Raw genomic sequence first — 105,676 nt, 5'->3', positions numbered from 1 at the left:
TGCTCACTTTGACCAGGAGGCGAACAGAAAGGATGGACTCTTCTTAGTGAGTAATACCGCTGTGCTGCCCGCCTCCATGCCCTCACTGTGATGGTGTGCTTGGGGAACCAAGTTATTGCTTGCATCTTCCAGCATCATGGTATTACACAGAAGGTGCAAAGGGCTGAACAGCTTGTGGGGTGTCCCAGCAACAGCAGCTTTTCTGCTGCAGTGGTTAAAGAACTCAGTTCAGTCAGGGACACTGGCACTCTCCACAATAGACTGCTATTTCTTTTGACACTAAACCAGTGTCTAGCTAGGAACAAGACCACCAATGGTGTTATGTGATTGCCTTTAATTTATGCATCCATCCATATTGTAGATAGGAACGCCATTTTACCTCATCTGCCTAATAACTGGGGCATGTCTGGTGCATTCGTAATGCTGCTAATGCAAACAGAAATGTTCACTAAAATGTGAAAGAGCCAAAACCCCCACAGGGTTCTCAGGTAATCCCCACCCAGTGGAGAGTAACTTGTCTAAAGTACTGTTAAACCCTGTTGTAGAGTGAAGGAGGTAGCTGTGGGTAGGGAAGGGAGTGTGAAGGTGGTGTGATCTCCCCTTGCCAGGAAAACTGTCACCCAAGGTTGTGCCAATACTTAAAGTAGGGCCAGGGACTGCTGTTCAATCTTGCAGCCCAGAGGCACAGACAAGCACGTGCCCCTTGATCTCCTTGGAGCCCCATGTGGTACCCCGTAGCCTTAACCAACAATAGTTTTTAAAAACATACTTTTGCATTTCAGGCCCTGAAATGATGTGAGGGCAGTATCATTGCCCTTCACAGTGGGTTTTGATTGACTGTTTGGTTGTTTTGGTTGCTTTTGTAGCGTGACATTGAAGGAGCATGTTGCTGGCCTGATGGTGTGAGGGCAAAGGCTGCTGGGGGACTCTGCAGGGTGGAGGGACCCACATCTGGCACAGTCTTCTCCATGCAGGTTGGTGGGAAGACGTGGCTGGCACATGCTGCCTCCCAAAGCACACTTGGGCTCTGCGTTAGAACATGCTGATTTGCACAGCATGGAACCCACAGAACTATTGAGCAGAGCTGCAGTGATGTACAGCTGATCAGTGACCTGCGGTCAGGTCAGCTCCTTGGTCTTCTTTCCTTTAAGGTGTGCATGGAGTTTAAGGGAATGGACCACTGAAATGTCTTTGTTCCCCAAAGGTTTTGTGTTTGTTCCTTGACCCTGTCTTGCCTGGCCTTGTGCCACATGCTGTTGAATGGCTGTTTGAGTGGAGTGCATGAAAACCAAAGTAGTCGCTGCAAGGAGAAAGCTGTCTCTCTGCCTCTTACTGTACAAAAGTGTATGTGAAAAGGCACATGGCATGCTTAGAAACTCGGCCTTGCTGTTCTGGTGTTATGTTTGCTTAACCACTAGAGATGAATGCATGTGTGTGAAATCCTCATCCAAAATGCATCCCAGATCACTGCTTTGAGATGAACATTTTGTTGGAACACCCCCCCCCCCCCCCAGATGCAGAGCTTGCTATCTGCTGCCAAACACAAAGGAAAGAGAAGTTTGTTCTTGTAACTCTTAGCTACTCATTATAGTAATAGCTTGTTTGTGTCTTTGAACTATTCAGTAATATAATAATCAAAAATAAAATATTGCAAAGGAGCACCAGACCCATGAAAGTCTTTATGTACCTGAACACGAGACTACATCTTTGCTGGTTATGTTAGCACTATTTACGCTAGATGCCTGCTGAGCTCTTTGTAGGGCATTGACTGGTTTCAAGAATGGGTGGAAAAATCAAAGAGAAGATATTCTGGTTTACAAATGCATTGAGAGCTTGGAAATAAGTGTGGAACAAACTCTACCTCCTGCAGTAAAACCCCCTTCAATGGAATGGCACTAAGGATGGCAGGATAGCAGCTGTACTGAGCCACAGCCAGGGCACAGCTTTATTTTCCTCTTTGTGAGTTCATTTAAATGTATACAGAAGTCTGCCTTTCACTGAACTTTACTGTAATGAATTGAATGGTGAGTTTAAAATACCTAAGTTTGAAAAACAGAAAGTTTTTATTTTTGTGTAAAAGCAGTTAGAAGCAATAAAGGAAAATGCACCAGTTTCCCATCACTTTGCTGTATTCTTTGTGACAGGCAACGGCTCCAGCTGAGATGCAGCAGATAAGACTAGATCCAATGATTAGATCACCTTGTTGGATGTGAGTGACTGATCTGAGTCAGCCTGAACACAAACCTAAACTCTGGATGTTGCATGTACCCTTAAAGTATTTACATACACTTGGTGTTACGCACTTCCCTCCCACTGGAAAATGCAGAGAAGACTGCAAACAAAGAGTTACGCTTGGCTGAAAATGGGCCAAGGCTGAAGTCCTTGTCCAAGCAGTTAAGGACTTGAAGCGTTAGGCTCCACTTGTTGGGATGAGCCCCCAGACACTACACTGGCCTGGTGAAATGCCATTCCTCCCCAGCTTCATGCTAGCAAACTTTTCTTTGGCTCAGAGACAAGTAGGGGAAAAAAAGGATATTATTCCTCATGTTTGCAGCACACCTTAACAAATTGTGCCTAAGATCCAAATGCTTGCATCAGTAGATAGGTATGTAAGCACAAATAGGTCTAACCAGCTTTCACCCCATGGCTTCATCTGATCACTCCTTCGTTAACCTCAGGAGCCTGGGCTATGTCTGGCATGGCAGGACTTGAGTCTGTGTCTTAGGTGAACAATCTCACTGTCATGTCACTTTCAGGTGCTCCAGGAGGCTCTCTATGTCCCTTTTGGCTCAGCTCTGCTTCATCCCAGCTGGTGAAAAAAGCCATTTCAGAATCACAGCTGAAACTTGCTCTATAAGCCCATGGCAGGGGGATGGACCACCAGATGTGAGAGTGTTTAGTCTTGGCACAAAAACACATGCTCAGCTTTAATTGCATGCCTGCTGGTTGCCTACATTATTATACCTCTCAGGTAGAAGGATTTAAAGTACATGAAGACAATCCCATCTGAATGCTCTTGCCTACCTAGGCTAAGGCACAGTAAAATACAAAGCCAGCAGCAGCTGTGTGCTGAATGCTTTTCTTCCAGGGTTGGACTTCTTCCTGGCAGTCACTCTGCTCGAGGGAAAAAGCTACATTTCTAACCCCACTCTAATTACCAGGTTCTCCCCTCTTGAAGAAAAAGGAGGCTTTCCACAGCTGCTAAAGGTTGCCAGGTACAGCATGCTGCTAATGCACCATTCAGACAGGAGCACTGAAGAGAAAAATGACCTAGGGCAGCCCTGGTGTGCAGTCAGCTTGGTTTTGTGGTGGCAAAAGGGAAGGAAAGAAAGACTAACATACCTTTCAGGTCAAACCCCTCCATTTCCCAAAACAACCAAACCTGTCTGACCTGCAGGGTACAAACAAGCCTGCTAAATCGGCCCTATCAGCATTTTCAGCTGGTTTGGGTGCTGAGTGTGCTGTGACTGATGCTAGTGATGTGCCCCAGGGCTGACCCATGTCTGGTGGAGTCCTCCAGGGACATGGACAGGCTGGGCCTGGGCAGCACGTAGGGCATTGGGTGGTGAGCAGAGCTCGCTGCTGTACTTGTAGAGCTTGCTTTGGGAAGTAGGAAAGCTTAAGGCTCATAAAAGTGCTCTGGAGCAAAAATAATACTCATAAACATGGAATTGTATTAGACACCTAGGGTTTTCTTTTGGGTTATGGGAAGGAGGGACTTGCTTGCTTGGCATCTCTCTGAGTTTCTTCATTTCACTTGCTCAGAGTACTTGGAAGAACAAAACCTGTATCTCCTGGCTTTCACCTTCCAGAACAACAGTTACCATGAGTTGCCTTTCTGTAGGAACCCAGGACTGGAGCGATGATGTATATCTAACCTGCATTTCCCTGCTGGAAACTTCTAAAAGACATTTAACCCATTTCACCTCTATGACTCCCTGTATTTAAGCACGCAACGGTTTTCCTAAAGCCTTAGAACAATTTACTGTTTTATATCAGAGGAGAGAGGAAGAGTCTTCCCTCCCAGAAACAGCATAGAGCTTCATGCTATAGTCCTGCTGTGGAAGAGTTTAGGTACGTGGCCAGGACTCTTAATGCTAATGCCAATATAGTCTATTCAGGCAGTAAGATACTTTGGGCAAGGATTTTAGTATCTATTTGCTTCAAGCATTCACAACTGATTAATTGATATGAGTACTACGAGTAACATAGAACTGTAACTGTATGTAATGACAAATTGCCAGTGTGACAAATCCAGGGAGAACCTCAAAAGACCCACGGGCATATGGAAGCAGCAGTTGCAATAATGGTAATGACATTGTTAACAGAAAATATAAACCACATTCCTGGGATACAAACCAGTTCCTGAAGTTAAAAAGAGTTATTTGCAGGAGGGAGGAGGAAAGAATTAAGTATCCGAACACAGAGCACAACCAGGTTAAGACTGGAAAGCCAAACTGAGCTCTGCCTGAGATACAACTACATGACATTGGTTCAGTTTGCTCCTAGCTGATTCCTGACAGCCAGCAGTGGCAGGAGATAAACAGATAGTCAAACTAAGTCTGGTACTTTTATCTTTGAGTGCACTAGCCTCTTCTTGCTGCTGGGTGTTGAGGGAGGCTCTACTGTTGCTATAGAGCACAGTGTGTACCTTCTCCCAGCGCTGTTAGTGCTTTTGCTGGGAAAGGTCCTCTGGGCTAAACAGTGTTGAAATGCCTCCCATGCACCCCAGCTGCCGAGCCATGCTTTCAGCAGTTGGTGGTTATTAGAGTCTTATTGAGCAATGGTAGCTTATGCCTTGAGGGAAGCAAGAGCTTGAGCCACCTAAGCTGCCTTCTCAGAGCACTGCACACTACCAGGACTAAGCGTGCTGGCGGGGACACAGGACTTGAAATGTAGGTGTATGGAGATGAGAAGCAAAAGCTGTATGGAGGTGAATGGAGTCCTCATTTGGGATCACATGGCACAAAAAGCTTCTGCTTTGGGAAGCCTGATGTGGTAAAGGCACGAGGACTGGAAATCCAGCTGGTAAGATCAGCAGGCAACTGCATCTCTCCTATTAGGAGAAACCTACACTACAATCTAAAATGCTCTAAGGCCTTGCCCCTCTAATGACTGGTGAGCCCCAGCTTACCTGTGGGTGTGAATACATGGAAAGCCAAACCCTATTCATTCTTCAATCAACATTTGCAATAATGCAGTAAATTCCTACATATAATAATGACAGGTTTCTACCTCATCAGCTACTTTTTTCAAGCCCTACCCTCCCATTCCTCTGGCAAGTGGAAAAAGGGATGTTGACTTCTTTATTTGCTCATTATCGTGGTAGATGCAACCCTGTGAAACAATTGCAGAAACTACCTTGAAAATTGCATATTTAGAGCTTAGCAAAAAAGATTTTGCAAATGTGCCTTTTTCTTAGTAAAGTCGTCCTTTCTAACCACCAAAATCACAGCCCACCCAGATCTGATGATGATTTCCATTAGTGCTTTTCTTGCCAATTATGATTTACAGTGGAAAAGCAGGAAGTACATTGATATATTGGCAGGTGCAGAAAGACAGATTTACACTCAGTAATTTAATCCCCTGGCATTTTGCATTTCCAGTGTGTGAATCACTTTTGGAAGGTTGAATGTCTTCCCTGCAAGAATCTGACAAACCCTGAGAAATTCATTGTGTTAGGAAATAGTTGCTCTCTTATTCACCTTCTTCCTAGCAGTGATGCTCAGGTGGCTGCCAAGGCATTTTTATTGGACCATGAAGTGAGGTTACTGCTTACATTCAGATGCTGTGGCTTTGCAGAGTGCCATTCAGAGCACTACAAACAAATCTGTTACACTGAAGCCACTCTAACAGTGTGCAGCTGATTTAATGGGTCCTTTACATCAGCACCTCAAGTCAAAAACAGAGCATGAAAATACCACGAGACAAAGCGTTAAGTGCAACTGTCTTTCATCTGTGGAGACTGGGAATCAGGTTGCAGTTATTCTTAGTCTGATCTCATCTAAGACCACAGTAATGCAGTTTGGCACAACTGATGATCCCTGGGAGTGAGGTACAGACTCATGACAACATCTATTTCCTCTCATTTGTCAACATCAAGCTCAAAGAATTTTAAGGCTGAAGTCTTTCTTTCACAGGCCTGCTGCCCTGACCACCTGCATTGTTACAGTTCAGTATCTGAAAACGTTGACAGCTCTTTTCTGCATTGCTTCCACTGTGATGAGATGATCATTTCTCTGTTTATACTTTGGACATGCCCTCTAATTCCCAATGCAACAAAGTGTGAAAGGAATGAGACCATTTTATCCCTGCAGGCCGTTGTTTCTATTTCACAGTAAAGACCTTTTAAGAGACATATATCTATATGTAATATAGATATATAAAAGTTATATCTCTAACTTTAACTGGGCTCAGTGCCTAGAGTGGGGCCTCATATTTACACTCTTGGTCCTCAGTCTTAGCTGCTGAAAAGGAACAACTAATACAGCATCACTGGTGGGATGACAAATTTGAAACATGGGTGTCTCCTCACACAAGTACATGCATGTGCAGGCGTGTGTATGGGTGTGCACATGTCTGCCCATCAAAAAGGTCCTGTCTACCTTCTGTAGGAAAAGATTCAGTTCAACATACCTATCCACTTAATTTAGCAATGCCATAGTGTTATTGCCCAAGTTTTCATTCTGATTTGTTCCAATTCCTTATCTCTGCTTTGACTGCTAGAGGCTGGGCTGAGGTAGCGTGGAGGCTAACAGCCTAGCCAACAGGAAAATGAAAGGGGACCCTCACAGTACAAAGTTGTGGAGTGGTCTTCATTACTTATATGGAAAGGAATCAAAGCCTATTAGTGAGAGGAGACTGTCAGTGTGACAAAAGCACCAGGCAGCTGGAAAGACCTTTTGTCCTGGACCCTTTGTTTCTCATCCATAGCCCAGACTTGTGATGTTGCAGGAACTGCTAAAATTCATTTAGCTATTCTTTGCTCTTCAACCATGTAAATACCAATGATGTAGAAGTTCACTAGGGGGTGAAATGACTGGGTATGTGGTCGTGGAGAAAAATAAATGTAATAGACTGGTCTGGAGACCAGACTTCCTTCTTGTTATCCTGCTTTTCCTCTCCTTTTACACTGAAAGGCTGATTGTTCATACATCATTTTAGTTTCAGATTCCATGAAAAATAAGTAACGCCACAGGGCTTTTTTTTTCCTGGTAACCTCATCCAGAAAGAATTAGCAAACAGGGAATTGTTGGTTAATGTAAAACTGAAAAACCGTGGAGAGCATGAAACACTTCAGGAATTATGTAATGAATGTTCCCTTTGAGACTTCTGCTTCTGCCCAAACCATCCAACCCTCTTAAATCTTATCTGTTGATATCTGCAAAGCTACTTGCAGGTGGCTGCTGTTCACTCACACCTTGCATCTCGTGCTCTGCTCAGTACTCCCCGTTTCAGTCTTGCAGAGTCAATTCACTAGAGCTGTCTGGCTTAAAGGCCCCTCTACTCTTCCATTGAGTAACTTAGAGTAGATATCACTTGGGTGATAAGAAAAATGACAGAGTCATTGTACACACAAAAGGATACTGGATGCAGTCCTGTTTAATTACATTTAGTGGCTTCACTAGATTTAATAGATAATTAAAATAAGTTCCAAGTGTAGTGATTAACTTAAAACATATCAGCACATTTCCAGAGGGCTGGGTTAAGATATAATGGTGAAGGGTCTGGCATTCACTGAGGCAAATGTCATTTTTCTCTTCCTGCTTCTAGTACAGATGGAAGCAGTCTTGTTTTATCACCACTTTGTTCTAGGCTTAGGGTGGTGATAGAGGCTCGTGTCACTCCAGTCCCATCTTCCTTAAAATCTCTGGGAAAGGCTGCAGACTCTCTCTCTGGTTTGATTTTGAAGGAAGGTGTTCTCCTATCAACGACATGCATCATCAGAAAATCAGGTACAACCCAGAGGAGTTGAAGTTACTCTGTACGTGTGAGAACTTGTTAGGCATCTAGCTCAGCAGCAAACATCGACCAAGCAGAGGGACTAGGATTTCACATCATAGTGTGTAAGATTTTTACAGACCCCAAATGCAACAGAGATTGATTTACGCTACAGGCCAGCTTTCTGAACTTGGCTGTGGCTTCATGTGGCTGTTTTCTGTCCTGTGGTTGGATCCTCAAAAAGCAGCCTTTGAGGGAAGCATTCTAACAGTACAGCTTTAGACAATTGGCTGGCTCTTTTACTAGAGACTGTTTTTTTTTTCAGACCCTGCTGGAGGGACTGGTCAAAGTAAAATCCAAAGCACCTATTGTAGGCTCCTGCTCTGATTCCGTCATCTGTTGGAATGTCTCTGTTGAGCATTGAGGTAACCCAGTCTTCAGAGCAGGTGCTTTCTTTAAACTCACTGCAGCACTTCACTGTCTTTCTTGGTCACACTATTTCTGTGACATTGATGACAGAGGAGCAGAACTTTTTGACCTCAGGACAATTTCCCTTTATAGGTGGCCGCCACATGAGCACAAACAGCACTGACATCTGTTCAGTCTAGAGGTACATAACACCTACCTCAGGAGTGAGCTTTTGCTGTTTAGTCTTTCAGCAGAGTCTCTGTCCTGAAAGTCCCACAGTCTTGTCTGGGAGGTCTCTGTGTTTGGAGCAAAAGGCTGCACCATTGCTGTGGAATGTGGTTTGTTACTGTGTCCTGCAGAGTCAAAGAACACAAATAAAAAACTTCTGAAGTAGTGTTAGAGGCAGATTTTGCCATTTCTGGATCCGTAACAGTTTTCTCTGAACATCATTGCAATCACTGTGCTCTGGTTTCCTTTCCAGTAAGCTACTGTCTAGTGGTGTCCAGAAAGAGATCTAGATTCAGAAGAAAAACTGTTGATCAAGATCCAAAGCAACTCCTTAATGAAAAGATGAATACTTAAGCAAGTATTGGTCAAGCCCTTGGACAAGGCTATTTCCTGCCAGCAGTACAACTGAAAGGCTGCCCTGCAAGGCACCCCAGCAGGTCATTAACATCGCAAGGTAGCCAGTTACTTGTGTGCTGCTGTCCAGCAGAGGCAAAAAGGACATGCCCCAGACTATGGACACCTCATTCTCTTCTCTTTGTCTTACCATCACTTGCTAAAACCACAGTTAATTCTGGAAGGAAGTGAGAATGTACCTATATTATTCTGTAGTGATTGCAGCCAATCCTCCATCAGTGTCCGAGAAGATGCTGCGAAGAAATACTCTGCCCCATCTCTCAGCCTGTACATAATGATAGGAGAAGGTGAATTCTAGTTAGTCTTGCCATGTACTTTCTGTCCTTGTGTAAGACATTTCAGCTATGCCTCCTAACAACATAGAGTCTTCGGTGGCTGTAGGCCGATACAACCATACAGGCAGCTGTGTAGGTTTTTATGACTGCACTTACCGCAACATGAAGGTGTTCTCTTTTCTGATGTAATTTACCAGCCTCTCACATTTGGCACCAGGAATGCTGAGGGACAGGACTGTGGGTACGTTCTGAAGGAGGATAAAATTAAACCAAAATGTCTTCTGCAACTTTTCTGCCAGGATTCAAATTCATACTGACCTGCAGGCTGACTACACACACATACCGTCTTCTGCTTCTAACTTTATAACTAAGATCACAGAACAGGAAGAACCACAGAGGAACACTGCACTACTGCACTGTATCGTGAAGACAATTTCTGAATAAGATACTTCTTTCAAGGAATATGCTTGAAAACTTCAGAGAGTTTATTATTCTGTCTTATAGTTGGTAGCAGTTGAACAATTGCAGAATTTTCACTCAGTTGACATTTGAAGAAAGAACTGATTACCCCAGACCCAAACCAAAGCAAATGTACCTCTATTTTCTTTTAAATACATTTTTACATAGATAAATGCAGAGATTACTAGAAAGAGTCAAACCCCAAATTACCTTAGATGCTTCTTTTTCATCATTATAGAAATCAAGCTTTAATCCATCAAGTTTTACGTAGAAGGATTTCCAAGACCTTGAACTTGGCTACAAGAATAGAAATGGTAATAAAATCCAATTATTAGCTATATATTTTATTGGAGTAGTGAAATCTTTCATGTGCAACTTCCACAGGAAGCCAGGAGCTGCCCATATTATGATCTTAGTAACTCTCTTCATCATGATTGTGTCCTAGAAAAATAGGACCTGCTGTAGTTTCTGGCATGGATGATTCAAGAAGGGTTTCTCTGTGAGACAGGACTGAACAAATGACATAACCCAGTGCAAGCAAGCTCTATGCCATGTTGTGGTTTGCAACATCATTGAGAGGAGGTGGGTGAGATGAATTAACCCAGAGTGATGGCTTTTGTTTCTACCTGTTGTCTTCCTGGAAGGAGCTGGTCTCTCTTTTCTAGGTATCCCTCCATGTGCTGGAGATTTGCAGAAACCTGGGACATGCAAGAACATTGCTGTTTAACTTTAAAATGGCCCTTAAATGTATGTTGCAATCTCTGAAGTCTTTCTAGATAAATTCCACACATAGAAACTGATCACTACTGCCTCTAGCCTTTACACTCACAGCTCAGCTAGAAATCCTCTCTAGGCTGCAGTCACATCTCTGATACACTACCTAAATGAAGAGAATTCACATCCTCTTAGAACAATTTGCTCATTGAATTTGCTCTATCATAGTGTATTTTTTAGTGTTATTAAATACATTTTACAACTTAAATTGCTAAGGTTATTCATACCACCCCTGTAATAATACTGAGTTACACCAGTGTACAGTGTTGTACTCGCACACTTGGGTGTGTGATGAACACATTACTCTCAAAGTGCAAGCAGGGAAGGGAAAAATGTTACCTGTCCATGAGTAAACAATCAGTGCATTTCCTGCCAGGGTGAGCAAACTGGAGTTGCTGGTTCTAGTCTTGCACCAGGTCAGCTCTTTGGCAAGGGTGCCACTAAGTCCTACCTCTCTTTGACTTCTAAGCTGAGTGGACACAAAGCACCACACATAAAGGGTATGGGTAAATCGGCAGTATTGTTTCTTTGTGAGACAGCATCTCCTGGGTCTTGTTACGTGTCCTGCTGAGCATTCAGCAGCATGAATAACCAATAGTTTGGGAAAGAAAAACAGAAACCAGCACAGTTTTCAAGACCTAGACTATAAAGCTGAGCAAATAAAAGGTGCTTTTAAGGTATACCTAGCCGCTGAAGTCAACTCTCTTTTTGGAAAGTGTATGAACAGCAAAGGCACATAAAACATCTCCTACTGTCTTGGTCCATGAGTGTATCCACTGAAATACTCACTGTATAGTGCTTTTTGTGGCCTTCTTGTATTTCCTTACTTAAACTAGCACAGGGTAGCCGTTTTGCTAGGGGAGAGCCAGGAATTCCAGGGACTTACCGAATTTGCAGTCTCCAACCTCCCCTTGGAAGGGTTAGACAGCAGTAAGTCTGGCGATTGATCTAGTGACCTTTGGCTAGGCTTGGGTGGAGTTGCCATTAGTTTTGTCTCCAGGTTGGAGAGAGAGGAGCCTCCGGTACTCTTTTGCTGAGGTGATAAAAGGCCTGTGGCAAAGGACTCTGACAAACTGCTGCTGCGTCCTTGGCTTGTGGGAGTAGGAGATAAAGGAGAGCTTAAAGAACTGTGACTGTCCAAAGATGTAGCGCGTTGGCCCACCGGCTTCGGTGTAGGTGGAGTGATAATCTCACTGAGCCTCCTCTCAGCTTTCATTTCGGTTTTGTTGCTGCTCAGCATTTCTGGGACTCCCCCAGCACTGAGCTGCTGGAAAGTTGATGAGGACTTTTCAACAGGGGAGAAAATAGTTTCAAGTGGGGCCCTCCAGGACAGGCTGGGTAAGGGCACGGATGGCACTGGCGCTGTGCTCTTTATCACTTTTGGCGGTGCATTCCTTTTGTCAGATGTTTTCCTTTTCAGAGAGGGAACCCGTAAAACTTTGCTTTTATCCTTCTGCTCGCTCTCTTCTGTGTCCACTTGTTTCAGAAGATTCCTCTCCCTCTGTAGAACACAGGTATTGCATTTTTTGAAATCACCTTCATTACATTCATGGGCATTGGCATTCTTTGAGTTAGAACTGACCTTAATTGCTATGTGCTGAGCGTTATTTTGTTGCCCAAACCTTGAATACTGATGGCAGTTAACCTCAAAAGCAGTGAGCCCTGCCTTTGCTAAGTTCTCTAGAAGCTGAGTCTTTTACAAGCTCTTGAGAAGCTGTGCTTCTCTTCTGTGGCACTCCTTTAAGTTTGCTGTAGGAATAGTGAGTATCGGGGTTTTTTGAATGGAATTTTAGAGTGGAGGACCTTTGTCCCTTCATTCAGCCAATCTGCAAGTCACTGAACAAAAAGCAGACTCAGCTAAGCTAATTTTCAGCCTAATGCCCAGCACAAAAGCTATGTTTTGCTGGCTATTTCAGGAAAATAATTTAAAGGACCCCCATTGAAACAGGATCTGGGATGCTGACTGAATATTTTTGGTACTTAATAGAATCCACTGTATAACTCTGATACCAGAACGAAAAAGGCCTATCTTTGCCTTGGTCTCCCTTTATTTTCAGCCCTTTGCCATCCTCCAGCACTGTCAGGGAGCTACATCTCACTACTGAAAGCCTCAATGAATCAAAATCACTCCATCAGTACAGCAAGGAATCACCCTGTTTTCACAGCAATGCACACTACACACCCTTTTTGCTGCTCCTGGCAGGGGAAAGATTCCACTTCTCCCCTAGAGCTTTTGCAAGCTGGCTGGGCTCTTTTGATCCAAGTACAAGTCTTGTCCTCAGCTGCTTCATCTGCAATAACTCGACTTTGGTCATGCATTCACTCCCTCTCAGCACAGGATTTCAGTCTTACATGGATTGACTGAGCTCCAAACATTCAAGAACCCACTCATATGCAGCTCATTAACCTTCTATTTCTTACCTTAGTTTTCCTGCTGAGCTGAGCAAATTTCTCCTCTTGAGCTGCAAGCATCTTCTCAAAATCGTGGTGTTTCTTCAGTAATTCCTCTACTTCAGACACTGAATCCTGAATGGAAAAATTATCAGATACATAGGTCCAAAATCAAGTCTACCAAAGAGATTATGCTTACTATTGTCAGATTTACACGTTCTATTGAGCTAATGATGAGTCTGAAATTTTTGTATTTGAATGTCTAAGCCCTTGGTAGTGTGTGAAAAATCTTAATTTACACTTAAAGCTTTCAGTCTGTGAGCTGTACATAAAAAAAGAAGAGCTCAAAGAACAACCTTCTTTTTTGCTGCAAAGCTATGTGGAACCATGGCTTCCCACTATAACTGTTTACATACAGATTAAGTACTTGAATTCCAGCTTGTGCCCTAAAACACATGCACCTTAAACCTCTGTCTGGCTCTCTCCTTAGCTTTCAATACCTGAGTTTATGACATTGTTTTCCCATCTTACAAACCATCAGAAGAGAGTCAATATGAGGGAAAAACAAAACTATGGAAGGTGGTGTTTAAACAGGGATTTACAAGCTAGCTGTCAAACCATCTGTGCAGAACATTCCACCGCCCCACAGGAGGTGGTGGAAAACCCTTTTTCCTTTCAAAACAAGCTCTCAGCATGTCAGCGAAGGTTGAACCTTCTGCAAATTATCTTATTATGTGAAAAAATGGTCTGGAATTCTTCCCAGTCTTCTACCACCCCCTGGAGCCCAGCACTATGTCAAATGCAGCAGCTATCCTGGGCTCACTTCTGTAAGAGGACAGAGCTCCTGCCCTTTGTAATCTCAAGTGTGCGTTACTATTTAGATTGTGATTAACTTCAGGCCCGAGCTGATACATGATGCAAGCACTCTGTATATACACTAGCAGGCATTTCAGTAGTGCTGCACTGCCTTTACTCACCCCATAGGTAGGATCTGAAAGAAAGCTTTCCTTGGCAGCCAGCCATGCTTCAGCTTGTTCTAGCTCTCTGCGGAGCAATTGAATCTCCCAGTTCTCCTCATATAACTCTTTCCTCATGTCCCAGCTCTCCTTCACCTTCTTCATGAGCTCTGACAGCTCTAACAGTTTTTCTTCAATCTAGAAAAATAACATTTGCAACGCCAGGAGGTGAAAAATCCAATCAGGGCTTCATGTCACAGCCAGCTAGCATGTAATTTGCTGTCATGATCCAAAAGATGACCTCTAGATAACTTTGTGCTGTTAACATAGTTTAGAAAGGATGTCTGAGTCCTCATATTTCTTACTTGAATTCATTCAGCCTGCATGTTGTACAGCTGTATATTATAATGGTATGTATATTCCACATACTCTATAAACAATATTCTGCTATATGTTTTCCCATGATGAAAATTTATACCCAGGCAATTTGTATATGACAAAATCAGTGAGAACAAGAAGATTCAGCAAATACATCCATTTATGGGAAGGCAACAACCGAACGCTTTACACTGGAAACTTCTCTAATGCTTTCTACAACAGAAGTGATGTAATCTTGCATAAATTCTGAAGATGTTTTTGGTGGTGTGATATCTGGATCTGCAAGTATAAAGACAAGCTTCGGATCACTGCAGAGGTGAAAGTCTAAAGGTACATGGATAACAGGATCACACAAACTTTAACATTTTAGCCCCTTTGGCCTTATAACATTACTGAAGAATTACGTATCTGCTGGTGTACTCAGGGACATCAGTCCATCCTATAGTTGATTGCTTTGTGATGTATTTTTATCCCAGGTCTTGTGCAGTTAAAAGCTAGAATCTCACTTATGTAGAACATCTTTTCTGTGGAGCAGTGATACCTCCCTACCCCCCACATATCCATAATCACTCCAGTGATTGTTCTTTTAAGGTCCGCTTCAAAATCAGTTTTTAGAAGAGAAGTAACTTTAAATAGGTATTTTCTTTTCTACATGCCACATGAAGACTGCACCTTTTATAGCAGATAACTTGATGTTCCTGTTTATTTCTTCTGTTTTGACATATAAAGCTGCAACTCCTTCCTGCTTAGTGTCTTTTTTGTTCACTCTTGTTTGTAAGACATTTAACTCATCAACACACCTCTGCTGACATGAAATGTCCATTCTTCATCAGGTCACCTCCTGCCCGCTGCATTTCTTCATATTTTAGCCATTGCTTCTCTATCTCACGCTTGTATTCCTCATGACGCTTGATAAGCAGTTCAGCTCCCAGGACATCGTTCGCCAGCTCCTCAGATATCACTAGTGCATGCATCTCATTGGCCCAGGCCCTACAGGGTAAAGTCAAAAGGGAGAAAAGGGAAGGAATCCGAGTCTGTCGATTGTCCAGGAATCCCATGGCTGTGGTACATGTGTACAGACTTCTATTGCTCATGAAATACATGAACATACAAATACAATGATAAGGGTTTACTCAATCACCTATGCATTTTTATACCTGATATAGTATTCCCAGGGCTGTTTCAATAAACAGCTTGTGAGAAGGGTAGCTGCAGCACCTATACATACTGAAGCACTGCGCATTCAAATTCTCAGTGAGGACTGTAACTGCAAATGCCAAGGCTGTACACATTCACAGCGCTTTTACTCCTGGTACAGGGACACAGAGACTAACCTAATCACTAAGTGTGAAAGTACTTCATGGGCATACAGAACACACATGCAAAGAAACATACTGAGAGATACTTTTCAAGGAAAATTTTCTACTCCATGAGCCTCAACTGGCATAAACCAATGCATCTTGGTTTACCTGAGCTCAGGATCTATCCCTTAGCATAGTAAGTGTCTAACAGTCAGTGGTAGCTAGTGTCTTTCTATTTCTAATCCATGGATTAACTCTTTCATTAACTACACTGAATTAAAGATTTCCTTTTTTCCTTCTGTAAAAAAAAATCCCTTTTAAATAACACAATTTTCCCTGAATAGGAATGGGCAGAAAAGTGTGTGCATATGAGCAATGGCATTAAATACATGTGTGCAAACCACTTTCAGCACTTGAGCAAGTAAGTGCAAACCTGTTCTAGAAAGTTATCTTTAATGTAGTTGCTTTGACTCTGAGAAAAAGGGGCACTAGTGTCTCTACAGGTGTACAAATTAATTGACCATCTAGCAGAGACTCTCCCATCTTCCTACAGAATCAACAGTACTTTCAGTTGGAATTGTGAGACTACAAATCTATCCAGAATGACCAAATACTCCAAGACTGTTTGGGAAATAGTCTAAAAATGTTCTGTCAAATGGTTTGCCATGCACGCTGTGCTGGAGTGGCATGGTCACCTCTTGATGTGTGGCAGATTCTGTGAGCCACTGTTGAGAAGATGGCATGTAATTTACTCACACAGATTTGCAAGCAAGCTGTAGAGCACCTGGGACAGGAGTCAAATAACTAACGTGTCATTTAGAAGATCCTATATGGGAAAGACAAGAAAAAAGGCCCACTGCCAAACTCAAGGGGCCAACACATACATCAGCTCCCTGCAATCATTGAAGTAGAGCTGGACTTGTTCTGCCTGGCTCAGTCTTGCTTTCCTCTCCAGAAACTTCTTGTCCAGGTTTTCCCAGCACTCATCCACATCTGTGAGTCTCTCCATGATGTTTTCCTTGACTTGAGGGTATGTGCGGCTGAGGTGCCAAGCCTCTCCCCGAATCCGTTCCAGCTCTTTCATGATGGCTCCTAGATCTCTCTGGAACAGAGTTGGAAGGGACTGTAAGACCAAGTCACTATTTACATCTATCAAAAGCAGATTTTTGAGGTGGTGTATGTTTTTAATAACCACTGGCTGCACAAAGGCTAGAGACTCTCTCAAGACCTTTCCTCTGAGTTTTGTCCTAATGCCTTGTAACATTCATCATCAAACATCAAAGAATCTTCTTTAAATGTGACACAGTGATTATTTGGTATGTGTGGAGCTGAAGTCTCTTGTAGTTCAGGTGACACCTTTGTAATTATAATTAGGAATAGATTTTAGAAGAGAATCTCATCCTTAGAAGCAAAAACATTAATAATATGATATCACAATGTGAAAAACAGGAGGAAAAGGCCTTCTATGAAGCACTAAGAATATTTCAGGATGCAATTAATTTATCTTTTGTTGTTGGCAAAACAGGCATTTGGGAGGATTTCAAATCAAGCATCAATCCCTTTTTTATTCCTGTCATTTATGCATTTCTGCCACTGCTTCATGACTGATCCCCTTACCTTTACTCCCTCAAGCTGGCTGAGAAGTGTTTGTACACCTGGAAGATCATATCCATAATCTTCTATATCCACCACTGCCTCTTTTTCCTGCATCCAGCCCTTTACTTCATCTACATCATGATCATACTGGTGAACTTGCTGGGCTGCTCTTAGATTCTGGAATAAATAAATAATTTAATGATAATACTATATATCATGTCTGCAGCACAAAAAAGGACAACCCTAATATGTCCTAATGCAGTACCAACTGAACAGGAGCAGTAGTGAAATACCTTCCCAATTAAGTCACCTAAAAGTGGGGTTTTCAAGCTAGCCTAATTTTCCCAAGTTCTCTTCATCAAGAAATAGATAGCTCCAAGGAAAAATTTATCCCTGCGTAAGATGAAGGATCAAGATGGAGAGCATGAATTGACCCCTAAAGGTAGGTTTCTCAACCACAGAAAGCACCCTAATAAACTCGCTTGGAATAGAGACCTGCACTGCAAACAGTGAAAGTAAGCACAGCCTAGTGAAAATTAGGTTTTTCTGAAATGAAAGAATTAAAAAATATTCTAATACTATTTTACATTCAAACTGTATATTAACAATTCCCATGCAGGTACTGCTACTAGCAGCTTGAGCTACTTCATTAGCAGAATGTGCATGTAACAGTAGTGCAAAAGAGAGTTGAGGACAGCTGACATTTTTTGTTCCCCTCAAAGCAAACAAAAATGTTGAATTCTGTGTGTCCTCTCGGCTTTTCCAAATCCATCTATGACTGCAGTTTCAAGAGACAGGATGAAATGATTTAACAGCTGACTGCTGCCAAAAAGAAGGGCTTCTGGCTGTGTCCTCTATCACCCTCTCTCCCTTACCCCTTCTTGGACTTAAGGTAACTAAATCAGCAAAAATCTGGAGAGTTTTTGTCTTGTTTAATAAGCTGAAGTAGTTCAATGAAGAGTCTGATAATTGCCAGAGCCAGCCTCCTGTTAGGGGTGGTAAACCATTAGTCTGGTTTAGTTTTTCAAGAAACCAGAGCTAGCAGTGAATTAAGGAAAACAGAATTACGCTAGGCTGATAAATATCTTTCAAGTATAAGCCTTGCCAGGAGCAGTGGGGTAAGCAGTGGCTGTAAAGGGAAATGGATCAAGAAAGAACAGAACAGAATACACCCATTGCTTTTATAAACTTTGTGTTTCAACATGAGCAATGGACTGGTTTCGGAAAGGAAGAAGGACGTAAGAAACTGCTGGGAATTCAGTGCCCAGTTTTTCTTGCAATCCTACCTCTGTCCTTGTCTGGATGGCATGGCAAAGCTTCTCCCACATCTCATTGATTTGCTTTGTTCTCTTCTGGATAATGTCCATCTTGCTGTGGCCCTCCTTCTCTAGTTTAGATGCTAACTCATGTAAGGAGACAACTCTGGACTGTCCCAGAGGTTTCACCTCGTTTACAAAATCTTTAAACTTTTTCTCCAGCACCTGCAGGATAAATGGGGACAAAGATTTAGATATAAGAATTTCTGCCTACCTTTATGAGAGAGGCAGAAGGAATTACTTTCTCTGTACTGCATAATACAAAAGCTACATATTGCAGTCTACAAGTGCAAATCGTGATAAACCAAGACAATCTGGAGGCAGAAGAAGGCATCTATTATCTTGATCATTTAACATTTTCATTCACAGAGAAAATTCACCCACATCCTGACATGCTGCCCAGATCAAAAGCTGAAACACATAACCTGCAACAGTTGAGGAGTGGACATTATGAATTATAATTCTTTGCATTGTGTGCCCTGAGCAGAAACTTCTCCTTGAAATCAGCAGCTAGAGGTGTGGGTGCTGCATCCCAGAGTTTTCCACTGAAATTATTACAAGACCATGGCCCTGGTCATGGCAAATCTTTAAAGCTGTGTTAAGTTTATAATCAGAAGCAGCAGTGACGTGTGCGGACCTCACCTTATCCCAAGAAAAATCTAACTTTCTTATGTACCTACTTTTTCTGTTGGAGGATGTTACCTCAGAGAGCCGTGTATAAGCAGACAGAAACCAGTCTAACTTCTTCCTGTAGACATAACTGGTTTGCTTTACTTTTGTCACTGTATCACACTTCACCATCAGCAGCTACACAAAACCTGCAGCACATATGTTCCTGCTTTGCCACACAATACATACAATACCTTTTCTTTTCTTTTACCTCAACACCATCTAAGTCCTGTCCATAGTCATCGGACTCTGCTACAGACTGTTTGCTGGAAAGCCATGCTTCCACCAGCTGGAATTCTCTTTCAAACTGGTAGATCTGGAATTGTTCTTGTAGGCGTTTTCTCTGGATCTCAGCTTTCTGTAGGAGAGACTTATAGTCTGCTAGGATCCCCTGGAGCTTTGAAAGTATGGTTGGACTGCAAAGAACAAGAATCACAAGGTGTGTCTTTGTTCTACTGCTCTTTTTGAACATCGTCTTTTCTGACAGATCGAATTTGCAACACCTTCAAAATACAGAAGCAACCAGATAACATCATGAAGTGAGTTATGCGGAGCTGTTAAAACCAGCTAGTTCAGGAAATTAAAATATCATCTCATACAAACTGTTGCTGTGTTGACTTCCTGGCAGTGAAAAACGAAACTGTCAAGAACGTCTGTTTCCTTTCCCAAGCACAGCAGTTTTTGAATCTTTATGGTAAATGAGAGCTAGACAGTTCCTGGGAATAGACAATGGACAACGCAGCTGATCTGCATTAATTGTCCTGCTGTTAAGAACCAACAGTCATGAAAACATTACAACAATCGTCAAGTTTTTTGGGGACAGAGTGTGTGAGATGGTGGTGAATGAAGGACTGATGTCCCCGAAGTTGTATTTCTGAGCAAACCCTCAAACAGAGACTGAAGGCTGAACTTTTCTGTATTTGCCTTCTCTAGGCGTTTCTGTTAGACCTGGAGCAAAAGCCTGCTTTCACTTGCCTACCTCTCTGGGCTGTCTTTGTTAATTAGGCTGGCACCTGTCTCCTGTACTTTCTCAATCCGGGGCCTGAAACCATCCATGTCCAGCTTGATAGCTTCAAGTTTACGAAGTAAGGCTTGTGTGGATTCTTCATTCTTCCCATAATCAGAGGTCTCCAGAAGGAAACTCCTCTCTGCCAGCCACGCCTCCACCTCCAGTAGCTGTACAAAATACAGGAATAAGCATGGACACAGCTGAGATTTAGGTCAAGGCAAAGAAAACTGGAAAGCAGTGGTGCCCAAAAAGACACATCAGTGAAAACAGAGAAGGGCTTATGTGCCACTCTGTAAGGAAGAAACTTAACAAAATGTGAACCCAGAACCCATGAATTACAGTTACATGTTTATCCCTCACTGTAGTTGGAAAAGTAAATGTTATTTCTCTGCTGTACATTTACCAGATATGACAAATCAAGACAGTATGACTTTTGCTCCTAACTCAGCACTTGCATCCATTCAACAACATAGGTAGTGGTTCTTTTAAATGAAAACAGGCCAAACTAAGTCTCTCATAAACCATCTTTATACCTCATTCAGGAACAGATGGGCCTCATAAGACTGCATGAGCCGCTGTCTCCTCTCTTGAGCTTCTGCCTTCAAGGTTTCTACAGATGTCTCAAGCTCTTTTAGATGCTCCATGATCTTGCGAGAGGCTGAGTGGCCTCCTCTTACCAGTTTCTGCCCTGTACTAAGCACTGCCTTGGTCAAAGCATCCCGACTGCTTATCTCATTCTCCAAATTCTGGAAAGAACAGAGAATAAAACGACGGACTGAAAATAAAAGCTATGGATATTTTTATAGCAGATAATGTAGTCATGTAATTCCATTCTAAATTCGTTTTTTATACAGAAAGATGGATCAGAGGTGCAAAGTCTGAGTGAATGCTCGAAGCAGGGTGGAGGAGTTTTTTGGGGTGAAGTAGTGAGTATAGAAATGAAATATAGATGTGAAGTTTGGACCTTGGTGTGCATTCCCAAGGGAGGGAAGAGATTCTAATCACAAACCTCTCATCTGTCGAGTCACTTAAATACATGCACTTCTATCCCATCACATGGTGTTTCTTGATTTACAATGTGTCTAGGGAAGAGCAATCAATTCACCTACTCATCAGTATTTATCACTTGCCTAGGCCTTTGTAGAAGATGCAGCTTTGCATAACAGCCATTGCAAACACTGTGGGTACACATTCTACCAGGTAATCAAGAGGAAAAGGAGAGAAGAAAACTTCCTGAACCAATTCTCAAAGACTTTACTTGAAATTGATTTTTGAAGACTGGTAGGTTTTAAAACCATATGCATACCTCCATACACACCCTCATATGATATTTGCATGGGTGGGCAAGGAGGATGCCAATTTGTATGTGGGCAGAGGTGGATTCCACAGCTAACTGCCTGAGCACGTTGAGTACAACCAAACCAAACCCCACCATTTTACAGTTGCTCTGTTTCTTTTCATAGCTATAAAACAGGCAGTTTCAGCATTAGACTGCAGAGTTCTGTAATGCAGAAGAGATGCCCTTTGTGAGGAGAGGAGCTGCTTTTTCAACTGAAGTATCAGACTTGGCTGGAAAAGAGCTCTGATTCTAATCATGCTTTTAAGTCCCCCCTATTAATTTCAAGACAGCCACTATGTTGTTGAAAAGTGACACTGTATTTGACCCCAGCAGAACGGAATCCAGTGGCAAAGATCATAAAACGCCTTGTGCTGTGTATTAATAATAAGCTAGCAGCATGAAGACCAACTTTGCAGTTGAACATTTAGGAACGTGTATGCACAGTACTTAATTTCTAACAAAAGAAATAATAAAAGAAATCCAAAAAGTGGGAGGGAAGGGAGGGAGAGGAAACTCTGTCCCAAGCCAAGCAGCTGTGTGTACACATATTGTATTTGTGTGCAAATGCAGCTTAGCGAGACAGTATTTATTCATCTTAGGTTATAGAATCATAGAATCATAGAATAGTTAGGGTTGGAAAGGACCTTAAGATCATCTAGTTCCAACCCCCCTGCTGTGGGCAGGGACACCTTACACTAAATCATATCACCCAAGGCCTTGTCCAACCTGGCCTTGAACACTGCCAGGGATGGAGCATTCACAGTCTCCCTGGGCAACCCATTCCAGTGCCTCACCCCCCTAACAGGATAGAATTTCCTCCTTATATCCAATCTAAACTTCCCCTGTTTCAGTTTTAACCCGTTACCCCTTGTCCTATCACTACAGTCCCTAATGAAGAGTCCCTCCCCAGCATCCCTATAGGCCCCCTTCAGATACTGGAAGGCTGCTATGAGGTCTCCATGCAGCCTTCTCTTCTCCAGGCTCAACAGCCTCAACTTCCTCAGCCTGTCTTCATACGGGAGGTGCTCCAGTCCCTGATCATCCTCGTGGCCTCCTCTGGACTTGTTCCAACAGTTCCATGTCCTTTTTATGTTGAGGACACCAGAACTGCACACAATACTCCAGGTGGGGTCTCACAAGAGCAGAGTAGAGGGGCAGGATCACCTCCTTCGACCTGCTGGTCACGCTCCTTTTGATGCAGCCCAGGATACAGTTGGCTTTCTGGGCTGCGAGCGCACACTGAAGCCGACTTATGTTCATTTTCTCATTGACCAACACCCCCAAGTCCTTCTCCACAGGGCTGCTCTGAATCTTTTCTCTGCCCAACCTGTAGCTGTGCCTGGGATTGCTCCGACCCAGGTGTAGGACCTTGCACTTGGCTTGGTTAAACTTCATGAGGTTGACACATTTCATGTTCAATCTCTTTGGTGGTAACAAATCAAGAACTGCAAACCTGGCTCACTAACACAAACAACAGAGGGTGGAACTGATAGTATATTCAGTTCTGGACCGTTAGGTTACCTCTGACATCTCATTACCTGTAAGCCAACATTAAAAAAGAAGTGTAGAGACTCTGGCTACTAAAATATTGAGAAGTCAAAGCTGATATCTTAATCCTGCTTCCAGAAGAATATGAAATAAAATGGCAGGAAAAATTGGCATTTTATTATACACTGGTATTATGGTCTGTATCTCCCATTCTTGCAGTTCATTGAAATATCCTGAGGCCTGGCCAATTAACAGAAAGAAAAATGCTGCCTAAAGCAGTATCTCCACTGTTCCTTCAGTTAGCCCAAATATTTCCTCAGTTCAAACATTCCTTTCTACTGCGACCTTACCACATCAATCAGTTCATCTTTTGTTTTTTGAGGTAGGAGGAGTAATTTTGCACAAAACATTTATACTTTTAACTGTGATGAAACAAGCTTTTTGCTCTTACTGCCTTAGCTCAAAATCACCAACTGCATCTTACATACAGATTTGTAACAAATATGAGAATCACACTGAACACTAAGAAGGTGCAAACTATTCAGAATATACCCATGGGTCTTAATCAGGAATATTCTGGAAGATGTATTTAGAAACATTTTATAGTTCTTCATTAGATTGTGAGTATACCTCAGATAAATCAGCTTTTTAAGAGGCTTCATCCCTGTGCTCGTCTGTTCCCTGTAGCAGTCTTGACATTTTACCCTGGGGGCATTGCACATTTTTTGTAAGTTCAGATTTTTATCTGTAGACATGCAGATGGCATCAAACCCTTGGGCTTACTCTCTCTCTCTGTATATATATATATATATATATATATACGCATATATCACACACTCCCACTTTGTAAGTTCTTCTGTCTTTCCTAGCCCTGTTGCAGATTGCACGTATTTTCTCCAGAGACACTCGACTTGGGCTGTCATATTTGCTAACATTAAATACCAATAGCTGCTGGAAACTTTTAGTTGGATTTTTTTTTCCTTCCACCTCATATTTGCAAAGAGACAGTGCTCTTTGCTAAAAACGATCAGGAAGGCAGATGCTGGTTTGTTGGTATTTGAGATGGCAGTGTTCCAGGCACTGCTTTCTTTGATGGCCCACCTGAACCTTGTGAAATAATTCAGCAGCTATCTTGAAAGCTACTGCTGGAATGAAAGTCAGGTAAAGATCATCATAATATCCTGTTAACTCCCTCCAGAGGAGAAAGAGTTCTGGGGAAAGATGTTTTCCCAGGAGCTCATCCCGAGACATCTGAGCAATGAACTTGCTTGGATGTACTTACTGAGTTTCAAAACATATTTGTTAGATCCTCTCTTGCCCAAAGAAGCTATGACTGCATGTACAACAGTTTGTAAAATCTATTTTGCATTGCAAAGGCCAGGTTTTGAACTTAATTCATAGGAAGAGCCAATGTGTTTGCAGAAAAACATATGGTGTGGTACCTATACCAGTGCAATGGTAAGCAGCATGGAAACCTATGTCGTCAAGTCATGGACACATCCTTCAAAAAATGTCATTATTATTAGACAAGGATAAGATTAATCCCTGGCATCATGAGTCCTGTTAGCCAAAGCACACCAGATGGAAGCTTGCCAGAGGCAAACTGAGTTCCATGTTCTCTCTGATTCTAAAGACTGAGAACGGTTCTCATGTGATGTTACCTGGTGCTTTTCTTGTAGACTCTGAACTGTTGACAGGGACTGGCCATAATCCTTGGAGGAAGCCATGGGGAGCTTCTCATGAACCCAGGCTAATTCCTCATCAACATCTCGGAAGAACTGGTACTGCAGTCTGCTTGCCTCCAGACTCCTACGTCTCTCCTGCAGAGGATCATGTAGACTTTTGTATCTGCAGGATTTGAAGGGAACACAGGAGGAGCACAGATCAGTAAGGAATGAATACAAAATGCTCTTATCAGAATGATGTAGAGAAGGAAAGGAAAAAAGTATGCAGATAAGAAAAAGGCTGATAAAAGTAGGAAAAAGATAGTAGGAGACAGGCTGGGCACTCACACACCTCTGCACCAGTTGATCCACTCTCTCTTCTAGTTCATCAGCAAGGAAATGTTTCTCTTTCTGGAATTGCTGAGCTGTGACCATGAGCTCTTGCAGCCGGTCCCTATGGCCAGCAACATCTTCCTCCAGTTCCTCTTGTTTTTTCAGGTGACTGTTCAAAACCACTAGATCATTGTTACTATACGGTACTTTCAATTCATTTTCCACATCTTCCAACCATTTCTCCATATCCTCTACACTTCTCTGAAAATGAAGGCCCTGAAGACAAGCAAGAAAAAAGGTCATTTAAATCTTTAGGACAGGCAACATAATATAAAAATCTAGGCCACTTTCAGTAAGAACTACACACACACATGGAAAAGCTTCCCTCTGCTCAGCAAACATTTCCCAGATAGGATGGCAGTCCAAATGAAGAAGAGAATTCAGTCAAAGTGAGCACAAGAACAATGCAGAGAACATCAAGAGCTAATATTACTTGTGATGCACAAGAACAAATGATGGACACAGTACCTTAAAAGGAAGCCATTTTAAGGAGGAGCTCTATTTTAAACCCACAGAGTGTCTGACAGCCCATGTGAAAACTCAGTTATGAGAAGTCATGTGCCCGAAGCAAGAAGAACAAAAAGCAGCTGTGGGCTTCTTACTCAATGTGTTGGAGAAGATAATGCCATTGGGATGAATGCAGAGAATTAACTTATGCGAGCAAACACATTTTCCCCTCAGTATCCCTCTCTGCAATCCTGATCCAAATCAGCAGCAGAAAGCAGAAGGAAACACAACCAACAGATCCTTTTCCCTCTATAGGAATCACCAATACTCCCGCTGCCCATTCAGTCAGTCCAAAATTAGTAGTTTCTTTGCTCTAGCGGTCTGGAAGAATCACATCTGATTGTATCAAGTGCCACACTTGTAGATGAGGTGTGTAGTAAGGCAGCCACGCTATCCATGGGAATGACACCAAGACCAACCACTGGCACCCCTGTATTACCTTGCAAGCATCCTGCAGCTTGGTCTGTTTATCCTGGCAACTTGCTAGCAGTTCCTCCCATAGCTCTTCCATTTCTTGTAGTCTGGACTGAATGGCTTCAGGGGCATAGTGCCCCTCACGGAGCATCTTCTCCCCTTCCTGTAGCAGAGAGAATAGTCAATGTTTTCTTCTGTTGCTGAATGCACCAGAAGATGTCACTTTTGCCTCCATAAAACAAAGTCAAGCCCAGCCATCACTTCCTGACATAAAAAATAGAGGCTGCACAGACAAAGAAAAAAACAGTTAAAGGCAAAATGCTCATTGAAACTAGGGCACAGACTGACTTTCCTGTTTTTCTGGCCTTTAACATTATTTGAAATGCTAGAAGGCAATATTAGAAGACAAAAAGTAAAGAGAATCTTCATTAAGCAACAGCTACATTGCCTAAAACCTGGCAGGGAGCCTAGTTTGCCAACACTCGGTCTCCACTGGGATGTCCCACATTCTGCGATTACTGTTTGAGATTGCCCAACCACCTGCCCTTTTCTATTCCCTTCCTTGCATTTTAAGAGAGAACTATCTCAATCAAGTGAATCACTGTGTGAGATAGTAAAACCTCTTTTAACCATGTAGCATCATACCACTGTATGTTATAAAAGTCTATCTGCATTTCTAATCCCTGAGCTGCAGATGCTCAACAGGTTGGCACAAGAATAGGTAACGGGGACACAGCAAGACCTCCATCAAGTAGAAGAGTCTGTTTGCTTTAGAAAGCTAAACTAAGCTGTTTCTACATTTTGCAATGGGGAAGAGGAGGCACAGCAAGAGAAAGATACTATACTAGGACATCAGATGTTAATTTTCTTCTAAAGAGCAGCTACTAAGGCTATTTCCACTGAAGAAGACAGGGCATCAAGAAATAATGAGAAGGAGATTGTGAAATAACTCTCTAAAAACAAATCAGTTCACAGAGAATTTTAACTCCAACCTTTAACCCCCTGTAGAGGCTACACACAGTTAAAAGTTGTTTGGGAGGTTTTTTGTTTGTTATTTGAAGAAGGGTTGTGCAATACTGGATGTAGGTGAGTCTGAGGAGGGAATCTGTCTTTAATGCTTAGTTATCTGTTGCAAAATACAGCTAGTAAGCACTGTGTTGAAAATAAGGTTAATAAACACGTAACAGTCTGTCCTTCCAAACTCATCATCTGATCACAGCTTCTGCCAAGTATCTGACAAAGCTCATCAGACTTCCCTTGTATCTCTCCTACAAGTATGTCTCTGCATAGGCAACACTTGAAAACTCTTCTTGATCCTTTTTGTTGGATAAATCTTATCTGACTCGCTAAAGTTTTGCATCCAATCAGCTAGTTCCCTGCTGGGAAGAAATGTGTGTACCTCTAAAATGGCATTCACTCCAGCAAGAAGTCTCTAAAGCCAGTGGATTTAATATATCACTGAAAGCACCCATCTCTTTCCATTGTGTGCACAGTGAATATAGATAGCAAGCTCACACCAGACAATAAAAGCTGAAAGGAACCAATGGGACTAGAAAATTCTTGGTGGACTAAAAGGGTAAGTTTCACAGTCAACGTGTACAATGTCAGTGAGGGGACAGCGGTTCCCTCTCACTTGTTTAAGGTCACCTTAACTCTGGCTGCCTGCAGTCTCTCATGCCAGTTGCCCACCCTTGCCATCAGCCCCACTTCTCTCACAGATTTGATGGAGTCCAGGCGATTTCTGTTGGCCATGATCTCTGCTTGGAAAGTCTGGTGCTTCAGCAGTTTGGTCTGCAGATTGCTTGGATCCTTCCAGCTATCATCCTGGGCAATGCTATTCTTCTCATTGATCCAGGCAGCCACCTTTGTGAGGGGAAAGAACAAAAGCAAACAAAAGGCTCAGCTTTTCTTCAGCTCCAAGCTGCCAGGCTCTCCTCTAATATGTATAAACCATGGGACTAGTGAGGGAGGACACAAATGAGTAGCCCTTCTGAAGTCCTGCTTCCCTGAGGTCCTCCTTAATGAAGTCACCTTTATATCTGTTTGCCAGCATTGTTAACTGGAAAGGGGGCTGTCTCCATGAGATAGTGCATGGGCACACGTGTGCATGTGTACATGTGTTCACGGGTGAGAAAAGGCAATTATCTCCCTGTTTCTAACCTACTGTCAGTATCTCACAAGAGAAGAACTAATTTGTCTCTTCCCATGAATTTTAAAATGACAGTACACTCCCTTTTAATGCAATTTCTTCTGCATTCTGCTGGTGTCCAATGCACAGTACATTTTTCATCTGGTGACTGGACGGAAGCTGAAAAATATCCCTTCACACTTATCTTTTCCAGTATCATCATCATTCCAGACCTAGTTCCTTGATTTTTCTCACAGTGAATCCGTTCAGGGTTTCAGATCTACGCAGTGCAGTATATTTTAAGAAACTAGAATACCATGAATGCTGTGTGATTGTACCTCAAAGGAATTCTTCAGCAACTTCTGCAGAAGCCTTGATTCCTCTAGCAGACATCTGCGAGCAGCAGCATTCTCCAGCAGTTTTTCTTTCCTAAGTTGAAGACAGATGTGTGAGGTAAAAGCCACAGACTGAATTAGATAGGATGTGGGGTTTCGATTTTCATCTCTAAAACACACATGATCTAACTCTCCATTCTCTAAGAGAGAGATGTCCATAATATAGAGCCTCACATGATTTGGACAGTCAGAGAAGATGCTCAGGACACTATAGGAAGGATTATAGCAGATAGGTATGTTTAAAGTACACACAAATTATGTATATATGTTTTCTACCTGTAGGAATCACCATTACTGCCTTTCAGGGTACGGGAGAACACAAAAGTAGTGTGTTTCTTATATGGGAAGCCTGTGAGTATGATGGTTTTAGTCACGGATAAATCAAAGCTGCACCATTCTTCCATTTCCAAATTGGTTCTGCAGCACTTCATTCATGTTCTTGCAGATATGAGCTAGTTTGATCATATTAATAAATTCATATGTTCACCTTAATCATAAGGGATATCCAGTTTCTTTGTATACATTTTATGTGTATCTTTCTATCTACCATAGCACTGTATACAACTGCTTCTACTGTCAGCATTTAAGATGAATATGCAATGTGGTAGGAGAAGTAAAGTAATTCATGTGAAAGGGCAAGACCTAACCAGAAAAACTGCAAATGCCCTGGTGGCTAATTTGAGCAGGGCTTTAAGATCTACCCCATTAGAGCAGTGAAAAAGCAGTTGTGTAGCAAATGACCTTTATGGACGGTATTTAATGATAATGAAGTATTTAATGGCACAGCTGGTCTGGCTTTTGTTTGCAGCTCTGTCCCTAAGGCGAGACCAGGATACAGAATTACAGGAAAACTGCCTCTTTTTCTGAACCCCGCTCCCTCTACACTTCACTGTAGTTTGGAAATCTCCTAATGAAATATTGACTAGACCTCAGGCCAATTTGGCAAGACTATAGTGCAAAGTGCAATGTTGAGTAAATACAAACTAGCTTATGGTTCTCTTAAATAATTTAAAGATCTTAATTACAGGCAGAGAGTCTCATTGCAAAAAGGATGGATGGTTGACATGGGAAGGGTTTGATTTCACCTCCTCAGAACAGCCTGGCATCTGTTGGCGATGTTTTCTGTGTCGTAATGCTTGTTCTGCATTAGCTGCTGAGCAAATGAAGCCATCTCATCAATTTTCTCCATCTGAGCTTCCAGGGCTTTTTCAAACTGCGTGTGTTTCCGCTGCAGGCTCTCCACACTAGACACTGAGTCCTGGATAGGATTCAACAAAGGGAAGCTGCTTTCAGTCAGAGTTTTTCCATCCACTGCACTGATAATCCAGAAGCTAAATGACATTTAGCCCACATTTGCAAGCTGTCAAGAAAATTTCTTGGTCTTTGAATTTTACTGGAATTTAATCTCAGACTCGGTGCCTAAATAATGTTCTATGCACAGTCTGAGGCCATTATTTCAGGGTCAAAACTGGAGTAACTGCTGGATGCTTAGCTTCTCCTGCATGTTATTCTGCTGCATAGAACATACAACTTCTCAAAAGTTAAAGCATCATCTCCTAATGCTAAATCCCTTTTAAGACAGATGCTATTTTGGAAGCAAATGTGGGATGCCAAACTGAGATCTGAGTTAAGTGAACAAATATGTCATAGAAAGAGATTAAAATTAGAGCCTTGGTTTCAACCTATGGAATTTGGAAGAGCTCAGATCCAGATTTGAATTTGAGGACTGGAGTCTGACATTATGGTTAATCTGGAGAGAAACAGAACTTGACTTCTTGTAACATTTGTGAATCCCAAGCTTAATGACTTAGAGTTCTCTTTTCAGCACCCCTCTGCACTTTTAATTTTAGAATCCGTGGTGTCAAAATGTTGCTAGCACAATAAACTTTGCTTTCCCACTATTCTAAAGGAAGCAATAAAGCTCACATCAAACAAGTTAGAAAAAGTTATAAACTTCTGGGTACTTGCATGTGTCACTGGAAGGGAAAGTACAAGAATAGAGCATTTTCTGTACATTGCTGAGCTAAAGAGGACTGTAAAATGGATGGTTCCTTTTAAGTATCACATACTTCAGTGAAGGGACTGTAAACACATACCTGCAGGCTGAAAATATCAGAGACAGACACCAGCCACTAGTATTATATGTTTTTAATACCATTTATACCAATTATGTCTACGTTGAACTCAAATGTAATTGTAGCTCCTTCAGAGATAACTAATTTGGTAGCACTACCTATACAAGTTGCAGGGTAAGCTAAGCATCAGAATGTATATCCAGCATCCTGCATAGCTTTTGCATCCCATGAAATAGTCTGTGGTTTCAGCTTATTGCAATGTCATTGGTACCTGAGGTAGGTAATTTAAAGCTACACTGGGTATGTCAGCAGTGACAACAGTGATGACTTGTGCACTGATGGCAAACGTATTTGGGTTATACATGACCAGTCAGAGAGAGATGCACTTATTTTCCTGCTATAATTGGAGTAGTTGAACTGTTCCATTACTCTTGGGGCTGAGAATCCTATCCTGTGTAAAGTACCAAGGAAAGAAATCTAATCCTAAACCATCAACAAGATGGAGCAGTAACTTCAGGAGGAGAAGGATCACAGGCAGGTTCAGAGCACATCGTTGTACTTCATAGTTCTCTTTCTTCCAGATTGATTGCAGAGAAAATTGTAGTTTGCTGGAGCACCTACCCCTAAGTCCTCATTAGCTAGGAAAGCCTCTTTGCTGCTGAGCCAGCTCTCAGTCTGTTCCACGTAGCCATAGAATTTCTGTATAGGAAAAAAGCCATCCATAAACATGGTATAAAACAGGGGCAAACCTGACTTTGGCAGAGTACACTGTGAAAAACAAACTTCCAGGGCTATTCCAAAAATTAACTGCATACTGCTAGATGGCAACTGGCATTAGATGCTATAAAAACCACATGTGTAACCATTATTACTGTTACTGTCTTACTTTCTCCATTATAATATATTTCTTTTTATCTAAGACCTAAGACACAATACAATTATTTGTAGCTTGCTTGCTAATAGTGTAGAGAGCTGTGGTTATTGTGTAACTGGCCAATAAAAAGGACTCTAACATGGCCTGAAATAAGTAGAATGTAGTACGTAAAGAAGCATGAAAGCAGCCTTTACCACATGGTTGAAGTTCTCAAATATATGAAGCTTTTTAGATGGGACTGGCAGCACCAGCTGTTATTTGAGATACTTGACATTCCCTCTTGTAAAATCTCCATTTCAGTTATTTCTAACTTCTGCCAACAACCCTTTTGAGCAGAAATTTTGTAAGTGAGACGGACTGTTACAGGCAAGTATTTCTGGAAACTGCAGCCAAAACAGTTCTTTACTTAGAAAAAAAGCCAGGGAAAAATACACTGTTTTGTCCATGCTCAACTTTTCTTCAGATGTTTTTTTTTTAAATACTTGTCTACCTCCATGCCTGTGGGGGAAGTTATAGAATTTGGTAGAGCAGCAATGTTCCGTTGTAAGTGTGTTCCTTTCACCAGCTGCATGAGGGTTTGACCAAATCTTGCTAAGTTTCATAGCCTTTGAAAAACATGAGTATATATTCCACAGAAACCTCTTTGATTTGCAAAGGTACAATTTCTAGAAGTCCTGCCACCACTAAATGTGGTTGGCCTCTGGTATGCCTTCTGGAAACTGGTAAACTATACATGAAACACTATTATTAGCATATCTTTCATTATGCTACCTTATAAATTTGCTGTTTATAGGAAGGAACACTGTCAGTGGCATCTGCCTTCTTCCTTGAACATCTTTGTACTCACCTGTAACTCTTGAGCCTGAAACAATTTTATATATTGCTCCTGCCATGCTTGGATCAATTCAGACCAGGCTTCTTGTAGTCTGGAGAGAGACTGGTGAATCTCACGGGTTGCATAGTGACCGGAATTGGCAAGTTCTTGACCATAGTTACTGAGAGAGTTGAATCTTTCCACCCGTGCTTCAATCTCCTCCTAAAATATATTACCAAGGTTGATGTCAAGGGTTTATGGGACACCAGTTATTCAGAATACAAGCCTTAAGGGGAAGAATATGGGCTGTTACTTTCCAACCCAAATATTTGTATGGAAAATCATTTATTTTTGAGCTATGTTACTAAAACAGCGTAGAATTGCCTAAGAGAAAATAAACGTGGATAATAAATGACTTTATTGCTCTAGGAACAACTGGTCTCCTACAAATCAAAATTTGGATTAAATTAGAAACAGATTAGAAAATACTTGGATATAAATGAATACAGTTTTGAACACCTATAATATCCGTATTGCCCGGCTTCAGTCTTCCTACATAAAGGTGGTTCTATGAGAAACAGTGCTTAGAATTTTTCTGCTGCTGCCAAATAGGTTTGCATCAGATTATTACTTTAAAGACATGGTTTTACTTTAGTTTGTGGTGTTAAAGTGAAATACATCAAATTTCTGCACGCAATCTGACTAATGAGTTATACATATACATACTGAATCCCGAAGGTGAAAGAATTACAGGTGACTGTGACCCCTGCAAAGTGAATGTGGAATTCCTAATGTAAACAATTTGAAATGAAAAGTAACCATGCACTGAAACAATATCGTGCATTAACTCATTAACCTTGAAAGCTATGGCATTTACTATTAAACATCTGAAGTTAGAACTGGTGTTTTAAGGGCTTTTTTTGGGAGTGGTGTTGCCATAATCGTAGATAACTCAGCTGATATCTATGATTATGGTTTTTAATTCAGATTAGCACCTTGTGTTCAACTCTAGTCTCTCCAAAGGTCTTTGGTTTGAGCCATTAACCTGAATGAAAAAGACCCTTCCATTTTTCTTCCTTGTCTATAATTCTAGTTTAGTAAACCCAACACAAAATAACATATTGCTTGGATTTGTCCTTTTCCATGTGACTATCTCCTTACAGCTATTTGGTGTCCTTTACCAACAGATATTAAAGACTTAGATCTTGCTATCATCTAACTTTGGAGAACACTGTATCAGTGTTTTGGGGTATGTTTATTGTGAGAAAGCATTGTTAGCAAAAACGTGGTGAAGTACACGACATAAGAGAGCATTGTTAAAATAGAAGACTGAAAAAGGAGGGGACTTCATACTAGGGGTACTTCATACTAGGACGTGAATCAGAATCTAGAAACTATCTGTGCTAATAATGGGACCCAGAAAGCACTGGACATTAGTCATGATTCTGGGAACATGATTTGTAGAAAAAGGAACATAACTGCAAAGAAAAGGTAACACAACATCTGGAAGACAGCCATGGTGCTTGGGAAAAAGTGAAAAAATAACTTTTTTCTAAGATTAATTAACAACATCCCTCCTTTCAGAAAATCTACTAAAAATATTAGGCAAATTAGCCACCAAAAGATTGTATGGTAATAGGTAGTGGGATATGAAGTGTTTCAGAACTGAATGTGTAGTACCCTCCAATGGTAATTTACTGCCCTGTGTGAGATGAATTGCAGTTTTTATTTTCCTCTAAGGCTAATGGAGTTTGCATGACAAAATCTAACTCAAAACTAGAATTAACTGGCATTAAATTTCTGGCAACCCAAATAAAGAGATTGGCAGTGAGCATGCCTTGATACTGAACCAGCTTTTTAGCTACAGGGTTGGACAGAATTATATATCTGAGAGCTAATGGGACTTTTTGAGACTTCTTGCAGAGATATGAGCTGCCAAAGAGCCCATGGGATAGAGTTCTGTCAATACGTAGGTGACTTCTGTCCCTAGCCCGTCACTGAAAACAGTCTTCACCATGTTCTTGACACGACACGCAGCAAAATTCTGCTGTGTTTGCAGCAATTAATTCCCAAAGTTTCCCAGTACGTGCAATTGGAAGCAATGGTTACTTGCCTTTCTCTCCTGGTGCTCCTCAATCATGCTTTCCGCTTCATTTGCGCTTTTAGGAAGCCCCCCTGTTTCCATTAGACCTCTGATGTTTTGGGTCCAGTCTAGAATCTCCTTCGTCTCCAAGTTAAATTTCTGCCACTTATATGAGGCTGCCAGCTTCTCCTTCCTGCCACACAATGTGCAGTTCAGCATTATCCAGCACAGAATACCTAGTTGCCTCTCCCTCCCCATCTGCAGAGGAAGGTATCCTTGGAGAAGCCAAATGAAGTCAATTCAAGCCTCATACTTTTTCCTTACAGCTCCTGACGTGCTCATGTTAAACCAAAATCAAAGGAGATGCACAGTGCCTTGGAGACAACATGCTTACCTTATTTTCTACATCAGTTCATTAGGAAAAGAAAGGTTAAAAAGCCTTCATAGCTGTTGCTTCCAGCAACAATTAGAGCTCGGCAAAAGCCTTTCTTGTTTTGGAAAGATTCAGGTAAAAATTAATCTTACAGAACGATCCAAAAGTAAGTCTTTCACAAAGGCTTCATAGTAGATTTAATTCGGTAGTCTGGAGGCATTATAGTACCATTATTTAGTGGGATAAGGCACAAACTCATTATGTAAGTTTTCCCAAAGACACATCACTGGAACTTTTCTTGTACCAAGTCACTCTTGTTCCAATGCAGGTGTCTTAGCTGTCTGTATAAACTTTGTAAAGGATCCTTGATAGCTCTTTAAAGGACCCTGGCAAGAAGATTTGAGACTCTGGGAGCAGATCTGCTCCTGCTGAGAGATATTCAGACCACTAGAACTCTTTACCTTTGTTTGGCCTGTTCCTGGAGTCGTAGCCAATTGTTTTTCATCTCCTGTTGCTTCATAGTCAGTTTGTCATTTATGGATGGATTCCTTGTGGAAAGGCGGAAAGATTCCAATTGCAATGGCTGCAAAGAGATTTATAGTGGGGTGACTTTATGCCAAATGCTTATATTTGTTCCTGAGTTTGCTTTTCAGGAAGAGTAGCTCATTTTAAGATCCCAGTTTTCAAAAGCAGGCACTTAAATTACAAAAACAAAATAGCCAAAAGGATTTGCTATATGCACAAAAAATAAAAATGCATTTGCAGGCAATCATCCATGTGAAGAAGGAGATGTGTGTGTTGCTTCACATGCACAAATGTTAATTTACAATTTAGAAATTGCAGAATAGGGGCAAACATCCAGGAAAATGAAGTAACCTCTATTAACTTAATCTTATAAAAGCCATGAAAATATGGCAGAAGCCACCAGATTTGCCTTTCAGCAGAAGACTGAAAAATCATTTGTATTTATTTCAGTTAACGGCAGCATCAAAACACTGTTTTCAGTATAGACTTCTAGTTGATGCTGTTTTCCTTAAGCCAGCCTGATCAACAGTAATGAAGAGTCACCAGCCCAGACTGAAAGCTGGTATCTTTCTTTTAAAACTTCATCAGATCAGTGAAAATGGAGAATTTTAATTACGCAGAAAAGAGAATATGCCAGGCTGGTTTCAATCCATAAGAAAAGTACAGATATTATACTTTGTACATGGTATTTGTGATAGCATCAAAAAAATCCCAGACTTTGCTCTTCTTTCTGTTCCCATGCAACACTCCCCCATAGAGCCTTGTTAATGCTATCTGTGGAATGCTGACTAGTAATCACCCACGTTTCATATGAGAATTAGCTAACAAAGTCACAATGTGCGAAGGTATCACACATTTTGCCACCATTTGCATACTATTGCGAAGAAAAAGCTCAGAGGAAATTTGCAAAAGTATTTCCTATGCGAAAAGGCTTAACACTCTGGCCAACAGTGAAAACTGTGAGAGATTGTTATAGGATTTCTGCTGCTGGGGCTAGGCTGAAAAAGAATTCTTCTTATTAAAAACATGCAATTATATAGGAACTCAAGATTAGTCCTAAATGGTTCAAACTGGCCATTTTACGAAAGCCAGAGCTGGTCAGTCAGTTATAACCTAAGATTTTGGGGTTTTATGTCTATGTCAGAAAACTACATGGGTTTTGCATTTTAGTTCTAAACATTAAGTTGTGACTTTGGTTCAAGTCAGTACAGAAACGGGGAAAGATGGAAAGTTACCATTTCAATTCCTCACTTTCCAAAAGATATAAAATAATCTGGCTCATAGGTGAGGGCCAGAGAATCAGCAATCATATTAAAAAGGGACTTCTCAGATTTGATGCAGCAGGAAAAATAGCATCTGATATGATAAAGTACAATTAAGCAGCACAGTATTTTAACTGAGAAGAAATCTGAGCTGTGTTTGCATTGCAGTGCAATTTACACTAATGAAAACAGTCAAGCTGTGCATCATGGTTCCAAGAAGCAAAAATGAACTGTTCACAGTATGCTTTCTACTTTCCCACTTCCTACCTCCATTTTGGACTTGATAACACTGATTTCTCTCTCCATCTCTTCATGTCTTCGAATCAGGTTTTCCACAGTTTCCACATCTTTCCCATAATCCAGTGCTTGTATCAGTACACTCTGGAGGGGGCAGTAGGATGTGCAAATGGTGAAGAGGACAAAAAGGAAAAGGGTCATATCCTTATTCTTGCTTAATTAATTTATTTCTAATTTTTTCTTAATAGTCCCCTCCTTCACCCCTTTGCATTGCCATCTGAATGTTCCCATTGTCTTTTAAAATATAAACAGGGCACCTAGTCTGTACTCCTTACAGAGACTGAACAAAAATTCACAACTCTTTGAAGAGTCAAAATCTTACTTAAGGGGTCTCTGGCTATTCACATATAAAACAGACAGGAATGCTTCCCTGCATGTCTCAGTCTTTCTTTTCCCTTTTTTCCGTATACCGAAACAACCAAATATTTCCCATTAAACTGTGGCACAAAAATTTTTAGGTGTGTTTTATGAAAATATGGAAAATAAAATTGACCCTCAGAATCCTACCAAAAATGCAATCCTTTACTATGAAGAAATAAATTCATAAAAGTTGTTATAAAAATTTCAAACCAACTGCCTTGTAACTGAATTATTAACCACTATGTATCTGACTACTAACTCATAATCAAATTAATATTATTAGTTATGTGGAAGAAATAACGCGTTTTTATATAGCCTTTTTCTTCTGTTAATCTCAAACTTATAATTCAGGATAGATATTTTTACTTCAGTTTTCTAAATTGAATGAGTTTTTTGTACAAATTTTCGAAGAAGTTACACGTTTCATATGTCTGCGTTGCACAGCAGGGAGAGATATGCTAGCTACTATTTAAAGAACTAGCTTTGAATTTGAGCACTAGAAGCTGTTGACTGGCTCAACACTCTCTGAAGGAGATGCAAACCTGTGTGAGTAACACAGCAAAAAAATAGACATTAGTCTCTTAGCTTCTTAGATTTGTATCCTACTTTTTGCATCTTGCTGTGTTCCTTTCTTATGGAAGGATTTTTTAGACTAAATGGAGATGTTTACAAATGTAAAGTTGCTGCAGCTCAATTACTTGTCTAATTTTCCTTACAGTTAGGGGAAAGAAGGAGGCACTGCTGGGGGATGATTTATCTCATCCTCAAGAGGACATCTGCAGTGTTTGATGACATTTCAGCCTTCCTACAAACTTGATACACAGACACCTATCAAAATGCCAGGGTTGATCATTGCTGGCAAAACAGAACCTTTTCCCATTTCAGTGAACAAAATCAATGTACTTGCCTTCTCAATAACTCTCTCTGTGATGTCATCAATTTCTCTGATTAAAGCATGAATCTCTAGGGCTCCCTCTAACTTCTTCCTGTATGCGTTCAGGTTACCATGGAAACTGTTCCACCTATTATTGAAAAGAATATTTTAGAGGCATATTTCAGAGGTGAGGATTTCCACAACTGAACTTCATGGTGCTCACTGAGATCTAAGTAAAAATACAGGATTTCTGAACTACCTTACATATTGATCCCTTATGCCCCCCAAAAGGGGACGCATCACAGTGATAAAGCATTAGCCTGGCAAGGCTACCTGGTTATATGTATTCCAAGTTTTCAGGATGATATGGAGGCTAAAACCTAAAAAGTACGGATACAGTTTCCTTAAATTCTCAATAATTTCACAATCCCAATCTTCATGCTTTCGGTTCTTAGCTAGTGGGCTGTGAAGCAGCAAAAGCAATATGTACTTCACAAGGACAAACCATGTGAATAGATGGAAGTGTCTTAGCTTCATGGATCTAATGTATAAGGTCACATGAAGCAGCATATATGTCTGCAAGGCTAGAAATATGACTTTGATCCTGCTGGATTAGAAATTCTTCTGGCTAACTGCCCTGAGAGCCTTGAAAGACAACTCCAGTGTCTGATGTTTGGTAGTCCTGGTGTTAAAGAAGAAAATACAATTCCTCCATTTACCCCAGCCCAAGATATCTAACCTTCCCTTCTTGTTTTTGCTTTACAGAGAAACTTTAAAAGCAGACTCACTTCTCATTGAGCTGCTTCCGGCGCTCATATATTGTTTTTGTTTCTTCCTTGTTCTGCCTCTCCAGTTTCATGGCCAGGGCATTGATAGCCCTGATGTGAGCATCATCCACTGTCATCTCCTGTAAAGTGAGAAAAGTAACAAAGGTATGTGTTCAAAATGCTTGTGACTGAGTTTTCCACTGAGGTGGAAAAAACCCAACAGCAACAAGCAAGAGTTTCACTTCACTACCAAGTATTACATATTACATATTACATATGTATAGACGTATGGGGCTTGCTCTACTACAACTGCTAGTCTTGCCAGTCCCTGATGATAAGACAGTAAGGGCAAGAAAGAATACTAATGAATCGAATACAACAAAGATCTAGGTCTAGACAAGGACCCTCAGATCTTCATTTCTAAGCCAGGCATCCCAGCAGGGGCTCGTTCACTGAAGAATAATAGGTGTAGTTGTTGTTTACATAGGTAGCTGCTGTGGAACACCTGATGTGTGGCAGACAGCTTCTCTGTCAAAAAGGTAGTGATTTGTGCCTCCTAGGCCTACTCACTGTTTTTCCTAGGTATGCTTGTACAGAAATGCCTTTTGTACTGTGGACAACAGGATTAAAATCCACACAGCCTTGAGAAACCCAGGTAACCCATGCCATTGCATTTTCTTCTAAGTCAACATCACTGTATTTTGAAAGGTACGCTAAGTCTTCAAGATGACTTGCTTCACATGTACATACCATAGAAAGGAAAATATTTGCACATTGCACATAGAATCTGGACTATAGAGGAAACATTGTTCTGTTGGAGCACGACAGATGGCCAACACTGAACACTGCTCCAGGATTCAAAAACATTCTCTATTTTTCTAAGGCCAGTAAATCACAAGCTTAGCAGGGAGACATTAATCACTGGTGTAATAGAAGCACAGCTGCAAGATGCCAGCACACGAGTAATGTAAGTATTGACTTCATTTGTATTTTATTTATGCTACATCCATACCAATGTGCATGCTTCCATATGTGCTTTACTAGTGTACACAGTCATAAAGTAAACAAGAGAAACCTGCAGACAGACAGAAACTCTGCAGCCTCCTCTCCTGGGACATAATAGCAGCCCAATGTGATGGAATATGAGTAGAAAAACTGGCATCCATCAATACAGGATGATTGCTCCCTACTCTGATCTCAGATGGAGAAACCTAGACTGGATGCACGCACACGCTGTGCCAGGACCAGCCTGCATCTGTTTGTATTGCCCTATGAAGTACTGTATAAGTAAGAATCAACTATGAGGGTATCACTGTCCCAGCCTTTTGCTGCAGGAGTCATGTTCAGGTTGGTACAGGAGCAGTGGCTGCAAGCTGATAGTACCCAAGGCCAAGAGTTTCCTGTGGTACATGAAATCTACTTTAGGATACGGAAAGACTTTCCTATTCAGAGCCTTGTTCTGACTGGGACACTGGGATGTTTCTGCCTCTTTCAACATCATTCTTTCAGCTGGTACTTCCCTTGCTCTGTCCCTTAGCTCACAGTTCAGCTGGTGAGGACTGAAGGGCCAACGAAGGTCTCTTCAGTAATTCCCTGGTGCTGAAGCTGAGTATTTTAGCTCTCTACTCAAATCCAGTATTAAGGCACTGCCACAGGGAATTCTGCTGGGCTCTGGAAAGGGGAGCTCAAGGGTTTCTCCCAGGTGTCAGGCATATCTGTACTGTCACTTCATAGAAGAACATAGAAGAGGATTGTCTCCTTCTGTTATTAGGCAACATAAAGGGAAGATGGGAGCTGCCATAACAGGAATTGGCAATAAAATAACAGGCAAACAAAGAATAAAGAATATTAGGAAAGAACATTAGAGTAAACCTCACTCACAAAGTCCATTTTTAACCCACTTCTGGGTGGAACTCACTGTGACTTTGTGGACTGCATGAACCAAACTGGAAATCTATTCAAATTCAGGCTCACACAGCCAGCTTTACAGTCATGTAATGCAATCCAAAACTTTAGGTTGTATCATGAGCTCCTGACAGCTCTGTTTAGACACTTTCAAAGTAGAAAGCCCAATGAGTGAAAATTCTGTCATGTTTAATGGCTTATAAAGGGGCTTATACCCCCCTGATCTTTTGCCTCCTCAGGGTACTGGAACTGTGTTTGTTACCTAGATATACTGCTAGACTGGAAAGTTAACTGCTGCTTCCAGCCACACAAGGAATGTGCATGGAAAACACTTCTTACCCCCGATGTTGCTCCGCGGAACTCATTCAGCTTTTTCATGAGCTGCAGGCAGTGTTCATAGTCATTTCCCACATCGCCTACATTAATCATGACTTCCTGGGGAGATAAGCAGCAGACAGGCACACATTCAGGCTAAGAATACAAGAACACAGCATATCCCAGTGCTTATGCTGAAGCAGTAAGTTCTGTGATGTATCTGTAAGTCACTGACCTACAGCTTATGAAGTCTCTTCTGATCTTCATGTAATTATGAGACATGGTCCTAACTCCTCTAGTCTAATACCGATTACGGAAGCAACCTCTGAATGAAAACTTAGTGGATCAAGTGATCCTTCCTTCACGCTTCTAAAAAGAAATTTTCAGACTGAATGCACAATGAGAGTGAGTGCCAGGTGCCAAATGCTTTCAATCCCTTCCATTCTAGTCTGCTTTCATCCCTCTGTGTTGATGGAGACATACAAGGTGACCGCCAATAATTGCAATCACTTTATGTAAACATTTTACATGAGAACACCTGCTCATACTGTCCAACTGACACCGGCATGGAAACACTCCAGAAAACTTCTAGAATTTATTGAATTATTCCTTCCATATTTTTTGTAGAACATGTCATGATTCTTCCAAGCAAAAGCCACTAATAAAATATGCTGGAAGATGACACCTTTATCATAAGTGCAATGCTGAATAACAGGTCTCTAGTGTGCTGCTTGGACTGAATACTAGAATCCATTCACCTTCTCTCTGATCCAAGCTTCCACCTGGTCCACCTTTTGGAGAAATTCCAGGAAGTCCCGGCTGTCCTCCAGCATCTTTCCACGGGCAGCAACAGCTCTCTTCAACTTCTCCCAACGTTCCTGAAGCATGCGGACTTGGCGACGGATCTCTCCTGATCTTGGATGGCTTTTTGATACCAGGGATTCTCCTTTCTTCATATTCAGAGGGAGAAATTAGAAACTAAGGTTGACACTTATTCTTAATGTGATTACCATGCTACATGACCTTTCTAGAAGGACTCTCCCACTTTCCTAACCTGGATTGCACAATAAATTACTAGTATAAAATCTTATTGCCCAAATAATGCTGCTCAGCTGAAAGCTTTTATGTCTGGGGGAATCAAGAACACTAGGATTTGAACATTTCCCTGCCAAGAGTGACATTCATGGTGTGGAAGCACCAAGAGAGGTATGAATGTGTCCTTCAGCTATGTGGTTTACTCAGTTTGAACAAGAATGTTCACAGATCAGTTATGAAATCCACTTTATCTTTTGTAGGAGTAATCACCCCAAGCAAGGAAGAAGTCAGTGATACCTTCCTATTTAGGCAATAGGGAAAGATGGAAATTCCCTAGGTAGAGCAACTAACAAATCTCTTTGCTCCAAATTACCAGGATTAATTTTCCATGGCATAGCAACTGGATTCTGGAATAGCAACTGGTTTCTTGCCACAGAAGTAGGATAATTGACATAGAAGAGACGAACAAGCTACCCTTCCTTTTCATTTTATCCATCTGCCCTTCTCTGGATAACCAGCACTATTCTGTAAAAACACTAGCAGGTTGAGAGTTACCTTATAAACAGCTGTGATGATTTCTTCATTTGCTAGAATCTCGGCCTCAAAGACCTGATGTTTCTGCAGCAGCTTCATTTTGTCCTGCAGACTGCTAGGGTCTTGTATGGAAGGATCCTCTAGCTTCTGCATGCGCTCACTGATCCAGTCTTCTGCCTGCAGCAGTGTGACGCATCAGAGTTAGCATGACAAACACATGCTGTCCTGGGGCCTCCTCCCAAGACAGGTCATAGCCCTATGCGAGTGTCTATCCTTGGGCTAGGTAAATTGAGGTAGGAGCTGCCAGCAGAGGTGGCTATCACTATTCTACTTGATAGGAAATAAAAGCAGGTAGAAATGAAATTAATTTTTGTCTGACCACAAGAATAATGAAAAACTCCTTGAATACCTCAATTTTTATCACTCTAAACAGATCATACAATCTTTTAGATTACATAGAATCTGAGCACATACGCAGCCTCAACATTGTAGACATATTTAAAATAAGATTATAATAGCTAAACCTTGGATTTAGGCCTCTGAATTTCACCTCCTATCTCTGTCATTGACCTGTAAGATGGCTTAAGATTCTTGAGAATTCTGGTGCTTCACCTATAAAAAAAGCACTAACATTTTCTGATCTCAGTGATGCTGTGAGACCTAAATGGAAAATGCAAAGCAAACAGTGCCTTACTGATGGGGCCAAGCACTAGTCAGATTATTTGAAAGCAAATACAACTCTATTTGTTTTTACACTTCATAAAATTCAAAATGGTCTACTTAGAAACATCACAGTCAGATGAGCAGGTGAACAATAAGGACTAACAAAACAGGAGTTATGTGTTTCTCTTAGGAAATTATTTTTTTTAAGGGATTTAGGTGTATTCAGAATAAATGGACAACAGAATAATGGGTTTTCCACTATTTTCTTTAAAGTCTGCTAAACTTTAGCCCTTAGCACTGAAGGAAATATTTCCTATCCATCAAAACACTGAGAACTGAACACTTGACATATGTTGTAACTGATCCTTCTGTCCTCAGACCACTGAAGTAACCTAATGTTTTGACAACGCAGGAACAGCAAATTGAAGCCAACTTTATCAGTTCCAAAGCATCTTGGCTGTCCTTGCAGAACTATGCTACATGCACACAAGACCTGACAACTGGAGGATTTTCTCAGTTAATTAATGATTTGAAATGCTGTTTCAGCTGCTGAAATCCTATAAACAATAACTGAGATAGCTTTCATGAGCCACGTGCTCTCCAGAAACTGCCCCCCTCCAAAGCACAGTTAAGAAACTCAATCAGGAGCCTTAAGTCAAGGTTGCCCGGGGCAGCACACTGTCATCCGCTGGTTTAATTTCTGACACCCTCCTCACAATCTCGGGCCTTCTTCCTTCTCCAGCCACACATTAACACTTTAACATCAGTTAACTGACCTCTCATTTGAATGGGAGAGATTTTTCCACACAGATGAGAAACAAATGAACACCCTGTATATATATATATATATATAGCAACCTAAAGGGCGATTTAACACAGAGGTACAGACTTTGTGACAATGGGATAGCCTGTAAGTCTGTCTCACTTCTCTAGGACAGTGCAGGAGAGTGTGTCCTGATTTGTGAGCTGCATGTGATCTTGAGTTAGTCTTTGGGGGGGTTGTGCATAAAACCCCAAATTCCTGTATCCTGAAAAGGGCACAAACTGCGCCAGCCAGCCTTCTAAGCAGACTGTATGATGTTGAGTTCTCCCTCCTCACATTGGTAATCACAGGATGTGTTGTCTCTGTAAGAACATACATAGCTCTTTGTGTAATTCCTTCTAGAGCATAACCAGGAAACTTCTAATGACGACAGCGATAACTGTTTTCTGCTGATGCAAAAATTTATGTTTGATCACTAGAAATTACTTTAGATGACTCCGGAGGGAGAGTTTCCAGGTGGGTGGGACCTGAGCTATGGGTCTTCTTCTCCTAATAAGTAAGAATAAGCAATGACCTCACTGATTTCACAACTAAACTCAAAACTCATCTCTGCAATTTAACTTCTCTTTGGGGACTATTCTCAGATATGAACTTGTACACACCCAGAACATCACTAAAATCAAATTAAACATTCCATTCTACCCAAACAAAGAAGAAGAAAGATATTACTGTAAGATTTTTTTGTTGTTGTTTTTATTTCTTGGTGGCATTCACATTCCACAGCAGTAGGCAATGAATTTAGATTATTGAGGTAAATGACCAGATAGTTTGAGAGCAAAAACTCCCTATAGAGCTCTTAACTGAATTTATGTGGAAAAAGTGAATGAGAAAAGGGAAATGTTCCTTATTGTACAGGGCCAGGTCCTCTGCTTTAAGAGTGTGATTCAAGAATGAAGAGAGCCAGCAGTCCAAGCACTGATTTGACAATTACAGAGAGATGGGAAGAAATGCAGAAGTATCCTTACTTAATGGGTTGATTGTGTCTCTAGGAGGGCATTGACAATTTGTCTGCAGAGAGGATGTTGGCAGTTCTGTGAACCTCCTATCAGAGGTACATCATTGCTCTTTTGAAATTATTAGCGCTGTCCAATGCACCATCCAATCCACCCACTCCCATCTGCTAGTCCACAAGGTTGACTGACGACCATTGATGGTGGACTGGTTCATGCGATTGATTGATAGGAAACATATAGCTAAATAATGTGAGTAAATATTTGGCTGTGTAAATAATCCCTGATGAAGTTTATTTAAATAAACAGCATGAAGCTCTGGCTCTTTAGTGCAGCCAAAGAAGAGGTAATTTTAATGTCCGGGTATTTTTGGGCCTGGGGGGAATTCCAAATATATTGTGCTGTAAATTGAATTTTAGCAGCCTTTTTTTCCTTTAGATTACTTTTTCTTAAAAAAAAAAAAAAAATTAAAAAGCTGTTTGGTTGTCAGCACCAGCTGTGTTACAGCCATTCATTCTCCTTTGATGATAATCCTAATTTGTCCTGTGATAAGCACCTCCAGTTTTTCTTTAAATGATGGAGAATGTTCCCTGGGATGCAGCAGTGGAAGGGGTACACACCAGGCCAGCAAGCGTGCTTGCAAATATCCCTCTGGGCCTGGGGGCTGTTGTTTATGCCAGCACACTGGATGCTAGCACATTTTTCAGTCACACACATTGTGCTGCCCTTTGAAAGCCTGACCTACTGTGACTTTCCAACAGCAGTGCCAAGAGCAGAAGTACTCAGTTACAGGACAAGGACAGAACAGGAGACACACAGATGAACATACTCTTCAGAGACTGGTCTGGAGAAGCTGATGAGCTATGCTAAGTTACAGCACTGTTCTGAAGGCCTTTAGCGACACCCACTAGTAAAGCTTGGCACCCTTGCCATAATGCTTTCTCCTTTGTATTCACCCTAATTTGAAATATCTTCTCTTTCCCACCACAGGAAACACAAGGTAGGAGTGGGCTGTTTTCCTTTAGTTAGTTTTATTTTAGCAGATATGTGTGTGTAAAGTAGCTGTAATGGGCATAATGTCACAACGATGGTATAGTAACAGCACTGGCATTGGAGCACCCCTTTGTTTGAGTGTGGAAAGAGATGCCAAAAGGGAACAGATGTTCAATTTACCTAATCACTGGCAAAGGTGAGCACTTTATCCAACGGAGATAGGCAGCTCCCCTGCCTTCCATCCCATCCCACCCTAAAACCCTCTTACCTCTTCCAAATTCTGGTAGAAAAGTGCCAGAAGAAGGGCAGTCTGCAGTTTCTCTCTCCTATTCTGGGACAGATCCTTGATCTGCTGCTTCCTCTCACGAATGGCATTCAATTTGTGCTGGATCTTTAGCCCTTCCAGTCCACCAACCTTTTCTATCCTGCTTGCCTGTTCTTGAAGAGACATCATCTGAGAAGAGGCAACAAGTCTAAAATTACTTTAATGCTTCCAAATGGTGTAAAAGAAATAAAAACCTCCTTTCCATATCTAAAATCCTACTTTTTTTTCTGGAATGAACCAAGAATAGCAGGGACAAGTTAACTAGCATTTTCCCCCACCCTCACCCTGCAGTATGTCATATCTATGATGTCTTTGTTATTGGTCTCTGTAGTGTACACTGGCTACTTAAATGATTTAAAGCTGTAGCTCCAGGAGTCTTTTGCCACTGATCGTACGGTGCTAGGAATCAGGGAGCAAGCCTGATATCTGAGTGTTCATGTTTCATTGTTTTGTGGAAATCAGGTGTTGGAAGATAGCTCTCAACATGAGTAATCAGTCTGGCAGGGAGCTGGCACAGGTTCTGGGAGCTCATTCCTTCTGGAGAACACAAGCACAGCAGCAGGTTTGAGTTTAGAGCTAGCCTGGATGAATTACAGCAGTGGCCATCAGCCAGGCAGATTCCTTTACATGTAGGTGAGCAATACAGCATCTGTTCTAAAGGTGCGAAGAGGCTAGCCAGTTTGGTACAGACATTGTATAGTAAATGTCTATTTAAATAATTAGACAAGTCATCCCCTCTGACCCATTGTATTTTATGTGCTTTAAAAACCACTGTGGGTTTTTTTTTTTTTCATGAAAAAAGCAGAAACTTCTGATACCCATAACACACACTATGGCCTGTATATATTTCTTCTGGTAAGTCCCACTATTCAAGTTCCTAAGCAGTTTTCCTGTCTACAGAGAGACAATACAGGCAGGACTTGGGTATGGCATGTTTAACACTTGTTCTTTACTGCTCTGCCATCTATTTCACTAAACTTCCCCATTTTCTTTTTGGTTCAAGCATATCAGGCGTATTACATGTGTCAGCAATTTGATGTGTAGCTTGGCAGAATATTTGTTGTTGATTTTCGTACCTTTTCATCCTGTGATGCCAGAAGTTTCTCAAAAGCCTCATGTTTCCTTATCAGTTGTTCTACTTCATCTACAGAATTTCCAAGGTCACTGCTTTTCAAATAGATCTATAAAAAGAGTTGAGTATTTTTCTCAATGGAGTAATTATCACATAAACCTGATTCATAAATATAAGGTGAGGCATTAACTCTGCAGTTGGGAGTGAACTTGAGAGGGAAAAAAGGAACAGAAGGCAACTGAAACTGGAAATTAAATCATAGAGCTCCACAGTCTTAAGCAAGAAAGAGAAGCTTTAATGGGTTCGGGTAAGAAAAGTGACCTATCACAGCTTATCATAATCACTAAGTCACAAAGCTGGAATTCCAGAGGTCTAAGCCATCCTTGCCATCCAACACAAGATCAACAAACACTGTTGTGTCTGACAGATGTCTGCATGATTCCTTCTTAGAAGACTTCCAATAACAGAGACTTTGCAGCCACCCTGGGCAATTTATTCCAGTCCTTCATTACCTTTACCATTAACAAGATTTTCCACATATCTAGCCTGAAAATGCATTGCTAACACTTCACCTCATTGCATACTGCCCTCTCCATCACACTAAGGAGATAATTCCTTTTATATTTGCTTTAGCTTTGCATATGTGGCTTTGTACCTGCTTGGAGGCTTTTTGCCTACTGGGATTTCTGTCTTATCTAGGCTAAAACTACCCTGATCTGATCAATCATTCCACAAAGGCTGTTTCTTGACTCCAGTTATTCTTATTGCCTTCTTCTGGGTTTTCTCCATTTCCACTGATTTTGAAACAGGGTTCCTAATACTTGATGCAATAAGTGGCAATAAGCAATAAGGCCGCCACAGTGAAAGTAGTGAAGACAGCAGAGAGATTATGTGTGTATCTTTCAAGCTGTACTCTTCTGCATGTGCCTGCGTACAGTGCTTAGCTTTACCACAATACCATGAGCTCAAGTTCACCTTGCAATCTAGTATAAGCTTCCAGAAACTTTTCAGAAGAACTGCTATCAGGCCAGCTTGTCTCCATCCTGTATTTATACATCTGATTGTTCTTGGAACATGCCATAACTTGCACCTATACCAAGTGCATTATATCTCTTACTGTCTCAGGCCATACATCCCACTTGCCTGCATTAATTTTATTTACTGTCTGTCCTGTCAGTCTCTGATGCAGAAAGACTTTAGTCCAAAATAACAAATGCAGTTTTAAGGAAACTGACCCCTGCACTATTCACTTCAAACACTGTGAGGATCTTTTCTAACTAAATCACATACATCTCTAAGGCAAAACTGTGTTCCTTGGCTCTTTCCTGATATTAAGAATGCTGACTGCCCAACTTACTTCTTCACTTCCTTCTCCCATGCATCCTGTTACATTCAGTTTTGCCAAACGAAAAAGAATAAACAATGCAGTTATCTATTATCAACAAAAAGTTACCAGATTTTCTACAGGCCACTAGGATTTTATTCCTTTCCAGTGGATTTAATTGCCTTCAGTTTCTTCCTTTATTTGATGACAAGACCTGATGATATCAGAACAAAAATTCCAGTCAGAGGCTCTGATGGGACAGGAGATAAAATTACCTGCGGACAAGGTTCACAGTGGAGTGAACATGACTGGATAGACTTTGGAGTTCAGGTTGCTATGAGGAACTGTATTTATCAGCTGGGCCATAGCACTTTGTAAACCATTTTGTGAGCACATGGAATCACAAGTATTTGGATAAAGATGAGAAATTTCAACCGTAACTCTACCTGGGTAAAGTACAATTAGCATAGATGGGAGAAGGATTTGAGATCGATGATATAATGTAAAAGAATTAAGAGGCATTCTTTATAGGAGAGAAAAGGTATTCTCTTCAGCTGCTTTAGAAAACTAGTAATGATGTTCATTGTCTGTATGTAAGTATCAGATGACTGTTTAATCCTACTGAGCATTTTCTGAAGGAGAGGTTTCCCAGGCATGTGTCATGTGCAGGGGAACCCAGACCTACTTGTCAGGGTTTGAGTGCACCAGTAGGCTCTGGTAGCTCTGACCATCCCCTGGACAGCTCTCTTTCTCCCATCTGGGGGTCCCTCTGAGGCTCAGCCCTGGCCCTAGCCCTGTCTGAGTTGCATAGAGGAGAGGTCTGAGTCCTGCCCTGGTCCTCTTGGACAGACCCCAGATTTCAGTCATTACCTCACTTTATTCCCTTGATCTCCAGCTGGTTGATAGAGCCCTTGGCAGCTCTGGCTGAGAGGACTGACAGCCAGACTTGGCCTGACTTTCTGGTTTATGTTTTGGGCAGTTAACGAGAGGGATATTTACAGAAAACCACGCAGAAGAGAATCATACACAGACCAGATGTTTAAACTGCTCTATACTAATCCATGCCAAGTATCAGGAGAAAGGTGAATAAATCTCAACACAGTAATCGCTGTCAAGAAGAGGGGAAGGCCCCTGTACAACACTCCTAAATTTTTGATAAGTCTGGCCCATAAATCACCAGGATGCCTAAAGAAATACATTAACATTAATGCCTCTGTATGTTAAATACAACCCACAGCATGACAGATACCCTATCATTCACACTTCAACCCTCTGATCCATCCTCCTCATCAAGTGTATGAAATTTGACAGATTATAATTTTTTTTTGAGTGTTTTTGGATTTGATTTGCTCTTGTGAAGGAAGATGCCCACATATGTGGGCTCCAGGTCTGTCTACTCTAATGCTTTGTTAAACTGCTAATGATTACCATCCATATTTACACTGCTGTTACTAACTGAAATAGAAAGTTATCAGCTGAATCTCACTCACTCCTGTTCAGGGTATACAAACATACATCCACATGCATCTCTATTTTGGTGTTTTAGATGCTGCTTTAAAAGCACTGTAGCTTCTCTGTCATATTTTGTGGAATATCTACCACTTTTCGTCAAAAAAGATTTATCTCCTGGACCTTTGTTGAGTAACTGTTAGTAGTGAACCTGCAAGCTTTGTGATACCTGAAGAAACGATCAGCCATTAATTTGCTTGCTCATATATCTGTGGTGGAAGAAAAAGGCAAGGGACATATACTGGTAAAGATAGTTTCTTTCTTTGGAAGAAGAGAACAGAGACATCTGAGAGCATGTGTGGGATAGTGAGTCATAAGCAGCTGCCACTGGAGTGCTCAGTGCCTTGCTCCCACTGAAGATCACTACACACAAATAACACTGAGCATTCAAAGCTGTGCTCCTTCAACTACTATAGCACTGGGAAAACGTCCTCCTGATTTCTGAAAGCTTTGGACCAGGTCCTCCAAGAAGAAGCTTGTGCAAATGCTCTTGAGAAGTAAGGTTTTAATACTGAGAAAGAAAATTGGTGCAGAAGAAAACTGGCTGTGTACGATACAGGCAAGGCAATGGCAATGCACTAGAAGAAAGGAGCCCCAGTAGCATCAACAGTGCTACTCGGAGGGCTAGTGAGATGAAAACTTTCCATTTGTCTTTTGAACAGAAATCTTATGACAGCAATTGCTAGAATCAGAACCACAACATTCTTTTCATTTAAACATTTGTTATACCAATCTGAAAGCAGAATGGAAACTGGCTGCTATGCCAAGATGCTGGCCTGTGGCCAATTACATCACTTCTTGGCATCTTTTTAGACAGGTCCCCAAACCCCTGCTTTGAATAAGACGTGTTAAATTCAAATACTGAATGCTGCATAGCTCTGCTCAGGTAATCTACCAGGGTCTCCCACTGCACACAGCAGGTAGAAACTTTCTTTCACATTTGTTTCTGTTATGAATCACAGCGCGTCATTAGAAATTTGGCTTAGGCACAAAAAAGCACCATAGATTTGCCCACTTGCTATTTAAGGGACTCGTTTTTAAATGAAGGCTTGCAAGGATGCTTAAACCACAAAATGGACTTGGCCCTTATGAAATTTGAAATGGAGCGTGTAACAAATAGCCAAGTTATTAACAATGCAAAGCAGAGAAATGGAAGTTTTAACCCTACTTTTTCACTATTTCTGAGCTCATTGTGTAGATTTAGCCACACTGCCATAAGATCTTTCAGATACAAGGTAATGCAGAACTTAATGCAAAGTCCAATAAAAAAATGTTAATTTTAAATAAAACAGTACCATATACACACTTATGTGACAGCACAGGTCAGCTCCAGCTTTTGGAAAAATACTGAATGAAACATTTTAGTCATTAGGATAACTAGGCTCTCTGGATACCAGAACTTCACATTTATACACACTGGAAGCTGACACAGCCCCAAAAGAAATTAGTCTCCAAGAAGCATCATTCTTATTTCTCTAGAAGAAAAACTATTTTAAGTATTTGTGCAAATCCACCCCGTTCTGCTTCTGCTCTTCACAGTGTATCAAACTCCATGTATTTTGCCCCTCTCTGCCTGCCCTTGACTTGCTGCTGAGATTGCAGGAACTCCACTGAAAATCTTTCAGTCTTAAACATGTACAAAAAGCCAGAATTACTACCAGTTTCAAATGCCTTCACTTAAAACATGCAATTAAGTCCAGACTCTTGCCCAGATAGATAACAAGGTTTGATTTGACTTAAGTCTAATAAAACTAAATATAAAAAAGGATTAATGAATTAATATTTACACTTAGTAAACAAATGTGATTAACATCGTGATTATATACAGTTTACAAATACACTGCACTATGCTTCATTTCAGTAAAAGTTATAACAAGGTATGATACTATAACCATAAGAGGAATAAAACACACTGAAGTTGTTTATATACAAAAAACCCTAAAACAGATCACCTTTTCTATCATACTGTTATCACATTATTGGCCTCTGATCTCTCAATCTAGGTGTGAAATTCTAATGTTAAATGTATTTAAAATGTGCTTCCCGCCTCCCACTGCATTCTGTCTCACCAGCATAAGAATATAATGATCTGATATTGGAAATGCATATGGGAGAAACACAGAGAAGTCAGTGTTATTGCTAAGATCTCTGCCTCCCACCCTACTTTCTTCTTCAAAATTTGCATGCTTAACCCCTATAAAGTAGTAGGTGTTAGGCCAGAATCCTATGTCATACAACATCATCATTAAAATATTTACTTATGAAACATTTATCTGAAGGCAGACTAAATTCCTCCTAACCTCCCCATAGTTTCATTGCTAGAAACTTTGCTGGAATACCCAAACTTGACATGCTATGGACACTAAATTCCCTTCATTTCCCTCAGGAAAGGGTGGGACCTCTCTTTTTCTAAGGGGGGAAAAAAAGTGATTTGCTCCTACACACTGAAGTATTTTGGGTTTTGAAAACAAGTATTACTTGTAAAAGTTACAAAACTAGGAGTTAACCATTTAGAAATACAGCATAATCTGACAAGTAAGAAAATGTGAAACAGTGAAACAGAAAACAAGAAAAACTACGTTGAGGATTTGTACCAGGTCCCAGATCAACTAGCAGAGAAGAAAATCAGTTCTTGGCTCTGAAGTCTTGAGCCTTCAAAGTGCGGGGCACTATGGCCCCCTTATGCAAAACCTGTAAGCACATGCATAGCATTGAGCATGTCAAGATGACAATAGTACTGTAATGATTAAAATGAAACATTGCTAAGTGCTCAATCAGATCAGAATGCTCAGTTTCATTTTGGTTGGACCAAGCTGTAGCTACAGCCTCAGTGACAGCTGAACACAAGTGGCTTTCCCATTGTCCCATAAAACACCTCTAGCAAATGGGAACATGGCAGGAAGCATGCAAAAAGAAATCCACATGGCTTGATTAACACAGATTAGAACTTCTGTTTGCAAATGTTCCTAGAATGGAATGGAAATCTTCACCACTCTCCTCCCAGATCCAAAGGATGCGATGTTGACAGCTATAGATGGACACCATGCACCTTCTGTGTCTATGTTAGTTGAAGACGTGCTATGAGCTGGTATGTCTGTCAAAAGGTTGTCAGGGCATACACTTCTTAGAGTGCATGGCTCCTGGGAAGGTCTCAAACCAGATCTTGCCCAATGGCTAGAAAGCAATCCCGAGCAGCAAACTGGATTCACTGATAGAGAGAGGCCAGCCCCAATCTCCACAGGGTGAAAGGGTGGACCAGCTATATCTGCATCATGTGTTTTGATAAGGATTGTTGAACTTGGGCTTCTTCTAAATTCTCTTACTACCTGGATAGGCATAGCAGTCCAAGGAGTAGCAAGTATCAGGGTGATTTTGGAAACCTTGTGGTGAGCAGGTGTTAGGCCATCACACGGAGTCCTTCTAAACTCTGGCCTAGATGAAGGGTGGTTCTGAAAGATAATCAGCTCTGGATTTAAATTCTTGCCTGTGACCTTATTCCCACTAGCTGAATGTTCTCTTCCAGTCAGCACAGCTGGGGACAGCCATATATCTCTGGAGACAGTCTGCTGGGGAAGGCCAGGATACTTAGAGGAAGTCACATGGAATCTTGTGATTTGAAGGTCTGGAGATCCACCTGAAGGGAAGCCTTGTTTTAGTTTCTGGGGTCCTGTTGGAAGACCAGCTGGAGTTTCAGGAACCTTCTCTAGTTGCGACATGAACAGACTTGAATGGGCATGACTGCTTCCATGGGAGTCTGCTCGAAAAGGCTTTATTGTCAAGCTGCAAGTTGAAATGTAGAGCTTCATTGAAGTATGGAGGTCTGGCATTTTGACATTGCACTGGCTACAGCCATGTTGGGATGGCAGAGAATCGCAAGGTTCTAGGGATGCATGCAGATCTTTGCTGCAGAGTGTAGAGACAGCTGGAATAGCAGACAGATCAACGTCTAGGCGTGATGTCCAGCTTGACGGAGATTTGCAGGAAAGGACATCAGAAGGCAAAGATACAGCAAGCTTCAAGGGTTCATTTTTGTCAGGATAAACATGATGAACGCCTTTTTCTCTTCCTGAATGCTGTTTGTAGGATGCAGATGTTGACTGAGTGCCAGAGCCCTCATATCCATGGCCCCGTGGATCCCCGGGAGGACCAGAACACCTGGGTGTCTCATCAGAAGGACTGACACAGTGACTAGTGCTCCCAAACCCTTTACTCCGGTCTGTGTGTGCCAGGACGACATCTAGCTTTGAACAGTAAGCTCCAGAAGACAGACTGCTTGGTGTTGAGTTGGCATTTCCTGGAGCAATCTCTGCAACTGCTTGACCAGCGGCAGGATGCCATGCTGATTCCTGCATCTTTTGAAAAGGCCTGTCCCGCACGGCAGATTCAAAAGAAGGAGGTGGGATAATTCTGCTGGAAGACAGCATCACTTCCACAGTGGAGACATAGGTTGCAGATGAAAGTTCGCAGTGATGGTCCCTGCATGACATTCTGAAGCTTAGTCCTAAACGAGGCAAAAATCAAAGCCACAGAAGCTCGCCTTTCCCCCTGTTTTTAAAACCAACTCCTAATCCTTTTTCCTTTGACACTGGAAATTTCCATTCTTCCTCTGAAGCAAAGGAATGAGAGATGAATCAACATTCTCCAGGAAAAAAAAAAACTGAAAAAAAAAACCCTAAAAAAAATATCCACATTCAAAATAAAAAAGCACAGCTCTTCTACTATTGCCACCACCGCCTGTCACGTCTGCAAAGTGATACGAATGTGGGATGGGCAGCAAGATAAATTACTGAGCATGAGGCTCTGCTCCCAGAGTGTTCTGACAGTGAGCTGCAGACAGAGTAGGAGGGAGCCAGAAACGCCTGCCAGAGGCAGCCTGCGAACTCGCTGTTATTTCATGTGTGAAAAAAGGAAAGCAGCAAACCTGAGCAATGCATCTGCTGCCGTGAGAAGGTTAGAACAGAGCAGAGCTTGCTGAGCACTGCTGCTGCTCACAGCAAAAAGAAGTTTATTCTTTCTTTCTTGTTTTCATCTGCTGCTTGTCTGCACTCCGAATGGCGAGATCTCAGTTCACGGGTCTTGGGAGAGTTTCCTACAACAGTTCCATGCACTGGTACAACCGAATTCATAATAAGAAAAAAATTAAAAAGATAGATGTTTGCCTAATTTTCTCCACATGTGCTCTATTTTCTTTAGCATACAACAATCCGAAACTAAATTCTGCAGAAATCCTTTGAAGGCTTAAGTAACTTGGAATGTAATATAAGATGCTGGCATAAAGTCAAACCTGCCACACTGGCACAGACAGCAAATGAGAGAGCACTTCTCAGCAGTAGTTCTTAGTTTAAAATGCTCCTCTGTTGCCTTCTTTCTTCCCGTGTTCCTTGCTGCTGCGGGAGACTTGCTCTAAGGCATAAGGATTTCAGGGAAAACAGGATAAAAATTACAGGATGGCAGAAGCTGCTTTCTCACACATATTTTGCAGATGTGCAAAGTGAGATGAACGTAACTGCACTTTGCCTCAAACACAGAAGTCAGAAGAAACACAGGGGTGGAAAGATTGCTTATATTTGTTTACCTGATAGGAATCATTTTTGAATGTGTGTTCGCTTTTGTCCTTTCTGAAAGCAACAAATGGCAAAATTCCCACTGAGAAAGTGGTTTGAGATTCTTCAGTCGATGCCTTGGCCGAATACTTTTTGAACGCGTTTGAATGGACTGTTTTCTTACCAGCCTGTCTATCTCCCTAGGGAGCAGAGTCTGCGTCACTAGCAGCCACATTTTAACTCTGTATAGTAGTAACACAGCTCCATCCAAAAGAAATATATTCTTCAAAAGCAGAGAAATAAAATACAGATATTGACTAAAGAACCTCAGTTCATTGTCAAATAGCATATACTGACCCATAAGGCAGACGGTGGCAGCTGCAAAAGACAGCTTTGCAGTTCTTGCTATTTCTCCTTCATTTAGATGGGAGCCCTGCAGCACAGCAATAACCCCTTTGAAGAATGAACACACTTGAGAGAACAAAATTAAAAAGGGATATCCTGGAAATATAGGAATTCCAGCTATAGAGAATCAGAACAATGTTGCTGCTTCTATTCAGGGCCAGGCTGATGCATTTAATTCACATATTAAGAAAAGACTAGAATCCAGTAGAAAGTGAAATCCTTCCTGTTCTTTCATGAGCAGCAGCAAATGAGCCTCCTCTTGCAATGATTTGTTCTCTTTATTGATTTCCTCACATAAATTCTTCAAACATATGGCTTTTTTTGCATGTAAACACATTTAGTCTCTGTCTTCTCAGCAGCATAAGAGCCTAAACTTGCAACTCTGTATACTCACTGTGAACTGATACTGCTCTTGAGACGACCGTGATTGCCAATATTTCTAGTTCTCAAACCAGTAAAACTGTCTTAAAGATAGCAAAGTATGATTCAAAATGAGCAGGTAGAATTGGAATTTGTGAGTACAGCTGAGATGCACTTTCACCAACATTTTAGCTCCAAGGTAAACTGATGCTCCTGGGTAGCTGCCTTTTCTTCATGGCACTTCTGCTCAGTGTCAGCTGTGTGATAAAACCAAGATGACAAGAATGGACAACACAAGCATGTATTATTATGATGGAGGAAAGCTAGTAATTCCTGAAAGGAAAGCTGTTCACGTTAGTGGCCAAAATTGGCGCATCCATAGTGAGAGTTGAAACTCATCCTAAATGCTGACAGTCCACCGAGGATCTATTTGTTTGCATCTTTGCATATGAACAAATCCAGCATCTCTTCTTCCCACCTACCAGCACTTATACATTTCCCAGATTAAATCTGAGCACTAATCCATAACAGTCTTTTCCAGGCATTGTGGCATATTGGAGATGGTAGGGACTGTGTCAGTGAAGGAGGATACAGATGGCAGACTGTGATACCCAGATTACTAATTTCAAAACCTGTGGTATTCTGTAATTCCCCTGGTATACTGCAGGTAGGTACCTGGTCACTGCACCATTGTGATCTACTTTTCTCCTTTATAACAGTAACTCTGTGAGCTTGTAACTGTAATTCCTTACATGCACAGATGTTTCACAGAAAAAACAGTTCTTCAAGCAATAGTGACATTCTAGGGATTAAACATAAGCAAAAATGAGAAACAGAAGGAAAATCAGAGGCAGAGCATGGTGGAAGGACCATAAGGGCATATGGTAACTGTGGCTGCTCCATTCTCTGTACCTGCACAGATGAGAACAACTTGCCGTTGTTCCCCTCTCCTTATTATTGTCATTCTCCCTGACCATAAAATGTCAAGGAGTGATGGGAGGAACAGCCAAGTATCCATGCTTTACTATTCATCTTCTGTGAGAACAACTGAGAAGTTCATAGAGAAGATACTACAAGACAAAGATTCTGATAACAGAACTGGCCTTCGTGGTCCTTAAGGTTACAGTCTTCATTCTCAGGCTTTGCTTTGGCTGAACAAACTTGTGGCAGGAGGTGGGCACCGTGACTGATCTTACCAAGAGAATTTACCCAGTCTGTGATGAACACCCACCCCTTTTGTGGCAGTCTACCTCTCAGCATATGGCAATGGAAAATTCATTTGTATAAATAAGTAATATGAAGCACAGTTTACTCATACAGAATGTGCTTGAGCATAACCAAAAATACCAGCTGCAATCCCTTTCATGTAAGAGTAATATAGTCTTTTGCAACCAGGACACATGACTGAGGGGCAAGAAGGAACACTAAACCATAGTAACTTCCTATGCATCTACCTCTGAGGTATATACAAAGCAGATACTGTGGTCACAGTGCCTCTGCATGTTGGCTGATCTCCATTTCATGCAAAGAGAAAGAACACAGTGGCCAAAATTTTGTAGTTTACATTTCCCCTGATGTTGCTGCCCATGCAGGAGCTTAGCAATAATGTATTACTGCTTCATAGGGAGCTGAGATAGGTATAATGCAAATTGTGCCATTTGCTAACTAAGCAACAAATAAAGTTTTTTTTAATGGGCAGACTTACGTAATATCTTACTCCAGAAACCTGAGCTTAGGTGAAACTCTCTTAGTTTCATCCTTTGGCACAAACTCAAAATGCAGGGAAAATCGTAGGGAATTATGAAGATCTGCATTTCCTTCAAGGAACGAGTAGCAGAAGGCTCCAAGCCCATGTGTTCCAAAGGGTTAAGTATCACTAGAAGGCACAGCTCAGGGTCAGTTTTCCAAAAGATTTAGTGCCAGTGGCAAAGCACTGGTGGAAAACAGAGCTCAACACAAACCAAGAGACATTATATTATGTTGCCAGTGGTCTTGGAGAATTAAGATTTTTCCTTAATAAGAAACAATCCAGAGGTACAACCTCCTTTAGCTTTGCTTCAATCCTTCAGCTTGGCAGCCTTCAGTCCATTGATGTGGTTTGCGTGCCAAGTCTCAGCACAGTTACAGCAGCCTACCAACCCATGAATTTGCAGAGTGACTGGAAAAGACATCTGAATTCTGTACTCAGTTTTGTAATAGCAAATGTCAGACCTCAAGCTGGAACGTTTTTAAATAGGTCCACGAATCCAGGAAAGCGTAAGAAAGACAAAACATAATTTAATATTGGTGAAATAAAAAAAAAATCCATTTCAAGAGCTGCAAAATGTAATAACAAGAATATCTTTCTATCTCTTTGCATTAACCGTAACAGCCCTCTCTTTTCGTGAGAGGAATTTTGTCACTAGCTCATCTTTCTCTGCTGCATCAAACAGAAACTGATATTCCTTACAACTGAATTCTTTCACATGTGTTCACAAGGAGTTCTCCACACTGCTATCAACTACCTTGCAGAACTGAGAAGTTAGCTACTTTTCCTGGATTAACTCACACTGCCAAGATCCGTTTTCCACTAGATGCATTTCCCCAGCACTAACCCTCAGCCTGGGGTGAGATTTCCGGCAACACCTGCAAAGCAACCTCTCTGTCTTCCTTCAAACCCTCTTTACAATTTCCCTTCTCTCTGAAGCCTACAAAACAATTTGTCTATGGTTAAACAATTGGTAAGCGGAGATCTCTTTGTAAAGTGGATTGATACAGACGTATTGTCTCCTTCTTCGGTTGTGACTCATCTGTTAGCTCTTATGTTTATTTGCAATGAACTATCTTTCAGGCAAGGATGAGCTTTTTCTTTCTGGTTCCACACCTAGGCCCATAAGAAAGGGAGGGCCTTTTACAGTTATACATTCCCCAAGTGTTACCACAACGCAGATAATAACGATAAAAACAGCGTCTTGTCTATACATAGAACCAAGGATTTTAAGCTGTAGGCGAACAGTAGTGTCCCTTTTAGCTGAAAGAGTTCAAATGCCTTAAGAGTTTAACTGCTTATTTCAAGTTTACAATTCACTGACCTCCTGTGAGTTCAGGAGCATGTCCAGGTTATCCCAGTCCTTGTAGAACATTTGTTCTTGGTGTATTTTCTCCAGCCACTCCTTCTTCTGTTTCCATTCATTATACACGTTCTCCTTCTCTTCCAACACAGCTTGTAGCTTCTGCTGAATCTGAACACAATTTCCAATAAAAACTCGTGTCAGTCTTTATACCCCATGCACCAGGGTAAGGTGTGAGGAAAAAGGATGAAGTGGAGTAGTGGATAAGATACTTAAATTGCAAAAAAAGTATACAACAGGAAAAAGTACAAGCTCTTGCACTTATATTTGGGCAGAGACATAATCAGAGGTGCCTCATTTCAGGAATGGAGGGGTGCTTCTTACAGCTTACGTGGCAGTCCAAGCCAAGGGCAAAGGAAGATAACTGTTTCTCAGGTGTATCTTCTGGAAACAAATCCTAATTCTTCATTATCTTCAGTAATAACAGTGCAATTATAGCACTTCTAATTAGCATAGGACAGATACTTAAATAAGTTTACAACATAGCATATTCTCCTTGAGAGTGAATACATGCCTCAATGTTAGACTTTGTTTAATTTCAGCTTCCAAACTTTGTATATCCACAGGCTATCTGTAAATTATTTTTTCTTACTTTTTTCTACTGGCAAAGGGATTTACAGTTAGGAAGATTTCTAGTTACTATAGTAATACATTGCAACATCCAACAATTTTCAAGAACTAGCTTGGTCAGATGGGAGAGTAATTTGCATGAACTCTGCAGTTTTATGAAGATATTCAAGAGATGTTAATGAATTGTCAGGGGAGAAGTAAACTAGAGGTACTGAGAAAGAAATAATGCTGTGAGAGTTTTAGAAGCTGTTTAACTTGAGTAAATTGACAACTTGATTTCCATCTCTCATTTCTGGGGAATTAAACCATACCAGCATAATTAATTACTGCAGAAAAGGTTTCAATTAATTTTTAAACTCTCTCATACAATTGAGTGCCTCTATTCTTTGGCAGGTTTTTACTCAGCCTGGTCTGGTATGGATATAGCAATGTAACGTGAAGCAAAGTATTTGTGTGACAACCCAGTTTGGGAAGTGGACAGAATTATCTTCATTGTTCAGAACACAGAGAACTTCTCAAATAAGCTCAGCTTTGCTAGAGGAGACCCTCAGGAGATGCCAGCACTCATCTACTGCTGAGGTGGGAAATGGAATAGATATTTTTGTGTCCAAGCTGGGCAGCACACTGAGGCAAATGTAGGTCATGCATATGGATAATGTGTGAGTGCATGCACGCATTCGTATGCACACAGTGTGATATAGTATAGAATGATAGTTACACTCGTGGTGGGTAGGTGACTGTGTGTGCCTGAACTCAAATAAGTTTCAATTACCTCTTTTGATCCTGTTTCTTTATCTTGCAAGAGTGACTGTCCTAGCTGTACAATGTGACTATACTTCTCTTCTCGTGCTTCAATCTCTGCCAGTAGCTGCTGATGCTGGGTAAGTCTCAGGCTGCTGGTAGATATGTCCCGAATAGTCTCCTTGGCTCTCATTTCCCTTATTATTTCTGCTGTCCATAAGAAATAGTCCCACACCTGGAACCCAAGAAAATGTGAAAGTTGAGGTTAGATTATCAGGCAGGAAAGTCACAGGCCAACCATTTAACTTTAAGTGGAAAATAGGTAATAAAATCACAGATAAGAAAGAAAATATTTCACTAGGGCTTGGAGTACTTCTATGAATTTTAGCAAGGCTGGATAGCATGACTACAGGAATTTCTATATATTATATATGCGTTAAATCAAATATGTTTTGTTATACCATAAGCATAATCAATCAATATTGTATCACATTGATGACAACATGGTACCATTTATTGCCCTTTAATCCATTATTCTTTAAGTGTTTTCTGGTGTATTCCTTCACAGGAGATAAATTCTCTGTGACTTAACTTTAGCTAATACAAGTCTATTCAAAACTTACGTTGTATGCATATTCTAAAATGAGAGTTTCCAAGTGAAAAACAGACATACCCTAATAAGAGGTAGAAAAAGGGCAAATCACAGGTCAGAAAAAAGTTCTTAAGCATATCAGAACCTGCAAGATTCAGCTCTTTATTTGTGTAACTCTATGACTGAGATAGATCTGCACAGAAACACAGTGCTGGGAGGAATAAAGATGTAATGCAAGTTTACTTTCAAAATCTGATGAAACAACAAAGGTATTTACAATACCTTAAAACGTCTGAAGCATTCAGCTTAGGCAATTGTAAGCATGAAAATTCTAAACTGAATCTCTGAAAGTATTTTTTACTGTGAGTGAGGAAACTTGTGCAAAGAAAACCAGTTTGACATTTTCTGTATGACTTTTTCTGCATTTGATTCTGTAACTTCACCAGTCCACTTACTTTAGGCCTCTCATTTAAATCTGTAATAGGTGTTTTGCTCTTATGTGTGAGTTGGCAAAAAATAGGACTGCAAAGGACTGTACTGGAGATTAATTGGATTTTGGTATAGTTTGATCCTGTTTGGGTTAGTTTATTCAATTCTGAGGTGGTGAATGGTCTTTTAGGTTTTAAGTGTATTTTAGAAGGCTGTTATGTATACTAAGAGATGAACAAAAAAGTTCTTTTACTGTAGAGAACGAAAAATTTTGTGAATGATTGCTGGCTGTTCTGCTGAAGGAAACTCTGTAATGGAAATAGCTTCTTGCTTGTTCCATTTCACCCAGGGATTTTTACCTATATCACGAAATTTTTGCACAGCTCAAATCTGGCTTGTGAACAGTTCAGCTGGAAGAAGTATTTTCAGAAAAGCACCACAAAATTGAAATTAACCAAGCTAGGGATTTAGATTTTAAAGCCAAGATACTCTTTTCTTAAAGATAGTGAACAGAGCTATGAAATGATTCTTTAAAAAGACCATGGTCCCTTTAAAGGGGCTTACATAGTGCACATGTGTTGGCATCATTTTAATTTGCAGAACTAATTCACACATAGCTGGATGTCACTGTAGACACTAACACTGCATTTGGCCCTGCAAATGTCTAAGAATCCTCGAGATTTTAAGCTAAGCGCTAGGAAAAAATCCATAAATCTCAGGATTCTAATGTGGTGGACTAAGTCAAGAGCCAATGAGAGGTTATTGTACTGCCACTGCCAGCATATTTAAGACTAGGTATCAGTCTGAGGGAAACTCCTAAGCAGAGCCTGTCCAAGACCATGCAGATCCTAGTACAAACTTCAGAACAAGAACCTCAGATCATTCAGAAATATTTGGAGCCTAAATTCCTTTTCCTCGACGGACTTGGAGGATTTGGAGCCCTCTGCTGTTACTGTGTGCTGTCAGTTAGGGCCAACTGCTATTCAATCAGACTAAGAGTGTACTTGATGGGATTCAAGGAGATACACCTCTAGAATCCTCAGTTAATGGCAAGCTGCTTTGTTTTTGTTTCACTGCTTACTCTGTGTACAATTACATTCAGCAATGTGGGGGATGTTCTGCAGCAAAGCTGCTCTAACCAACCTTAGAGCTACTGACAATTAGATGTGACTGTATAGCCCTGCCTTGTGCCATTTGGACAAGCTTACCAAATTTGCAGAAACAGCCCTTCACTTCTTCAGGAAGTATTATCAGAAAAGGAGGTGAAAATTGAGAGGACCAGGAATATTTCTTGTGAGCAGGCTGACATCAAAGAGACAGTGAGGTGCCTGAGGCATAATGCTATCTAGGCATGTCACTGAGAATACAGTCACCTGGCTTTGTCATTTTGTTTTATGATGTTAAGAAAGCACTTTAATGACGGTGTAGCCCTCTGCTAAGCACTGACAGATTTATATATATTTTAGGGTGTTCATTGCTTGTAAATTTACCAATGAAGATGAAAGGACACATTGCCAGAGTAAGAAATGGGCTATAGTTCTGCCATTCAGATCACAGGATGCATCACCTCTCGGTTCAACTGAACCGTTCAAGAATACAAAGAATGTAAAAGTATTCTGGAAATCTACGCTAGCAACTTACTTCATGATAAAAGAGGACACCCTCGCTACTTTAGTACCTGCTACTGCAGTACTTGCAGCAATTACCGACTGATCTGCAACGGTATATCTGCAGTGCCTTCAATGAGACTCCTGACATTTGCAATGTATTCCATAGCAAATCATAGCTCAGTGACCTACTGAGTTCTTTGGAGACAATGCTGCTGTGCATTGTGAGTGATGGTATGTTGATATATGCATGTCACTGTGTTTAAGCAATTTGAGAGGTTACTGCAAAGACCAGTGAGTTGCATTGGATACATTCCATGAAGTAAGTTAACTGAGGGTTATTGCATGCCCTGAGAAAGAAAAATTTTTAGGCATTTTAAAAGGGAATCTAACATCTATTTTTATTGCTCTTACTCAGTTTTTGATAACACTTATGCTACTCCTGTGAAGCAATGACTGTTTCTGACAACTATCAGTTATACTATAGACAGTTGGATACAGGCTTTCCTTCATATAGAGGGTAAAAACCTTATCCTCTAACACCTTTAAAATAGTTAGAAGCACTTAAATACTTGATTAATAACACAGATAGCACATACAGCCTTTTACATCAATCTTTGCAGCTTGGATGTACACCCGTGATTCACACACATTGAAGGTATCTTTCCCCTGTGTACCAATGGACGGAAGGCTGAAGTGCTTACATGTGCCTGAAACTGGTAAAGCTTGTATGCTTGTTCCAGAAGTTTCTTGCGCAGTTCCACTTTAGACTTCAGGGCCTTCCAGTTGGTCACTATTGCCTGCTGCTTTGATTTCATGTCTGCCACCTGCTTCTTTGAGCAATGGGTGAGCACATGATCTGCAGAGAGGATCAGCTCCTGCAGCTATATGCAGGAACAAAGAAGAGAGTAGGGAAAACAGAATCAGAGAGATGCAGCTAGTATCAGAAAAGTACAATAAAGGGTATGGTAACTGTACATGAAACTACAACTTAAACATTTTCTAACCTAACTTTTCTCATGCTAAAGAAAAGCGTCCCTAATTTCAATTCTGTGGAATAACAGTGACATCCAGTGTTTGCTAAGGCTCATCACAACAGTGATGTTTTAAATAAGCAGGCAGATTTTATTTCTCCTTTTTACAATACCATTTATTACATGAGTAATGCAACTAATAGCTGTGTGTCGTTTCCCCAGTGACCATATAGAATAACATTTTCTTCATGCATATTTAATGCTTTCTTACCTTTAAAAGTAACAGCTGTTGGGATCAATTCTAGTGTTACCTGCTGCAAGGCCAAAACATGAGGCCATAATACTGGGATAACTACTTCACATGCTATGTTTACTATACCATTATATATACTAAAAAAATGGATGAAGAGAAAACTCATTAGTTTTATTTGTCCAGTTGAAGCTAAGCGAAGCCCCAAATACAAGCAAATTTTTTCATAAGCTGAAACTTTTCGTAATTTTGTATAATGAGCTATATCCTTCTTACAGTCCACTTCCTACCATGCTAAACTTGTTGAAAATTCCAGACTGTCCCATCCTTCCTTCTATAATCCTCTACAGTCAATCAATGCACGTTGTGTTCAGTGAACATTCAGTTTCTCTGCACACAGAACAGATTCTGGATGTTTCCCTGTAATTACCTGGAACACTTTGAAGAAGGCTGTAAATATATCATAAAGCCTGGCATGATCGCACATTTCAAACAGCATTCAAAAATACCCCTGTGAATCAGTTCAATAGGCAGCACTTATTATAATGCATCCCTTACTCGCAACGCTCTAAATGATCCACTTTATCATGGCCATAAGACCTTGAACACATTAAGAAAGCAGAAGACTAAGGAAGACCTTTAGAGATTTCCAGGCTTGCACAGAGCTACACATTGAAGACCATAAATGACTTTCGTTACCTGCTGCTCATTCCCAGACAGCTCGTGCTCCAAGGCCACATGGTTCCGGAGCTGGGTTTGCACACCTCTCATGTCCTTAGCAACATCATCTGGAATACTTTTGGACTTCTCCTAGAAGGAAGAAACCAGGGAAAGCTTTGTTACTGTCTACTTCCAAACAAAACACACTACAAGCCTACTTTAATCACTTTGTGTAGTGCAACCACATTGTTAAGGACATCCTGGGTTACTAAACTACGATAGGTAAAAGGAGACAGAAAAATCTGTTCCAGGACATCTGTCCTAGTAACTCACTTGTAAATATCTTAGTGATAAAGCTATCCAGCTGGACCATGAGATGAAGGTTCAAATCTTTCCTTGATCAGACAAAACAAGAGAATGTTTTGCAGACTTCTGTTGCGAATCAGCCTTGAATAGCTACTGCAGTGGCATAGAGTGAATACTTAATGGAGCATTATCAACCAGTAGTTTCAAGCTATTCTGTAGGAAACAGGTGGTCTATTGCGAACCACATTTAGATAAAAATTTTGCAATAAATGCTTAGGAAAGATTACTGTAAAGATGAAATGGAGAAACCATCACATTAAAGGGGACTTAAACATTTATTTAGCTCAACAAAGGTTCTGAGGGGATGTAGTTGTCACACAGTCATACACTGCGAGCACAGCAAGGAGAAAGAAGAGGCAGTTCAGCTGGAGGACAACATTGTTGCTAGAATAAAATGATTAGAAACTTGTTTCAGGTCAGTTTAGGTGAAAATTAGAACATTCCTATCCATTGGAGAAACGCCTTTCTATAATAGATTCACAGGCAGATTCGGTGTACCAACAATGTGTCTGAGAATCATAAGAAATGTCCACAAGTTAAACTAAAATAAACTTTGAATGAGACTTTCCCATTATTTTTTACCTCAATATGGGCCAGAGCATCTGTCAGATCTTGGTAACACTTGTGAATCACTTCAGCATCTCTCAGTCGCTTACCTCGGAACCTGGTAATTTCCAACAGCTCCTCCCAGGAGTTCCTACAAGGGAGGATGTGGAAAAAGACCATATAAGAGGAGTAAAGGAGACTAACAGTCTGAAGAAAGACTGAAAACAAGTCCTTCCCTTACTTTGTTTTTCATTCCTGCTGTGAAATTCTCTTGAAGCAATTCTTTGAGTGGCAGCATGTCTCTCACCTTACTCTGTCCATGCCCTGCCTGCTCCAGGCATTAAAATAGATGATCCTGTATAAAGGTGCTCTTTTCCAGTATGCTTTTCAGGTTTTATAGGCAGGACTCAGAGGACTGATTCAAACTCTACTATTCCTTCATGAAATATTCTCTTTTGGACCAGTTTGGACCGATACTAGGCATAAGAAACTCAGAACACCTTGATACTGTTCTGCAGAGCAGTCATGAGATTCAAACTTGAAAATCAGAAGCAACTAAACTCTTAGCCTTTCGGTTAGGTGATCCTGTTTCAAAGGGCAAAGGAAGTTGATTCACCCCTTACTTGTAAAGCACCTCTGATGCAATTGACAAGAAGCCAAATCAGAGAGCAGATAATGTCTGCATTGTAGAAGTCTATTTTTAAACAAGGCATGGCGGCAGTGAGCAAACCACATATTTTGCAATTAGAGAACTGGGAGGGCATGCCTTATCCTTTTCTAATTCCTTCTCACTTCCTCCTTATCGAGAGTGAATTGAAAGGACAAAGCCTCATAGAGCTAACACAAGTATCCTACCTCAGCTCTTTCTGCTTCTGCCGAATTTCCCGGGAGTCAGAATGCCCACAGTTCAGCAAGTTGTCTGCCAGCTGCTGGCAAGCCATAACTCTTTTCCCAGCTGCTTCCAACTGAAGTTGGAATGTGTCATATTTGGCACAAAGTTGCTTTTGAAGGAAAAACAAAAGTAACAAACCAGGCATTTTGAGTGCTCTCTTTTCCCAAACATACCTCCTGTATGTTTGTACGTACAGTATGAAACACAGGTAATAAGATGATTATATTCAGAGATGGAGAAACTGCAGAGAATGGTTCCAAAACCCATGAGGAGATACAAACTATTAGCAAAAACATGAAGTCTGCTATGCAGATGAGAAGCAGAAACGTTATTACCAGGGACAGATACAAACATCCAATGTACAATGAATTTAAATTATTAAATTATATGTATTTACTTCATGAATGCAAATGTGTGTTCAGTACTGTAAGTGGAAAATGTAGTCTGATTTTAAGATTTAAGATACAAGATATTTTGAAATAAATTATAAAAATGAGGATTCTGAATGGCTATTGATATGTAATGGGCTGACATTAGTTTCTGTGCCATGTGAAGAGGTATTACTATAGATGTCTGTACATCAGCATTCATGATGAAAGAAATCCTTAATGGACACCACACTGAAAAATCTGGTTATTAAAAATAGAAAGGAGTTGCTTCTGAAGGCATAGACATTTTAGCATGCAGTTGTTTCATGCAGCTCAGCCCCCACGGTAACAGGATGGAAGTGTTAGGCAATGCTGCTTGCCTGTCATGAGTCAATCCTTCCCACCCACTCTTCGCCCTTTTCCCTCTGTATCTCCCAGTTATTCATACTTACTTCTTACTGTGTCTAATAAGTTTTCAAGGACAAATTTAGAATCTTTGTACAGTCTTACTATGTATAGTTTGGTTGCCTTTTGATCTGTTACTCAAAAACCTCACCAAGACGTGTTCATAATCATTTCCATAGTCTTCAGCGCTGGCTGTTTGTTTCTGCTGAGTGATCCAGTCTTGCAGATCTTCATATTCTCGTAGATACTCATGCAAGACAAGAGTCTCATCCAGCTTCTTCCTTCTGTGGGGGGAAAGAGAGAAGACAATACAATTAGACCAAGGAGGGCACTCAGTAGCTTTCTTCCTACAAAACCCCCAAAACCTCTCACCATCAAGGCTCATTCTCTCTAATGAAAGAGCTGACTTTTTTTCTCGGGATTAGAAATTATATCTGTAGGATGACAGCTTCAGTCAGGTCAGACCGAATGGCTGAGTTTCCAAGAAAAGCACTGTGCCTAGCTGAGCTCAATCCCTGGTTTTGTTTTTGTTGTTCTTTTTGTTTTCGTTTGGTTTGGGTTTTCTCCTATGAGAATTCCCTTCATGTTTTTCCAGGTCTGGAAAGAAAATGAGAAGGAAATCTTTCTAACTGAGAGTGGTACATCAGAAAGGCAAGTGCTACGAAATGCATGTATGCAGTTCTGCTCATATTGCCTATTCAGCAAAACTGCTGCAACCTGCTGCATATTTCTGGTTGTCGAGAGTATCTTATAATACAGCCTGAGGTATAAACAAAATACCCATTTTCCATCTGCTAACACTGTCTGGCCATTGTTGAAACATTCCAAGAAAGTTTAACCTAGGTTCCTTGTAGAAATCACAATTGCTGCTAGCCTGCTGAAAGAATCCACCAAGGACAATGCAGGTCAAATGTACAAACCAGAGCACCAATGAGGCGCCATAAGACCCAGATTAACGTTAAGCATGAATGAACACAAAACATTTCTGTTCCAGCAAACACAAAAAATATTTCTATATACTGAGTATTTTCCTGAACTTTTCATTCACAGAATTTTCTTTTACATATAATAAAAAATAAATGGTAAAATAGTAGTATTTCTTCTAGGTTTAATTATTCTAGTATTCAGACTCCATTTGTTATTGTACTTGCAGAGCCCATTCCTTTTCTGAGTGAAATTTTTGTGTAGGAAAACCCTAAAACTGTTCAGTTATTTGTTCCTGACAACAGAACAGAAGTGCTTAAAAATCCTGTGTACAAGCAAACTGTCCTGTTGTAAATATCTTACTGTAACAATAACAGAAAGGAAGTGAAATCAAAAGTAAATGAATGATCAAAAGGAAAACCTTTCCTATACTAGCACTGTCACTGGTCATATAAACAACTGTGATTGTCTCCCTTCTGCTAGGTAATGAATTAGGCAATTTTCAAACACCCTTAAGGAAACCTTTTAAAAACATTTTTTCCCCTTTTGATAGCAATTCCAAATCCCACAGAGGCAAGTCAGAATGTGGCATCTCAAGTCACATTACAGGTGGATGATGAAGGGTAAAGAGGAAATTTGGGGCTTCAAAATCCTCAATATATAGCCAAACTCCCTGAATAAAATGTAGGGTTCTTGCTTAGCAATTATGGAAAGCTCATAGGTGCATGCGACTCTAATACAGAAACAAGTGATTTCCTAAATACAGTTGAAAAAAGAGGAGATAATGGATATGATGCGAATTCCAGTGAGGTAACTGGAGATACACTTTGTTGACTTCAGTGGGCTTTGAATCAAACCTAGGATACAAGAGATAGTTCTAGTTTATACCTTGCTGCTGCTAGTTCTTGCAGCTCCTGGAGTCTTGACTGAACTTGCTCCTTTGGTGCATCAACCTCAACACACTGGATGAAGCCCACGAGAGGAAGAGTTTGGGCACTTTCACTCAGTTCTTTCATCAGATTTTGGTAAATTGCAATCTCATGCTCCAGTGCCTGGCAGAGAAAAAAGTTGATTGAGAGCCAGTTGTCCAAGATATTCACTGTTTGAACTTTTTCACCAGCCTACGGTGTAGTCATTGAGACATTAAAAGGGGAGAAAAGCTTTCTGGAAGTGACATTTCCAAGACTTGATCAATTTTAGATCATTTTCTAGCAACACTTTTGGAAGGGGGGAAAAAAAGTGTACATACATTCAAACAAGTTAGGTGAATAAATTCAATTAGAAATTCCTGATGCACTATTACGCAGAAAAAAGCGTTCTGCAATAATACTCTATCTGTATTTTGGATTTTAGGAAAAAAACCAAGGCTTCTGCATTCATCTGTTGAGACTGAACAGAAGAAGACTGAACTGATCATAGTCAGTTTTGGCCTCAAAAAAATGAGAATATTCACCAGTATCTTTTTCCCCCAAACTGCATTTTTTCCAACCATATTAGTAAGCTTCATTGATCTTTTCTATCAGTCCATTTACATGTAGACATCCACCAATGCAAAATATCTTGTAGATGACTGGACACTTGAGTACCAATAAAACAGAAAATCTTGCAACTGCAGACAGACCAGAAAACTGGGCCAGCATACAGAATTTAAGCAGAGAAATACCTTATGTTTCTTGAGGAGTTTCAGTGTTCCATCTTCATCCTTACCATAGTCCTTGCTTGTCACAAGTGGGTATTTTTCTGCTATCCAAGCCTCCAGGTCTGAAGTATTCATTAAAAACTATCAGTTAAAGAGAAAGTTAATCAGTTTCTACCTTAACTTTCGAAACACTAATGTTATCTTTTTGACCTAATAAATTCTATAGGGAAGGTTCACTGTAAGATTTACTGTGATATTTTATTAAATAACAAATAAAGGATATTTCATAGGAAGAACTACTATCCCACAGTATTCTGCCAAATCATATAAAGGAGAAAGAAGCCACAAGATGGAAGACTTCAGTACTGGATAACTAAGATCTTCTCCAGGCATTAGAGCTCTGACAGTAAGTTTCAAGTTGTCTCACTCTACTTTCTTCACATCGGTATCCTTACTTGACCCTTCCTTTACCTTATTCACTAAGGGTAGGGCTTAACTGTGTGACATCACTGTGATACTTCTCTTTCCTCTCCGTGAGAAGTTCAAATCACCTCTAAGAATCAGGCTTCATAAAGGCTATAGGAAAAAAGAGCCGGATGACCCAGTTCTCCAGGGAACATACTGCAAATGCCGTTTATGTCTGCAAAACTCTATTCCCATGAGTCTGGCATCACACAAGTGAACTGAACACCAGTCCCAGTGAAGCTGTTCTGTTATTCACTTTACAAGTTTGACCCTCTTGTTTGTCTGAAGAAGCTGCTATGTAAGTACATTGCTGTAATTTGTACCTCCTGGAAGCCAACTGAGTGTTGCAGCTGCTTCATCCTTTCCTCACAGGCCTTCTCCAAGCCCTGCCAGGCAGTCATCAGCTCCTGGCATTTCTCACTTATTTTCTGAGCTGATGGGTGCTGACCTACGACCATTGCCTTTCCTTTATCCAGGACCCGCTGGACTTGCTGTTTGTGGGCATTCACTTCTGCCTGCAGTTCCTGGGAATGAGATGAAAGAAAAAATAGGAATAAAGGAAGGGTATGTGAGGACAATGAAATTCTGTATGTTCCTAGTCCTAGGACAGTGGGCAGAGCATAGCCAGTGGAAACACGGATTGTCTATTTCTACAACAGTTACAGCCTTAGCCACTAGTCCCAGCCCCTCTTGTATAGCGCTCTGCTCTTGGTGCTGCCGTTGAGGGAGAATATAAGAGTCTGTAAGGTGGCAGCAGACATCCCTTAACTCAGCATTAGTCACCAAAATTCTTAGCTTGGTGCTCTGGTCTGGGCCTACCCCTTCTTCTTACCAAGAGACTTCCCCTGCCCAGCAGCCAGCGAGGTTTGGGAGAGGAAGCAGGACAAGGGATGAGACACAAAGATGGTGGATTCAGAAGAAAGTGTTGAGCTGCTGATGGGAACATAAAATACCCCAGAACATGAATGGGCTGGAGGATGATGGTAAGAGATGTTGTCAACAGTACCATGAAAATGATTAGACTGCAGCTTCATAAAGCCTCCCAACTGATCTTATAACCCTTCTTATGGAACCTGCAATCCAGGTACTGTAATATTCAGTGTTGCCTGTGGTGCAAGGCAGCTCTGAGTTGCCCCAGGGCTGTGAGGAACTGCTACAAAGAACCAGACTCTCCAGAAATCAGTGTTAACCTGTCTTTATAAATATATTGACTATGGCTTGTTCAAACCATTTTGTAGCAGTACTAGAAGAAACATCAGATGGCTGCTATATGCTCTCCAAGAGAATGTAGTGTGCACAAACCCCAAGACTGTATGTATAATGAAGCAGTAAGCACAGAACAAAAATAGGACAAACATATAACAGTCAAAATATTCAACCCAGGTCAATCCACAAAACAAATAACTTTTTTTTTCTATTTAACATGAAGTACCCTAGCTTTTAATCCACTTCTAGTGGAAAGAGCTACAAAATTTATAATATTAATAATACTGCAAAATACGTAAAATTTTGCAGTTCCCACATGAATTTCATATTTGCTCTGAAAACAGAGCCACTTTGCTGACTTGTCTCAAGCCTCTAGAGCCATTTTGGATGGGCTAGTGCTGGAGTCAGTGAATATACTCATTGAAAGTGTGGCAATACATTTTGCTTGCCACCACCTTCCTGAAGATAAAAAAGTGTGTAGGCGCTGCTTTGCAGCCTGAGGTGAAACGTTAATGTGCCAATATGCTATAATGCACTTGATTAAAAGAGTTACCTTGTGTTTTTGCAACAGGTTTTGAGCCACATCCAAGGATTTCCCACAGTTGGTGGAATGGGCAATAGGCAATCGCTCATTAATCCAGTTCAGTTCCATGTCATGATAATGGTAGAACTCATAGAGATCCACTGCAGCTTCCAGCAACTTACGCCTCTCATCAAGAGGCGCTTGCAAAGACTCAAACCTAGGTGTCATCCATCAAATATATGTTAAAACAAAGCATTACTCTGGTTCTGCCAAGGGAATTAGGCTATGATACCACTATGAAGACTAGGAAACACTGGACCCTCCTTTGCAATTAAATTTCAGTGGTTTGTACTGACTGCATATTCAAGAATCCCTTCTACAGAAGGCTACTTTTGGCTAGTAGCCTTACACAATAACACTAAACATAAGCAGAGGAAAAGTGATTACATTTTTGAGGTCCTAGGCTTGTACTGTGATGTTTTAAGGAACTAGTCACTGTTGAGTGCTGGATCACGGCACCTCTTAGAAACAACCAGGGGAAGACCTCTGGATAAGCAAAGGGCTAGGGGAGAAGTGCAGTAGACAAGAGAAGGGTCCAGTAACAAAGGTTGAGGTGGGTCAACAGTCAGCTTTTCTAGGAGGTAAAATGAAAAATGTTGTCATACAGGGTGGAGACAAAAAGAGAGTGGCTGCTCACCTTTTCAGATATTTTTGTGTTTCATCCAGAATCCTCTGCGAGTTAAAGTGATTGGTGGCCATTTTCCTTGCATGGGATACAATGGAGTTCATTTTCTCTGCCAGCTCACGTGTCTCGTTTTCCAGCTGTCTGTGCTGCTTGAGTAGATCACGGCTGGAGCGCAAATCGTGGCCTGTCTCAGATTCCTGAAGAACTTTCTCAATTTTCTCTATCTTCTTTTTTGCATCCTGCCAGGAAGAGGTTACTGCACACTTGTACTGATGCTTCAACAGCAATTTCTTTCACTCAGCCCTCCCATGACATCTTCCTCAACATGGTTTTAAAATCCATATGTCCTTTCTCTGTAACATGATGGTCAGGAGTCTCTAAGAGGCATCTCCTGGGAATATTTTGCTTTGCACATTATTTTTGACTAGTCTCTCTGAGGCACTAAAGCACATCATTTAAAACGGTCTCTTTGAATTATCTTCAGTGACATAGTACAAAATAATCAAACAATCTTCAAAGGCTTCAGATAACAGCTACAACACAACAGCAGTATCATGACATGACTGGTACCAAAACAGCTTCAAAGCACGTTGTTCCTCTTACACAATTTGCCTGAATCACAGTGTACTTAATACAGTGCCATGTCACCAATCCCAAACTGACTCCAAGTAAACAGTTAGTTATGACAAGGCAGAGAGTTTTGATTATTTTCCCAGTATGGGATGGCCACACAGATATAATGCTGAGCCTGAGTTCAACAGCAATGTGCCTTGGCGCTGTGCTGGCACCGTTACCCTGCTCATAGCTTTGGAGTGAGCTTGGGCAGCATTATATTTTCTCTCCTGAGACCGTAGACAAAATGGACACCTTAAATTACATTTTTATCTGGATGATATTCTGCTCTTTTTTATGAGGACTACACAACAAAGCAACCAGACTTCTAGGTCATTCCTCCCCTCTGTTCCCCATCACCTCCTGACCTGGAGCAGTTCCATGAGCTGTTCTTGCTGCCCAGCTTGTCTCAGTTTGTCACCTCTTTCTATCATCTTGGAATACAATTCTTTCCACGTCTTCTGAAGCTCTGCCATCTTCTGCTGGATAGAAACTGCAGCATAATGGTTGTCTTGAATCAGTTGATTTCCTTGCTGGAAAAACACAGCACATCATTATTATTTTTTTTTTTTATGAGCAGATCAGTACCTATGAAATGTGGGACAAGATGAAAGATTTAGCTCCAAAACTGCCTTCACCTTTATCAGTGTTGCAAAGTGCTCTTCATTAGCCATCATTTCCTTCTCAGCAGCCTCATGCCGCTTCAGTTTGCGTAGAACATTTGTTGGATCACGGTAGGATTCATCTGACGCAATCTTGTACTTCTCTTCCATCCATATCAAAAGTTCAGCAGCATCACGATTAAACTCCTTACAGAAACAAACAGGATTAAATTGATTTAACATTTGAGTATTTGTGGGCTTGTAGTTTGTCCTTGATGTTAGGATCAAGCCCTGATTTTTTTTTCCTGACCATTAGGTAATGTGATGTATTTTCACATAAAAGTTGTTCTACATAATCAACAAAACTGAAGAAGTATGAACTTGAACCATTGATGAGCTTTTAAGCCCTCAGAGTAATATTACTTCTCCCTTTATTGCCACATTACTATCTATTGTCTTTGTCAGTGAAGGTTTGCATTTTTCGTAATTATTTTAAACATAAGTGGTCCAGCCCTCCAGTATAACTTTGTATCTCTGCACTGGAAGCTAAATTTGGTGCCAAAAGTACAGTTACCGTAAGTAACTGTGACCGATTATTAAGGGACAGAACAATAATAAGTTATGAATAGAATAAACTCATCCAGCAGACAAAACATTTTGTTGATATTTTTAATTTGGTATTTCCATTTTTGTTTTGGTATTTTGTTGTGCTTGTGGCTTTGTAAGATTTATCACCAGTGCATCACCTGCTCCCTGGAGAATGAAATTCTCTGTCTCATAGCCAAAGAGAAAATGAACTGCAGTAGGAATCCTCAGCAGTTTCAGATTTCTGCCATATTAAGACAAAGGGTAAAACTACTTCAAACATGCCTGACCAGATCTGCAGCGTCAGTCCTTTTACCTGCAGCAGTAGGGAATCCATCAACCTCTGTTTTCTCTTGGCATTGCTTTGTATCAGCCGCTCCCACCTTTGCCGAAGAGTGACCATTCTCTCTTCAATACTACCAAGAAAAACAGGAAGTCTGATGCAGTACTAGTCATATTGGTCCCCCTTGGCTTAACTGTAGTCATGACTGTGATATAAATAGAATCTAGTTCAACGCCTATGTTAAGAGGAGGAAGGGATGTACATCCCTGTCCCATGACCATGCTGGACATGCAGGACAGCATCTACGGCAAGCTACTGCTTGCCAGCTGCTCTGGATTTTCCTTTTGCATGGCTGTGTTATTGCAGTCATGTAAAACAGTCAGACCTTTCTCTTTCCCAGATATTCCACCTTAACTAATAATTTTCTCTGTGATGCAAATGCAATGAGGCTCTGGAATGGCCTTCTCATGGTAGTAGTGTTGGCAAGAAATCAGATTTTAAGAGGAGTTTTGTAAATTTGTGCAGGGAATTTTCAAGACATTATCACTTGTGACCACAACATGGTCTTTTTTGACCCAAGAGGTCCATTCTGACCCTGCATTTCTGATTCTTATTTAAGCAGAGGTCCCCTTACTAAATCCTGCTGGCTCTGGCACAGTGAAAAAAAAATCACAGATGATATTTAGCTTTAACAAAAACATGAAGCTGCTACTGATGAGTTATTTCCTCGTGAAGACTTCTGTAACTTTTTAACAGCAAACATTAATTCTAATATGTGATACCAATAAATGAAGGAAAACCTTTTTCATGTATTTAATGGGTTTACGTTACAGAATTTTTAACACTATATACAATTTATTATACAAGGTGAATTATTCTAGCTTTCTGTCAAATATTGCTTTTAATTTATAGCATTTCACTTATTTGTCCTGAGAGCATAAAAGGCCTTTTTCTTCCCTCATTCAGCAGGTCACATCAGTCAACTAAATGCTGGATCAGGATTTAGTTTGTAATCCAATGCTAATCACACTGGATCTTTTATTAAAGCTAAGTGAAAAAGGAAAGAGTTTTGAACTCACACACGAGATGCAAAGTGCCTGTTCTCTATTAGATTCACCCCATTTTCATTCAGTGCTTCAACTCGTCTCTTCAGTGCCATCAGCAGTTGCTCAAATTCCTGATGCTGCTTCAGCAGGCTTCTAACAGCATCTACATGGTCCTGAATTTAAGAAAGAAAATTTGATCAAGTCTTCTCTTGATCATATGTTGCTTCTGTAACAATGAAAAGGAAATCAAACCTTATTTTTCTCTTTCTCTTTCAGGCAGGAGATACAGTATACAATTTGCATGTGCTTAAGGATGTTTAGGGCTACAAACAAGCAGCAGGTGCTTAGGTTTCTACCATACCTGATATGTCTGGTTTATGTTTCTATTATGGTTCCATTGTTACCCTTTAGGAAAATCTGCATTTGAAATTTATGCCAGCACGCCAGCATATCTAGGGACCAGCAATACGAAAGGGCGCAACTAAAGTAAAACTATTCCACTAAGTTGACCCAAAAGTATCAAAGTTTCAGTTTCAGCTTAAAACACAAGAGATGGTGAGATATCACAGCCTCCTCCTTCACTCATCTTGTGACCATTGCCTGGATTGTTTTTTCCATCCATTTGTGTTAAAATTTTAAAAATACTCAATGAAAGGAAAAGCTTTATTTACTAAAAAGTCAGATTTTTACTTCACTAACAAAAAAATACATCCAAACCAAAACCTGTTTTAATGCTTAGCCTCCAAATGGATGAGTCATTGTATATAAATCACCTGACATGTACAGATACAGCAACAAATCACAAATTTAGCTGTTTTAAAAATGTTTGTTCTCAAAAAGACCATAAAAACATTAATAAGAATGTGACAGTCTGGTTTCCAATGCCATGACCACAAAAATGAGGAAACTGATCTAATTAAGAATATTGTTTGTATTCCCTGGATGGGGAGGTGAAGTAGGAGAAAACAGAATCAACTGCTGTACATACCCCAAGGTCATCTCCTCGGAGGAAGGCCTCATGGCCAGAGAGGGCTGCATTGATGCGGTCCCCCTCCCTGTTGAGCTTTTGCAATTCCAGGCCATCCTGCAGCTTTTTCTGTCTCTGTTCCCACATTTTCTCCAGCTCTTTGCTCTCCTTGGCAAGACGCTCCATGGACTGGCGGACATCTGTGGTCCTGCTGTTACCGGGTTGTTCGTGGATTACTTTGTGCCCTAGTTCTTCCAGCTGTACAAATCTACCCAGAGTCAAAAGGAAAAGTGAGACCTTACTGTATAAGGGTGTATAAATTCTCTTTCATCACAGCTCTTTGTGTTCTTAGCAGTGCCTAGACATTAAGTTTTCCTCCATCCTTTTCACTCTTTTCCTGCTAGCCATGGTTGTGCACCACAAAATGCAGCTGGTTATTTCCTCAGGAGGAAGGAGGCGGAGGTGAGATTGCCCCATTTAAGCAGGCTTTCCCATTAAAAGGGAGAGAAGTTGCATCATATCTGGCACTTCATATATGTGCAGAAGGAGCACTGAAGATGATGACAACTGGGAGCATAAGAACTGAGAAAAGAAGGACTGAGGAAACTGAAATAAAGCGCAGATGGCACTATCTGAGAGTGTGAGTGTGTCAGGAGAGCTTGTGGAATACTACTCCAAACACAAAAGCTCTTCCTTCAGCCCTCCATCAACCACCAGGATGTGTATGTAAGAACTAAATAGGTTTTGTGTTCTGCAGTTTCCTTTTGACAATAAGTTTCAAGAGCATATAAATAAATTTTGGGTGTCACTTTCATGCACAATTTATATACACAACAGACATGTTTCATCTTCAAGTACTATTGTCGTATCACCCCACTCTGCCCACTCTGACAGAATCTCTCTACCTTTCTTTCTGAGACCTAATTTCTTTCAGCAGGTCTTGATGTTCTTTCAGCAATTGCTCTGCAGAAGCCACATCAACGCCCATTTCTTCACTGCTCAGTTTCTCCCGAATGCCTTCTGCCCACAGCAGGAGCCTGCGACTATCTTGCAGGAAGGACTGTTGATTTTGGGCCTGCTGAAGGATGTCCTGCTTCTTCTCTGTCTCCAGCTTGAGCTTTGCCAGAAGCCTTTCCATGTTCTCCACCTGCTCAGTGATGGCTCTGCTCTCTGCAGGGTTGGTGTCCTTAATCCTACAACAGTAAATGTGTTCAAATGAATGAACACTTCAGGCATTTAGAGCTTGAACCAATATTATTTAAAAGGAATGAATTTGTGTATTTACGCTTCCAATAAAAGAAAGTCAACCGAGGTAACAAATGCTCCACACTAGCAAGAAATATTGATATGAATATCGTGTACTGCAGACAGTGCATCTCTTGTGAAAGCCTTTAACACTGTTGTGATTCAGTCATTCATTCCCATTGCAAACGTACAGAAAACATAAAGTAGTAAAAACTTAAAACTCATATTTCAAATTCCAACTCCTGTGCACAATGCTCTGCTATCTTTCTTCCTTCATCCTTGCTTACCCCAGTTGCCCTCTTTCAGGACCTAAATGGTACTTCCACATTTTGAACTAGGCAACTCCCATTAGTGGAGATAATTTGTTAGAGCCACAAACAATCCTGTGGTATTTATTCTCCTATAACAGTGAAATCTGGAAGCAATCACTTCTCCAATCACTCAATCATATTCAAAAGAGATGATCTCAGTCCAGTAGGTAAACCAGTAGGTAAACCAGTTCTTCAGGCTGCTAGAAACAGAAACTCAGCCGTAAGCTGCCCATTCTCTTTATAATCATAATTTACCTGTTCTTAGAAAACAGCAAAGAATACGGAAACAAAGAGTAGGTTTCTTACGATTTTGCAACACTCCTCAAGTATTCGATTTTCCTCTCTATCACCAGAACTTCTCTCTCAATTGTGGACAGTTTGCGCTTGTCTGACTCTAGTCCAGCAGGTGAATTCCCTGGTTCCAGATCTCTGAGTTGGACCATCTTGTCTTGCAGAAGTACCCCTATGCTCTGACAGTCCTGAAGAAATGTCCTCACATCAGCCACTCCAATCAGCTCAGAGCCTTTCTCTTCCTTCAGAGTTTCCATGCTTTCCCACCTTGGAGAGAAAGAACCTGATTATTTGCATCTAGCTTCAGCTGCTACCCCAAAGCTTGCCTTTACCTAGAAAGCAGATTCAAGTTATAGCCTTTGTTATACATGAGCTATTTCCCTTTTCTAGTCAGAAAGTCTTGCATAAGGATTTCATAAGGACATGCATGTGTTGAAGGACTGAACACTAGAATTCCCCCATAACATCAAAATTAATCTCAGTACCCTCTCAAGCAAGAGGACGCTGCTCAGATATTCAGAACACACTGGACATAATGCAAATAAACAACTGGTCAAAATCAGGACCTGGTTGTGGTCTCAGTTCCAGCTGGTGCCAGGAGTATGTACAGAACATGTACTAAATATAATTAATGAAGTCAAACAGGGCTTGATGTTCCTTTCAATATTTGTGAAGGGCACCTGAATACAGCAAACAGCTACACATGAAAACCTCCCCTCATAAAAACGCTCTCCCTGGGACATAAAAACGCTCTCCCTGGGACATAAAAACCTAACAGACAGGTATTCTCTCTGCGCAGTCTAGATTGGGCAGGAAAGCTCAGCTCTCCAATTGTCTCCATGAGACAGTAGCAGCTTTACCTGATGTTGATCTCTTCCAGCCATCTCTGGATCTCATAATATTTGCTGGGACTGATCTTCCCATATTTAGCAGCTAAGTTTTCAATATCTCCCAGCTGACCTTTCCCTGCAGCTAGTTCCGTTAAAAAGCCCTGAAGTAGAAAAGACATAAGAATGCAGAACTTGAAGTTTTTCCATATCTATGGACATGATTCTTAATAATGTCATATCTACTTACCTCCCACTTTCACACTTGGCTTCTACATTTACTTGACACCTATCTACCTAGGGCATGTCATTCCCCTATAGCCATCCTGACCTCCCCTGGTGTGCACACTACATAGCTATACACATAAGTCCCCTTCCACTGGAATGCGAATGCACTGCAGGATTTTTTCATCATGCATTTTTTTTTTCAAGCGGTATAAGATAAATCACAAAAAGTCCTTTTATGCCATGATATTTGTACAGGATATCACATCCACAGAAGTTAAAAGCTTGAATAAGCTCAGCATAGTTTGTACAAAAGAAATATCTGAAATATCTATGCACGACTCCATGAGTTGAAATGAATGAAAAGACTCTAAAAAATTCATTCCGCAATTTAATCTATTCTCCCAAGGTCAGTCTGATTTAAAAGAAATCATCTGTGAGCAGGGAAAAGGGGTACCTGATATTTTTGCTGCATGACCTCCACATTGTCTGCTTGAGGCTGAAGAGTCCGGAAAATGTTCTCTTTATCTTTCATCCATGACTGAAATTCTTCACAGGAGCTACAGAAGCGGTAATATCCAATCATCTCCTCTAGAGCCTTTTTTCTGTCCTGTAAAACAGATGAAGACTGAAGTATTGTTGCAATAACTCCTTGCCATTTGCAGGAAAAAAAAATCATTGCATTTGAACTACAGGTGGTAGCTTTGTAGTTTTGCCAGACACTGCTGAAAGAGAACAGAACCTGTTTCATGAAGATCACAATCCTTCCCAGAACAAAGTAAGAGAAGCAGTTGGAGAGTGCTCAGCCTCTGACAGGCAGCAAGGCTGGGCTGCTTGCTGGTGATGTCTGAAGATTCACCTCAGTAATCTATGGAATATGTAAAATTCCCATAAAACATGATTTTGTTGGTCTTTAGGGCAGAACTGTGCCAGTCGGGAGTGAAAAGCAATAAATAGAGAATGCAGATTATGGTTATTTTTGCTAGTATCAAGCAAAACAGCCTGAAGATTTAGGAGCTGCATCAAGCAAATATTATGGAGGAAAAAAACACACAAAACCCCACTCTTCATAAAGTAAAAAGACTCCCCATTAAGTAAATGGGAAATTCGCTAATACAAAATATATTTTGATACCAAACTGTGGTGATAATCTCAAGCCTTCAGGTCCCATGGGACTTCACAGGATTGAGGCACGTTATTAAACTGAAAGGCAGAAGCCAGCACAGCTCTTCACATAACCTCACTTTGCGTTGCTTTGGACTTGACTGTTTTTGAGAACTGCAAAGCACTGGAGGGGATACTATACCTCAGCCATGCTCTGTAGATTCTCATAAAGTGAATCTATTTCACTTTGGGTCTTCCAGATGTTCTCTGGAAGAAAATGAACATCTGGACTGGAGGTTCCGGGGAATGCAGTTTCAGATGTTGCCCAGGTTCGACTGAATGGTAGTTTAGTTGTCTTTTGATTTAAGTCCCCTGGGGCTTCTGTCTTCGCAATCTGTTAAGCAAAATTTAACAGCATCAATGGATGAATACCTCTGATTTCAATAAAAAATTCACATGGAAGCAAAATTTGAACTTGCTGGTTCAAATCACAGCATTCTGACCCATTTCCAGTATTTGCTTGAATCTGAAATTTGTTTTAGACTTGTTTACAGAAGTTTATTTTAGCTCATTTCAAAATCTGTTGATTCAGGAAAAATTCTTATTTTGTGCACACATCAAGGTTGTTTTGTTGGGATTTTTGCTTTTTAAAATTGCCAAAGATTTTACTATGCTCATAGTTCTATTTGGGGTGATGTCTTAGTACCCAAACATTTCCAGTTTCAAAGCCTATGAATGCCCTAGTGAATAAATGTTTATTTGTACATTGATACCATCTTGTCACATGCTTTTTCATGTTTAATAACAAGCAATGAAGTTTTTGTTCCAATAAAAATTAATGTCGTAATTATGGGATAAATGAAAGAGACAAAGTGATGCTCATAGCTCTCAGACTGGTTTGGCTAAACATTGAATGATAGTGGAAGTATGAAAGAGCAAGCTATGGAATGTGTTATTCAAGTCCCTTGAACTGTGTTGTCAGACAAGCTGATCTCAAGTCAAATATTCCCTTTTATTCAGTGAAAAAGAGGGGCATCTGCAAAGGCTGACTTCATCCCGTGTGCCTTAAACATCCATTGTGGGATGGTACCAATTGCTCCTGGAGCTGTGGGTTGGTTCACTGCTATCTTAGATTGCCAAAAGAATTTGTAAAGATGTTTAGATTAAATGTCTGCTTTTTAAAGCTAATTGAAATTAATAATGTTATGAGAATAAAGAGTGAGCAGGTATTTGTAAGGACTGGTATAGGGAACACGTATTTCTAGTGTTTTACAGAACACTATCTAGGTGGGCTATGGGTGGCCAATGAAGTTCTTTGTCACCTAAAAATTTGTCTCAATTGTAATTACAACTGCTTTCTGAATTAAAAAATCTTCTTGCTTAGGTCATTTGGAATATTCTATTCTGGCAAATTGAAAATATTCTACATAATTAAAACACACTTAATTTACACTCTTCAACTAAACATGACACAACCCCTCATCTACTTACTGCAGCTGGAGCTTGCTCTGCTGCAACATCAGCTTGCTCTTTGAGGCGTCTCATCTCAGACGAGTAGGCTGCAATCTCCTTCTCCAGGCGCAGGTGACGGTGCAACAGTGCTTCAGCGCTCGACTCATCCTTTCCATAGTCCTTGCTGGCCAGAAGGGGCTGCCTTTCTCGCAACCAGGAATTTGCTTCATCAACGTCAGCAAAGTACTGAAGGCACACAGGGAAGAAAACAGTTGATACTGGATGTGGTATGAAAGCATCATATCCAGCTCTTTCCTCTTTTGAAAGTTACGAGTAAGGAGACACGCCGTTCGGTGTGTAGCTAGAAGGTTACTTTAAGGTGTTGTGAAACTGAATGGTAGCTTTAAATCCATGATGCATTTCATAATCACATCAAGCACAGATAATTCACAGAATCAAAGTGAGTACATAGATTCAAGGATTGCCTATAACTAACTCTTTAAAAACTCCTACTTCACTAAAACTTTATGGCATTTAATAGAAGTGGTAAAAGAACCCCAATGTATGATGTTGGTAAGAATGTGATTTCAACAGATGTTTTCTAAAGGTTCCAAGCAATAGTCCAACAATGAACTCAGTTTACAACTAAAGTTTTCTTTTTTTTCCATAATTTATGATCTGCCTGTCTATGATTGTAAAAAGCAAAACAAGATTTTGAGATATAAAATAAAGGTATAATAGAAAAAAAAAGAAAACCCACAGTAGCAAAGGGTTATAGCTAAAGCATAGTAACAATGTTAAATTTACGAGATAGAAGAGAGAATTTCGACTTTGTCAGGATCAAAGCTATCAAGTTTTGTTCAAGCATCTCATGGGAGCAACAGTAAAAGTACTTAGGAAAAGGAGAATAAGAATACGTGGCATAATGTTACGTGTATTGTGAATGCTGCTTTTATAAGAGCTGTTTATTTGCAGAGCTGTGAATGTCTGTAGGTGTTGTAAAAGTGTAGGTCAGAACGGCAAGGGTCAAACATTTCCCAGGCTTTGGAAGTTCATGGCAGATCCAAGTCTCACAGCATGTTTCTTTTATTGTTGTTGGGGTTTTCCGTTTGATTGGTTTGTTTTGTTGTTTGTTTGTTTTTCATGTTAGAACAATGTCACACAGCTACCCAGATCCCACCTCAATAAAGACTTTGCATCAGCACTATTATGTGGGCTACTTCCACTAGCATTTTTAACTTAGAGCAAGACCAGCTGCTCAAATCTTCTGCTCGCCTGGCTTGCGGGACAATTGAGACTTTGCTGCCAGAGATCTTCTTGAAGAACAACACCTGAAAGCTTCCTGCCTCTCTTGCCCTCCATAAGGGGTCATGGGGCAGAACTGAGCCACATCGTGTCTGCCACACCACAAACAACAGCAGAGCCCTGCTTACCTGTTTGATGAGAGCTGCTGCCTGCAGGCGGCTTTTGCGATCAGCCACCTCATCTTGGAGCTGCTGCCACAACTTCTGGAGGTTGTCTGTCTGCCTCAGAATGTCCTCCTGGTGTGTGGGGTTCTTCTGGCTCAGCTCCAAGCCCCTCCTCACCACATCTGTACATACAGCCCTGTGTGAATTGCACTCTGCTTCGAGTGCCTAGCGGAAGGATGAGAGATGTCAGCGCAGCTCTGTCCCATGAGCTGACAGCAAAGATCTATTCTTCAGTCCTATAACACATACATTTCTAAGAGCCCTGTGTCTTATCCACTCTTATGATTTTTCCCTGAGCCCTGAGCTGATTGCCCTTTGGCTCCCCACACAGAAGTTACTATCCTTTGATGTGAAGCTTGTAATAGTCTTCTCTAAAGAAGACACCTGTTTGTTGACCAATTCAGCTGTCTTCCAGAAGAAACAAATACACAGATGCACACAAATGTATATTAAAATTACAGAAAAGACTCCTGTTTCAGTTTTCTATGCAAGTTCTCAGGTCTCTTCACTTGGCCATGGTGATTCTTTGCTGTAAGGCAGCAGCTCATATAGCTAATCTGTCAATATTAACCTACAGCAAGCTCTTAGGGGAAGTGGTAACAGATTTGTAAGCTCACAAAACATTACCCATCCTGCCTGCTGACATCTGTCTTTTCACCATCTCCTTTACCCACATTTCTCTTAGCCAGGAAACATGAGTAAGAAAACAACAAAAACTACCAACCTTTTATTTTTTCCCTCCCATCCAAAGCGAGCTAATACAGAGCCCAGTACCTTCACAAGAAGCTGCACTTCTAATCCATGCAGTATATTCTTTCTCTACCCTTTCCTTCTCCTCTTGGAGAGCACCCCTATATATGTTTAAAAATTTCAAACACTGATCATGACACTTGAGATAATGAGTGGTTTGACAGCTTTCTTATGAGTGGTGCAGACTGAATTGAAGGACACAGATGTTCTAAAATCTTGCTATAACACAAAGGCAAGTCATCGTCAGTAAATTAAGGTACCTTGTGCTTCTGAATAGAGGCTGTAATCTGGCTGACATCTTTCCCTAATGTTGCCGTTCTTGCTAGCTTCCATTTCTCAGAGATCCAAGATTCTTCCTCTTTGCAGTCACGGAAGAATTCAAAAAGCTTCAAAGCCTCTTCTAGCTGAGATTTTCTGAAACCAAGAAACAAAGAGTCAGAATTAGGATCCCATGGAGAAAATGGTAGCATAATCAAAGATGACTTTAGAAAATCCAACAGTTTGAATGCCTTTAATGCCTTTTTGACATAGGTTAATTTATTTCCAGAGTAAGACAAAGGAAAGAAAATTACATTTCCCTCACCCTCTAGGAGATGGGGAGATAACCACATGCTATTCAGATTTCACATAAAGCAAGTCATAATAAATGCTGAGAATGAAGCTATTCTTCATCTATGAAACAGAGTGGTCTCTTTCAGTGAACTGCAATCATCAAGTCGCTTGTGCTATGTCTTTATGAATAAAGAAAGGAAAAATTTCAAATGCTTAATCATAAGGGAGTGGTTGGCCATCCTAATCAGGAAGAGCAGAGCCATAAGCACAGCCCTACCGTGACTTGCTCAGAGCTGTAAGGTTCTGATACAGCTGACGAAGCATCTGAACTTTCGCATAAAGCACTTCTGGTTTAACTGTGCTGCCCTTGCTGATTTCTGCTGTCCTCTTGGTGATGTGTGTCAATCTATCATCATAGGAAGAGATCTGCGAGTCAACTAAGTTGTGATTCTGCAGCAAATCTACTACTTCCAGAAGCTGCTTCCCACAGTCCTGGGAAGTCACCAGCACCTGCAAACAAAGTGAGAAACAAAAGGCATCGACAGAGAGTGCATTCAGGGGCTCACTACAAAGAAATCAGTGGAAAGGCTCCTGTTGACTCATAGCTTCTAAATACAAAAGAATGATGTTAGCTAGATAAAGCCAAAAAGATGCCTAATCAGAGGAATCATACTTTTATTTTTCAATTTCACTACTGATTAAACACTCAAGGTATCAGAATTCAAGGGCACAAGGAATAGCCCTTTGCTATACACCCGCCTGTAGGCAGGTTGATTCACAGTCTGTGCTTGGAGAATTCTACAATATCCCATTTTAGGGTCTGTTTTGATTGCTATGTTTTTTTTTGTTTGAGAAAATTACTTGTCTTTGCTATGTAAATAACGAAAATAAGTCCCTCATGGTGTTTAATAGCTGGCTGATGAAGGTGCCAAGTACTTAAAAATCTGTCCTCTTTCTAGTTGTATCAATGGATACAATTATCAATCCTATTCATAACTGATTCCATTTAACATTCTTGTAGAATGTTAGCTTTCCTCACCAGTCTTCTCCCACATCCTCAAGCTGCTATGGTTCCAACGACATTATTCACAGTATGTGTTCTTTGCTTATTAATACTAGGACAGAAAAATTCATAACTTAAAGACAGGTCTTATATTGAATTTAAAATTCACAACTTCATGTAGCATGTTGACTTTTTCAACCTAGGTACAAGGCAACCCATTGATGTAAGGATTTTTCTGTCTTTATAAAAGACAAAGTGAGACCAAAGGATGTATATACACTTCCTGCCATTGCAAATCAATATGAAATCACTTATTTCCTATGCTAAAGTGAAGGATTTGCACTCTGACACCCTGCTAACACTTGGAAATTCTTGCTAAAAGCAATCAGTGTGCATTTACAGTGGAACTTTTCCCTCTCTCAAGCTCAGGCACCTGGAAGCCAGATATATGACTGAGATAGTCCCCTGTTGTATAATCACTGAAGGTGCTTCTAGAAGGTAATCCAGAAGAATTACGTGGAATGGGAACAGGAAGCTGTTTTATTGCAGTTCTGCGTTTACACTTCTCAATTTAGCTGAGATTATTTCCCATCTTTATTTTACTACATAAGTTGAATGTGTAGTGCACCCCCTATAATACCATATCTGGCTTTCTGATTAGGGAGAGTCCCTGTACCAAAGCCTGTTTTTTTCTCATGTGCTTGCAGTGATAAATTGAAATGCACAGTCAGGTATCTATGTAAAAATGGTATATTCTTCTACAGCTGAGAAACTTATCTTCTGTTGGCACCAGCAGTCCCTGGAACATGGGGGCTATTTTAGGAACACACACTGGTAGCAGTGCAAGCTGTGTGCCAGTTGGGAGGGCTCAGTACCTGCAGCTCTTTTAGCTCCTCTGTAATGGCATCTATGTCCCTCAAGAGGCCCAAAATTTCTTGCATTGTACCCAGGGAGTGTTGTCGTCTCTGCAACTGATCCAGAAGATCCTGCCATTGCTTTGAAATGCTCTTTTGCCTGCAAAGGAGGGTAGAGAAACCACTGATTTGGACCAAAGACTGGGAGATTTGCAGGGCTTTCAGCTTTAAAGAAGCTAGATGAATACCCACAACTCTTGTCACTAGTACAAGAGCACAGGCCATGATCACAAAACAGGTCAAAGCAATGCTGTTATTAGTGACATCATGGAGAGGAATTTTGACTAGCACATCAACTGTCATTGACTTCCTTAAATTTAGACATTGCTTTTTATGGATCCTCATATCTAATATCCCACATTGATTTCAATTGATATAATGGAAAGGCCTGGAAAAAAAGAAGTGGTCTTTAAATGGCCACTTAAAATAAAAAATTAATCCAAACCTTATCGTGAGTCACAATCTGATTTTATAAAGAGTTCCATTTACTCTTTGATTATTGCTTTTCTTAGTTTAATTACAGATTTCTGGTATTTTCTAAACTTAGAAAAGCATTGAAATACCACAAGGAAGTTATTTGTATGACATTCTTAGTCATTCCTAGATCAGGCTATATTGATAATCTGAGAAGTCATAATTTGTCAAGATTTGCTCCAATCTGCAGTCAATCTGCAAAGACCTTGTGCCTGAACTAATCTGTGTCTCCCCAAACTACACACTGAAAAAGAAATTTGATTTGAAATAAAATGTGTCCCCCTCAGCATTTTTGATAAGAGATAGAACTTCTGGCAGAACAAGTATTTTTGTATATAGTGAAAATATCTTAAAACTGTTTCTCACCAGAAATCAGTCTGAAAGTTTGCTCATTCAAGAAAAAAAGTAATTAAAGAACACGAAGCATTTGTTTTATCTGCTGAAACTGCTCACAGGTAGAAGAAATTCCTGACAGTTCTACTCATGAGGAGGAGAGCTGTTATTCATGGTTACAATTAATTTTCTTCCACAACAGCACAGAATCTCAACTGACTTCAATCACGACTACAGAGTATCACATCTGTCACTCACTTATGCATGATTTGATCTTTGCCATGATAATTCCCCTGGCTGATGACTGTGGCCATTTCATCCAAAGCTGTGAAGCGCTCCCTCCGAGGGAGTACATCTGCCACAATGGCTTCCAGCTTCTTACTTGCAGCCTCCATCCTGTCTACACTCTCTGGCCAGAAGTCCTGCTTCCCAATCACTTTCTTCATGTCTTCCAAGTAAGACTCACGCAGGGCTGCCTTCTTCAGGAACCTCTGAGCTAGCTGTTCCAGCCTTTCTAGCCTCAGCATCTCCTTCTGCAGTGCTTTTCCCCGGCTGTGCTCTGCCTTTTCCAGGATAATCCAGTGCTTTTCCACATCCTGCAGCATCCTCCCTTCTGGGGGCAGGTATGGCCGCTGGTTGTTAGCTCTCTGTTTGGTCCTGATGTTGAAAAGATGAGCTTCAATCATGCCCTTCTCTTGATACTTGGGGGGTTTCTCCACAGTTCGGAAGGTCTTGAAGTTGGCCATGAGCAGCCACATTTCCTGAAGAGTGTTAGGGAAATGACGGTCATCCAGTTCTGTCACCTTCTGTTTAATCCATTTCAGGAGGTCAGAGACCATCTGCTCATATAGAAGCTTCAAGTCATCTATCTCCTTCAGGAAGAACACGATCTGTGATGGGAATATGAATATACAAGCCACATAAGAAGCAGAAAGAAGCTAGGTGGCTGAACAGAAAACATCACCTTTACAAACCAAGCTTAGGATTCAAATAGTTGAATATGTGTCAGGAAAATAGTATTTAAGCAGGTTGCCACAGTTTTCACATTTTTATACCAATGTAGTGACTGCTGTCACATCTGAGGCCAGGTGAAATCCTAGAATAACCTTCCATAAAACACAGATAAATGAATATTATTTAATGCCTCATTTTAGTTTTTATTTAAGAAAGGGTTAACATTGGAATAAACAGCATGCATGTGGAGACTGTCAGCGGTGCCTCTGCAGGCTGACAAGAAAATAAGAAGCTCAAAGTGAGGATTCAGATTTTTTGTTTCACAATGGAAAAAGTAGATTTTTTTTCCCATTCTCAATAAAAAAAACCCAACAGCCCAGATTGTTTTTCTTTTTTCCATTCTTATTCCTGACCCCCAAACAATTCTGTCCCAATCTCATATGCAATTACACGCTCTTAGCTTCATCACCTTAGAGTGTTAGGAGACCAGCCCACAAGATCCTTGTTTCCTCACATGCCTCCAGCAGACTGTGGTCAAGAGCCCCTTCTAAATCTCTTCTGTTGGAGCTGTTTCTCTTTATATAAACTATTAGAGAGTGTCTCATAGCCAAAAAGGGTTTGGTAAGAATGATAACTTTGGCTCAATACTAATTTTTCAAGTCCAGGATATTGATATCTTTCATTTGTGTTCTGACCTGCCTTTATTTCAAGTTCAGGTAAACACTGGAGGACAGATTTAGAAGGAAATTCATGATGAAATAAAGTGATAGATTGAAATCACTATTTCTTTCTAGTTTTCCCTTTTTTTTTTCATCTTTGTCTTTTTACTTTATATTTTTTCCTCACCCTAATTTAGTAGTCCTCCTGCAGATGTGAGGTTTAATGCTGAACAATGCTGCCTGCCCCTATCACTCCCCTGAGCCTGCTTGCTCCAACCAGGCAGATTAGTAAGGGAGATGGCACTGGGCAAATGCAAGTGGTAATCTGCTTTTATGTGTCAGAAAGAGCACTTGGCAATGAATAAATGTCACAGTGCTGGAAGAGGAGTAAAACTGCATTAACCTTTAGTTAGAAAAAGCAGCCCATGACATCAGGGCTCCCTTCTGTATTTTTGCCATCGAACCAGTTCTCACTGAAAGATCTTAGCAAATGCACGGCCACCTCACATGGGAGTGAGAAGGGAGATTTACCTCCTTGAGCTGATTCTCTCTGCCATCCTGGTCACACACTCAGCCTGAACTCAAAGGCTTCCTTGGCACATTCAGGCTTCCCTCCCCAATCCTATTAGTAAATTCAGAACTGCCTATTCGTGGGGACTAAGGACATGAAGAGATTAACATATGTCTCATTCTCCTTCTGAATGTCTGTGTGTGACAGAAATGCAGGGAGACTGGAACACAGTATTAGAAATAGGCTAAAAATTAAAAAAAAAGGGAAAAAGAAATGGGTAAGTGGAAAGGAAGAGAGAAAAGAAAATAAGTATGTCTGTACAAAATGGGAAAAAATATTGGAATACAAAAAGAACTTAAAAAGGACAGAATAAGAGATACTGTTTCTGGTTTTCTCTATGATACAAATACAGGATCTATCTGACCCTTAGAGTTCCTCTAATACATGCTTGGTGACACAAGGAGTATTTCAGACTTATCAGAAGAAAAATGTGTCCTGGCCAGAGACTCATGTGTAGACCAGTCAAATTCTACTGCCCAGTCTCCTCACTGCTGCCCAATCTTTGTCCCAGTTCCAAGCCCTGCTCTCATCTAATTCTTTTTTTTTCAGAGAGCATCACTGTTACTGATACATGTTTCAGGATCAACTTGTTCTTATCCCAGACCACTTTGTTGGCTGAACAAGCCCGCTTTGCCAAAGCTTTCACCCTGTTACCACCAGGGAATCATAGAATAGATAGGGTTGGAAAGGACCTTAAGATCATCCAGTTCCAACTCCCCTGCCATGGGCAGGGACACCTCACACTAAACCATGTCACCCAAGGCTCTGTCCAACCTGGCCTTGAACACTGCCAGGGATGGAGCATTCACAACTTCCTTGGGCAGCCCATTCCAGTGCCTCACTGCCCTTACAGAACTTCTTCCTTATATCCAATCTAAACTTCCCCTGTTTAAATTCAAGCTGTTACACTCCAGTCCCTAATGAAGAATCCCTCCCCAGCATCCTCATAGGCCCCCTTCAGATATTGGAAGGAGGTATATGGATTTTTGCGACTCCCATGGAGCAACAAATCCTCTCTTTCAAGAGCACAGGCAGCTCTCTAAGTCCAGATGTTCACGCAGGACCCATCCTGGGTGTACAGGTTTTCTGCAGGCTATTTGTTTTGTATTTCTGACAAAACAAAAACAAATTATTCCAAATGTAGAAAAGAAACTCTCTCTAAGGAATGTCATAATTTCGTCAGTTTTATCAACAGGCTGCAAAGAGTTTTTAATATAATTTGTGATTGTATGTGAGACAAAAAGGTGTTTTTTTTTCTCTAGGAGTGTTCCCCCCCCTTTTTAATGTTTTGGGGTTTTTTTTGTTTGTTTAGGGTTTGTTTGTTTGTTGGGTGTTGTTTTGTTTTGTTTGGGTTTTGTTTCCATTTTGTACCTGTCTAAGGAGTTAGAAAGAAAGGATGAAGATTTTCACAGGAAATGAAAATACAAAGTAGTCTCATAGAATAAGGGATCATCTATTAAATCAGGAATTTGTTGACTAGGCCTGCTTTTGCATAGCAGTAATCCTCCCAAGATTAATGAGATCTGTATTGCCTCCAGCTACATTGGAGCCACACCAGTTCTCAAACAGAAACTCTGAGGTCAAAAAGGGACTCATTTTCATTGAGATAAATGCAATCCCCTTTAGAGATCAGTCTACTGACATTTCTCAAGATTCAGGTGATGATAAGAGGTCTTTTAAATAGTCGTGCCATTTGATTCAGTTCAAATGATCCTGAAGTTGAGCTTGCGCACAAGACCCCCGAAATAACAAAACCCCAAACATTTCCAACATAAATTTAGCTTTACATAATTAACTTTTAACTTCTGAAGACAGCAATGCACTTACTTTGTTAAGTCGCTTTTGTATTGTCTGGCCTTGTTTCAGCCTGGAGAAGTAATGGTAATAGAGTGACACGTAAGTCATTATGGATCTCTCATCTGGGTAGGGCACTGCCACATCCTCAGCATCAAGCAGTTTGCTGATTCCTAGCTCTTTCTCAGCAATATCGAAGGCATTGTTCAGGTTTTTGATGGGCTGGTCCTGCCGCAGTGAGCTATAGTGGATAAGATCAGGCCTGGGCAAGAAGAACAGGGCATGGCGGGGAAGAATTATAAACCGTAAACTGCATTAGCCTAAGGAATGTGATATTACTGTCTGACCTTGAGGTTCATTCAAGAGCATCACCCCTTGCCTACATAAAAGGAAGAAAACTGTCCCTTATGAAATTGAAGTACAACTTGCTGCAAATCTCTGCCTTTCGCTTATTTCTCCTCTTCACTTATGGGTGAAAACCAAAGCCCACTGCAGAGGCAATTCTGAAAATGGGGAAATTACAGGATCCCACCATGGTATCCTACCAGTATTTGCAGCAGAATTTTTAATGGGAGAAAAAATGTTCAAGGTTCTCCCAGTGGTTTCTCTCTCCTGCCTTGGGCTGTTTTCTTCATTCTTTTTCAAAGGGCCAGAGAAGGGAGAAAGAAAGAGACAGAGAGATTTCTTACTCTGTTACAGTTGAATCAGAAGGTATACATGCTCATGAAGTATATACAATAAAACCAGTCTCTAAAATAATAACTTTTGAAAAAGAGCAATGGGAACATGACCAAGGGGCGAAGACCAAATAATGGGCAGCATTGTTCAGATGATACTCCCTTGGAAATTCAATGTTATGCCTAGCTAAAGGAAATACCAATCAGGAGATTTTGGTCCTTCCTTCCTCAGGGAGAATATCCAATTAAGAAAGAAGAGTCTTCAGTGTGAAAGGGCAAAGAGGGGGTTTGACAGTTTCTTGAAAAATACTTGCAATTCATACCCTGAAACAAGTTGTGGTGGAGCTAGAGACAGCAATGAGCAACTCCTTCTGAGCTGATCCATCAGCTCTTACCTGTGAGCATGTATGAGTGCATTGAAGGCCAGCCCATCACTCCAGCTTTTGGAGAAGTCCTTCACATTCACATTGGAATAGCTGGCAGTTTTATGCTGACACCAGAGCAGTAAGGCTTCATTGGCAAATAGAACATCAGCTCTGCCTCCAAATTCTTCCTGTGAAGAGAGCAGGGAAAAGAAAAATCAGTGTGAACAACATATGGAAGTAGCATCAGGGGGTTTACGCTTACGTTCCCAAAGATCACTTTGTATTACTTCTGTCCTATTCACAAATCTGCTTGCAGACTGTATCTGCCATGAAGGTAGAATGACTTAACATGAAAGTAGAAGTTTTCTATTGAAGTGAATTGAATGAACTCAGAAATTCTAAGATGAAAAGTAAGTGTTAAAATTTTTTTAATGTTTTTCTTCTGTAAGGCTGGTAGAAATTAAGTGGAAAGCAAAGTTCAGTTTGTTTGTTTCCTTAGCTGTGATCTAGAATTCAGAAACAAAATATAGTGTGTCCAGGTCTAATGTTAGAAATCATTGACTTTCATAATATCTTCATGGGATCTTATCCTCCTTGTACTTAGAGTACATGTGAAATATTTTGAAAAAGAATACTTTTTCTTCAGAGAAAGGATAAAGGAGCAGCTTTCAGTTCAAATCTAGAGAGAACTGCCATCAAAGATATTCTTTCTGGAGTCAAAAGCCAGTAAAAAGAAGCCAGTTCATCAAATCTCTTCTTTGTGAAGAGAGGATTCAAAGGAGAGAGGCTCATTCATAGGTGAATGTCCTACCTATCCCCATGTTATTGTTTTCTGTCTCTTTGAGAAAATATAAAATAGATTAAATTGGTTTTACAAACTGCTGGCTGAGTAACTGGGTAATAATAGAAGATCTGCATGATCACAAAGGTCAGGAAATGTCATGAAAATACCCTTGCCAGGCTTAGACTCTACAAAGTCTCTATAACACTCTAATTAAGCAAAAAGACGAAGACACTGTTTTACCTTGTCAAGTTTGATAGACGAAATCTGAAATCGAAGTATAATGATCCAGATAAGTCCCAGGATTAAGGTTCTGTCACCATCCACGATGTTCTCAGGACCAATCACTTTCACTTGTACCTGCTAATAAACCAATACCCATTCAGCATAAAAGTACTCATGTCCAGGTCTCTGAAGATAGCTGGTGTAACGAGCTGTTAATGAAGAGGGTGTGCATGCTGTTTTCTTTCTCTATACCTGTGAGCTCCTATGTTCAACCCTAGCTCTCACATGTACCAAAAGAGTTTCAACAAAAGCAAAGGGATGGTGGTCTGAAAGATTTAAATTTCCTAAAAGGGTTTTGAAAACTGGTAGTTAAGGAGAGGAAGGAAACACAATTCAGTGCTCCTTTCCTCCAGAGGAGTGACAGGGGGGCAAACTCCATCTGACTGGTCTCCAGCCAGCTAGGCAGCATATAGCTTGGGCTCACTAAACAGTACAAACAACCTACTAAACATCCATGGCTGCCTTCTCCACTATTACATGATCAGGAAGCAGGATTGTAGTTTCTACTATGCCAACAAGGGCATATCTCTTCAAGAAGTCTGTGCATTCTGCCCTGGCTCCTGTTGTCTGCATGATCCTGTCTCTGGAGGCTGGACTTACAAGCAATGGTTGGTTGGCCCAGCTGGCAGAGCCTGGATGTGCACGTACCACTGGGCCTTACACAGTGTATATCCTTAGCAGGCATGGGTTAGCTGGAGCCCTGTGCTGAATTTGCATTTGGTTTTTAGTTAGCAAAAATCCAGACATTATGTACTTTCCCACATCTACTGCTATGAAACTCCTCAGCTCCTTCGGAATTCATGGCACAGAGTTTTGTGTGATGATTTTCCAAAGAGGGCTAGAATGAATTGTGTGCTCAGAAATGAAAAAAAATTACATACTGACTTGTAGCTGAAATGGGGATGCACAACTACAATAAACAAACCCACTGCTATAACTTGCTGAAACTGTTAGAATTATTTTTTACCAGGTAGCTTCATCTTTGCCTAATGATGACTGCTCTCCCCCAGCATGTGGGAAAACACAACTAGAAAGATATAGAGATACAGTACATTTTCGTTTAGATGTGACTTGTTTTGGGGGATCATTCGTTGTTTATGAGTCATGTTACTCAAATAACAGAGAAATGAAAATCTGATTACTGTTTTTCTTTTAATAAAAACCCTGGCCTGTCTTCAGAGATTATCTCATCGTGTATTAGAGGTGGATATTATAATTAATTAGTAACATACGTAGTGTGATCTCTAATATCAATATTAACTTACCTTGGATTTCAGAAATGTGATGGCTTTGCTGTTGTTTTCTAGAAAATGCACTCTCATCTTTCCCCGGTTTGGTCTGGGCAAAGGCTCTCCAGAGAGCAACTCCAGGAGTTGCATTAGAGAGATGCCATCCTTCAGGTCTGTGTAAATGTCTTGTATCTCGATATTTGCCTGTGAAGACCAGTCAGACAGTACAGACTCTGGCTGAATGTTTGGCTAACAGACCCCTCTACTTCTAATACTATACAACACCTTCTTGCTGTTTCACCGAGTTATGTCAGTGCATGTGTGTGAAAAGTGACGAACCTGAAGTCACAAAAAATGGATTTCCAGCAGGGCTGACATTATGTGTGAAAGCAGGCATAAGTGAAGGAAAACAAAACCCACAACTGAGCAAATATAGAAAATAAAGTGGAAGATTTTGAAAAGTAAAATAGAAACCAGTATTTTCAAAATCAAACATTTTGGAAATGCTGACATTTTTACTTTAATGCAAATGAATCTTTTAATCTTTTTATTTTGAGCAGTGAGTTCCATTTAAAAATTGAGCTGATAATCCCATTCATAGACTTGTTTTTTACTCAATACACTCAATAAAGTCCATTATGCCCTGCTTGGAGCTGTGCTGCCACCCAAAGCATCCATGTTTTTAGCCAGTCTCAGACTAAGTGAAAGATTACATTCTCTTACAAAAATGTATTTCACTGCTGCCAGTGCTGAAGTCACCCAGTGCTTAGGTGATACAACATGACATAGTGTGTACTCTGACCTAACAAGAACTTGCCTTGGGTGTTTACTTTTGGCCTTCTGCCATTAACCATCTAAAGTGTCATTAAAGTATATCCAGCAATAATTTACTGTGATTCTGAAATCCCAGTAAATAATCTTTTTGTCTTCAGAAAAAAATAATAATCTGAAAGTAGTAGTTTTTTAATTCAGAAATAGTCACATCTAATGCCAAAAATAATACAAATAATAGACCTGTGCTTTTTCACTCCCGACCAATTATTAATCAGTTTAACAGATCTTTTCTCCAGAGAAAGAAGAAAACAGTGAAAGTGTAAAAGCAACTCAGAGAAACTTTCAGTCTGTACTGTGTGCGGAACAAGAGTTTACAACTTTCTCTGGCTGATTATCTCCATGAAAAACTCCCTCTTTAGTTGCCAACTCTATTTCTTTTTGCATATTAAATAAACTTAAAACTCTGCTTCTGGTAAATTACCATTTAAAAGTTGTTATATTCTGTGACACCTCTATAAATGAAGACTAGCTCCATTAAAATTTGTAAAGAGACAGTCTTCATGTCTGCTTTATGCCTCACCCAGCAGTAATTTTAATAGCTTTGTTGCATCAGTCTTCTCATAAAGATATCCATCACAGATTGTTCAACAAATTCAATCCAATTGCATCCTTAGCACTACACTTGATGTAGTCAACAGCGCAACTGGGAATACTGTAGTGTCCTGCAGTATGACCCAATCACATTAAAGTGTGTGCTGAAAAGCTGAGACTACATTGCTGAGAAGACCTAGATAAGCAGTCAGACTCTGCATCATTTCTTACCGTATATGGTTTGGAACACTCTCGCAGGCTTTTTCCCCTCATGCTTTTATGATACATGAACAAGTACTGTGCAGGAAGTCCAGACTGACATTTTGATCTTTGAACTTGAAGGTGTTTTTAAAATGAGAAGGTAGATGCATTTATCTGTAGCTAAACAAAAATCATTTCCTATACTATAAAAACCTAGCTTTCTGCAGGTAAGAGAATGTGTTTTGTGGTTATTCTCTCACCATAAGAAAAAGAAACCTCAAAGTTTATTGTGCTCTGAGGGAGCCTTTGCACCAATCACCAACTTAAAACATGACACTGAAAAAAAATGCTTGTAGCTCTGAAGCATCATATAATAATGATGATCTAGGATGGAACTAAGACTCCTGGTCTTGTCTGTTGTTGCCAAAGTGCATTTTCATTAATATCAGCTACAGACTCTAAAAAAGGGAACTGGTTTTAGATGATGCAATTCCTTACTGTGACACAGCTACATCATTTTTGCCTCCAGATCAGTGTATCTGCAAATAAGTCTGGAGACTTTTGGAATATGTTGGAGTTCCCTTGCAAACACAAACCGACTGTACACTAGCTCTGGAGCTTTTTGGAAGTTTGAGACTTACTGAAAACCAATTGGTCTATACTTGCATGGTAGCATGTCTGACTGAAATTGCTATACTTAAGGCAACTTTTCAGAGTCACTGAGCAGCAACTCAGGCAGGACTGATCAGGCAAAGCAGGAAGTCTTAAATTTCAGCTGGGCAACTAGGAATTCAGCATTGTTTGGGGAAGTGCAGACATTCGCAGATGCTTTACTTGTAGGAAATAGAAAATAAAGAGCTTCCTCTGAGATGATCAGCAAGATACAGTGAACAACACAATATGACAGGGTTATATACATCTGCAAAGTGAACCCTGGTTTCAGGGAAGACTGGAAACATGGACAACTGAGACAGATGTAAGGTAAAAGTTGCAGGCTGGAGCATTCTGATTAGTCAGTCTTCCTTGCTGGCATATATGTGTAATGACAACAATAAAGAAAAGTACGTAAAAAATCACATAAGAAAAGGATACAGTGGGTGAGATAATGCCCAGATTGAAGGAGCTACCTACATTATTCCTGAAGAAGATGTTGTTCATCCAGTTGGTGAAGGTTTTCTTTTGCATGGACATACGCTGCTCCTGCAGCTTTTTGATGTGGTCTTTTTCATATTCAGTACCCATGGTCACCTAGGAAGCCAGAAACTCTGGTGAGGTGCTCAGAGCTAAAGAGATCCGCCTGGCCAGCTACAATAAACAGTAACATTCCCAGTGTTATGTAGGGAGCCCAGCCCTAACAGGTACAAGATTCAATTCCACACCCAGTATAATACCTTAATTTCCTTTTGATTGTACTTTGTACTTTAATTTCACGCAACTTCAGTTTTAATGTACTTGAGTTCTCCCTTTTGAAATGCATCTCTAATTTCAGGATGAAAATGTAGCATGTATCTGTGCACCTTTATTTCTTTCAGTCTCCCTCCAATCACTTGCTCGCATGAGCAGCCCCATTATCTGAAAGCCATCAATAGCTTCCTTCAATGCGCTTGCAGCACAAGACAGAGAACTGATCTTAGACCCTGTCAGAAAGAGGGGTCTGCAAATCACTTCCAATGCAATGCTCGAAAGGGTGTTATGTTCTTTGAGGAATGATTGAGATGCTGCTCTTGGCTTTCAGACCACAGCATTTCCAACAGAAACCAAATAGCTGCTGAGAAAGGAAATGGAACCAACTTAGTTCTTTCCTCTCATGTAAGGATGGTGACACATAATCGCATGGACAAGCTCCCAGACTGGGAGTCAAGAAGCTTCCCTAGGCTGCCATACACTTGTCTGCCTCATCCATATGAATGAAAAATCAGGCTTGTAATTCACTACAGCACCCAACTGAACATTCAGGAATATTAGATAGGAGGAGTCTTCCCTTTAGAGCCTGTGACACAATAAACTAGATTTCAGCTCAACCAAACAGCTCTTTTGGAGTCATTTCACATATGATGTAAACCTGTTAACAGCAGTGACCAAGCTGTTATGAAGGCAAGAGAGTAATTAAAAAAAATCAGTGTAAAATTCATAGCTACAGACATCCCTAGCGACCAGGTATCATCTGCTTGGACTACTGCTATAGCTCTAAGTATCACCTGGATATCAGCGTAGCTGAGAAACCAAGAAACCTGTAAAAGAGGGAGAGGAGAGAGGTGTCTGCTGCTGTCAATCCACTGTGAAGAGAGAAGGGAATGAAAAGTGAAAACCTTTGACAAACTGCAGAGGTGTGGAGCAGGATGACCTGCTTCCTAAATATTGTGTGCCTGCTTGTGAGGGCCCAGTTCTGAGCTCTGTGTTTGCTTCATTCATAAAACATGAAATACTGAAAAAAAAACCATTATCTATCCTAGCGTGAGAAGACAGCAATAGGCAACTAGCAACAGCAGTCACTGCAAATGGGAAGTTGCCTGCTTGATAGTTCACTGTGATCTAATAAATATGAAAAATGTTGCCATTTTACAAGATGAAAAGCTATGGGAAGTGCAGAAGCAATGATTTTTTTACTGCGTTTTCTACTTTTTTTTTTCTGCCCCAGATGTTTCTTAACCCCCAGTACTTGATTTCTGCAAACTAGGCACAGCACTGAAGCCTGACAATTCAGCAGCAACACAGGGAAGGATCACGAAACACAGATGAAAGCCTTAAGAAAAGAAGAATTTAGCAAAGTTTGAAATAAAACACAAAGAAGATCCTCATAATATTCTCTTATCTTTTGGGCTAGTTCAGCACTGCCTACTTGCTCTATCTGGAGTGCAGATATTCAAATAGCCTTTCCCTGCCAGAGGGGCGATATTAACTCCCTCCCATGTAGTAAGACCATATAGTTAACCCATAACACAATGCCATTTCTGAATTTGCCAAATAGTTCTCAGAATGTCTGCGGGCCCCTTTTTTTTGAAAGGGTTGTTGTTCAGCATTGCAGCCATCCTGGACAATGACCAAACCGATTTCATTCAGGTGCAAAGGAACATTATTTGTTGAGCTACACACCACAGCTGGCCTGTTGTATTAAATTAAGTTAGAAATGCTCCCTGCGTTGGTAGATGAGTACCCAAAGACAGGTCTGTAATAGATTATCTGCATTTGCAGGATGTAAAGGCAGTGCTAAGAGCCAGAGCTGGTTATAATGATGCATTACCAGAAAAAGAACAAAAAACATTAAAAAAAAAAAAATGGACTTACTCAGGTTTGGAGGAACTCCTTTCTGCATTCAGCAGTTGGTCACTGTGGAGAATGACTTTCAGGTGTAGATCCACCCCTATTCCTACCTTCAGCTTTTCTTTTCATGCAAAGTGACCTTTGAATTCAGACACAGAGACCAAGTATTTATGATCTACCTATGAACTTCTCATCTGGTCTAAAGGAAGTAACCCATCAGGACACCATGAGTAAAGGTTGTAACAGGCCTTGTCCAATCCTTACATTCAAAAATAATGTATGAATGGCACCAAAATTGCTACAAAGCAGTGAAAAAAGTCATCCTCCATGGTGATGCTTTGATAAAGAGCATCTTCCACAATTGCACTGAAGGCTCTGACTGATCACAGGTTGCTTTTCTAAAGGAATTCTTACCTGGGAAATTGAACTCGAGAGTGGCATCTGAAAATGAAAGAAGGAAAGCACAGCAGAGGGTACAAAGATCAGGGCAATTGCCAAGTGGTTAAACTGGGATACGGCAAATGAGAAGGGGAAATAGTGAAGCATCAGGAATTTTCCAGTCACTGTTTTGAAGAAGCTGATGTACACAGATACCTGCTGCTGGCAGGACAAACTGGGATCAATCTGGCAGTGTCAGCTGATTCTAAAGTTTACCATTGATGGATTTCTCGTTAACAACAAAAGAGAAAATAATTCTGGTAACTTACACAGCAGGGAGTCCTTTCTGTCACTTACAAGGTCGCGTAAGCACAGAACTTACTGACCTGGCATTATTGCCAGGAACCAGAGGGCTGCTGCTGGGAAACACCACTAGAAAACAGGCAGGCATCTAAAATCAGAAGCTGTAAATGAAGATGTCCAGCTTGGAGATGAGGGAATAGCAGTATTTTGCCTTCTGGCACGTGTAGTTTAGTTAGCATACAAAGTGATGGGAGAAAACACAGAAGAAATTAATCAGTCCCCCAAAACTCAGTAGAGATGAAACTTTATGAACTAAATCTGTATCTTCATAATAAGATAAAAGAGATTTCTCATAAAAAAGAAATGTCATACATAGTGTCACATAAGACAGCTATAAAGAAAAAGCCGAATACAGGTATTACTCAAAATATTCCCTTCAAATTTCTGGACTTGGGTTCACCAAACAACTGATACAATGTGATCCTTAATGATCATTAAATGTGATCAGGATGACAGGAGGAGGAAAGTGATATAAATTCAGTAACTACCTACATATCTTCTGTAAGCTCATTGCCTAGTTATAATTCCACTCTTCTCTTTTCTGTCTTAATTTTTGTTACACCTACCTTCTTCTGAAGGCAGGGTTATAGGCTGTTGTCTTAAATATGGTATAGGCTGGCTAGGTTGTGTGTGTTAAGAAAATGCCCTCACTCTTATCAAATAGAAGGCAGAGGACCAGTGGGTGAATTGGCCCTGGATGCAGGAAGCATTTCTCCCTACTGCAAGTTAATTATTTTCTAAACAATTAAATGTGTGAAACACTGGCTTTGCTTTTATGACAATACAAGGCAATCAAAGATCTGGTATTTCTGGTATTCACTAACTGCTGAATATCAATCTCCATTTGTAGTATCTATCGACAGTTCAAAGTTAAAATGGCATTTATGTGACACTGATAAAGGCATTTCCTCAGTTATTTATATCCCAATAAGGTAAGAGGAAGGACATGACAATATTTGTGTGCAGCTTCCTGGAGGGGCAAGGGAAAAATCACCCCTCCCGGCTAATTATGGTCCCTCTCTTGCTGCCTTCACAGGGAAGGGGAGCCTGCCACTGGCCTCAGGAAGAAGGGCCCCAAAAGCACCCGCCATTTGCCCTGTTTTCAGTCTAAAGTGGTTTTCCACAATGGCAGCAGCATTTTCTTGTTTCTTAAGAGGAAGGACCCTGATGTGGGATTTCCTTCTGCAAAGCAGCAGCCACGCAAGACTTGATAGGTTTTTTCAGCACCCTTTCCTATCTGCCCACAATCTTGTCAAGAGGGAAACAGAGACTGGAAGTCAAACAAACCTGACACCCAAGCAGCCTGGTTTGCAGCCCTAAAGCTGCTCTGCTCCTAAGCGCTTCCCCCATTGCTCTGCTACTCCTGGAAACCATGTAAAACAAAGAGGGATGCGGCACTTCATAGCTGTTTGAAATTCTATTTGTTGTTGGTGTTTTCTTTTTAAGTATAGTGCTCTTCCTCCCACAACTCGTATGTGAATTCCTGCTATCTAAGATGGGAAGAAATGTTTAATCCCCCTGTTACAAAGACCATTAAAGTGACAGTCACTAGCAGAGGGCTGGTAGAGGGTTGCAGATGCAAGTTTGCTGACCTGAGCGACAGCTGATCTCCATGAGCTGTCCCAGGACAGCAGATCCCTGGTCCTATGGAGCTAGAGAGTTCTCCCTGGCCCTGGGCTTCCCCCATTAGTGCACTTGCCCTCTGGGATCAGGAGTCTCCCTGAAGGGAATACGTTGCTACAGGAGGGTGCAGATGCCTTCATGTTTGAAAGCATCCTTACATAAGGCCATTCAGAGCTGACACTCCTGTAACTGAATGACTCCCTCATTGCACCAAGCTAATACATCTATGCTCTGACCTGCCACTGAGCAAAGCTAGCCCTGATTTAAAAGCCATATGGCCATACTCTTGCCTGCTCTTGCAGAGGACTGAGTTTATTCACAAGGCTCAGGTGGAAGGTTTGGCTCAGCCCATCACTCTCCATTGCATAAGCTTTGCATACACACGCTCCTCCTGAAGGTATGTGAAAATCCTGTCTGATCTCTGCTAGGGGGAAGGTTCCCCAAATCTCAAAGAAAACAAGTATGTTAAGTGCAAACACATGGATGACAGCTCAGCCCTGTACCTCCCTCTGTGTCTCCAGCCATGTTGCTTCCACATGTAAGAGTCTCAGAATAACATCTGGGCCTTGACTCTGTGGAGCAGGAAGGCAGCCCCTGCTCTGGACCATGGTCTTCAGCCTACATTGTGCCAAGTACGCTGCCTGGGGCCAGCAGCCTGGATCCCACAAGCAGCCCTCCTCCCTTCCACCCTCCCCAGCTGCAGGAAACATCTCATACTCAGTCTCATCAAGGCATTGTGGATACACGTGAAATGAACCGTGATCCCAGAAGAGTTCCTGAACACATCTTGAATTACAGTGAATCTTAGACCTAGTCGTGGCACAGAGGAGCTATGGTTTGGATACTGAGAACACCAGAGAGCAGCAGGCAGTAATTATTGCAAGAAGCTGTTTGCTCATTTAGGATACTAAGGCTGAAGAAAAGTTGGGGAGTTAGTCAAAAGCAGCTTAGGAGAGGCATGGACACCTCCAGCTGTCAGCCTGCACCGATTCCCTGCTTCCACAGGCCTCTCAGCTGAACTTTGTCCCTAAATAGCCAAATCCTTCTCTCAGTTTCTCTTGCCTAGGGGCTCCAGCTCACCACCCCAAGTAACCCCTCTGTGTCCCCCACATACCTGCCTTCCCAGCGCTGATGTCACCCAGCTGTGGGCAGAGAGGTCCCCAGCGGATGGAGCCCCAGCTCTTCTTAAGGCTGAGCTCTGCCTGGAAGATCTAAACCGGCATCCCAGGATGCTGGGTTGTTATAAACCTCAGCCTCCCCATGCTCTAGCCTAAACTAGAAGTTGCTTTTCTCTTTGAATAGTTGGCTAGCGGCAACATGACATCAACAGGGAGCAGAATTCAAGCAGAACAGACGAATTACATCATCCAAAGGAACTGGAGCCCCTCACTGCATTTGAAAAAGAGGATGGCTTAAAACAAAATCAGATGGATTTATTTTTCCTGGCACGAAAAAACTCAGTCATCTTTTTGAAACAGAAAATATACATTTGGTTGTTTAGTCATGAATTAAAGACATTTTCTCCTCAGAGCTGTTTATATTAGCTTGAAATTTTCCTTCTGTTTCTGAACCTCAAATAGTTAACATAAGAGCTTCAAAGTCTTTGCAGGATCAACACATGGAACACAGGACTTTAATTCTCTTTTCATTTCATCCATAGATAAAGGGTTTCAAGTGACAGAATAGCCTTAGTATTTTGAACATCAAACTGAAAATTGGCCTCAGAAATCACTGTGGTGGCAATGCCAGATTTAACCAGTGTATTTTTATCATCTGGCTCTGATATTTTAATTTTTATTCACTGCTACTAAGGAAGACCACTGCATGAAGGCAAAACTTGTCCTTTACAGCTGCATTTTAGGACGTTGTTTATATATGGGAGTGATAAAGCATTTAGCTTTATTTATGGCTGAAACAAAATTGTGAGACTTACATGCAGATTGGCATCCAGCACTGTTTATGCCAGAGGACTGCACCCTACCCACAAGGGTAGTGTATGATGTGGTGTACTCTCAGGTTTAGGTCCCCCACTGTCCCAGTCAGCAGATTACCGGCTACACTCACAGCTCTCTCCCAGCCTGGCTATCACAGTTTCACTGTGATGGCCACCCAGTCGTGTGGAATGATTGAAAGTAGTTGGCAAAAGACATAGCATTATACAAACAGTTAACATTAGGGGTGGGAACTTCAGCAGACAAGAGATGAAACAGGGCAGTGCAAAATGAAGAAAAATTGCAGTTACTCTTCACTGTAGCCTAAAATTGCCAAGCGGTGAACTTACTGGTTATAGTACATTGCCATCTGATGGCTTATTTTCAGACTAGACATGAAATGAATGCATTTTGAGAAAAAATACAGAATGATCTGAAATCACTAAGCAGGTGTTTAAAAAATGTTTTAAAAATGATAGTCATACATAGAAATCTTACAGTGCATCTGAAATACAGCATCTAGTGAGAGGTATGTAGCTTCCATGTAAAATGAGCTACGTTCACTATGATGAAATCTTCAGAGCTCCAGACTGAAGCTGAATATGGGTGGCCAAACTAGCATCATCTTGGAAAGAACATGGACAAGCTCCATCTCAGAGAAAATAATAGGTGGGAGAACAAGGTAGACATAGCACTGAGTTTCCAGTATTCACTGGACCAGAAAGCAACTGAGACCACA

At 40.8% G+C, this 105,676-nt stretch overlaps 1 protein-coding gene across 1 annotated transcript; it reads right to left on the bottom strand.

Moving 5' to 3' along the window:
• Positions 1 to 7,601: 7,601 nt before the first annotated feature.
• Positions 7,602 to 98,922, bottom strand: SPTBN5 (spectrin beta, non-erythrocytic 5). The gene is made up of 68 exons (XM_057403943.1): positions 98,834 to 98,922; positions 98,513 to 98,629; positions 95,852 to 96,019; positions 94,545 to 94,664; positions 93,551 to 93,708; positions 92,512 to 92,740; positions 88,759 to 89,390; positions 87,655 to 87,793; positions 86,054 to 86,286; positions 85,485 to 85,638; positions 84,439 to 84,639; positions 83,045 to 83,251; positions 81,756 to 81,947; positions 80,907 to 81,059; positions 80,258 to 80,388; positions 79,413 to 79,664; positions 78,456 to 78,743; positions 77,572 to 77,818; positions 76,617 to 76,756; positions 75,571 to 75,670; positions 74,706 to 74,876; positions 74,436 to 74,600; positions 73,468 to 73,694; positions 72,801 to 72,987; positions 71,365 to 71,565; positions 70,601 to 70,717; positions 69,826 to 69,989; positions 68,165 to 68,297; positions 67,204 to 67,349; positions 66,385 to 66,499; positions 65,476 to 65,586; positions 64,257 to 64,436; positions 60,956 to 61,159; positions 59,575 to 59,724; positions 47,367 to 47,471; positions 46,234 to 46,419; positions 42,558 to 42,713; positions 41,726 to 41,917; positions 40,992 to 41,087; positions 38,769 to 38,887; positions 38,014 to 38,128; positions 36,717 to 36,830; positions 35,124 to 35,245; positions 34,320 to 34,482; positions 32,240 to 32,428; positions 31,140 to 31,217; positions 29,529 to 29,701; positions 28,387 to 28,477; positions 27,637 to 27,783; positions 25,946 to 26,083; positions 24,959 to 25,215; positions 24,604 to 24,790; positions 20,649 to 20,861; positions 20,086 to 20,282; positions 19,318 to 19,522; positions 18,408 to 18,602; positions 17,143 to 17,298; positions 16,410 to 16,627; positions 15,025 to 15,214; positions 13,868 to 14,044; positions 12,921 to 13,025; positions 11,386 to 12,000; positions 10,352 to 10,423; positions 9,936 to 10,022; positions 9,423 to 9,514; positions 9,171 to 9,256; positions 8,567 to 8,702; positions 7,602 to 7,924 (listed from the first exon to the last, which is right to left on the bottom strand). Exons 2-68 carry the CDS (start codon positions 98,621 to 98,623, stop codon positions 7,750 to 7,752), a joined length of 11,673 nt encoding a protein of 3,890 aa, XP_057259926.1. The 5' UTR covers positions 98,624 to 98,629; positions 98,834 to 98,922; the 3' UTR covers positions 7,602 to 7,749.
• Between the last annotated feature and the right edge of the window lie 6,754 nt (positions 98,923 to 105,676).

This window comes from Pezoporus wallicus, unplaced genomic scaffold (assembly GCF_028554395.1).
Source record: "Pezoporus wallicus isolate ANWC-B61680 ecotype Strahan unplaced genomic scaffold, APGP_CSIRO_Pwel_v1 contig_8673, whole genome shotgun sequence".
Taxonomy (NCBI): Eukaryota; Metazoa; Chordata; class Aves; order Psittaciformes; family Psittacidae; genus Pezoporus; species Pezoporus wallicus.
Note: the sequence above shows the minus strand (reverse complement) of the source record. Positions and strands in the feature narration are given on the sequence as shown.

Coding starts and splice junctions, on each gene's coding strand:
- SPTBN5 (XM_057403943.1), bottom strand. CDS start 98,623: ATGGGTACTGAATATGAAAAAGACCACATCAAAAAGCTGCAGGAGCAG. Junction 74,877..75,570: donor TGGATTCCCTACTGCTGCAG/GTAAAAGGACTG, acceptor TGTTTCTGTAAG/GAGTTTAATCGTGATGCTGC. Junction 42,714..46,233: donor TCTACCAGAATTTGGAAGAG/GTAAGAGGGTTT, acceptor ACACTGCTGCAG/GCAGAAGACTGGATCAGTGA.